The sequence below is a fragment of the Ostrea edulis genome, chromosome 3, assembly GCF_947568905.1.
Source record: "Ostrea edulis chromosome 3, xbOstEdul1.1, whole genome shotgun sequence".
Classification (NCBI taxonomy): Eukaryota; Metazoa; Mollusca; class Bivalvia; order Ostreida; family Ostreidae; genus Ostrea; species Ostrea edulis.
In genome coordinates this window covers 16,343,343-16,487,521 of record NC_079166.1, presented here as the reverse complement: position 1 = coordinate 16,487,521, position 144,179 = coordinate 16,343,343, and the positions used below count along the sequence as shown (strand labels likewise).

General features: G+C 35.2%; 4 protein-coding genes across 7 annotated transcripts; 2 read left to right on the top strand and 2 right to left on the bottom strand.

Moving 5' to 3' along the window:
* Positions 1-6,335: 6,335 nt before the first annotated feature.
* LOC125675109 (protein lin-28 homolog) lies at positions 6,336-20,621 on the bottom strand. Of its 4 annotated transcripts, none has more exons than XM_048912610.2 (4): positions 19,024-20,607; positions 16,592-16,692; positions 8,189-8,361; positions 6,336-7,997 (listed from the first exon to the last, which is right to left on the bottom strand). In XM_048912610.2, exons 1-4 carry the CDS (start codon positions 19,040-19,042, stop codon positions 7,793-7,795), a joined length of 498 nt encoding a protein of 165 aa, XP_048768567.2. In that variant the 5' UTR covers positions 19,043-20,607; the 3' UTR covers positions 6,336-7,792. The 4 variants fall into 4 exon arrangements, with proteins under 4 accessions (XP_048768567.2, XP_048768566.2, XP_048768568.2 ...); XM_048912609.2 differs by having other exon boundaries at positions 19,270-20,604; XM_048912611.2 differs by having other exon boundaries at positions 19,661-20,586.
* Positions 20,622-59,724: 39,103 nt separating this feature from the next.
* On the bottom strand, positions 59,725-60,495 carry LOC130053472 (uncharacterized protein K02A2.6-like). The gene has a single exon (XM_056160780.1). The coding sequence runs from the start codon at positions 60,493-60,495 to the stop codon at positions 59,725-59,727; it is 771 nt and encodes a 256-aa protein (XP_056016755.1).
* Positions 60,496-74,451: 13,956 nt separating this feature from the next.
* LOC125675104 (uncharacterized) lies at positions 74,452-104,742 on the top strand. Its single transcript, XM_056160220.1, has 21 exons — positions 74,452-74,747; positions 82,435-82,493; positions 82,637-82,699; positions 87,474-87,616; positions 88,169-88,210; positions 89,145-89,246; positions 90,039-90,134; positions 94,232-94,333; positions 94,466-94,591; positions 95,420-95,522; positions 95,991-96,100; positions 96,489-96,662; positions 97,651-97,788; positions 98,257-98,421; positions 98,737-98,801; positions 99,302-99,446; positions 100,815-100,906; positions 101,178-101,249; positions 101,333-101,398; positions 101,991-102,167; positions 102,574-104,742. The coding sequence occupies exons 1-21, from the start codon at positions 74,743-74,745 to the stop codon at positions 103,493-103,495; spliced, it is 2,967 nt and encodes a 988-aa protein (XP_056016195.1). The 5' UTR covers positions 74,452-74,742; the 3' UTR covers positions 103,496-104,742.
* A 19,091-nt stretch (positions 104,743-123,833) lies between these two features.
* Positions 123,834-127,121, top strand: LOC125677066 (heavy metal-binding protein HIP-like). The gene is made up of 3 exons (XM_056160219.1): positions 123,834-123,906; positions 126,317-126,480; positions 126,689-127,121. Coding segments are annotated over exons 1-3 (558 nt in total). The 5' UTR covers positions 123,834-123,904; the 3' UTR covers positions 127,081-127,121.
* The last annotated feature ends 17,058 nt before the right edge of the window (positions 127,122-144,179 follow it).

Sequence of the window (144,179 nt, the reverse complement as noted above, 5' to 3'; positions counted from 1 at the left end):
TAGATGTAAATGACGTCACTATAACGTTGTAGTGTGTTTGGGAAGTCTTAAAGATGTGATTTCCTGTTGTGGGATAGGAGCATTCCTGTGCGTGACTCGGTAAAACCACCCACTGTGTCATTTCTCTACTACATAACCGTGCTATTTAATGCAAACTCATATTTTAAATGACGCTGACACCGCAGGTGAATAATTAATGATTTGGATAAAATAAGAAACAACATTTTATTTATCTTATTTTGTAAATAAAAAAAAAAATACATAAAATTCAAATTAAAATGTACAGGTATGTTCTTAATTAGTATAAACGCTTTAAAATGGGGATCTCTATTTCGCCTTCGTCATTACTGTAAGCGGCCCAATAAATGATGTACACAGTTTAAAATATCAAATTACATGTGTTAGTGCAATCATACTGCATGTATGATTGGGCATTTGAAATTTAATTTTTGAGAATGTAGACGGGTACAAACACATATTCTCTCTCTCTCTCTCTCTCTCTCTCTCTCTCCCCATGTATTTGCAATGAAAATCAATTAGCGGTAGAATTTTGGCACTAAAAGCGCTAAGCATAATCCATGAAAGATGTGGATAAAGAACAGTGATCAATTTCATAACTCCTATAAGGAATACAAAATAGAATGCTAGGTAAACACGAACCACTTCACACACCAGGGTTGGGATCAGGTGCCTAGGAGGAGTAAGCATACCTTGTCGACCGGATACACCGGCCATGAGCCTTATATCTTGATCAGGTAAACGGAGTAATCCATTATCAAAATCAGTGTGCCAAGAACGGCCAAACAATTGATATGAAACACGCCAGACAGCATTTGACCCATAGATAGACTGTATTGACAAACTATAAGGACCATATGACTTCCTACATGTAAATAAGCGAGATTGTTGGAACCCCTGCACCATTAACTTGTTTGTCAGCTACCTGCTTCAACTTAAAATCTACAGAACATACTCTTGTGTATAGCATCATTGGAGAGATATTTATAAACACCATATACAGCTGATAATGAAATAATGCTTCATGAATATATAAAGTTGACGATGGAGGGGCTGAAATCATCCCCTTTGTCATAAAGTTGAGTTCTTTTTGGTCGTTAATATATATTTTTAATAAAATACCTAAGTGCCAGGCAGATGTAGAGGACAATGTGGTGTCTTTTATCTCGAGTTCATTGGGATATATGGAATTGACATATACATGAACATGATTATTGTTAATAGATAAAAAGTCGTCGATATATTTAAACGTCGAGCTGAAAGCCACGGCAAGAGTTTATCTTCTCATGTAGAAGCTTTTGAATAAACTCTGCTTCATAAGAATATAAAAACAGTCAAGCTAACAAAGAAGTCTAGTCGTTAATTTATCACGAGGAATGGTCGTGTAAAGTGTTAAAAAGTCATACGTTTTAATGTTGTTGATCTGAGAAAAGTTTTGCGATTTTAAATTTACTAAGTTCTTTAGAATTTTGTAGAATCCACATTTGATTTACACAACTTCTGGTATATGTTGAGACACAGTACGTTCGAAATTTCTCCTTCACAGTTGTTAATATTTTCGCGAGGAACAACAATTGTGGTTTGGTAGAACTTTTGCTCAATCCAGCAATGTATCTTTCTTTGTAAGGGTTGTTGTGATGTTTAGGAATCCAGTATATGTACGTTAACCCATATCCTATTATATGTATGCTTATGTTATATTAAAGCTTGGGCATTTTGACATTTAATTTAATCTTTCTCTCTCCGTGTATTTGCAATGAAAATCAATTCGCGGTACAAGGTTGGCACTACCAGCACCAAAAGGAATGCCATGTGTGTACTCTCTGTGTTTGAATTGCTTACAAGTACTTCTATCAAATGTAAGAAATGCATTGGTAAGTTGAACACCCAAGAATATGTAATCTTAGGTGAAAACATATCTCGCAAGTTTATTTTTTTTTTACATAAAAGAATAGGCGTTGATATAAAGGACAGTGCATGCGAAGTATTCGTTAGCTGGGAGTCTGATCACAGAAGCCTTCCGAGGGTGTTTGACACACAAAGCTTAAGGTAGTACTCTACATCGTCATAATGGCCGACTTCCTTTAAAAACATGGATGAAAAAATCGATATCAGCAATATTTGACTTTTCCATTTAAATACCTAGCCGAGTAGCTCAGTAGGTTAGAATACCGACTACTGTACTGTAGGTCTCGGGTTCGAGTCCAGCAGGGGTTTTTCATTTTTTTTTTAGAGTACCTTCTACTAAAACTGTATTTTTTGACAAAATAAAGTCAATTTGAAAATGTTCAACTTCAAAATATTGTTCAACATATCCTCCACTTTTCATCTACATCAAATTTCTCTGGTGTAGCATACCTCCTTAACAAGGTATAATAATGTTTCAAAACAATATCCCCTGCTTCTTCCTACAGACTAGAACCGTTTTATTCTAGCTTCTTCTACAGACTTTAGGCACTGTAGAACCGTTTTATCCTAGTGCTTTCCTACAGACTTCAGCTACTGTAGAACAGTTTTATCCTTGTTTCTTCCGGCAGACTTTAGACAATTGTAGAACAGTTTTATTCTAGCAACTTCTACAAACTTTAGACACTTGTACAACAGTTTTATCGTTGTGAACATGACAGCTAGTGTATAATTAGGAGCTACACTGATATGTCTGAGAAGTTTGAACTCAAGTCTTTCTAATCTTAGCTCTTTCAATATCTTCTAAGTCATAAATGTCAGTTGATATTTTCTCTCATACAACTGTGGACGCTCTATTGGTTTTCTGTACCTGTGAATGTAGTGCAATATGAAAATTTAAAAAAAAATGTCATGGACCTTCTTTTTCAAAATAGATTTCCTCACCAGATTAAATCGTCATAATTATAGCTGTTCAATGACATTTTTCATAATCTGACTTCATATTTCTTATGAAAAAAATTGTCCATATATATCAAATCATCGCCTTCTACATCTTCCATGCAATGTTCTTTACAAAGTATTGAAAACATGACCATTCCAATTAGATGCTAAATCGAAAAGTGGTAAATCTTCTTAATGCAGACAACATGTTTCTCTTACTGCACGAGTAACGCAGAGATCCCTCCCCGGTAAGTGTCAGATCGTGAGGAAGCCACGTAGTGGTAGTATATAAATAAACGCACACGAAGGAGGGATTGTTCAGAATTTATTTTCTTGTTTTCTACACATTACTACTAGAAAAAAGATTTTGACACAAACTCTGAGAAGTAATGGTGGAGAGTAATTTGGAAACATAGGGGAAGGTTTTGTTTTGTTTTAAATCATAAATATTTATATAAAGGAAGCTGGATACATTAAGTAACTTAAAAAGATTTCATCCACGTGATTATGTATATATAAATGGAATATTTGTATTGGTAATCATCAAAGTATATCAGTTTTACTCCAGTTAAATTATCTACAATAGATTGGTGAGGCCATTCCACCATTACTAACCAATGAAGAACCCTCTACTGAAACATTACAGAACATAAAAACTAACCAATGAAGAACTCTCTACTGAAACATTTCAGGAAATACATGCATGCCTGATATGTTTGTATATAGAGTTTACATGAGGTACTTATAGTCCCATTGGTATCATTAGGAGAATTGTATACAGAACAAATTGACGACACTCTGTACGTTACAGAAGTATACTGTATAGATACAATATTTTCTATATACTGTGGTCTACTCAATTTTCGTGGGCATCACTTTTGTGAGGGTAACAATTTTCAGTATCAGGTGATAAAAAGACTAACTGATTCTAACATTAACTCATTCCATGAAATACTATCGTTTAGGAGTTGAATATAAACATCAATTTCGTTCAGACTATTTTGTCATTTGTTTGAAGTTGTCATCATACAAATAACAGGTCATTATTCCATTTGATCAAACATTTCTCGATACGCTCAGCATGTTGACACAGAGGAACTGCTGCGAGTTCAGAGAGGTCATCTTCATACAAAGAGTTTGTGTAAAATCTTCTTGAACACCCAATGTCACTGGGATCGAACACAGATAACAGAACAACATATCAAGAGAAATCCATCAACAGAACAAAAAATCAATATAAAAATAAAACAACAAAACGACCGACTTTCTACTACTGGCTTGATATACAATATTTAAAAAAAAATCTATACGTTGTCTTGGTAACTTAGAACAATATTCAACCCGTTAATTAAAATGCTTTGATTGGTGAAGTATTTTGTTTTATTGATATTAATGTTTGACTTAATCTAATGACCGATGCTTGTTTTTCCCCTTTCATTATGGATTATAATGGAGGAAATATAATATTATTTCTTTGATCCTTATTTCTTCATCATTTGAACTTAGTATTGCGCATTTAAAATATCTTTGGTACGTAACATAAGTTATATTTGGTATCATCACAACGCCAAGTGACCACACTTAACAAAATAACATTACCTCTAATTAAATTGTCAAATAGATCATATAAAATATGAAGAAAGTTTCAGATTCAATTGGTTAAACTCGATTATGATGAAATTTAAACAAATGCAAAAAAACACCATGTATTGCTTACTTTCGTTGTGTGAGCAAATGTGAATTATTTTAATGTTAACAGAAACCATTCGTTGTCCCTATTTACAAAGAAATTAGAGTACACTACTAGCACTTTCTCAAAGGATACTAGTGTTTTATATTATTACATTTCACTTGGCAAGAAGTCTTGTACATGATTCAATAAATCTACAAATATAATTTCATCCTTTTCCCCAATCAATCTATTTAACACTGACCAACCGCAAAATGCAAAAGAAAATATTCTTGTACAACTTTCTTTCAAGACGTGTTATCATTTAATGCAGCAGGGTGTTTTTGCTTTTCTTAACACAAGGTAAGGTTTACAAAGAGTTCTCTAGAGATAAATGAATGTGAAATTATGCTACATGTAGAGGTGACATATTATTTCAGTTAAAACATTCTACTTATGCTTACATGTAATATTAAGCATATCCAACGTACATGAAGTAGGGTCTTCACACTATAATTAGCTATAAATTCTTCTAGGAGTTTGTGGAAGGTAAACCCGGACATAAGCATTTGTGATTTTGTTAAAATACTAATACCGTAGTTTGACAAATTTTTCAAAGAAAACGAGAATTGACAAAACAAAAGATAAATGTAGCAGTTTGTGCTCTAGGGGAAAATGTAATTTTTGAACAAAAATCCCGTTATCTTTTAAACTTTTTTATCTATGATAAAAAGAGAAAATCATTTTAAAAATATTTACTCACAGGACCAAGCAAGTCTTTTCTGTCCTCAAAAATAAAATATTTTCAAATATCACAAAGTACGATAAGAGTGAAAGGTGAAGATAACAAACAGTGATCAATCTCATATACATGTACTACTAAAATATGTTTAAATCTGAGCATACTCTTTAAAGTAACTCCATGATCCAATTTCGAAAAGAAAGTTTAGTTGCTCAAGATTCATCTTGACATTTCATAGAGTATTAAATTGTGAACTAGTTACGTTGTTTCTCATTTCATTATGATAGGCTCCAGTATATTATCGATTATTTACAGTCATACCCTTCCCCAACCACCTAGGACAACGATCAAATATAGTCAGGGTTTTCTAAGGTCTTGATTTCGAGGACCAGGGACTTTCCCATTGAGAAAATAACGATATTTGCTTCAAATTGGGAAAAATATTTCAAACAAAGAAACAGGGAAAAACCCAATTCAGAGAGCTTTGAGGTATAATTGGGCTCCTTCTGACTTTCAATTTGGTCAAAGCTTACCTCATTCAAATAAACAGAGGCTAAAAAATTAAGTTTACTTAAGAATTGTGAAGCAAAGTTTGTAATCTATGGGCCTGTGAAAAAGAGTTATGAACGATTTGGCTACCCTGCTTGATTTGTTTTCATTGTTTGGGAATTTCAAAGCAAAAATTGGGGAAAATACCTGCTTTTTAGCATTGGGAATGGGGCCTTATTTCGCCCCCCTACATACCCTAAAAAATCCTTGGTAGTGTACATTACATGTTTCTGACGTTTAACAAGCAAAACACATGTTTAAATGGTGCTGTAAAAAGTGAGTATTTCCGTTACCTTCCCTTAAAACAGTTATATTAGCAGGTGTTACTCCCCTTTTTGACACCCAATTCCTTTATTTGATTTCAATGACCTTTCTTATTTCGTATAATATATTAAGATAATGCATCCTAAATCATTTTGATGACAAAATACAATCTGTTACAATCAGTTTGAGGTTAAACTGAATATTGACTGAACTGTCCATCTCGAAAACCATATTCAACACAAAAGCTCTAACAAAGTTTCTTTTTATGAGTATTTTGCACAAAGAAAAATATCCAGTTTTACATGAAAACAAATATATATTCACAAATTAGGTGTGTGTACTTGAGTTTAAAATAAAAAATGGGACCCTTGCTCGTATACTATAAAATCCCAATAAAACAGAAGACATTTACCTAGTAATTGGCATGTCGACCACGAAAGAGTAAAAATTGATATGAAAGATAGATACAAGAAAGGTTATCAAAAAGAAGTATTTCACGCCAAATAAAAACGATGTATCTCGCCAATAGCTAAAATATTTGATTTCTCCTTTAATTTTTCAGTCTCCATTACCGACTGTTTAATCATTGAATGGTCAATGAAATGAAAATAATATTAGCTCTTCCACTCGTTCCTACATATTGCACTAGATGAAGGTAGGTTTTGTTTTGATTTCGTCAGTTCATGCTACAATGAATACTTCTATCATATACAGATGTTAGTTGGTGTTTAATTTTCGAAGAAAAAAAAATCGTAAACTGTTATAGAAGAACTTGACGATGTACATGATGAATTTGATTACATCATACATCTATTGTCAAGATGTAGAATTTACCTGATTATCGATATAAACTAAATCTCGAGTCTATCAATGTATGCCGCTAATCAAATTATTAACGCATTACTTAGTGACGACATTTCACTCCAAACTTATTAAAGATCAGAAAGACTTAGTTATGGTTTTAATCTTTCAGTATGATATCAACATGGGTTTCCAATGATTAAACAGGGTAAAACTGCTGCCATTTAATTCTGTATATAATCTTTATCTCTATCTTACTTTTTTATTTGTATTTCTTCTTTCTCTCAGTTTGGTTAAGAAAATATAACATATAAAATATTTATCTTTATTGTAACTCTTCTGTCATTGTTTGTCTTGGCGCCCCTGATATAAAAAAGAATAAGAAATAAAAATAAAAACTAAAACACAAATAACACACATTTCAAAAATGCTAAAAATCCTCACTGGAGGTAGATATGGTTGCTACATAGTCTTACATCATGTGAAACACACAAGTAATATAAAGCTTGACATTCAAATAAAAAACGACACGATGAATATCACGTGGCTGTCAGTCACGTGACTAAAACAGCAACAATATGCACAAAATGCTACTACATAATAAAATGTATATTTCAGCAATATGCGTCCACCCGGAACTGAATGTTAAACACCGAAATACGTCTCCATATTGGTGAAATGTGTTAGGACAGTTGAAATAATAAGAACCTATTATGTATCCGAAGTGGTTCCAGCATTTCCGATCAGCTTTGAACACAATACAGCATATGCATGGCCATAAATCCACAAAGTAGAAATAATATTTTGTCAGAATAATTCAATAAAACGTACTCATCAAACCAAGTCAATTGATAGATTAACATGTTATGTTGTCTTCCGATTAACACAAATGAACAACACTTTCACAGACCTCCTATTCCGGAACTATGACCGTCACCGAGTCCGACATTATTACTGCCGTTTCGGACTAGTGGCTTTTCAGGTGTTCGAATCGGACAGTCAGCAATGAGGTGTTCAGTGGATTTACAATTATGACATCTCTTTGGTAAAGGGCCGTGGGGACATTTGGCAGCAATATGGTTTCCAAAGTCACCACAGTTGTAGCACCTGGTAGACAATGTTTTAAAATAAAATCTTACTGAATATAAAATACACACCCCAAAACCACAGGTAAAACAGAATTAATAATATAAGTGTTTTTGATATAATCAACCTTTTGGTATGAATATTTTTTACATTCTAATACATTGATAAAACAAAAAGTTGACGACGTGGTTGATGCCAATAAAGATTTGTACCTTATTTTCCTGAACTTTTTCCTGGACAGGGGTCTCCGGGAGCTGCCCCTGCATTCCGTTCCAGAGGGTCCACACACGAACATGGCTTCCACCCCTTTGTCGGATGGTTTACTTTCAAATTCCACTTCCTCTCCATCGTCCAGACTTCTGAATCCAGACTTGTGAACCACTGACTGAAAAGGAGTCACATCAGTATAAAGGTTTAAGGCCCAAGAACAACGTGAAAAACAATTCTAAATGATTCTATATTAATTACTACATTCAAATATATTATGAATGGACAAAGGTGTTTAAGTCAAAATTTAGCGTTTAATTCTAAGTTTAATTTTAAGAAACCAAGAGTTTTAGAAAAAGAGACAAACGTATTGTTTTTCACGACCATTATTGTTCAATATACAAATAATATTAAGGATAGATCTGGTTGTCTTTGGGATGTGCATACAAATCTATGTTTTAACGTTTATCAATATGTCAACCACAGTAGCTTGTCTCCACCACGCGACATACATCCTCCCATCGTTTCGAATAGCAAAGGATATTGGAAAATAAAAAAGGAGAGCAAAATCAATAATATACAGAATTTCAGTCTACAACTCTCTATACGCCCTCTTTTCCTTGCTATTTGCATCACATTAGGATCGAAAATCCTGGCAGATCGCCGAGGATTGAGGATTCTTCCACGTATTGATTTAACAGTAAAAACAATGTAGACCTTAGACTTTATGCGAAGGCGCTGCCATATTGTCGGAGGTGATGTCCAATTCATCCGAATACTACGCCTATCTTACTTCATTTTCATATTTACTATTAATTTCATATCTTCAAACTTGCCGATATAATTTGTAAACATAATATCCCAAATTTTAATTCATTTCATATGCAATCAAACCACAGAATGAGAAGGGAAAAAAACCCTCTACTGTCCATGCACCTTATTAGACATGTAGATGAAATATTTTCTATATATTTTATATTAGGTTTTTATCATCAAAAATACCGAGTATATAACAATGAATTATATCAGCATGCATTCATCTCTGCGATTGTAATTTTGTGTCATTCAATTTCCGTAAAAAATACAAATCTTATGAATACGAAATCTTAATTTATAGATTATGAATATCGTTCCTCGAATTCATAAAAAGTTTTGTAATGTTTATAAATAATATTATTGATAAATTCTTATTCTGTTAAATTCAAGTAATATAAATCAAATATAATATGAAAATACAAAAATAACGAAACGAATATACATATACGCCGTTCAAAATAAATATAAAAAAATATTGAAACGAATAAACACCACACTGCTTAACGTCTACGAAAGGCACGTTAGAGAATAATGCTTAAATGTATGGTGCATGTATATAAAGTCATTCTCATACTTAGATCAATTCTACTCATACTTGTTTTCCATATCAGTACAATTTATTCTGATATGAAAAGATGAAGGTAACGAAGAATGATCATTTTTATAATTCCTATATCTCATAATTTCTATGAAGAACACAAAATGAAGAAAATGGCAAAAACGAACCCCTGGCCACGCCAGAGGTGAAATCAGGTTCCTAGGAGAAGTAAGCATCCCCCGTCGACCGGTCACGCCCGCCGTGAGCACTATATCCTGATCAGGTCAACAGAATAACCAGTGGTCATCAATCAGTATGAAAAGAACGGCTTAACAATAGGTACGAAACATGTCAGATAGCATTCGATCCCGTGACAGGTTGTATCGGTAAATTAGATCGTTATAACGCCCATAGAATTTGTGAAATGCTGATTTTAAACGAGACTGTTGAAACCCCTGTAACATCAACTTGTTTGTCAATAGCCTGCCTCAAAATAAAAAAAACAAAACAATGAAAATGAAATAAAATATACAACATCTTTTGAAAAACTTTTCATTTCGTTTCTCGTCAATTTTAAGAAACTGTAACTCTGGAACGTGTGGTTTTATTCAAAAGAAAATAATTCAGTAGCTGTGGTTCAATTTTCATCATCCCCCAATGCAATTCCAAATGCATAATAAATATAGTTCATCCAAGCTTCAATTTTTATGCAACAAACCTGAGCTCAATATGCGCATAAGCAATCATTTTCCCTTCATCATTCCCCAATGCAATTCCAAATGCGTAATAAATAAAGTTCATCCAAGCTTCAATTATTATGCAACAAACCTAAGCTCAATATGCGCATATGCAATCATTTTCGCGTAATTTCTTTTGAAATTACTTCATACAAAGCAATTTTGATATTTTCACTGTTTGTATCATTTACAAGAACAGCATCTCCGTTAATTGATAATTAACGTGTGTAGTAACAATATTAACAAAAGGTTAACAGGCCTTATCGGTCACCTGGATACTAAAAGTAACAAGTCCTAAAATTCACAATTTTAGTATTGTTTCAAAGATGCTTCATACAAAAATATGAAAAGAATTTGAATGCTAGATGTCACGAACGACAACGGACGCCGACCAATTTACTCTTGTATATTTCTACTTTTTTAAGAAAGGCGAATAGTTTTCTTCAAATCACAGGGAAATTCATCACCTTTCACTCATTTGATACAACGTTTCTAACAAGAGGCCCATGAGCCGCATCACTCACCTGAGTCACCTTGGCCCATATTTCAATATTTTCCCTATATATTCGCATGCAAAACTTTAAACCCCTATTGTGGCCCCATCCTACCCCTGGGGGCGATGGTTTGTACACATCTGAATCTGCACCATGTCAGAAAGCTTTCATACAAATGTAAACTTCTTTGGGCCAATGGTTCATGAGAATATTTTTAAAGATTTTTTTCTATCAATTAGTATGTAAAACTTTGATCCCCTATTGTGACCTCATTCTACCCTCAGGAGCCATGTTTTAACAAACTTGAATCTGCACTATGTAAGGAATCTTTCATGTAAATTTGTACTTTCCTAGCCCAGTGGTTCTTTAGATGAAGTTTTTAAAGATTTTCCCTATATATTTGTATGTATAACTTTGATCCCCTATTGTGGCCACATCCTAACCCCGGGAGTCATGATTTTAACAAACTTGAATCTGCACAATGTCAAGAGGCTTTCATGTAAATTTGTACATTTCTGGCTCAGTGGTTCTTGATAAATATTTCCCCTACATATATGTTTGTAAAACTTTGATCCCCTATTTAAGGCACATCTTACCCCGATGGACATAATTTTTAATAAACTTGAGTATCCACGATGTCAGAAAGAATTCATGTAAATCTCAGCTTTTCTGGCCCAGTGGTTCTTGGACAGATTTTAAAAGATGTTCCTAACACAAGGAATCATCTCCTCTGGCTCAGTTGTTCTTGTAAATGACCCCTACATATCTTTGCATTTTTGTGATTATCTCCCCTTTAAACAAACTTAAAAGCCCTTCAACCAAGGTTGAAATTGACCCCGTGGTTCTAGAGAATAAGTCGAAAATGTAGGAAAAAAAGTTTACAGACAGACGGACAGACGACGGACAACAGGTGATCAGAAAAGCTCACTTAAATTCGAAATAGTTGGACATGCGTATTTCATCAAATGAAAATAAACTTCGTTTTAAAAATTGAGTGACTTTTCTATAGGTGACACTTCCGGTATAATTCGGCACCCAAAATTATATTTAGCATGAAAAGGTGAAGATAACGAACAGTGATCTATCTCATAACTCCTATAGGGACTACAAAATAGAGAGTTGGGCAAACATGGACCCCTGGATATACCAAAGTTTGGATCAGGTGCCTAGGAGGAGTCAGCACTCCTTGTCGACCGGTCACACTCGCCATGAACACATCTCTTGATCAGGTAAACGGAGTAATCAGTAGTCGAACTCAGTGTGCAAAGAACGACCTAACAATTGGTATGAAACATGTCAGGCAGCATTTTACCCAATGACAGATTGTATTGGCAAACTAGATCGTTATAACGACCGTAGAATTACGTTCAACGACACTGCAAAAAATCCTGTAATATCAACTTGTCTGTCAGTAGTAGCCTGCATCGATTTAAAATCTGATCATACGCAGAACAAGTTCTTGCATACTGAATCAGTTGTGAGATATAAACACTATATGCATGCGATAATGGAATATTGTAGCATGAATGTGGGAGTGGGAAGTTGACCATAGAAAAGCTGAAGCCATCCCGTTTTCGCGAAGTGGGGTTATTATTGTCGTCAATATTCATTTTCAATAAAATATCTAAGTATCAAGCAAATGTGGAGAACTCTGTTTGTCTTTATTTCGAGTTCACATGAATATATCGAATCGCCATATGAATGAAAATAATAATTGGTAATAGATAAAACGTCGTCGATATATCTAAATGTCGAGTTGTAGGCCATACCAAGAGATTTCTTCTTCACATATAAAAGCTTTTGAATACATTTGCTTCATAACAATATAAAAACAGGTCAGTTAATAAAGGAAAATAATTCGTGGCCATGGGTATTCCAACAGACTGTTGGAAGACCTGATCACCAAAGGCAACGAAGACATTGTAAATGAGGAACCCTAGCATATTTTTTTTAATTTAAACTTTAGAGTACTTGTGCGTGGAATCGGAGTGGTGTTTAATAAAGTAATTTTTGGATGACTGATCACTAGATACGAATATTTCCTGTTTCCATTTTTGGTGAAGAAGGAACTGTCTATGGTATCAAAAAGTCTAGTGTTTGATTATCATGAGGATTGGTCGTGTAAAGTGTTGAAAAGTCATACGTTTTGATGTCCATTCAAATTTTACATACATCAACAACAACAAAAGAAATATCGGTCCCTGTCTAGCTTTTTTAAATTCAATTTAAAAATTTACTTCAAATTATTCAAGTTCCGATCGCCACAAGATAATAACATCCGCCATGAGCCCTATATCCTGATCAGGTAAACGGAGGTATCCGTAGTCAAAATCAGTTTGTCATGAAACACGTCAGACAGCATTTGACCCAATGATAGGTTGTATTGACGAACTAGATCGTTATAACGATCATAGAATTTGCGAAATGTTGAATTCAATCGAGACTGTTGAAAACCTTGTAATGCATTGTCATATTGTAAAATCAAATCACATCAAGATGCTTGTCATTCATTAATATAAACAGTAACGATCTTTACCCTTCCATATTTAACCATCGAGCATGTGTGTATAAAGATGGAAATAAAGTGTAATGAAAACAAAATCAATATATATATAAGTTTATTCTATGGAATTTACCTACTTAGAGGGTGAGTAATGCAGCATTGATAATGATACAAATTTGGTTATTTGAAACAAACAGGAATGTCACCTAAGTGCACATTAATTGCTAGAACCAGCCGAACCTGAAAGTAAGATTGTGATCGGCCACTGTTTTCCTAAATTTTAACGTTTGTATGGTTGATCGAGAGTCTTTTACAGGAATGAATTGTATACGTGTAAAGCACACATAAATAGTCAAACTTACACAGGAACCCGCATTGGTTTATAAGATATACAAACGATAAATTTCGAGACGTAAATTATGAAGGACTGCTCCGAGATTCAGTGAAGGCGTCAGTCCAAATATTCGGCTGAGCCGAATCTCGGCCGAGATAAGGCTGGAGAATTCCCAGGGATATTTGTCACTCGGTAGATGTACTTCCATGAATATCAAAAATAATTGTCTTCACCTTTTAAACAAAATGTTTTAATCATCAGAATTCTCTAGATTAACAAACAGTTTCAAATGAATCTATGGACGAATGTGAACCGCAAGATATTATTTGGATATTAATATAGCATTGTGTACATTTCTGATTCTAGAGAAGGATTCCAAAGAATTGTACTAAAGAGGTTCATATAAATAATACAAATCCTAAAAACGACCACACAACTGCTATATAAATACACCATAACAACTGCGTTTACGAGATGATGCTTGCATATTTATTTCAGAAAAAGGAACCGTGTTTGTTGGTTTTGAAATGAGGACTTGGTGACGAGAATGGACCTACATACCCTGTTGCAAAGGTATGGTTTACTTATGTACCAGAAGATTGATTGACACTGAACATATTTTCACTTTTCGTAATAACCTCCTCTTTTGAAGCATTTGAATGAATGGCTATGTTTCCCTGAAGGTGTATCGTGACGTGTATGCTTCAAATTAACCCATTGATTGGTGATAAGTTGAAAATGTGACAAGTTTACGGACGACAGATATACGACGGATAAACTTCGATTAGAATGGTTCGCTGGAGCTTTCAGCTCACGTGAGCTTACAGGTGAAAATCCCTTACAATCGATCAATCAATCAATTAATTAATCAATCATTAAAACGAAATGAAACAACAATATCAAATGATGACAATTGTCACGATTACAATTATGATACAAGGTTGTGCATATTTTGAGACCGAGGATGTATTTATCAAATTTTGGCAATGGGCCTTGCTATTTATATACAGATCTATTTCCTTCATGCATAGCTCTTATCCTTAGACGAATTTGACTCCACTTTTCGGCACTCTGTTTTCCCCTAAAATAGCTTTAGCAAGTTTATCGTTATTTTCGATTTCAAACATTTCGGTTGATCATCACTGAAGAGACATTATTTGTCGAAAGGAGCATCTGGTGCATCAAAATTGGTACCGTAAAAGTTTTACATCTAGAGTATAGAATATGTAAATATTGCTGAGCAGATGTTTTAAAAGACGACAAACATTTCATTTTCACTTTCCTGTGAATTTTACATTGACCTTTTTGGTCAAACAGAAGTTTTATAACTAAATTTGAATTTCGTGTTTTTATTAACTTTTCAATTTAATTCGCTGAAACATTGATGTTTCATTGAAGAAAGCACTTGCCATTTTATACTGATTTTTGATACGAATATTTAACTGTGTAAAAATGTTCAAAATCCTTTGGTTTAGATGCTTTTTAACACATTTTCTCTTTATTGTAACTTGTAAAATTTTATTGTATGTGATTTGACACACGACTAAAAACCTATGTACTTTTAATACGGTAATGTTAAAACATAACTATCGTATAGCAGCAGACAAAACCCGATTGAGATTGATATTTTTTTTAAAAAAGGCAAATTATTTGATATTCTATCTTCGTATAACCACTAAAACTAAAAAGAATACATAAATCCCAATCTTTCATGTAGTTACATATTTCTTTTATTCACATTGCATGCACATATCAGCAGATTTATACAGTTTATTGATTCGAATTTACAACAGAACAGCGCAGTGTAACATCGGACAATGTTATTTGCGTACACTTCATCGTATTGGACTGGGCATCAGATAGTCCTTCACTGTGTCCCACGAAATACATATTAGTGTACAGTCAAGTAGAGGAAAGTCGCACCTCTATCAATATATCATGAATATTCATTTTGTCGTATATGTAGTTTGATCACCGAATTTGATCACTGTTATTTTCATTTTTATTATTTATTAATTTTTTATTTCATAAATATTGACATAAGACAGAAGAAAATATTTTTTTTTCTTTCTAAAAATGTCTCATTCGGCCAGGGTCACATCTGAACTCTACCTTACCAGTAAGAGACGTCTAAGAAAGCATCAACATATCTAAACGTTTCAATACAGAAAACAAAAATACATATTCGTTTCAATATTAACTGGATTTGGTGTATAAATACCCTGATCATGTTTGTTCCTCTGTTTGTAAAGAGTATATATGATCTATATTTGTATACATATATGTATATACTTACTTAGAATAAACGTTAAGCATATTACAACACACGGCGCAGAGGTGGCGTAACGCACACCTTACTGTTCTAATCGTTCATAGAAACAAGATTTCTAGAACGATTTTATATTACTACATGTTCATTATCACAAATACATGTACATGCATGTTGGTAACATTATAAATTTTATGTATGCCGTTCTTAAAGGAACGATAGTATGCAAGATAAACACTCGCCTTCCTTAAACCAACTAATAGGGTTGATAAATCATCAACATTAGCATTATACATTAAAGACAAATTACCTTATCAAATGGAAAGTCTGTGCAATATAAAATACACATACGAAGGAAAGTTGTTCAAGAAAAAATCCAGAGGAATTACGATTGGTATTTCTTTGAAATTTACTTTGAATAAAAACGATAATGAAAATCCTTGAAGTTGTAAAATACTGTAAATTTTCCTATATTTGAATTATCGTCATTAATATCATCATATGTACAATTTACGTCATGGAGGGGACATGCATTTTACATGTCGAATATATTTATGTATTTATTTTGGTAATTTAAATGGTCCCCCTACTTTCGTACAAATATCATTTGGGGAAACATTCTTTTACTGAATTGAAATTATACAAACTCTAAAGGATGTTAAATGTAGAAGAAAAGAAATCATCGGCGATCACTGAAATACACATAGAAATACGTACTTGATGGACAAACACGTCTTGTGTTCCATCATCCGGGGTAACAAAGCCCCATCCTTTGGCCACGTTGAACCATTTACATCGGCCCCTCCTTCGACCCCCACCTGAAAAGAAATTGTACTTTATGGAAGCCATTTTGTAAACACAAACATTTCGAAAAGGAGCTAAACAACCACACACTGTCAAAGGTTCAATTAACTTTTCAACACTTCTACAAGTCTGAAAGAGAATCCCATAGCGATGAATAACTACAGGGAATGGCATTGTGCAAATGAAATTTCACATATTTCTGAATTTAAGATAATACACAAAAATTCCAAACTATTAAAAACAATATATGACAGAGTATTTTATCAACAAAAATCAATCAGAAAAATATTAAATATATTAAGTTCATAAACAAAAATTAAGTTTTAGAAGTGTTTGAATTTTTCGACTTAATTGAATTGAATTTACAAAAGAAAAATAAAGATAATAAATTAAAGAACAAATTTACCATAGATAAATAATGTCTTGGTAATAGTAAAATATATACATATAATTTTAACAAATTTCTGTGCTATATTGATTTTAAAAATCTACTGTCGTTAATGCAACACAAATGATGAAACACAATACTGAAATTTTGATTCTATTCTCTCTAATAACCAAAACAAAAATGTGGGAAGAAGTGAAACATATATCTAAAATTAATTTTCATGTTTCTTTGACACAAAATAAACATGAAAAAATGACATCATTAGAATAAACTATCATCAGAATCACCACAAATATAAGCACACCACAAACACATATACACTGGTGAGGATCTCCCCTTCATTTCAATATCTTCACCATCGGGCCTCTTCAGATACATATACAAATACTGATAGTATAGATTTTTAAAAATAGTACTTCTTGCACTCTCATGAACAAACTCTTAATTTTGAAACAAAACTAAAACTGATATATACCTTATGTGTTGTCCCTTTAACACCTCTTACTATATTGACCAAGTTTACATAATATAATTCTACCCAGGGATGAACTGGAACAACCATGAAATTATTCTAGATTTATCAGCGTACAATTCATTTAGTGAACTCTTTCTTTTATATTTATTTTCTTTATATCATTAAATACTTGCTGTATGTATTTTTCAGTCTATGATGTTGTGTAATACACATCAGTGCCTCTCAGCAAATTACTACAGTCATGGTGGGAAAACTCATTAGTATAATACAGTGTTATAGTACCCCATATGTTCTCCAAAGTAAACATGGGTTGATAATATAAGATACCGTTTGTTTATTCAGGAAAACAACTTAACCTGTTATTTACAGATAGAATCCCTGACTTATGATGGATCATCTGGATACCATCACGGACAGTAATGCACAGATGACATCTAAATATTTATAAGAAATGGTCACTTGAATACATTTAAATGTACATCAGAGAAAGAAGGAGTTTACGCAGGGTTTGATTGACATATGAGGGATACTTAACTTGTGTAAATACTACAAGTATTTGCAGATTGAATTGTACAAGAGTAGACAAACTTATGAACACTTTATATGGTTAAAAACAAAACAAACTCATTTTCACTCAAGTCTATAAACAAAAGGATATTATGTACAGTAAGTGCTGTTTACATTCACTTTTGAAATATCAATTAATATTTTAGTCTGATGCCTAGTATATGTGCATGTATTAATCTACAGGGAGGCCACGGTATATTGTAAATGCATTGTGGTTTTATAATCCAAGCACAAGAATGTACATATATTTTAAAATCACAATTTACACAGGAGAACTGACCAGCATAGCACATGTTCCTGAAATGTTACCAGTTAATAGAATTACTTTCCCCCACACACGAATGATCCCTTTTCCCACAAGAATATTGTTGTTAAGAATACCTCGCAATTTGTGAATATTAGTATATCACATTATCCAAAACTAAAGAAAAATTCTTGTCTTTACTGACTGGTAATTTTCTCTAATTATTGAAATATTCTTACTGCTGTTTTTAAAGTCTAAATGATTAAAATATGGAAACCAAAATAAAGATCACTACTGAGGAAACTAACTTCAATTAGTTTCTTTACTTGCTCTAGTAAGTATGTTAGCCACTTAAGTTTATGAACTCAATGCTTATAAATAATTGCTATGTCCAGCCACATGCCTAAGGCAAACAGAGATTGTTTTTCTCTGAGTGTTAAATTATGTGAAACAATTATTTTGTTTAACTACTAACCCAGTTTGGGCAAAAAATAAATATGTTGCAGTTTATTTAGCAGTTCTTCTTTCATGTTTCAAAACATTAATTCCATGATCTTTGAAAATTTATCAATAAATTCAAATACTTGTATTTACAATAATTAATGAAAACAAGATCTATATTTGATTAGAATTCATTAAGACAGTGGCATTGATAGATAATATTAACTCACCCATTTGTGAAGTGACCATGCTTTTCAAAGAAAAGTAAGATGGGAAATACTATCGTGGAAACATCATTTTAGGTGACTGAAAGAAGGGAGGGGGTGTTTCCCTCACTACCGGCCACTCCCATCAGTCTATACGTTAAAATATTTTTGCGTTGTAAGAGGAGGATGTTAGCTCTGTCAGTACTGAATATGATTTCATTAAATAAACAAAAAGGGTAAATTTCTACTGAAATATTACCAAATATATACCTGGAATTTGGTAATTTCCTGAGTACATGTCAACAAAGCGTGAAAGCACAGAACATTAAATCGTTTGCAAAGTAAGGACTGAAACATGCCCTGAAAGAATCAGTGTCGTTTGACACCCGTAATCGGTTTTGTACCATTCCTCTCATTTGCATAGAAACCCCTGTATTCACGCCTGTAACTCTCGGAGATCGGAGTTAGGAAAAGTATGGCCTCATATTATTATGAAAATAATGTGAGCACCACAGGCAAAGTTTTGTCTTTTGATGGATTCAATCCAAATCAGCGACATGAAAGCTTAGTGACGAGGAAAAAAATCACCATACTGCTGAATGAAAGGGAATTATTTACTATAGTCGCGTATCTTTGCGAAATGTATTAAAGTAATAATAACCTCCATTTCCTCCCATAGTTCTGCGTCATTGGTTGGAAATGTGGTCCATGTACTGAAACAAAATGAATCCTAAATCATCAGTTAGTCACATAACATATGTCCATCCACGAGTGGCGTTTCCAAACGGTCTCACTAGTACGTAGGTCATCCAAACGATCTCCAACAGAACGAAATCCTATGTTAAGTACATGTGATTTAGTCTGGATGACGTCCCTTTTCTGGAGTCCGCTCTCAGTAATATCCCATCAGTTTTGGATCAAGGTCGCTGGCGATACATGCACTGTATGACCACTAGTTTAGTAGGTCAGCACTGACCAGATGATACTGCTAGATGCGATACAGCGATCTATAATCAATTTTGTTTACAGTCTACGAATATGATTTCATTACTTATCCTCGTGAGCTCGTCGATGTGGAAGTCCCTCCGATCGAAGATATCCAGCGTTTTTACTTCACGATATTTTCTCCTTGTGACCTCAACGCTCGGCCAAGGGTCAATATACTTTAACTGCCACACAAAAAAAGCTCAGCGGAAACCTCTCGCGCGTCCGTTACTAAGATTCAGCGTGGTGCAATTGGGTCAGGTCACTCTTATTGAGTTTTAGCACACTACGGCAGATGATCAGAGTCACATGTAAAATAATACTATCAGGTTTACAGAAATGGTGCGTATTTATCAATGAAACATTTAAACATCAATGTAAACAAAGATGACATGGAGATATTCAACGGTGCAGAGGAATTATCACCACACATGCCTTTTCCTTCTTTACAATGCCCCCTATTAAACCACATCCGGGAGGGAAAATTCAGGTCAGATAATGAAATAGTTCAATGACATACAAAGTAGTGCGTACATTCCAAATGACGTGCCCCACAACACTTCAGAATATTTACAGTGAAATTTACGTTAACCGCTATTTGTTATATGGGAGTGTATTTTTGTAAACAACACACCCACCACTTCACACATACACACATATTTACTGTCCCATACTAAACAGCAAGCGTTGTGTGCGATAGAATGATAATTATGCAAAATCAAAAATAATCACCCCTATGTAAGATGTCCACTCCAAATCTAAAAGAAGGGTATTTTTAAATTCTCTTAAAAACGTAAAGCTAGTAACCCTGTCAGCTTTTCTATTTGTCTCTAAAACAGAGCCACGTGGCTCATATACAAAGACGTCACAATCAACAGTTGTGTGTAGTAGGATATTTAGTAGCATCTGTCAACTCGCTTCCTCTGATTGTCCGGTCAGAAGAAAGGGTTCATGACCCTTGAAGCACTCTTTCCAGACCCCCGCTTCAGCGTGTCCTCTGGATACACGCAGGTGCGCCCCACAAACAGTAGCATATCCGTTATCGTCTTCTAAAATCCCCATCCCTTCATTTTCGTCCTTTTCATCAAAATAATTGACAAAAGACCATTAAAATGCACAAGCTGGCCAGCCAGTAATTCTTCTCAAAATTTAAGAGCATAGAAATATTGCAAAAAAAAATATCCACTTATAGATGTGTTTGTAGAATTACTAAATACTTGTTAATGTTTACTTTATCCCTTTTAAATATGATTAATGTTATTTTGTAACAGATTACGATCTGCATGCACAATTACCAGCAGAAAGCTAATGAATATTCATAACCTTGTGCAATGATATTTTTTTCTGCGCAGTATAACTCCGCCTTTAGGTGGGCTTAAACTATCACGTTTTGATTGTGCATGCTTTAACTTTTAAAAAGAATATGAAGAAAATGGCGAGTTTAAAAAATAAAATTGTTATAATTTTCTGAAAGTAAAAGCTACAAAAAAGTATCAGGAGAGAATCGGTAAATTCACACTCAATTTCTGATCATTATCTAGTCCTTGCTGAATATTTGTAACTATTCTAGACAGACACAACATATTGATTTTACTCAGACATATTAACATAGCCATTTCCCGCTAAAGGTTGACACGTATGACATCAAAGTTTATTAGAAGCAGCTAATTTATTTATCATGTTTAACTTATTTACAAATCAAAGTAATTTTCTTCATAAGCATTCAAAAAGAAACGTCCTTGTGTTGAAAAAAAAACCTGTTAAAACGTATAAGACAAATATCGCTCTTCCATATTTCATTGACGTTGAAAATTCATTGCTATGATACCTTAAACTTAAAAACAATCATAGCAGTCACCTGTATGCAAAATATCATACTGGTGTATTGCACACATATATCTGCTTTGAAATATTTACAGATAGTATTTCTCATTTCTTAAAGTAAAAGGAAACCAGCTTTAAAATACCTTCCTTAACATTATGTAATCTAAAAGTTATTTTCATAAACTGCTTTGACTGTATCAACCAGGGATAAATACTGTCGTGCTGACTGCCTAACAATAAAATTGACGTGTATAGATATTTTGAAATCTAATCAGAGACATTGAAGGTTTAACTTCCATAATCTAAGTGCAATATCGATGGTAAGACGTGGACTGTAAGGCATTCAGAACTCAGAATCATTTAACAAGACTATTTAAATTTATATTAGCAAACTAAAATACATTTATTTTAATCATAATCATTTAACATGACTATTTAAATTTCTATTGGCAAATTCAAATACATTTATTTTAATCAGAATCATTTAACATGACTATTTACATTTCTATTAGCAAACTAAAATACACTAATCTTATTTTAATCAGAATCATTTAACATGACTATCTAAATTTCTATTATCAAACTAAAATACATTTATTTTACTCAGATTCATTTAACATGACTATTTAAATTTCTATTGGCAAATTCAAATACATTTATTTTATTCAGAATCATTTAACATGACTATTTAAATTTCTATTGGCAAATTCAAATACATTTATTTTAATCAGAATCATTTAACATGACAATTTACATTTCTATCGGCAAATTCAAATACATTTATTTTATTCAGAATCATTAAATATGACTATTTAAATTTCTATTAGCACACTAATATACGCTTATCATATTCAGAATCATTTAACACGACTACTTAAATTTCTTCTAGCAAATTCAAATACATTTATTTTATTCAGAATCATTAAACATGTAGTAGCTAATTCAAATACATTTATTTTATTCAGATTCATTAACCATGACCATCTAAATTTCTATTTGCAAGCTAAAATACATTTATTCTATTCAGAATAATAATAATAATAAAACAACTATCTAAATTTCTATTAGTAAACTAAAATGCATTTATTTTAGTCAGAATCATAAAAAATAACTATCTAAATTTCTAGAGCAAACTGAAATACATTTATTTTATTCAGAATCATTAAACATGACTATGTAAACCTTATACGGTACCAATTTTGATGCACCAGATGCGCATTTCGACAAATAATGTCTCTTCAGTAATGTTCAACCGAAATGTTTGAAATCCGAAATAACAATGGAGTTTTAGAGCTATTGTAGGGAAATACAGTGTGCCAAAAAGTGGAGTCAAATTCGTCTAAGGATAAGAGCTATGCGTGAGGGAGATAATCCTTAATTTTGAAAAGAATTTCTAACTATCTAACTTTCTTGTAGTAAACTTAAATACACTTATTGCTCGCTATGAGAATTCCGACTCATTTCATTTTTTTAAAGACTGTAAAATCAAGGGCATGTTTTGAGTGCTGTTGAAATTCAAATAAACAATAATTAGATTCGAATTGAAATATGAATAATAGAATACACGAGTAAAACAAATTGTACGTAAACTAAATGTCCCAGAAGGTCTTGCTAAGAAATATTGGACGTCTATAGATTTCTGTTCTTTCACCAAAACAGATGTTTTCCCATATCCAATATATAAGCAATAGTTTTGGTTAATAAACAATATAACATACACGCATGCCCACAGGTTGCTTGCGTACACCGGATCTACAATGATAGGTCTATGGTAGCTTTGTTCATTATCTTGCATGTATCAACTGTGAAAGCCTTTGTAAACATATATCCAATTGACAAATAATAATTCATAAATTCCTCATCATTCCGTCGGGGCTCATTATTCCTGGAATACTACATCAAATTACAATACACGAAATAAAGGGAGAATTGCAATAAACAAGTGCAAGTGTCTGTCACAGAACCCCGTCATCTCTGTCACATCACATGTAGTATCAATGCTGGTTGTAGACATGTGTGATCAACACATGCATTTCTATTAAGAGTCGACCAAGTATTTCAAAACATTATTTTTCCTTTCATTTTTACGAAAAAGATTGTCTGATTGGAAAGGAAAGATAGAAGGATAGTGATTGTGTTGAAATTCTACTCATGTATTCGATTTTCTTTTATCTCGTTTTAATTTCATCTATCATTTTTTTTAAAACTTTATATTCTGTATTCTTATTTATGACAGTGATTTCAATTCACAATAATGATACATTTTGGATAACATATTATATTGATGTGATATCAAGTCATGCCTTTCTAAAATACATGTACATGTATGTATATGTAGTGTACTAACTTCGTACATCACATTATTACACTATAACAACACGCGAGGTTCTAAAAATGTTTCGATAAAAAAATTACAACCACTACAAAAACTTCAATGTAGTGAAGAAAACATGGAGTCATGCAGACTATTTGAGACCACTAGTTATTTATTACCACTACCTGTACATGAAATATGCCAAGAATGTTACGAATTTGCATAAGTGTCATCAAGATAGAACATACTACATTAAACAATCAGCTGCTTTTAAAGTACGTATGATACATTACAGCAGAAAGGTGATGTCTTTTTAAGTTTAAAAAAGGTTACACTACACGCAGATACTTAAGGTGATTTAGGTTACTTATCTGTCCTCACCATTCGCTATATTGACACCTTGGACGGTAGGTATATATCCAATCGGAGTGGAAGAAGCGTGCCACAGCGCGGTACCCTGCATCAGTAGCTGTGCACTAGCTGCTGAAGAATTCTGAAGATGCACATGGTTCGGATAATCCTTCATGGTGATTGAAAAACATGGAGAGATGGACTGTCCACAGATTTTACGTTAGAGACGATGCGAGGGAAAGGTGTTGTGTCGGTCACTTGGTCAAAGTAGCCTTCTCGACCTAAGTCGGAGGCTTTACGCCTCACTGCCCCGTAATTGCTAACTTTTTGACCACAATGATAGACAACTCGGTGAGTATGACCGCACGGGGCAACAAAAAGTTAAAAGTTCTGATTAAAAAGAACATTTCCTTGCGTACAAAGATGTATATGTTGAGGGCACTGAAAGGTGAGATCCTTCGATGAGAGAGAATTTCTTTGGTTTGATAAAGAATTTTGATAATGCGATTGTAACACTTTTTCACTTTCTCCCCCTCTGTCGCTCGGTCATCAGTTCTCACCGTGGATACACACAGAAGTCAAGGTCGTGATGACCAGACAGAACCAGTGATAACCCCGCATCAATACCACTGTCTAATGCTGTCTGAGATGAAGAAACAACTCAGGTGGTGAAAACTACCATTTAAAACAGATGTCCACATAGAGAGGGAATTAGGATCTTCGTAATAACATGCCAATGGACATTTATTGTCTAATTATGTATGCCGTTTCTATGATGAGGAAGAGCGACGAGAGACCATTGCGTGATTTGATCTGATAGTTTTATAATAAAATATGTTGGAAACACGGGTTGTAACAGCAAATCACCCAAACGGGAGAAGGAAGACAAAATGACAAATCAAAAGGGTGAAATAAAATCACAGAAAATTTCTAGGTTTATTTAAGAGTCAAGGAGGTGAAAAAGTCAAAATAGTGTTCTTTTGAATCACAACTTGCCTGCTGGGTCAAACTAGGGCTGAATAAGGAGTGGACATGCAGATAGGCTCTCGATAATTATTTTCATCAAATACAAGAACACAAATGCTGATCGATATTTAGAAGAAATATGCATTTACTTTTCCGTTTATTGTATGAATGTTTCTAAACTAAATAAGCAAAGTTTTAATTTTTTGATACGTCGGAAAATCATCAAATTAAATATTTTAAATTCTTTTACATGTAAAACTTATACGGTACCAATTTTGATGCACCAGATGCGCATTTCGACAAATAATGTCTCTTCAGTGATGCTCAACTGAAATGTTTGAAATCCGAAATAACTATGAAGTCTTAGAGCTAAATATAGCCAAAAACAGCGTGCCAAAAAAAGTGGAGCCAAATTCGCCCAAGGATAAGAGCTATGCATGAGGGAGATAATCCTTAATTTTGAAATGAATTTCTAAATTTTATAACAGCAATTAAATATACATCAATTGATTTAAACCATACTGCAAAATGCTTTTGACAGCTTAAAGATAATTACAAAATCATAAATTAAAATATTTAGAGTAACGTCGTTCTTTAATTCGAATCAAAATGGCTTGGGCGTTTACGTCCTTTGATTTTAAGAGGTTCCAGGGTACAATGAGTCTTCCTTATGTTTTATATGTACATTAAAAAGCTATATCATAGTTACAATTAAGTACTATTCAATACTAGTAATGAACTAGAATACTATGCATATTCCTTAAAATCAATCATTGTTTATATCATTTCAAATTAAGATAGGTGTATTTCATCAAATTTGTTGTAGAATACAAACATTCATAATGGGCAAGATACGCTTTGCGACAGTGTACATGTAAATTGGCAGCCCGGTACATGGTATTCTCCCTTTAATATCAATGCATATTGGTTGGTTAGTGTTTTACTGAAACATGATGTTATCACAAGCCAAAAGGAAAATGATGATGAAAACACTCTAAAGCGGGTCATGTCTATCTAAATTCTAAAAATTTCTAATGAAGGCACGGGTGTTTTTCTTAACGTTTTTTGAAGATCATTCAAATGCTTCGCGTCGTTTCTATAATATTCAAAACTATAACTGATTGACAATGATCATCGTGATATATCGTCAATTAGCATATGCATCAAAATTGTTGATTAAAAATCATGGTCAGTTAATCCCTCCTTAAATGCGTGCATAAATGAAAAAGTGTAGATTACGATAATAATAAATACATGTATTCGTCTAGCAACACCAAAGAACTTAATGGTATACACAATGCCAAAAACATTATTTTTGAAATCGTTGACTTTTCTTTTGGTGATTCTAAATATAGAGCTATATTAGTTGTGATAGTATAAACTTATATGATATGTATCCGTGCAACAAACCTCAACATTTTCCCCGGTGTGTTGGATAAAATGTTCTATACCCCAGCTGACTGAACTTAATGACGTATGAATATTAATTGTGACGTATTTCAGTTGTCAACTATAGGAAGCTATTTGTTTAAAGCGATCACTTATTCTTTCCTAATTCTTATTATCTAACAAAACAGTTTTCGATGCAAACAGTCGTTAAACTTATATACATTTGCGTAGTTTGTAACATCTTAGGTGACACTTACAAGCCGTTCAATAGACTGCTTCCGGTGTGACGCAATCCGATAAATAGATTGAATCCAGTGTAATATACTTCATAATCGCCAGCAATATAGAATATCAAAAAGTGAAGATAACTAAGTTTCCAATCTCATAACTCCTATAAGGAATACAAAATTAAGAGTACAACAAACACGGATCCTTGAGCACACCAGAGGTGGGATCAGAGTCGCGTTTTACAAAAGAACCTACGACTTACGACAAACTTTACATATTGGAATTTTCAATTTTATTGTAAATCATTCACTCCGAATGCAAAATAGTTTTTAAAGAAAATATTGAAAATTAAGCCTCAGAAAAGTTTTAATTCAATCATTTAAAGTAATAACTGTATAATACTATTTAAGACTTGCGACTTTGTCGTAAGTTGTTTTGCAAAACGGGTCTCAGGTTCCTAGGAGTAATTATCCTCCCTCGACCGATCACATCCGCCGTGAGGCCTCTATTTGAATCAGGTAAACGGCGTAATCCGTAGTCAAAATTATGTTGTTATGAAAGACCTACCAATTAGTACGAAACACGTTTGACAGCATTCAACCCAACGACAGGTTGTATTGGCATATAAGATCATTAAATATGATCACCACATAATTTGCAAAAAAATGTTAACTTCAAACGAGACTGTTGAAACTCCGTTTTGTTTAACATCAACTTATTTATTGATCATATGTAGAATATACCCTCGCGTAGCGAACCAGTTGAGAGACATGAACATCATATGCAGGCGATAATGAAATATTGCTAAACAAATATATACGGAACATTGACGATCGAAAATCTGGTCATTCCGTTTGTCATAACGTTGCGTTGCTATTTTTGTCGTTAACATATATTCCAATAAAACATTGAAATACTAGTAAAAAGCAAACATGGAAGACTCTGTGGAATCGTTTATTTCAAGTTCACTGGGATATGTCGAATCGGTAAATGTCTTTTTAACGGAGGGAACATGGTCGTTTTATCTAATAAAACAGCAAAAGATAATTCTAGTAACAAGAACTGCTTTATGTTACTTGAAAAAAAAAATGCGACGATAACGAGAAATGATCAATTTCATAGCTCTTATATGCAATACTAAATAGAGAGTTGGGCAAACACGCACCCCTGGACACACCAGAGGTGGAATCAAGGGTCAAGGAGGAGCACTTGAAACCAATATAGATTGTATTACTATCCATTGTGTTGTAATTGTCAAATTGTACACACACAATAAAAACATTTGCAAAGAAGAATTAAAATTTATTAACTGCCCTAGATTTTGTTGACAAATATGTCGTAAATTATACTCTATTCCATTCACAGAAATTTCTACTTGAAACAAATCCACTGCATTTTAATAACGTACATAAACCATGTCCTACGTTCTGCATCGCACGTATCAGGCGGAGACACATCCTCACAAGTCAAGGTTTTGTGATTACGTATTCTCCTCTGTGTGGAGAGTATGTAATCACAAAACCTTGACTTGTGAGGATGGTGGAGACACAGCTGGTGGTAAGTTTTCAAAATCAAAAATCTTTTCTTTCTTGGGATTCATTCACAATCAATCGGGTATACCGCTGTGTACAGTAAGAATATCTGACACGGAAACAGACAGGCTGATGTATAAATTGAGAAAAGTGTTTGTGATTTAAAAGGAATACGAGCTTACTACATGTATAACTTCATAAATTACACTTTCTTTCATGTCCTTCTCCATTCGTGTAAGTAGATCACTGTTAGTGTTTGTGTAATAAACCAGAAAGTCACCTCGCTCATATCGTTCAATTTCTTTCATCAAATCGAGTACCTTCTTATGTTTAATAATAGTATACAGGGGATGCTTAATCCTCCTAGGCACCTAATCCCACCTCTGGTATATCCAGGGGTCCGTGTTTACCCAACTCTCTAATTTGCATTGCTGATTGGAGTTATGAGATTGATCACTGTTCGTTATCTTCATCTTTCATACTTTATGACATCATGTAAACAACTTCGGCAAAGAGATCAGTTTTAAAGTCGTAACTTTGTATTGATGCTTTCTAACAACTCGCTATAATAAAATGGCGCTTTCAAGGTACGATTACATTTGGAATCAATGCATCTCTTAGTTCAATATAAAGTGGACTATATATACCAACGCTTTTACAACTATACAAGTGGATCGCAAATAAATTATTATTCTCATCTTGTCACACACAACGTACCTTGCAAAATTATTTCCTCTTGGTATATCCGATATTATGTACAAACATATTTCCCTTGGTATTTCCATAATTATATACAAAAATATTTCCCATGGTATTCCAGAAATATGTACAAACCTATTTCCCTTGGTATTTCCAGTATTAAGCCATTGTAACATGTTTTGTTCGGATAAATGTGTGCTGTCAGAATATTTTGAGGGATTCAAACGACGGAATATTTTGAGTACTTGTTAAATTCTTATTAAGATATTCTATATGGAGAGCATTACTCAAATATCTCATATCGGGGGTATTATTAAAATTTGATATATTCCAAGTAGTCATAAGAGGCATATTCATTTGTATTGATATGATATCATACGGTGTGGACATCACGATATTTTATGTTATGAATTTTATCCAGACATTGTTTGCAATGTAATATTAAGATATTTCAAATTCTAGGTATTATCAATGTATTTTTTGTGAATAACATTAAGCTATTTTATATTATATTATTAAAACATTCTATATTCTCTATTTTGTATTCCTTGTAGGAGTTATGATATTGATCATTGTTCGTTATCTTGACCTTTTCATGAGTAGCATTAACGTATTCACTTTTATATTGTAAATATCTATAAGATATTTTATATGGTGAGTATTATTCAGATTTAGATATTTCATATTGTATTTTCAAGATATTTAATAGTGTAACTATCTCTGAGATATTATATATTGTTTGTTTTATGATGATGTTATATTATGGGTATAATTTAAGGTATTTCTTATTATGGATATCATTAGATATTTCACATCGTTAAGTACGAGATGAGAAAGACATTTCATATCGTGGATATTATTACGGTATTCCATATAGTGAATATCATTAGCAAATGTCCTATTGTAATTAGTTTTAAGAAAGTTAAAAATAAATTTGATTTTTGTGAATACATGAGACGCCTCACGCTGTCATACTTCCTGAAACATGATAGCACTACAAGGGAAGTATGTCAGCACGAAACGTTGGAGTTCATGCCTTCATGTGTTTTCAAATATGAATTTTATTTACTACAGTTATATTCTACTTTCATTTCTGTTGGGATTCATAATTGTTAAGATACACGCACTACATTCATCTATAATCATAAAAACATCGTATTCATCTGCATGTCGTTTTCAGGGAGGGGGGGGGGGTTATCATTCAAATTGGTAGAAAACTTTGGAAATGTAAATATTTCGTATGGTGAGAATACTTAAGATATCTTATAGTGTGGGCATTGTTAAGATATTTCATATTGTGGATTTCGGCCTAGTTAAGATATGTTATAGTATGCATGTTATTAAGATACCGTATGAAAGGTGAAGATAACGAACAGTGATCAATCTTATAACTATACAAAATAGATAGTTGGGCAAACACGGACCCCTGGACACACCAGAGTCGGGATCAGGTGCCTAGGAGGTTCGTCATTTACATGTACCAACGACGAGCATCTGTTAACAATCATAAGTATCATTCATAATTAACAATCATAATTATCATTCATATGTCGACTCGATATATCCTTAAGAGGCAGACTTCATTCAAAGACTTCTAAATGAGAAAAAATATCTTGCTGCGACCTTCAACTCGACATTTATATGTACCCACGACGTTTTATCTATGAACAATAATCGTTTTCAATCTTACAATAATAATACCATATTTATATAGCACCCTTTGCATACACTATGTACGCTCAAAGGTGCTTGTAATTAGTTTTAAGAAAGTTAAAAATAAATTTGATTTTAAATCTTATGTCGATTTGATACATCTTAGTGAAGTTGAACTCGAAAAAAGAAGACAATTTACAGTATTCCGCATCAGACTAAATGCCATCTGCTTCATGCTTAGATATTTCATTGAACAGAGATAATGAATTAACAACTCAACTTTACGACTAAGGGAATGATTTGAGCTTCTCTATCGTTAACCTCCCATATATATGTAAAATGGTGAAGATAACGAACAGTGATCAATCTCGTAACTCCTATAAAAATATGAAATTAAGAGGAGGGCAAACATGGACCCCTGGATCACATAGGGATCCGCGTTAAAATAGGTCTTCAGTACCCCTTGCTTGTAGTAAAAGACAACTAAATGGAGCGCTCCTTCAGAGAAGGTGGCAAAAACCGAGGCCCCGTGTCACAGCAGGTGTGGCACGATAAAGATCCCTACCTGCTCAAAGGTCATAAGCCCCGAGCATAAGCTAAAATTTTGCAGCCCTTCACCGGCAATGGTGACGTTTCCATATGAGTGAAATATTCTCGAGATATATGTTAACAAAACGGACCCCTGGATATACCAGAGGTGGGATCCAGTGTCTAGGAGGACTATGCATCTCCTGTCGATCGGTCACATCCGCTGTGAGTCTTATATCCCGATCAGACAAACGGAGGAATCTGTAATCAAATCAGTGTGCTAAGAAGGGCCTAACAATCGGTATGGAAATGGTCATATATCATTTGATCCAATGATAGGTTGTATTGGCAAACTAGATCATTATAATGACCATATAATTTACCAAATGCTGACTTTAAACAAAAACCCGTTGAAATCCCTGTAACATCAACTTGTATGTCAGTGACCTTTACAAACTTATCATACACAGAAAATGCTCTTGCGTATCGATTCAGTTGAGAAATATTTAAACACCATATGCAGGTGATAATGGAATGAAAGGTGAAAAACTGAACAGTGATCAATCTCACAACTCACATGAGTAGTACATAATAGATAGTTGGGCAAACATGGACCCCTGGGTATACTAGAGGTGGGATCAGGTTTCCAAGAGGAGAAAGCATCCCCTGCTGACCGGCCACACTCGCCGTGAACCCTATATCTTGATCAGGTAAACGGAGTTATTCGTAGTCAAAATCAGTGTACCAAGAACGGCCTAATAATCAGTATGAAACAAGTCAGACAGTATTTGACTCAATGATAGCCGGTATTGGCAAAGTAGATTGTTTTAACGACCATATAATTTGCGAAATGCTGACTTTGAAGGAGACTGTTGAAACTCCTGGTTGTCAGTAGCCTGTCTCGATTTAAAAACTGGTAATACGCAGAACAAGCTCTTGAGTATCGATTCGATTCGGAGATATAAACACCATACGCAGGTAATATCGCTACATAAGGCCAAGTAAAATTAATTAGTAGATTATCATTCAAACTTCACAAAAAAATGGGGCGGGTGGGAGGATTTTATTTTTTATTTTTCGCCATGATATTCTTGACCTCGAAAATGCCTTCTCTCATTGAGAAAAGGTTTTATAAATCATAATTACATGTGGATTTGGGTTTCTAAAAGGCAAAGTGAAACAAAGTACGTTTACGATACCGGACCGGACATAAAAATATCCGGAAATCGTAATTTTGAAAAATAAAAAAAATCGGGGCGGGGCAATTTTCGAGGGGCGGGCGGTAATGATAATCTACTAATTAATTTTACTTGGCCTAAATATGACATGTTGAAGATGGACAAGCTGAAATAATTCTGTTTTTCATAAAGTTGAGTTGTTAGTTTGCCGTTGATATTAATTTCCAATAACTTATATAAGTATGAAGCAGATATGAAGGACTCTGTGATGTCCATTATTTCGAATTCACGGGGATATATCGAATCGAGATACGAATGAAAATGATCAGCATTTCGCCTATTCTATTGTCGTCATAACCGTCTAGTTTACCAATACAATCTGCCATTGGGTCTGACATGTTTCATACCCATTGTTAGACCGTCGTTCTTTACACACTGATTTTGCCTATGTATTACTCCGTTTACCTGATCAAGAAATAAGGCTCACGGCGGGTGTGACCGGTCGACATGGGGAATGCTTAATCCTCCTAAGCACCTGATCCACCTCTGGTATATCCAGGGGTCTTTCTTTGTTCAGCTCTGAATGTTGCAATTCTCATTAACCTAAAATAAAGTTGTAATAACTACTCTGCAAAAGAAGTGGAGACACTAGAGAAATTATTTCAAAGTTTCTTTAGCTTCGTCCAATTGTTAAGATATTTAGAAAGATATTACAGTGCGTTGACCTAGGCCCAATAGGTTTCACAATTCTCCCTCAACGGATTTGCGTTTTTTATTTTATTTTTCACCTAAGAGCTATGAAATTGTGGTGTAATATATATCCATAAAAATGGCATTCTATTGAGCATCATTTCAACATTTAAAAAACAATGTAATGAAATATCTATTAAAAAAAATATCTGCATGTTTAAGCATCAAACTAAACAACACATCCGAATTTCGAGTTGCATCTAAATCCCAATTTCGAGTTGCATCTAATTCCGAATTTCGAGTTGCATCTAATTCCGAATTTCGAGTTGCATCTAATTCCGAATTTCGAGTTGCATCCGACAAATTTACATTTCTTCAACATCGTGTCCATATCTAACATTCGGATAGCATTTTGATATTTTATTTAAAAGTCTGTGTTCTTGGATTTGTGAACGTCATGGCAAATTATTTCAACATAGAGCACCTGATATACACAATCAAAAGACTAGAATATTGGCAGATAATTTCAATTACAAACGTCTTATACCCAATGTGTTTTATAAGTAACTTTTCATGCGAGCGTGATAAAATAGGTCCTCGGTAACCCTTGCTTGTTGTAAGAGGCGACTAAATGGGGCGGTCCTTCGGATGAGACCGCAAAAACCGAGGTCCCGTGTCACAGCAGGTGTGACACGATAAAGATCCCTCCCTGCTCAAAGGCCGTAAGCGCCGAGGATAGGTCTAAATTTTGCAGCCCTTTACCGGTAATGGTGACGTCTCCATATGAGTGAAATTTTCTCGAGAGGAACGTTAAACAATATACAATCAATAAAACAAAGATGGTCTTGCTGTTAGAGCGTTCGCCCCGCATGCGGGTTCGAATACCGGTCGCGGCAGACCTAAGGCGTTAAAACAGGTAGTGACAGTTCCATCGCCAAACGTTCGGCATCAAGTGTGAATGTCACGGGTCCTCGAAGATGACCTTAAAAACCAGTGATTTTTCCCCATTTTTACAAGGGTCCTGTGGCTTTCGAATTGGAAAAAATTGTCGACATTTCAGTCAAATTGGGAAAAATCCATTTTATCGTAAATAAGGTTTAAAATCATATCAAACATTATATTATCTTTATTTTATACATCTAATTTTTTTTAACCCTCTAAAATTTTCAACTATGCTATCCAAATCATAATTTCCAATTCTCTTTCTTAAATCGTATGTATATAATTCACATCGAATGGTTATATTTTTCAAATACATTTTTCTTTCACAATGTTATCATTGGGGAAAATGCAAGCTAAACTGGGAAAAATTGACAATTTTTAGGAGGGGAAAGGGCGGAATTCGGACCCAAAATGGGCCTTAAAAATCACTGAAAACGGACATCCCGTATCACAGTAGGTGTGGCACGCTAAAGAACCCTCACTGCTCAATGGCCGTAAGCATCAAGCAAATGCCTAAGGAAGCCCTTCACCGGTCCTGATGACGTCTCCATATGAGTGAAATATTCTCGAGAGGGACGTTAAAGAAGATACAATCAATCAATCAAATATCTAAAATCGTACCTTCAAGGTTAATCAATATCTAAAAATGCTTTATCGAATTTATCATCGAAGGAATCATGTTACAGCGATTTCCGAACTCGCTCGGGTTGGAGATCCTTATCACTGTGACATCACAGCAGTATAACGGGAGTTTAGTAAGATATGACGTCATAGCTAGTAAATCGAAGACAACCGCTATACCAATGTGCAGTTTCGGACATAATATATTAACCTCGATAAATGATAAGTTTTTTGTCAATACGAATTTATTGCTACTAATATTTAGGATCACTATTTTGCTAAATTCTTTGCTATTAAATATGTTTTCTGTTTATAGGAGTGGATTTTCTACTATTTAACATAGCTTCTCTGCAAGTAAGGATACCTACGTTTCTGATAAGGATGTCCTCTCAATAAGAATATGTTGTCTGTGTTAACATATATTTGCTATCGGTTTTCTGCTAATAGGATCATATTAAGGTTATGGGTTGTTTTGGGGGTGTTTTTTTTTTTTTTTTTTTTTTTTTAAATTTTTGTTTGCTTCTTTTTGGTCATTAGGGATTGGGTTCTGCTTTATGGTACGTTACATTTTCTGCTATTATGGTTACGTTTTCTGCTATTCAAGGTAAGTTTTTCTGTGTCCCACCACCTAATTCTAAAAACCTGAATCCGCCCCTGAATTTAGGTTAATTTTCTACATACATGTAGTTGATATGCTATATCATATATCAAAATGCGGGAATGTGATATAGCAATGAAATCAATTTGACGTTATAGGTGGCATTTAGGGATTTCAAGCCCCGCTTGTATCCTGGTCGCATCAAAGCTACACCACAGACAGTGATCGCCCCTTCGCCAAACACTCGTCATTTAGTCATTTAGACTTGAGAATTATGGGTCTTTCGGATATGATTTTTAAAAAGGAGGTCCCGTGTCAGGACAAGCGTTGATATGATACAGAACCCTCACTGCTGCGGCCCTGAGCGTTAAGCAAGCGTTGATATGATACAGAACCCTCACTGCTGCGGCCCTGAGCATTAAGCAAGCGTTGATATGATACAGAACCCTCACTGCTGCGGTCTTGAGCGTTAAGCATATAGGTCTAAATGTAGTACTTCATGTTCAGCTGATAAGTGGAAAAAAAACCTCGAGCGGACGTAAAACAAAAACAAAAGCCTACATCTTAAAGAACACACTGAAAGAAAGCATTCCGAGAAAAACTCTATAAAATTTCTATTTCTTGGATATTTGGGTATTGTTTTCATTAATTTGTGGGCATGTTTATGGCCCTTACTTGCGAGTTATTTTTCTTTGATAAATATGCACATGTCATCATACACGCAACTTTGTACGTGAAAATGAAACTTATTTTGTCAACACGCAACTTATTTATGATACCCATATTACATTTAAATCAAAATTTTAGAGCAAAATAATTTTAAAGGCTAGCAGCATCGTTAGTCCAAGTCAATACATAATAGTTTATTTTGTAGAGATGGCGATTGTTTTCTTCTTCAAATCACCATGACAATCACGGGTGAGAATGCCAAAGGGCTACGAAGGAGAGAAGAAGAGTCGTATTGCCAAAATGCGCCAGGATCCTGGTTGTTTAGTAGCACATACGTTAATCGGTATTAGGAAATGCTTGAGGATTACCCTATCAATATTACTAGCTATTATATAAGTTATCAATTCAAGTTTAATGTATTTATCTAGAAGATCAAATCTTCCGAAATGAAGCTAACAATGAACATTTAAATGATGTTGAAAGTGTACCGAATCAAATTCTCAAGAATGTTTCATCATTTAGCGTGTTCCAGTGGTAGATGGTTAACGCCTGCGCGACGTCAAGCCCCCGTCCTGACCAACATAGCCACCGGTTCACAACAGCTGGGCCTTTCCCCCGGACTTTAATGGCACATTATTCCATAATTAATGTACACGTGGATCTACTCACTTATTATTTTTCAACTATTGTCATAGGATTTTGTCTCCGATATACTTTCGGAGAAAACATTGCAAAATATATATTTGTTAATACTAGTACATCATTTCTTTAAATTGACTTCAAAGAAGTGGTACATGATTCAACCATTAAAACCGGACTCGCTACCGCAGATAGAGAGTTGTTACCTTTTAAATTGACGAGATTCTTTTATTTACTGATTCGATTCCTTTCTTCGTGAAAAGTACGGGTTATGTACACACTGTAGATACAGAGTGAGGGTCGACATGTTCTATCTATGCCGTCAACCATATTTACATTATTTATGCAAGAAAGTGTCCTATACATCTACAGATAAACTACCAAGGAGTCATCAATTGATTCCCATAATTAGTACATTCCAAAGAACGATCGGGTACGTACCTTCAGTGTAATATTGCATAACAGACGCAAATCAGTGCATCAGATGATTCCCGCCGCTGCAGCACCCTCGTGAGCATCATTTATAATTCCTCGCGTTTGCGGAAGTGTTCAACTATTGTCATAATGTGAGATGAATCGTCCGTCACTTTAGTGGATAAAAATTAACTGCATTGTTCAGATATGAAGCGACAGGAATATTATCTTTCAGGAACAGATATGTGTCCACGACTAGTGGATTTTCCTTTCATATATTATGTAAAACAGAGAACGGCATACAGCGTCTGTAAACGCTATGCAAATGTTCTGTCGCCTAATGAAATCAATTGTAAGTACTGACACAGACTTAAAGGGGGTAAATAATAAACTGAAGTAAGCCGTACATCTCTGTACAAAAGAGAAAGGGGTTTATTTTGTTTTTAAAACCTTTTTTATATTGTCTGTTTTTTGCTTTCAAAGCACAAAAAGCAGACGTCACGACTTTGATTCCCGCCCTAGCGGCGTATTAATCTTGATTGGAGATACCGAAGCAAACGATGTATCAGATGAGGTGAAATCAGGTTCATGGAAAAACCACGTGCTCACGTGGAGGTCAAAGTGACACGAAGTGACCGACGTTGCTTTTGTGCAAAGCCAAACACTGCAGCAAAAGATTCGGGATTTGAATAATGAGAAAATAAGACGTACGGCCGGGCTAATTGGAGAATGTCCCTAGCGAAAGGTTATGCATTGGAAACTGGTCAAGTGGGAAACGTGAAGAGGAAATCTAAAGCGATAATTACTGTTATTAATTTGAAATACGCCTGCACGATAGTAAAAATAATTGTATTTCTAGTGGGCATCTCAATTATAGTTTTATCATAATTTGCAAATCTATAAATTAAATCGCATGAAATTTATAATCAAATTTTAAAAATATTAATACATTAAAGGACTGAATTTAATATCTGTAATTCAGAATATTGTCAGAGTTCAACATATTCTGATGACCGATGAATACTTTGGAAATGATATTGATTTTTTTTTTTTTTTTTTTTTTTGCGTATAGTATTACTTTAGAATCATATCATTTTACGCTGTTTTCACTTCCTTGTCTTCATGAAATGAAAAACACGAGGACTTTGTACATGTAACATAGAAACAATACATCCATCAGCATATCAGCAAAAAAAAAAAAAAAATGAAATTAGTACAAAAATTTTCAGTTTGCATTTGTAAAATTACATTAAAATTCATATTTTCAGCTGCACTGATTCACTAATCAGTTGATTTGACCTTTCTATTAGGATAAGAATGCCGAGGAACTCGTGTAATTACAAATGTACCGGTCGTACAAATAGGACTCGGTCGCGGAGGAAAAACACCCTGTTACTGACCCAACGCTGGTTTGTTTGGTTTCATGCGCCATGTTGATATTTTCCGTCACGCGCGCTTGTCAAAGAGATGTTTTTCGTCCCTGATTGAATATCATTCAAGGCGGTCAATGTTTTTGGAGAGATATTTCTTTAGGTGGTCCGATATTTGAAACATTTTTTTTTTATCGACGGCGGTTTAATCATAGTTGAGCGGACATTTATGTACAAATTGTGATATTTACGATTATTAAAATGCAAAATATTCTTTTAGACAGGTGGTAGCCATTTTCCGTATTAGTACTGCTGTTGTTTATGCTATACCTTAGACAAACCAATAATATCCTAGAAGTGTATTCTTAAATTAGAAAATTCAGAAACATAAGGAAGTTTAAAGCGTCACTCTCGAACGCAAGGGATTTTTATTAATTTATTTTATTAATAAAAAAGATGTAAAAGACATGACTTGGAAAACATCGTAAATCTAACGCCATCTTTTTTATCTTCATTTATTTATCTTTTCTTTTATTTTATACATCACACAAGAAAAAGGTTTTATTTTTTTGTTTGTGTGTGTGCTGCGTGGTCCCCCCCCCCCCCCCCCCCATAAATTTTCTTTCAAAAATTTAACTAATCGGAATGAATCACAGTTTGGGAAGTCTCGTTCTGTAGAGCTGCAGAAAACTGAAAACATCCCATGCAAAATTCAAACTTCGTTAATTCTTTCAAAAGTTGCAATTTATATCAACTGTATGAAATTGTAAAAAGTAAAAAAAAAAAAAAAAAAAAAAAAAAAAAAAAAAAAAATTAAAACCGAAAAAAAAAAAAAAAAAACCCAACAAAAAACGAAAAAGACAGTGACGCACGCATATCCGCCCACCTCTTCCACTGATCGTGGAACTCTCTGATTTGCAAGGAATTGCATTTTTGGATATTTCAATTAGAAATAAATAACATTTCAACATAATTAAATTCTTATCATGACTATTTCATTTTTTATTTTTTTTTGCATTAGACATGTCATTTTTTTTAAATGTAGTAACATGTCGATATTCAAAAGCTTCAATTTATTATTTTATAATATGCGTATACGACCTGACAATATAGCGAAATCACTCGAATACGTGAAATCGCGTGTAGTCTGTTAATCAAAGTTTTTACATGTATTTTAACAACAGAAAAATAAAAGCGAATAATTTTGCTTCGCGAGTGATGCCTCTCACGAAATTACGCGATAATAGATTCCTGACGTATATTTAGGAATCTATAAAGTATACTGTGTTAAAATCGCCCGGACAATTCTCTCGTGACCTGTAAGAAACTAGTACAGATGGCAAGTAAAGAATTTGTATTGATACTTTGAACATAGTAAATTATTATGAAGTATTATCAATCATATTATCAGTCAATCTTAGCACAGAAAACACCAGCTCTTAGGTGCCCTCTGTATTCAAGCTATACTACATTTCGCTTTTTGTTATAATAATCTCAAATAATTACATTATTTTGTAATCATAATATTGTTTTAAATAAAAATGATAAATCATATATATATATACTTTGTATCGTAATATATTTCAAATTCATCAGATTTTATTTCAATTCTACAAGTTTCTCGAAAGCCTTTAAAGTGGCGAATGAACATGTTTGTATTATACCGCATATAATCACTGGAAAAAGTTTGTTAAGAAAATATTTAGTGCTGCCAGCTCTTCCTGAAATAATGCAATTACACCTAAGTATATGCTTAAATATAATGATAATTCGTCTATTTAGTGGCTGAGAATTGAAAATAAGAAGTAAATATAAGAATGAAGTTCCTTTTTTGAATAGACATGATGGTATGACCTGTGCCGCTTCACACTGGTACATACGTTTTGTAAAGCGCGTAATCAATGTAGTTCATATTCTCATGTATTTTGTTTTAAATCTGAAACATGTAGAACACTAACGTAAATAAACTAAAATGTGAATCGTAGAAGAGACAAAGAAGGCTCGTGATCGTGTTACGGTATTGATGATTCGTCAGCTGCCAATCTGTACACCAGTTTCAAATGGAAACGCCCATCAGCAGTTGAATTTTATTCTCCAGTCACGTGTACATGTATGGTAATTATCATGTACATATGTATATTCTAGGATAATTGATGAACATGACAATGCATGTCAAATTCATATCTAAGGCTGATTACGTCATAAGTGTGTGTAAAACTTAAAAAATGAAATGAATTAGAATGACATCTTGGTCAAAAGAAATGTTTAAATCAACATTCAGTTAAACTTATAGTACAAATACTTACTTATTGTAAGTAATTGTAAGTAATACTTACTTTTAGATCAAGAATAAGTAGCAACAGTGTAATGGGTAAATGACCTCGAAACGCCCAGTCATGTCCACGATGGATGCAAGAGAAATGACCTTCCCAGTCAGTATAGAGTACGGAAGCGCTTTAATGACCCGTACTTAGGCCGGACCGCCCACCGTGAGAGGGAATGACCAAACTGCTCGCTCCCACACTCCCGGGAACACAGTACCACCTCGCAAACTGCATATCCACAGCTGACGTGATGTACGAACTTCCCTAACCTTTCGGCAATGTTTAAAATCTCATTGATAAAACTTCCATTTTTCACCCCCGCCATTGACTTTTAAAATGTTGGTTTAATTTTTCTATATCCGATTATATTGTCCGTATTCTATTTTCTTTTCGACAGGTTAAGCGTACAAATTAAAGTCTTTTATTACAGTGTAAAGTCCGCGGTAGGTCGTATTGAATACGATATAAACAAACTCCGACTACTTGTTAAATGCTATATAAATAAACCAGATTGGCCTCATGTTTGTAACAAGCTAGCGAGGTATGTAAAATGAAAACAAAATGAAAAAACTCTAATTTGATACAAACATTCATTTCTACGACACTTTAAGAGAGTATGGCGTTGTTGGGTTTTCGTGCGCTTATATATATATATATATATATATATATATATATATATATAAATTGACGATCAGATGGAGTTGAACTCCATCTGATCGTCAATTTATGTAGCTCCGTGAGGCCACGTCGAGCACTCTAGAAGATTATATCGGAGATTTATCCCAATATATATATATATATATATATATATATATATATATATATATATATATATATACTAAGTTCCAACAACACCCGATACCTAAAAGTGTCTGATCCACAACATGGATACAAGGTCAAATACAAAATATCAAAATGACCAACGACACGAACAACCAAATTGTTAAATTTTCGGGACGACCCGTCCCTTCCTCAGGACAAACGAAAAGAATTACATAATGTGGCCAATATCAACAGAGAATAATAACAAAAACTACACACACATATATAATGGTATATATAAAATGGAATTAAATTTCTGTTTTACTTTCTTTATCTGCCTCTCGGAATACTGGCAGCAAATTCACTTTTGTGTTCATTAAGATTCCCTGGAGGATAATAGGCTACACACGTGGCTCGTACATTACACAGTGACCCTCCATCATCGACGAGCTGTCGCGCGGGTCAATGTATCGGATATATGTATCGATTTTCTCTCCCCGTTGTTTACGGGGACGTGTGATAGCATTACGTAACAACCACTCTATCCCTTTACCTGTCGTTGTATTACAAACTTTAATGTTTACGTAGGTTTCCATGGTAAAGATAGGAATTCTTAAATTTTAACAACTTGCATGACCATTTTTTTTTTCAGGATGGAGTCTTTATAGACATACTATGGCTTGTGTATATTTTTTAATTTGGATTTTTGTTTTAGGTCATGCAAAACTTGCACCTTGCTTTGGGAGGTGTGCAAAAAAACCTGCATGCATGCAAGAGTCACAAAAAAAAAAAAAAAAACCAAAATAAAAAAAAAACTGCGTGGACAGAACGTGACATGAAAATCAACAAATCCATATTATGTGATGTAGAATACTAAATACACAATCACAGCAAGTCATATCGGACAAACGTCCATCAAGTTAAAAAAATAATCCTCCTACCTGACATAATTTAAGATTTTAATCCTCCGAGCGAATAAAATAATCCATTGAGAAATCTCATATCACCTCTGTAAAACAACAGGATCCACCTTCCAATGCATCACGTGTAGCGCGCTGTATGATCTCTCACTCACGGCGAACAAGAAGTGTCTAATTAAAAGTAACCGGACTGGTCAAGTTATCAATTCATAGTAATCCGCAAATAGCGCCGAGGTCAGATTATTGCGCAACAATGTCAGGTAAAAGGTCGTGACCTACTTTCCGCGAGAGCTTAGAGGTTAACGATCTTCCGTCAAATTGTTTTGTGTATTCGCTCATCAGTTAATGGTCAACCGCGGCCGTGTTATCAAGGGAAGATCAACTTGCCTGAGGGGTTCCGAGGAGAAAGTGTTCGGTTTAATTGTCAGAATTTGTGCATAAAGGCGCGGGGTGCAAGGGGAATTTATAGCTTCTTTACAATGATTCTGGAGAGAAAAATCCCATGAAATTGTATCTTATCAATTTGCAAGTCCAAAACAAACACATCATGTATGTACATGTATTTCCTCTGTCGCGTGGTCAGAAATGCAGAATAAAACTGTGTTCATGAATATGATGACAGCTGTCTCAGATCTGGGCTGTCTCGTGGTTATGATCTCTTCTTCACTGAAAGTGTTGAAAAAAGCATTTTCAATTCTTTTTTATTGTTTCTGTTTGATCTGTGCTTCAAATGACGCAATTCTAGAAACGTGCAAGCTGAGAAATGAATAACACGGGTTTTTTTTTTTTTTGTGTGGTTACATTATATACATCACAGCGACCAGTGAGAAAAGTGATCAATAACATATTACTGTACTTAGGTCCCACAGGAGGTACCGTCGTAGTAGAGGGCGGGGTTCTCTCACACACGTAGTACCTGATCGCATTCCAGACAACATAGAAAGTAAACGAATTTATAGTCATTTTATTTCGATTTGAGATCAAAAAGCGCTCAGTGCAGGTGGGCAGTGATCATGCATTAAACGTGTTAACGATATAGACTGATAGGACCGTACATTTCATAGAGGTAAACTCCTCCAACATTTTAACAAATGCATTTTATTCCTTCCAACACACACACACACACGCGCACAGAGAGAGAGAGAGAGAGCGAGAGAAAGAGAGAGAGAGAGAGAGAGAGAGAGAGAGAGAGAATTGCATTATAACTGCTACACGGATAATTAACATAATGAATACGCATTCTGTTTTAAATCACTTTTCTGATAATATTGAAAATACTACAGCCCGAAATATATATGAGTTCTCCTGTAGGTTGATTAATTGTTTGTTGTTTAACATCCCACTCGAGAATATTTCTCCCATATGGAGACGTCATAATTGCCGGTAAAGGGATGCAAAATTTAGGCCTATGCTCGGCTCTTACGGCCTTTGAGCAAGGGGGGGGGGGTCTTTATCGTGTCATACCTGCTGTGACACGGGACCTCGGTTTTTGCGGTCTCATCCGAAGGACCGCCCCATATACTCGCCTCTTACGTAAGTGAGGAGTACTGAGGACCTATTCTGACCCGGAGATCCCCACGAAATGTTAAACGTGTAATGTGAGGACAGTTGTTAACGATTTGACAGAAGTTGTGAGGACAGACAGTTACGTCCCCAAATACGTAATCCACAGCATGAGAAAAATGTAGATACAAAATATTAAATTAGTGAGGATAAGTGGAGTGGGGACATGTTCTTACTAATATTCTCTCTCAAAACCATTATTTTCATAATTCGAAAGAGAGTTTTAGATGAACTTTTGTAGGTGTCCCTATACAGAGCTCCAGATAATTTTTTACCACAAAGAGTATTTACCCCCTGATTTTCAAATCGATGATTATTTTGCTTTTCAGAAAAACTCAAAAGAGTATTTTGTAATATACTGATTATCTTTTACAGAATTGGATTGTAAGCATGTGACTGGGTGTCTGACATATTAAATGTCAATACCTCAATGATAAATTTTTGAAAATGACAATGAAGAGTTTTAATATAAAGAACTACAAAGGATTGCCCCCGTAAATATACAAGCATCAAATAAATGCGTGACTCCCATTCTCACTAATGCCTTTAAATACTTATTGAGACAATGCTGCTGGAGTGGCCTTTCAGTAAAAGATTTTTAAGTCTTAGTAATAAAAAACTGATGGGGACCTGGTGCTACTAGGTGTCCGGCGTAACTAGGTGTCTGGTGCTACTAGGTGTCCGGTGTAACTAGGTGTCCGGTGTTAGGTGCTACAGGTGTAGTCGTTCTTAAACACTACGACTAGTCTAGTATACTACCAGATTATAATGGCAAAGTCTGGATCTCCGAATATATGATCAGGATTACAAACTGAACTAATTTAATTATACATGAAAATCCACCCCCAACATCTATAGCATATCATGCGTGTAGAACATCGTCAAATTAAGTATATCTAAGTAACTCAGTACAAGGTGCTTGTGCACGTGCACCGACTCTAAAACTACTCCGTGCGTAATGTACTAAAGTCCACCACCTAAGATCTATAACATCGTCATAGACTATGTATTCAATGAACAGGGATATATCATACACATGCCATACAAGTCTACCTCTACCAAGCATACATTCATACAGAAGATATGATTAATCAATTCTAAATTCAACGCACCTGAAATGTGCGGTGACGGTGCAACTTTGCACCGAACTATAAAATTATCTAAGTTTTCTAATTTATTAGAATGTAATAAATTCAAGATCCATATAGATCCGTTAGAATAACAATAACTTCAATAGTAACTATAAGCTATAAAATATCAAATAACTGGGATAAACCTTCTTGTGTGTCTCCCAGGGACAGAACCCCGAGTGCACCGACTATCAAAATTCACGTCGAGAATAAATATTGAATTTCTAAGTACTCATAAATTTACTATACTTTAATTCTCTAAAATTCCCTTTTTTTGTACTATCTAGATAATTTAAATCTGCTACGTAATTTAAGGTAGAACTCTACATCGTCATAATGGCTGACTTCCTTTAAAAATATGGATGAAAAAATCGATATCAGCAATATTAGACTTTTCCTTTTCCATTTAAATACATATCCGAGTAGCTCAGTAGGTTAGAATACCGAGTGCTGAACTGTAGGTCGCAGGTTCGAGTCAAGCAGGTATTTTTTGACAACATAAAGTAAATCAAAAAAATTTCAACTTCAAAATATTGTTGTACATATCCTCCACTTTCCATCTACATCAAATTTCTCTGGTGTAGCATACCTCCTTAAGCGGACAGTATAAGAGGGAACCACTGCCTCGCTAGAGAGTCAGCTTTTCTAGTGATGTGGTAGAGTCTCTCTCTTTGATCACGCAAGTTAAACAACAGCGAGCGTGATCAGCACTTGGCTGGGTGACCGCTACACTACATGTACAATGAAGGAAATACCTCAACTTCGGTGCAGCAGTCGGTGCCAAACTTCTTCGAAATGGAATATTGCCGAGTTCTGTCGCCGCGGACTATGATTCGGGGCTGTTATATCTTGACGCAATGGTGTAGCTGATTACATCATGTACCGTACATAAAACTCCTAAAACATGCTTTCCTCAATAAAGTGAGGTCGTCTGACTTACTAGTATAAATCATATATAACTTGTTAATTTATCAATGATTTTTTAATGTAATCTAAGCATTTTATTAACAAAGTTTTATTTCTAAAACTATTGAAGTGTCGACGTGTCATTCCTAAATCTGAAAAATATCCGTCTCTATCAGACGGATTCTGTAATTATCGTGTGGAAAGCATTTCCCCTCTGTACATCTAATGACATCCTGGTAATAAACAAAAGAGAATTTATAACACCTTTAAGTGATATCAGACTTAAACTCTATCGTAATTATCCTGACAAAAACACGGGGTTTTGACTCAATTTGAGCAAACTGGTATACATGTATATAGTCAACCATAATGAAACTTTAAATTTCCGCTGAAGATCCGCAGCAAAAGTAGTAATATTGTCCAATCGTTTTGCACCTTTTGAACTTGAGTCATTCAATGCTGAACAACCACAATATGGTTGACTCGTTTGAACTCGAAGGCTAATAGCTGGTGAAAACGAATCTGATCTGCCGAAATGGACGATCAACATTCATTCAAATATTGTGAGGGTGAGCACAAGTAGCTATATTTTAAACGGTAATTCCAAATTGAACTGCAACGGATGACGGATGCATGAAATCCAACCACAGGCACTCGACGTTTTAAATATCTATAATAAAAAAAAATTGTTTTCCTGTAAACATAATATTGACAAGGTATACCACGCCGCCATCTTGGTTTTCGTTTTTACCAGCTGCATCGCTTGAAAATTTCAGCGAAAAGTTCGATATAATACAATAATTAGAACCCTACCGTTTAGAAGCAACTCTGTCAAGGTCTTACCTCTCGCATCGTCATGGTGAACTGGAAATAAAGTCCATTTATCGGCTATAATCAACCGTCAAACATCGTCTACTGCTTCTCAAATGCGAGAAATCGCTGAAAGGTGGACGTACGTTGACATAATTTTGGGATAGCCCTTTTTTCATTGGTGGATAAAATTAAAAATAGTAAATATTATAATTAGCCGTAAATATGTTCTAGTGAGCGAGGTAATAGATCTTGAACATTATTCTATTAATATATACTTTATTTATTTTTTTAAACGTTAAACATGATAACTTCACTTATTCATGCATTCGTTTCTGTTGAAAGTAAATTTCATAACGTAATAAGAAAACTTCAAAATTGAATTTACACACACACGCACGCGCGCTTACACGTGGGTATACTCTCAAACGTACACAATAACATTTATACATTCATGCAAATGTCCTGTCCTGCTTATCTGTTGTCACAAAGGGTGACAAAACGTGGGTTGGAGTCGAAGCGGGGCGGGGGGGGGGGGGGGGGGGTGTGTCATGAACATTTCCAATGTTATTTGGTAATGTGATAGATTTACTAAATTTCCCATGCCAGCCTGTCCCGAAACCACACAATTGTGCAGAGTTTTATTGTTTGCAGGACTGCAACTACCCTGCATTCAGTGCCCCCCCCCCCTCCCCCGGCACAAGCGTCAGTGGGTACATTAGCAAGGGAATTCTCATTTGCATAATGATGTCAACTTCCGTCCCTAGATCAGGATTTATCGCATTTTGAGGCATGAGGAGCAGTAGACGATAGTTGATGCTTGATTATATCTGATCAATGGACATTATTTCGAGTTTTCCATAACGATGCGACAGATAGGATATTGACAGAGTTGTTGCTAGACGGTAGGGTTCTAATTATTGTATTATATCGAACTTTTCGCCGAAATTTTCAAGCGATGCAGCTGATAAAAACGAAAACCAAGATGGCGGCGTGGTATACCTTGTCAATATTATGTTTACAGGAAGACAATTTTTTTTATTATAGATATTTAAAACGTCGAGTGCCTGTGAATCCAACGTAATGAAGGAAAATTGCATAGAGAAAATTGTGTAGGGTAAACGACGGCGACCTAATTCTCGGAGGTTGGACTTATTTTTTCAAAGTTCCTGTGAAGTCAGGTAAACGATTTTTGTATTATAAAACAAAACAATATTCTGGCTTTCAACTGAGAAAACTTTTTATGTATTATCACGATTAATACCTAAGGTTTGAGAGTTTGAAGCGAGCAACCGAGAATTTATGGCTGCTTTGTTAGCTCCCTTCTCACTACCATACTATATATACCAGGTTGTTCAGTTTGTGTCAAAACCCTCTGAATAAAACTGTATCTCACGAGGTCAACAATAACATGTCCATGTATTCTCCTCTAGACATTGTGAGGACGTCTCCTCACTTATCAGGTTTCATCGTTGATCGCTCGATTGGGAGAGAGAGAGAGAGAGAGAGAGAGAGAGAGAGAGCAAGGAAATTGCTTTATAACTGCTACACGGATAATTAAGATAATGAATACGCATTGTGTTTTAAATCACTATCTTTTCTGATAACATCCAAAATACTACAGCCCGAAATATATACAGTGTATGAGTTCTTACTGTAGGTTGATTAATTGTTTATTGTTTAACATCCCACTCGAGAATATTTCTCCCATATGGAGACGTTGGAGACGTCACCATTGCCGGTGAAGGGCTGTAAAATGTAGGCTTATGCTCGGCGCTTACAGCCTTTACGCAGGGATGGATCTTGATCGTGCCACGCCTGCTGTGACACGGGTCCTCGGTTTTCGCGGTCTCATCCGAAGGGCCGCCCCTTTATAGTCCCCTCTTACGACAAGCAAGGGAGGTACTGAAGACCTATTCTAACCCAGATCCCCACGGGATGAATGTAGGTTGTTGTTGGTACTGTAATATATATTTCCAATAGTACCATACATGGAAAATCGTACCTTTTGAAATTCTGCAAAATCCTGAAGATACTCAGGACCCCGGTTGTATCAATATTCTATGCGACATTAAAGCCTTTATTAAATTCATCAACTTTAATGTAGGTTTGGGGGTACATTAAGTGGTCATTAAATATGGCAACTAACAGAGCGGTTGGAGAGTTGGGCAGGTGATGAAACGATGGAGTCTTCTGCGAGCGAATTTTACTCCAAAATGTGACTGACGAGGAAATTCGAATGATTAATATAAAAAGACGATAGTACCTTTTCCGCAAAGAGTCAATCGGCAAAATTATGGATGACTAATAAATGGGTCACACGCATTGTCCAGAGAACAACAGGTAAATACAAAGTATAATAGTCCAATCCAAAGATATGAAAACATGTAGGCCTACATGTACACATTTACATACTAATCGATTTCTGTATAGTGTCGGAGTGACGTCATTTCGTGTGTCATAATACGTAAGACGAGGCGGATCTAACAATACAATGAACAAGAGGGCAACTTCTGTTATATGTGTGTCAAATGCACACATCAATTCAAATTAAAGATATACATGTATACACACACAAAAGCAAATGGATCGCACATGTAGTTTAAAGAACAACACCCCCCCCCCTTTCAAGATATGCGTATAACCTGACCTAAAACCTGAAACTTTTAATATCTTTACAATAAAGTTGCTGTGGTATTTTATGTTATTATGTTTTTAGAAGTAAAAACTTTCCAAAATTTATATTACACTATAATTTCAGAGGTGGATATATCTCTAATTCATATAGATTCAGATGTGAAAATTCCTAACCATGTATCAAAATAGTTCGTACATATTTGGTGGGCACTGTGTGAAAAATGTATTTTCAAAACGAGGTGATCATATGGTGAGGGTGGGGGTTAAATAAAAAAAAAAATAGAACATTAAACTTTCACTTTCTTTTGAATTCAGATTTTAATTGACTTATGTTTTTTTGCAAGCTAGGCGTGAAAATCGGGGGTGGGGTGGGTTTGTGGGTTTAACAACGATATGCAAATAAAGATGCATGTATATTGAGTGACCCGACCCCCCCCCCCCCCCACCCCCTATTCATACACACTGTTTCTGATTTTCAATAGTAGTGGCTATGAATCAATATGGGGAACAATTTACAATTTACAAGCGGCTTAAAGCATATATGAGTTCTCCAAATCACCCACCCACTTGCGATTTATAATGATTTAAAAATTGAGGACCGTGTATAAAGGGGGGGGGGGGTGTTTCAAAGTAACGAAATTGAATTGTGCTGGTGAAGAAATCTAGAAAAATCAAATTCTCCCCACCCCTTTAAAAACGATGCAACGTGTATGTTATCGGGAGTTTTATTTAAAAAAAAATTGTGATACAATTTGGGCAGACCCAAGTCACAGGGGCTAAGCCCGTTTTGGGCCCGAACTCTGTGATACCATAAATATATTTATGATATCACAGAGTTCGGGCCCAAAACGGGCTTAGCCCCTGTGACCCAAGTAGCACAAAGCGTTTCACAAACGTTGGTGACTCGATCATACACCTCAAGATATTAAATGGCCGTCTGGCGAGGATCTTAACACGAATAAGAACCCCCCCCCCCTCCCAAAGTAGCTGGTTTTCCAAGAGGGATAGACTGTATCTGATCTATAGACGGAACACTGTTAGAATCCAAGAACCATGCATCCGAAAACATAAGAGAATGGGCCTGCATTTGTTAACAGAAAAGGAGATCATTGTATCAATGTTCAAACAATTTGTGATCATACTGGATTGATGTAAAGTAATGTGAGAAAACTGTCTGTGAAGAAAGGAAATTTAAAAAAACAAAACATATACGATACCCTGTAGATAAGTTTGAAGGAATATACACTGTATTCTTTGCAATTAATGAAAACATATGGAAGCGCTTCTTTTAAAAATAAAAATAATTGAAAGAAATGACAACCTAAATTATTCCATGGTAAAAATCTAGCTTTGATATAAGTTTATAGAACTTTAAAGATATTCTTAATTTGAAATTTGATTATTTAGACTAGCATGAGTATTTGAAGTGTGTAGACTTTTTAAAAAGATGACGCAAGCCAATCAGATATAATGCGACAATAAAGAATTGCAAGACTGAAGACCGTCAATAGAAGTAAAACCTAAGATCGGGTCTTGTGAAATCAACGCCAGAATCTGATTGGAATGGTATGCAAAAACATAAATAAACAACGACATATCTCCGAAATTTCTTTCGGTAAAGTTCTTTATACCCCGTGAATCGGTCTACTGTCGAAATTTTCTCCTTGATTTCTGGATTATATTTTATTTGATCATCAGACCTTTCATCAAAGCCGGTGTTGTAATCACTAAGAATACACGTAAACAAAATACAGCAGACAATGTAATAAACAGGAAGTAAACATTACATTGCATTATGAGATTGGTACTAATCGTTGATGTTGGTTTAATGAGAGTTTCGATATCTAATGTCATATTAACTAATGTGAGTTTAATAAAGATTTAATACAACGGTATTTAATGAACCCATTAACTAATGCCACATTAAGGATTTAATAACTTATTAGGGTTTGTAGTGTATTATTATGAATGATAATGTAAAGGGACATAACTGTATTTGGTTAATCATTGCTTAGGAGTATAGTATAGAGTTACGGCTCTTTGTACATCCGGGGATGGGAAGTTAGTTTTAGAGTGTAGGCGCCAAAGTTTGCATGAATGATGTGGAATAAACTATGAACTGTTATACGGTGTAGTTCTTCAATTGGCGACGAGGAATGAAAAATTCAAAGGAACAGTGGTGATATACATTTCCTGAGGAGAAATGGGTACGCTCATTGAACTGAACGGGGTGGGGAAAGTTCGACCCCAATGCAGAATAATCGCAGTTAAATCAGGCATGGAAAAGATGGCATAGGAGTTTTGAACTTTTCGCAACTGGAAAGGGGGTAAGTGACCCAGACCAGAAGAAAGCATTGTTGTTACATTGTGCTGGGCCAGACGTGCAAGACATTTATTTCACGTTCACAGAAGTTGATAGTGAACATGGTGACACAATATACACAGTTGCGGTAAAAACGCTGGACAAACATTTCGAGAACAAAGTAAATGTGCAGTATGAACGATATGTGTTCCGGAAAATTACGCAAACTGACAAGGAAACGGTGGCGCAGTTTATTATAAGACTGAGACAACAAGCAGTGCTCTGTGACTTTGCTAATGTTGATGAACAAATTCGGGATCAAGTTATTGAAAAATGCCAATCTCATAGAATTCTTGCAAAGCTGCTAGAGAGAGGAAAAGATTTAACGTTGACACAGTTGCGAACTATTGCGTCTACAGTAGAAATGACAGAAGCTCAAGCGAAGCATATGGATTCAGATACAACACCGTCGGTGAACAGAATTCATGGAGCCGGAGCTAAGCCAAAATGCAAAGGTGAGACTGTGAAAATTGATATACATGATAAAATGTGTTTCCGATGTGGAAAACAAGGACACTTTGCAAAGGATTTGTCATGTCCTGCAAGAGATCAGAACTGTAAAAAATGTGGCAAAATTGGACATTTTATGAAATGTTGTATGACCAAACCGAAGTCAGGAAAACGTAAACCAGACATACGAGGGAAAGTTCAGATGCTAGATTCTGGATTACAAGATGACAATATGAGCGATATGTATGCATTTAGTGTTGGTATATCGGGGAAGTCCAGTGACAGAGTCAAGGTCAGTTTTGGAGGTCACCCAGTTGAATTTATTATTGACAGCAGTGCGTCAGTGAATATAATTGACAAAGAACAGTGGGAAGAACTGAAAAAGAAACATTTGAAGTGCCATTCAGAAAAATGTGTGAAAAAAACTGTATGCATATGATGCAAACATTAAACTTGTTAGGACAATTCCATGCACATATTTCTATTCCTGATACAGACAACTGGAGTGAAGCTGAAATCTTGGTGCTAAATGGAGGAGGACCAGCATTATTGGGAAAAGATACTGCAATGAAGTTAGGCATTTTGAAACTTGGAGTTAATACTCTGAAATCAGATAACATCATTCGTGAATTCCATGACTATTTTGATGGCATTGGAAAGTTGAAAGACTTTAAGTTAAAACTGCATATTGATAAGCGTGTGAAACCTGTTGCACAAGTGATGTATCGTATTCCGTATAGTTTGAGGGACAAAGTAGGTCAGCAACTAGAGGAACTTGAATCACAGGATATAATTGAGAGACTCAATGATCCAACACCATGGGTTAGTCCAGTCTTTGTTGTACCAAAACCGAATGGTGACATTAGGTTGTGTGTGGACATGAGACAAGCCAATGCTGCGATTGTTCGTGAAAGACACCCTATACCCACAGTAGATGAAATTCTGTATAACGTCAATGGAAGTGAGATATTTAGCAAACTTGATCTCAGGAGTGGTTACCATCAAATCGAGTTAGACGAATCATCGAGGGAGATCACTACTTTTGTGACATATAAAGGCTTATACCAATACAAAAGACTAATGTTTGGTATATCATCTGCTCCCGAACAGTCTCAACAAGTGATTTCTCAAGTATTCCATGACTGTGAAGGAGTAAAGAACATTTCAGATGACATTGTTGTCCATGGTCGCAATGAACAAGAACACGATGAAAGACTGCGTGTTGTGTTACAGAGACTAAAACAAAAAGGACTGACTCTTAATCGTAACAAGTGCGAGTTCAAAATGAACAAGATAACATTTATGGGATATGTGTTATCAATGAATGGTATTGGACCTACAAGTCAGAGAATCAAGTCGTTACTTGATGCTAAGGAGCCGACAAGTGTGTCCGAAGTGAAAAGTTTCTTAGGACTTGTAAACTTCAGTGCGAGATACATTCCAAATCTGGCAACCGTGGCCGAACCAATGAGACGGTTGACAAAGAAGAATTCAACATTTGTTTGGGGAGAAAAACAGAAGAGGCGTTTTGAAACACTAAAAAACTGTTTGAGTAATGTGAAAGCATTAGGACACTTCCGGCTGGATGCAAAGAAAACACAATTAGTGACTGGTGCGAGTAATGTTGGGCTTAGTGCAGTGTTACTTCAGGAGTACAGGGGCGAAGCTCGAGCAATCAGTTACGCCAGTAGAACATTGACATTAGCGGAACGAAATTATTCGACAACAGAAAAAGAAGCCTTAGCTGTTGTTTGGGTTTGTGAGAAGTTTCACATTTACTTGTATGGTGTGGAGTTTGAACTGGTGACTGACCATAAGCCATTGGAAGTTCTTTATGGAAGGAAATCTCGACCCAACGCTAGAATTGAACGATGGATGTTGAAACTTATGAATTACAACTTCAAAGTGAAATATGCACCAGGTCGTCAGAACATTGCAGATGCGTTGTCACGTTTAGTAGACAAATCACATTCTGGAAGCAAAGATTCACAGGAATCTGAGGACTATGTGAAATTTGTGGCAAAGGAAGCAACTCCCTGATCAATGTCTACACGTGAAGTTGAAGAAGATTCAAAGAAAGATGAGGAACTTATTGGAGTTCGAAAATTCATCAAAGAAAACAGATGGGACAAATCCTGTAGTCATTATTCACCATTTCGCAATGAATTGTGCTGTATAGGATATCTAGTGTTACGTGGATCAAGAATTGTGATTCCTGAAAGTCTACGAAAACAGTCCTGTAATCAAATCTAAGAGGAATTGTGGGTACTAAGCAACAGTTGAGAACAAAGGTTTGGTGGCCTGGTATGGACAAAGACGTTGAGAAATATGTAAAATCATGTCATGGATGTCAGATTACTAGTGCATTTCCAAACCCTGAGCCTATCAAACCCACAGTATTACCAACAGGACCATGGCAAGATTTGTCTATCGATCTACTAAGACCATTAACATCAGGACAATATGTTTTTGTTGTGGTGGATTATTTCAGCCGATACTACGAAATTGAAATAACCAAAGACATAACCAGTGAAAAACTTATCGACAGTCTTGAAGGGATGTTTTGTCGGAACGGATTACCAGTGTCTATTACATCAGATAACGGGCCTCAGTTCAAATCTGAAACATTCGCTAACTACATGGCAGAAAATGGAATAAAACACAGAGCAGTGACCCCATTACACCCTGCAGCAAATGGGGAAGTGGAACGACAAAACAGGTCGTTGATGAAGAGAATTCGAATCGCTCAAGCGAAATCTAAAGATTGGAGAAAGGAAGTTCGATAATATTTATTTGCGTATCGAACAACACCACACAGCACGACTGGAGTTTCGCCAGCGGAATTGATGTTTCGACGTACTTTGCGAACAAAATTGCCATAATTAGAGACTTCGGAAAATGTTTTTGATGAAGAAGCGCGCGAACATGATGCATATTCCAAGAACAGAAATAAGGTGTATGTCGACAACAGACGCGGTGCGGTAGAGAGTGATGTGGAACCAGGAGATTCCGTTCTTGTGAAAATGTCAAGCAAGCAAAAGATGGATACACCGTATCACTCCGAACCATTTCAACTCCTACAGAAACGGGGAAATAGTTGTGTTGTGAAATCGCCAGATGGTGTGTGCTATAAGCGCAATAGTGAATTCGTGAAAAAATATCAGGAAGAGGATATTCAATTGGATATTCCAGAAGTTCCGAGTGAACCGGAACCAGTTTGTGTGTCTTCGGGGCAGACTGGTATACCGTCTTCAGATTCAGTGAAGGCCTTTCCGAAATTGGCCTCTCCGAAATTCGAACCCGAACGTAGGATGTCGACTCGAGTCAGGCAACAACCGAAACGTTTTGAGGACTTTGTGATGTAATTTTGTTCGTGTGTAAATGTGATTGTATAAATGCTACTTTTTTGTTATTGACTCAAATGTGTCTCTGATTTAGATTGATTATAAAATATTTGGATGTTGTGTAATTATAATGCAGTTACTTAGCATTTTGTGAATGATACTTAATTCTTAGAAAAGGGGGTAATGTAGTGTATTATTATGAATGATAATGTAAAGGGACATTACTGTATTTGGTTAATCATTGCTTAAGAGTATAGTATAGAGTTACGGCTCTTTGTACATCCGAGGATGGGAAGTTAGTTTTAGAGTGTAGGCGCCAAAGTGTGCATGTGCGCATGTATGATGTGGAATAAACTATGAACTGTTATACGGTGTAGTTCTTCAGGGTTAATGTCACATTAAATTTAATGACTCGTTGATACAACCGGGTCCTGGTGTTAAGCCACACAAATGTCTGCGTATGCATAAGCGTTAAATTTGCTACCATCGTCGGATATGATTTGCGACATGCAATGCATCTTCATAATATTTGTATATACAATCACGAGAGCCATCTCGTAGGTCTTTTCCATTTTCTCAGTGTTATTCGTAATGCAGAAGAGCCAGACCGAAGGACTAAAACTAGAATGTGTACAGGGTATATCTTAAAATGCAACTTCGTTACTTCGAGACAAATCAAAACTTTTCTAAACAAGTTAGACTGAGTAAGAAGATGTAAGCCCACGGAATATTAGAATGCATGGTATCAGTCTAAATGGTAAGTGAAAATATATCTGAAAGAAAATGATACCGTATGTTTCCTGCCTATAGAAAGTGTGTAGAGATTGTAGAAGTCTTGGTGCGCATGTGTATAAATCATTGTCAACACTAAAGGAGGAATACTACACCAGAGAAATTCGATATGGATGAAAAGTGGAGGATATGTGCAACAAAGTTTTGAAATTGAAAACTTCCAAATTTGCTTTATTTGGTCAAATATCAGTATTAGTAGAAAGCAATTCGATAAAAGATATAAAACCGCTGCTAGACTCGAACCAGCGATCAACAGTTCAGTAGTCGACCTGCTAACCTACTGAGCTATTCACCTAGGTAATCAAATCTAAGAGGAATAGACAAATATTGCTGATATTTAAAATTTCAACCATGTTTTAAAAGGAAGTCAGCCATTATGGCGATGTAGAGTACCATGGTACGTCATATTTATATTCATTCCTCTATAAAGATATCTTATATGATTTATGAGGTATCTTCTTTTTTTATAAAAAAATATCTAACACATTTTATAAGATCTCTCATATAATTTACAGTTTATAATATATCTCATAAAATCTACTATAAACTGTATAAGATATCTCATAAACTTTACAAGATATCTAATTTATTAAACAATATATGTCATAAAGCTCATGAGATATCATATGAAATATATGATATATCTTATCAACTTTCTTTTATAAGATATCTTATAAAAGTGTATGATATATCTTATAAAAATTCATTTATGATATATCTTATAAAATGTATAAGATAGCTTATAATGTTTATGAGATATCATATAAAACATATAAGATATCTTATATGTTTTATAAGACATTTTATAAAGAAAAAATATAAGATATCTCATATTTTTTATAAGATATCTTATAAAAGATATAATATACCTCATAAACTTAGAACTGATATAACTTACTTACTTACTTAATCCACTTCGTCCCATGGGGGACATAGGACAACCACAGTAGAACTGATATAAGATATCTTATAAAAGTTATGAGATATCTGTAAAGGGGAATAAATGTAAAAAGAAAACACGGCGTGTCTTAGAGTACTACTTTGAAGAATGCATATTCTGTCGCGATATATTTCTTCTGCCTTTCGTGTGCATACAACTAAAATACAATAAAAAATATGAGTGCAGATAGTTCCACGTCGGTAAAAAAAATACTGATGTAAGATGTGACGCATCTGGCCTTAGAAAGATTTAATTTTGATGTTGTTGAAACTGAAGCAGAGACTGTGTGATGTGTTAAGTCTGAAAAAGAGACTATGTGACGTGTTGAGACTGAATCAGAGACTATGTGGCGTGTTAAGACTGGATCAGAGACTATGTGACGTGTTGAGTCTGAATCAGAGACTATGTGACGTGTTGAGTCTGAATCAGAGACTATGTGACGTGTTGAGTCTGAATCAGAGACTATGTGACGTGTTGAGTCTGAATCAGAGACTATGTGACGCGTTGAGTCTGAATCAGAGACTATGTGACGTGTTGAGTCTGAATCAGAGACTGTGTGACGTGTTGTGACGGAATCAGAGACTGTGTGAGGTGTTGAGTCTGAATCAGAGACTATGTGACGTTTTGAGACTTAATTAGAAACTGTGTGACGTGTCAAGTCTGAATCAGAGACTATGTGACGTGTTGAGACTGAATCAGAGACTATGTGACGTGTTGAGTCTGAATCAGAGACTATGTGACGTGTTGAGACTGAATAAGAGACTATGTGACGTGTTGAGACTGAATAAGAGACTGTGTGACGTGTCAAGTCTGAATCAGAGACTGTGTGACGTGTCGAGACTGAATCAGAGACTATGTCACGTGTCGAGACTGAATCAGAGACTATGTGACGTGTTGAGTCTGAATCAGAGACTATGTGACGTGTTGAGACTGAATCAGAGACTGTGTGACGTGTTGAGTCTGAATCAGAGACTATGTGACGTGTTGAGACTGAATCAGAGACTGTGTGACGCGTTGAGACTGAAAAAGAGACTATGTGACGTGTTGAGACTGAATCAGAGACTGTGTGACGTGTCAAATTTGAATCAGAGACTATGTGACGTATTGAGACTGAATCAGAGACTGTGACTTACTGAGTCTGAATCAAACACTATGTGACTTAAGCGGTTTTAATTAGGGAATATATGATTGATTGATTGAATGTTGTTTAACGTCCTTCTCGCGAATATTTCACTCATTTGGAGATGTCACCATTGCCGGTGAAGGGTTGCAAATTTAGGTCTATGCTCGGCGCTTATGGCCTTTGAGCAGGGAATTATCTTTATCGTGCCACACCTGCTGTGACACGGGACCTTGGTTGTTGCGCTCTCATCCGAAGGACCGCCCCATTTAATCGCCTCTTACGACAAGCAAGGGATACTGAGTGTAGTGTTCCAAGAAATGATAAACATCGGATTAAACCAATAACTCAGGCAGCGTGATTCAACACATGCAAGGTGAAGATAACGAACAGTGATCAATTTCAACTCCTACAAGCAATACAAAATAGATAGTTGGGCAAACACGGACCCCTGGACACACCAGAGGTGGGATCAGGTGCCTAGGAGGAGTAAGCATCCCCTGTTGACCGGTCACACCCGCCGTGAGCCCTATATCCTGATGTTAATCATTCAGACATTTATTGAATTCTATACTTGCGGCCAAATACAAGGGAGATAATCAATATAACAATAATGAAGAGTTATCCTTCTTAGAATATAATGAAATAATAATTGATCATACACTACAATCCTCTCCCTTTTCATTTCAATAAGTAGTAATACTGTCAAAATAAAAAGTAAATGGAGAAATTTCATGAACGATTAACTTTAGCATATTATTCGAACAATTACAAAGTTCATCATTCTGTCACAGTACTTGTACACGTTAGTTCATCACAAAGTCCTTAAATTTCGCTGGCAAAGACCTTTGTCTTGCTGGTCGACTAAATTTCGGTGGACTTGTCGCCTGATTTTGACCATCGTTTTCAGATTCCTCTGCCGACAAATTTCCTAAGGATGTTTCCCGGACATCACCCGAAAGCATATTTTTATCACACACATTTTGACTAGGAACTAGATTTTCCAATTCACAAACCTTTTCAAATGAGACACATTTCTTTTGTATTGAACTCCTTCCTTCGATAACAAAACAACACTATTCCCATTTTTTCTCGACAACTTTGAATGGATCACTATGATATGTTGCTGATAGCTTGTTTTCCTTGTTTTTCTTCATCAAAGTGAGATCACCAGGTTTTATGTCACTAGTTATAGCTCTTCTCTTAGCATCAGAATACATTTTCCCTTTAGCCTTCTTCTCTGTATCTCTATCTCTAACTGTAGAATCTGTCTCACTGTACTTGTGAATATCTGGTGATTTTGTACGAATAACACGGCGGAACAACAACTCAGCCGGATACACTCCTGTTGTTGTATGTGGTGATGAACGATACATCAACAAATAAGTCAGAAGTTCGGATTTCCAGTCTTTCTTCTCTGCTTGTGCAATCTTCAGTCTCTTCAATATTGATCTGTTTTGACGTTCTATTTCTCCATTGGCCTGTGGCCACAATGGGGTCGTCCTCCTATGGATGATTCCATTAGTTTCACAATATGTTTTGAAAAATTCACTAACAAATTGTGGTCCATTGTCTATTGTTATAGAAACAGGTAACTCATGTGTACTGAAAATCTGTGTCAACACCTCCACCAATTTCTCTGCCGTTGTAGATTTCATAACAGCCAAATCAATCCATCTGGAATAATAATCTACTATAGTAAAAATGTAATCTCCGGATAGCAACGGTCCTAGGAAATCAGCTGCTAAATGCTCCCATGGAATGTGCATTGGCTCCACCTTTTCAGGTTGCAATACTAACTGACAGCCATAACAAGATTTGCTCCACTGTTCAATGTCTTGGTCCATTTTAGGTCACCACACCTTCGATCACAATCGCTGCTTCATGATAACAATGCCAGGGTGTCCCGCAAGACCCAATGCTAGAACTTTATCACGTACATGTAGTCTGTGTCCTATCAGATCAAAGGTCAAAATTCGCATTAATCAACTTTTCGGACATTTTTGTATAGGAGGGGACTAATGATGATTAACGATGAGAATTTTAAGTCTAAAAAATTAATTTTGAATAATACCTGGGAGAAAAGTTATGAAAAAAGTGGGGTGGGGGTGGGTGGGGGTACTGTTCTCAATACACAGACTGTTTGACCTGATTTATGCAAATGAGATAGGTCGTTAAGAAGTTGACGTAAGATTTGGCCTTGGACTAATGCATTTTCGTCAGTGGCTTACTTTCATTTTCTAAGCATGGAAGCTTTTTTTGACAAATATTTGGAAAAGGTGCACTCGGGCTCTGCCCCAGGTTTAAATGGTCATTGTCGTATTTGGACGGGGGCTAGAAGCAACAACAACAAGTATGGTGTTGTGTGCTACAAGCATCCGATGAAGAACAGCTGGCAGACGATGCGTGTGCATAGACTCAGTGTCATGTTACATCATCGTCACCATGAGTTAGATGCATCAATTGTTGCATCCCACTTGTGCCACAACACACTGTGTGTTGTACCAGGGCATATTGCTCTGGAGCAGCACGGTATCAATAACCAGCGACAGACCTACAAATCCGGTGGTACCTGTCTCGGGCACCCACCTCCCTATCTTCCCTGTCATCTGGAGCTACATATGGATAACAACAATCTTGGTAAGTTTATCACATTTATTAACATGTTACACCGCTGTAGATGGGAGAGACATGTGTCACTCCTCACAAAGTTATTAGTACATGGAAGAAGTTATAAATGAGCAGTTATTAATTGCTAATTAGAGTTCATAACAACTTAATCAGTCACTCTCTTCACTGACGAAGCCTGAGATGATACCGCAATTCTCCCCTCTTGTGGTATGGGTGATCATGGGCGGCAGGTGAGTTCAAGTCAAGCTGGCCTTTGCAGTAGTCTGAAGTTCCTCTATGTTCTTCTCGGTACTGGTGATGCTCTGCCATTTTCCTGGCCAATAGTCTGTTCCTTCTACTCTTCACTCTCTCATTTCTGTGATAGGCCTGATTGTACAGGAACTTCTGGTCCAGTCTATCTAATTGTTGCTTCCCATGCTCAGAGTACTGTATTCCAAAAGATTCGCATTTCAGTCTGGTTGATGTACCGGGTAAGTTGTTCCGTCGATGTATCATGGAGTGGAGACGACCCTCCGTTGTTCGGGAAAACTTAATGTTCTTGGGCATGTTGCAACTGGCACTACGGTGGTAAGACTCGTTGGCATTTGTATCAGTCAGCAGCTTCATGGCATTGATGGCTTCTACACTTAGTTTCATTTTAAGGATTTCTGTTACAATCCTAATGTCATTTTCACTCATTTGCAGGCCCGTGATTTTATATACAGCAAGATTACGACTGAAGTTCCACCAGTTGGCAACAAGTCCTCCATCACAAACGAGGGAATATGTTGCACACATTGAGCAGTCTCCAGTATAGCACAGAACAGTGGCCTCCAGCACTTTAGGTAAGAAATCACTCATTTTCTGCAGATCTCTGTCAAACTTGGTAAACAGTTCCTTGACTATCAAAGCACATCTGGACTTTAGATCATTGTTAAATACTCTCTGTAGCTCTTTCTTCTGTTCTTTGGTCTGGGTACGGAACATTCCTTCGCTATAGACTGCTCGGTTGCTGGCGCGGAACTGTGACTGCCCAAGATGGACGGGGTCGGCTAGACGCTCTACTTTCCATAGGGGATGTAGAGTTCGCATGGCTTCGTCCACTCCTTTGGCACCTTGGGCGTCATCGTCTGTGGTAACATACCGTACTAATACATCTTGCAAGGCCAGCTGTGTGCCAATGTCCGTCCCCATCTCATACTCTGAAAATGGTGCTGCCCGTGGTAGATTGGAAGTAAAATCAGGATGGCCGCCTGGACAATCTACTTCCATTCCCTTGCCCCTTAGCCATGCACCTGTACAACAGAGTTTGTTTTGCTGAGCACAGGCTAGTATATATTTTCTGTGAGTGTTGGTTTCAACGGCCAAGGTAAAGGCTTAACTGGCATTCTGTCCGGGGGTCCTGCGTCTGAACATGATGTCGCTGTTATAACGGGCATCAGTTGAAATGTTGATGACATTTTCTGGGTGGCCACGGGTCTTGTTGATCTCTTTCACTTTCTGTATCTTTTGATTCATATCTTCTTTGTTTAAGTTTGTCATATTTTTGCTGATTTTGAATAGGAGCTGCTGTAGAGAGGCCTTGGTGGGAGGCGGGATGTGCAGGCAGCTCAGGAATTTTATAGCCTTCTCTGCCCTCAGTGAAGTGTCTGAAGGGCATATGCCAGGGCCATGTTTGATGCCGATGCATTGCGACCAGGACTCTCTTGACGGATCTCTTGGAATAAGGCAAATTCAGGTGAGTTGAACTGGCAATTTACACAAGTCAGAATGTATTTCCATGATATTCCTGCTTTTGTCGAGTGCAGCACAGTGATGTTCGGAGCGGTACAGGTGGTAGACTGATGAAGTTGCATCGTTTGATTAATCATCTCCATCATCTTCTCTTCGTCCACTATTCGTCGCCCGCCTAAGTATTCTCTTCTCTTTGGTGTTCGATTTTGAAAGTCGGAAGGAAGTGGGCGCAGAATGCAGGATGGTCCACTCTCACCATCACAGTTAGGAGTTTGGTAGGACTGGCTGTCCAGACTTGTCTTGGTGACCAGGGTATGATCTGTTGAATTCAGCCTGACAAATGATCGTCGACTAGAATTTCTCTATACATCAGTCATAGTCTCGTGGCCATGGGAATTACCTCGATGAAATCTGCCCTGCCTTGGGAGCTTCTTCTTGCAGAGTTCCTTTCCTTTGTTCCATGGAGCCATATTTTTCTTAAACATGTTGGTGAGTAAAGTAGTGCTTCTTCTGGCAGATTCAGGCATTGATATAATTCTCTTAGCTCACCCATATTGATAGTGCCTAATGTTTGGTTAACTTTAGAATGGCATCTTTCACATCTCTAATGACAGTTTTAATGTGACCAGGGATAATCCAGCATGACCAGTAAGTGCCACATCCTGATAGTGGCTGCTGTGGTCCTGTCTGCTTATCTGCTGACAACAGAGAGATTAATCTATTTTTATTGACTTCTGCTGTTGTTTCTTGCAGCCAATATAATGTAGAATTTGGAAATATTTTTTCTTCTGTAAAATTCTATTCTTAAATATTCTATTTTAGACATTCTTTAAGAAACTTCACCATATTTGGGGGTAACTTTTATACAAAACCTTAAGATTATCTATTTACATTATTGAGCAAATTTGTTATCCTATTTAGGTAAAGGAGATGTGTATACAATATATAAAAATAATCGGTAAGAAATGTATTGCAGCATATGTCATATGTGAGCATTTCAAAATTGTGTATTGTATGTCTGATGTTTATTTCATCCCCTGTTTCAGGAGATTCAGCTCATCACTTCAAAGGGTCTTCACTCTGCTGTTCAGATGCCAAATACAATGTGACTTCATAGGGATGTGTAGTATGGCTGTATAAGTTATTGTGCCAAGTTTCGTGAAAATCAAAGAAGGTTTGTGTCTTTATTAGGTTACAGACTAATAATTTGACCCCTATTTCATTGACCACGCAAGTAGTGCCAATTTATAAATATAGTTTTTTTCTTGAAAATTCTTGGGGATGTCTGTGGGGTGGAATTGTGTTATTCTAGGGCATAGATGGAAAGGTGAGGGTCTGGAAAAAAATATAAAAAAAATTATAATAATGGGAAATTCTGCTCTTAAGTGTGTAGTAGGAAGGGTGTAAATAGGCCATTGTTTACCTGCTTCTCAAAGGGAAAGGGAAATATGCAGGGTAGGGGTTACTTGCGGTCTCATAACAGGATTTGTGTGCGGTGGATTTTCCTGAATGTCACAAATAATGTTTGGACTTGAATTGCTCTAAGTCTGTGCCAAATTTCAGGTAAGCTGAGGCGGTGGAATTTTGTATATTCATTTTTATGTTATAAAGGAATGTATAGGAAAATAATTGGTAGTATGTGTCCTGGTGAGCGTGCCAACTCGATTTTAGGGCGAATAATTTTGGGGTGTATTTGCTATTATGATGCATGACTATCATGCAGTTTTCTTATAGTTAACTCCCTTTTCATTGAATGAATAGGCAAGGCATGGTGTTTACTAAATAATTTGATAAATGGATCAATAAAATCCCGAAAGTGCCAAGCAATGATACTATTCATATGATACATAATACATACGTTCATTTATGAACGTTTTACGATGTGTAGATAGCGGAAGTAAAAATCGTTTTTAAGGAGGATGAAATGGGTAGATAAGAACATTGTTGACAATCTAATTTATCTAAATCTGCCGTTTATAATGATGAAATAAGTCAGAAATGACACCAAACGCCGTGTCTCCTGTTTACATTCCTCAAGTTCTCTATTTACCTCCGGATAACTAACTTGTTGGAAATTCTCTCACCATTACTGTATCACACAATGATATGTATGTGTCGGTGAATGTACACGTTGTTGTCGTGATATAATAAAGATTCCGTTGTTAAATCAAACGATAAAACAAACCATGTTACAGAATGTAGCGATCAACAGAAAAAAAAAAAAAGAATTTAAAACTAAATCCAACATAGAGGGGACCACATTTTTTTTCCTGATCAAATTACTACAATGTTTTGAAAAGGATGTGCAAAATATTTTTGTTTAAAATAGTACCACAGTTTTTTCAGGTTTTCTTAAATGTATATTGAAGTATGTCCGTCAGCTTGATGAAGTCGCGGAAATGGATAAAGGCAAACATAAAGTATTTACTATAACCTTTTCGTAAAAGTAGTTTTTAATTTCTATATATGTATTTTTGTTCAGACTATTGTAAACGTGCAGAGATTTTTATTTAAAAGAAGGAAAACAAATATCACGTGATTGTTTTGTTGAATTTTTTTTTTTTTTTTTTTTATTACATCTGGTGTTTTGAAGTGATGAACTCTTCTCCCACCTACAGCCTTGGACGACGGACGTTTTTTCAAAGTTTGTAAGTTAATTGTGGAATCCAAAATATTCGAATCAAAATTTTGGACAGAGACTATGTACATTCTACTTATGCGTTTTATTGCTGAATCGATTGTCTACCTACCTTTATTTGATTTAAAGTGACTCATTTTTATACTATATATACTTATTACATGGTAATAAATGAAATTTATGCTTTACCATTATGACCTATCACTCTCTTTACATAGATCTATGATGTATGAGTTTTATATATTGCACATAGAGGGAACGATAGATGGGTAAATGTTCAAGACTATTCAGTTTTATGCTCATTAATTCATTCATTTGAACATTCTTTGGAAGGAATATTTTGCACATGTTTAGTCTTGTATGGAGAATAACATTCATGTAGTGGGTTGAATTCTTCCTGCACAACCATGTACAATGTACAATAGAGAAAACAAAGTGCCGAGATGATCTGATGACACATTCGACAGAAGAGAATGAAAAAGGAAGACATCAGAGGAAATGGAGCTACCATTACGTCAAATGCTGTCTGTTAGACCTACCAACTGTTACACCATTCTTTACGTACTAGGGCCTCCGTGGCCGAGTGGTTAAAGCATCACGCTCAAAATCACACGGCCTCTCACCTCTCTCGGCATGGGTTCGAAAAATGTGAGAAAGTTTCCCAGTTTACTTTCGGAAGGTCGATGGTATCTTCCCAGGTACATTGTATCTGGGTTCTCTCTTCCATCAATAAAAACTGGGCGCCACCATATAACTGAAAAATTGTTGAGTGTGGCAGAAAACATCAATCAACCAATTTACGTGCTAATTTTTACTACGGATTACATCGTTCACATTATCAAGATATAGGGCTCACGATGGATGTAACCAGTCAACCTGGGGTGTTTTCTTCTAGACACATGATCCCACCTCTGGTGTGTCCAGGGGCCCTTGCTTGTTCCATTCTTGATTTTATATTCTGCATAGAAGTTATGATATCAATCGTTCGTTATCTTCACTTTTTCATATATCACTAGCTATTAACTATCTTGAAACTGCAGAAAGGGATTTTAAGTTAAGATTATTTTCTAACAGAATTTTTTTTCTGAATAAAGCAAATTCTAAAGTTTTCATTTCTTCTCTAAATAAAGCAACATTGAAAGTTTTCAATTCTAAAATATCATCATTTATATCTTTTGCTTTCCATCCATAACAATTTTGCCTCGTGCGTTTTTCTTGTCTAAGTTGTTTGCTTAACTCATAATCGTTATCAAAAGTAGTCTGGGGTGCATGTAAAGGACGATATTGTAACAACCTTCGATAAATCAATAGATATGAAAATAGACGAATTTTAGACTAGGTATACAGAGCCATACAAGGGCCACGTGAAGCATTATCTAATCTTCTTTTTTAGTTTTTAGTTTTCCGAATAACTATTTTATCGTTTCAATGAATCACATCTTAGTCTCGACGTGTTGTTTTTTCCCATGCAGATTAAGTTTTATGTCGAATGAATTAGTTTGTTGTGAAAATGAACAAACTTTCGATTTACTTTTTCAGTTGATTGAACAAACCGTGGATGCGAAGGTAAAGTTTGTCATTTGAGCGAAGAATAAAGACAACTGAACAAAAAAAAGCAATCACTCAAACGGCGTACCTGTATATGATGTTTATCTGCATACGAAATGATGCAATTATTCAAAAGCATGCTTCAGTTTCGAACGCATTGGATATTCCAGCCAATGGGACGAATGGATGTGAGTTCCGTACCTATCCTGGATTCCTAAACTTCACAAAAACCCTTACAAACATAGATGCGCTGTTTGATCCAGTAAATGTTCTATCAAACCACTATCGTTGCTACTTACGAAAATATTAACTGCTGTGGAGGGGAACTTCAAACGAATCGTGCCCCAACATATGCCAGAAATGGTGTATATCAAAGAAGTTATAGTAAAGAAATTACAAAACATTCAAACGTATGACTTTTTAACACTTTACACGACTATTCCGCACGATAAATTAAAGACAAGCTTTTTGTTATCATACAAATGTGCTCCTTCACTATATATGAGAAAAGAAAATAGTCATATCTAGTGATGAAAGGTGAACACAACGAACAGTGATCAATCTCATAATTCCTATAAGCAATACAAAATAGATACCTGGGCAAACACGATCCCCTGGACACACCAGAGGTGGGGTCAGGTGCCTAAGAGGACCGATCACACCCGCCGTGAGCCCTATATCCTGATCAATCATTCTGTCATTCAAATATTACTTTCCTAAACACTACTCTGACTCTTTGAAGTAGATATAAAAAGATGCTTAAGTTCCTCAATGACATTATCTTCATAGTCTTTGGTGATCAGGTATTCCAACAGTCTGTTGGAATACCCATGGGCATGAATTGTGCTCCTTTATGATCTTACCAGTTTTTATATTATTACGAGGCAGAGTTTATTCGAAATGCTCTTAACGAGACGATTTTTTTATGTGGCCTTCAATTCGACATATATATTTCGATGACGTCTTATCTATTAACAATAATCGTTTTCATTCACACATGTATGTCGATTCGATATATCCTAGTCAACTCGAAATAAAAAAAAACACCATAGTATCCTCTACATTAGTTTCATACTTAGATATATTATTGAACATTGATGTCAATGACAAACAGACAACTCAACTTGATAACAAACGGGATGACTTCAGCTTTTCAATGGTCAAGTTCCCATATTTATGTAGCAATATTCCATTATCACCTGCATATGGTGTTTATGTCCCTCAAATAATTCAATACACAAGAGGTTGTTCTGCGTATGGTCATTTATTAAAATTGAGACAGGCTACTGATAAATAAGTTGATGTTAAAAGTGTTCAACAGTTCCATTTAAAGTAAGATTTTCGTAACATTTATTGTCATTATTACGATGTAAAACGTAGACGGTACCAATTTTGATGCACCAGATGCGCATCTCGCCAAATAATGTCTCTTCAGTGATGCTCAACCGAAACATTTCAAATCTTAAATAATACACTTGTAAGAACAATTTTAGGGGAAAACAGAGTGCCAAAAAGTGAAGTCAAATTCGTCTAAGGATAAGAGCTATGCATGAGGGAGATAATCCTTAATTTTGAAATGAATTTCTAAATTTTATCCCAGCAATTAAATATACCTCCGTATTTTCAAGCTAGTAACGATTGCTTAGCTACTGGGTTGTAGAGACCCTCGGGGACAAACAGTCCACCAGCAGAGGCCTCGATCCAGGGGTCATAATGTAAAACGTATACGGTACCAATTTTGATTCACCAGATGCGCATTTCGACAAACGATTGTCTCTTCAGTGATGCTCAACCGATGCTCAACGATCTAATTTGCCAATACAATATATCATTGGGTCAAATACTGTATAACGAGTTTCATACCAATACCGTTCTTTGCACACTGATTTTGACTACAGATTACCTCGTTTTTCTGATCAAGATCATGGCAGATATGACCCGTCAACTGGGGAGGCGTATTCCCTCTATGCATCTGATCTCACTTCTGATGAGTACAGTGATATGTGTTTGTCCTACTTCTAATTTCATATTATTTACAGAATTTATGAAATTCACCACCGTTCGTTACTTGTTCTCTCCATTGATTCGATACTCAAGATCATGTTTAATGTTTGATAGATGGATACAGGCTACTCACAAATAATCATTTTTACAAGGATTTCAAAAGATTCGCATAAAGTCAGCAAATCGCAGTTTCTACTGTCGTTATAATGATCTGAATAAAAGCAATCACAGGGTGGAATTGTTCGTTATCTTCACCTTTTCATGCAAAAAAATATGGTCTTCATAATTTTATTAAACAAGTATATCTGACAATGAAGAGGCACATTCAAATACCTATTTTTGTTTCTAGTGGCACTATATAGAGCTTTGCAAGCTTGATCAGATCAATGTGCTTTGATGAAATAAAATTATCACTACTTCAAAAAAGAGAGATTTTCAACATTTTCCAAAAATTGTCCTTTATTTGTGAACGCTTTTTTAAATGCGTCCCCTAAAGAAAAGGAAATTCTCTGTATTTGATGTATCAATCATCACTTTCCATCTTGTGCAGGATATAGGGCTCACGGCGGGTGTGACCGGTCGACCGGGGATGCTTACCCCTCGTAGGCACCTGATCCCACCTCTGGTGTGTCCAGGGGTCTGTGTTTGCCCAGCAATATATTTTGTATTGCTTATAGCAATTATATTGATCACTGTTCGTTATCTTCACCTTTCATTTAGAAGAAAAGAAATCAATGGACTATATCAGTTACATTTGCGCACAGAAGGATACAAAGTTTCAACAAAGTAGAAAAAAAACCCAATTTGTCCACTTATACCGGGGTATTATTACTTAGCAAACACTCTTTTAGATAATCAATATACAATAAGAAATGAAAAGGAGACAAATATCCGCCTTGTTTAACACCTACATTTCATACATGTCTCGCTGTGACCTTCAGTTCGACTTTTAGATATATCGATGACGTTTTGTCTATTAACAATGATAGCTTTCATTCATATGTCGATTTGATATATCCCTGTGAGCTCGAAATAAAGGACATCACAAAGTCGTCGACTTCTGCTTCATACTTAGATATTTTATTGAAAGTAGACATTAACGGCAAACTAACAACTCAACTGTATGACAAACGGGATGATTTCAGCTTCTCCATCGTCAACTTCCTACATTTATGTAGCAATATTCCATTATCACCTGCATATGGTGTTTATATATCTCAACTGATTCGATATGCAAGAGCTTGTTTTGCGTATAGTCAGTTTTTAAATCGAGGTAAGCTACTGACAAACAAGTTGATGGTACAGGGATTTCAACAGTCTCGATTGAAGTCAGCATTTCGCAAATTCTATGGTCGTTATAACGATCTACTTCGTCAATACAACCTCGCATTGGGTCAAATGCTGTCTGACGTGTTTCATACCGATTGTTAAGCCGTTCTTGGCACACTGATTTTGACTGCGGATAACTCCGTTTACCTGATCAGGATATGGGTCTCACGGCGGGTGTGACCGGTCAACAGGGGATGCTTACTCCTCGTAGGCACCTGATCCCACCTCTGGTGTGTCCAGGGGTCCGTGTTTGCCCAACTATCTAATTTGTATTGCTTGTAGGAGTTATGAGATTGATCACTGTTCGTTATCTTCACCTTGCATGTATGAAGAGGTCGAATGTTCTTTGGTCTCTTTCGATTTCGATTTATTCTACAACTCCAAGACATTTCCATCTATACCATATCTCAAATCTTTAATTCATAACCATGTCCCCAAACAGTATTAAATGCCTGCTTGAAGTCTATGAATGACACAAAATAGGTTTTTTAAAAAGAAATGTTTACAATTGCAAAGAACAAGGGACATTGTTGACTATATACCGCCGATATTTTTTTTCATTTTTTCAACTTTCATACTATGCTTAATTATTCTTTTTATCTACACAACTAGGATGTTCTTCTAATCCCATTTGAATGGAAATGACGTAATATTTTATTATGACGTCATGAATATACGCTAAAGATGAGTTGTTTAGCGGAATCTGTTGATTTGAAATAAATTATGAATAAAATTTAGCAAAAACAAATACTTTTGCATGCAACAACCAGATTTATATTTTGCATTTTTAATTATCTATTAATAGTCTTCTTTCATTATCAATATGGTGTCGGTTGTTGGCTGCAAACAATATGAATTTTAGAAAAGAAAGAATGCGGAAATCGGCTGTTTTCGATACGCAAAGTCAATATTTTGCATGTTATAGAACTGAAGCAAACTGTTCCATCATTTAACCTCATAAACTTTTACTTTCTTTGCGATTTAATAAGCATGTCCAGTCAAACAACGAATGCATTACCTAGTTTGCCATAAAAATCTGCACATATTAAATGCTGATAATGTCTGCCTTTCGAGTCACGGAGATGGATCAAAAATCCACCGCATGATGAACGGAAATTATTGTAGTTTCGTTTTTAAAGGTCACGGGAATATGTTTCTTTCCATAATGTAAAACTGATACGGTACCAATTTTGATGCACCAGATGCGCATTTCGACAATTAATGTCTCTTCAGTGATGCTCAACCGAAATGTTTGAAATCCGAAATAACTATGAAGTTTTAGAGCTAAATGTAGTCAAAAAACAGCGTGCCAAACAAGTGGAGCCAAATTCGTCCAAGGATAAAATAAAATTATCTAAGAATGAATTGAATTATAAAAAATCAAATCAAAGACACGCAAAGACCTTTAATAACTCGAATTTTTTTAAATACAGAAGTCGGACCAAAATTCGTTCATTTTCGGCCAAAATGGGTACATGTACTGATACGTTAAATCTCAAGAGCTAGATAGTTGGGATGTCTGTTACTTTTTTCGCTAAATTTTAAACTATCTTTAATACAAGTATATCAATATAATGCATAAAACTTATTGCTAATAATATTGACGTGTTTGTGCCATTTTTTAAAGGCAGTTTTCTTTCATCAATTTTAACAATAAGGACTATATAACCGGCCTGCTTACATGTGTATGTAATATAAATGTTACAGTATATGCGAATAAAATATGTCTGCCTGCTGTGGGTATTTACAAAATATATTGAATAGAGCGTGGTACATGTACTGAACGATACAAATTTATGTTGCATGAATAGGGTATCATTCTCTTCGGTACAGCAAAACACGTCAAGTAATATGCATGTAACTTGAGGTGGTATATTTCATATAGCAAATATATTTAAAAATCTAACAAAAATGCGTCCATGTTTATATCCTTACATGGTCAACAAAGAGTAGTTCCAAAACTCTCTCTCTCTCTCTCTCTCTCTCTCTCTCTCTCTCTCTCTCTCTCTCTCTCTCTCTATCTATCTTGTGATCTTTGATAAATGAAAATTATATCAGTCGGTGGGCATGTCATTGCATGCACCGACATGCAGTCTAAATCTAGCATTGCTTAGTTTTACTGATGTAAACACATCAAATGGGTACAGTATATATATATATATATATATATATATATATATATATATATCCGGAACAGCTATCAGTTATTCTTCAAATGGACTCTGCATGGGAAGTTGTTTGAGTACATGTATAGATAATGTGGTATATTTAACTGCTATTCCCAGGCACTTAGCATCGTAAGGGGGGGGGGGGGGGGGGGGGACAAATATATCATATCTACATTGCTGTATCCTTTTCTGAAAACTGTCTGGATATCTTTCCTAAGTTTCACATCTTCTGCAAAATTATTTTAATCTCTCACTTAAAATATTCATGAACAACTTCCGTAAACAGCGTTTTCATTTATATAAAGTCACATCCTGGAGATTTGTCATTTTTTAACTTTTCAATAGCTTGCAAGATTTCAGTAGAATTGATTGGTTAATTAAACTAGAATCGTCTTCGATGTTGATATGGAAATGTTCGTTACAGTCTATTTCGCTATTTTGAGATTCATTGGTCTGTATGAAAGGCGATTGATTGATTGATTGATGTTTTCCGCCAAACTCAACAATTTTTCAATTATATCTGGTGGCGCCCAGTTTTTATTGGTGGAAGAGAGAACCCATGGGAAACTTTCTCACTTATCAGCGCGAGCGGGATTCGAACCCGTGCCGACAGAGGTGAGAGGCCGTGTGATTTTGAGCGCGATGCTCTAACCACTCGGCCAAGGAGGCGAAGATAACGAATAGTGATCAATCTCATAAATCCTATAACAATACAAAATAGATAGTCGGGCACACACGGACCCCTGGACACACCAGAGGAAATCATGTGCCTACGAGGAGTAAGCATCCCCTGTCGATGTGCACATTTGATTTACTTTTAACATTAGTACGTTTAACATTAGTACCATTTAATTTTCCATGAAGTCTTTTAGTTTGCTGTTTTACAAAGGTTTCAACTATGTGGAAATGTATTTATTATGTTATTTAGTACATTTGTCGGTTGTTTTCTTATATGATTACGTTGAACGGTAAGATTATGCTGATGTTTTAAGAATTATATTGTGAATGAGTTTAACTATAGGAAGGTTCTGTCTGGTGGTATGACAGCTTTTATTACAGAATGTTTATTCTTGGTTTTACGTGATATGAGAAAGAAATTAACAACAAAATTATTTGTGTAGCTTGTTTCGTTTTGTTTTTCTTGTTGTTTTTATTCAATATAAATTATATCCATGTATTACCACTTATTTTTATAGAATATCAACTGCAATGAATATTTTAGATTTATCACACGCGTGAGGAAAAATCGAACCATTGCAAACTTCCAATCATATGCACATTGTATCGATAGCAAAGTCTTAAAAAATGTAAGAACCTTATATTTCTATTCTTATCTTAAGTCTTATTTCTTGAAGAAGAATGTACTGTGTGTATTCTAGATAAATATTCATATACCAATATAGAGCTAAGTTCTTAGACGGAGTATCTCTGTTATCTTTATCAGTATCCTAAGTGAATTGTTTCAATAATATCAAGGTAGATGTTGGATTTGTTTTCGTTTTCTATCCGTGTTTGTATATTCCAATCACAGTGAAAATTTATAACCATAGCATTACATGAGGGGACACATTGTGCCTACACAAATGAAAACCTACATAGGGACAATACTAAACACTAAATTTAACCCCATTGTTTTCCTTAACAATACTAATCAAATCATGATTAATTACATAGAAAATGTAGTCAGTTTGTGCTGTTAACCTACACAATAAGCTACCGGTGTGCCCTTATCGGGAACAATGGAAGGTGTTTACCCGTCGGAGCCTCGCCCTGTCGATGCATTCAAATGGCAACTGATAAGACTAAATATACCTGTGTAGGTCTCCTTTATAGCTGAGTGTGTGGATAACTGTGATGTATTGAGGCTTAAATACCTTAATCAGAAGTTTTATTGTATCATCAAGTAGTGAAATACTTATCATGTTTCTCTAAAGACCGTCGACGAGGTGTTTTGTTCCGGACGTACAGTTAGTCGGATCTGTTCCTTATTGAATGTGATATGTAACTTCTATGACTGCACTCTCAGTGTCCTAACACTCGTAAATGATCAATAACCTCTCAAAATGAGGTAAGTATTAAAATTTAGTTTAGTTAGTATTTCTCTTAATTCAATAATTACCTACTATTCTTGAAGACAAAAACGCTTTTCAAAAACGCTATAATTTCAATAAACACAAGAAAAAGTACAGTAAACGTGAGATCAATAGATGTTTCATAAAAAATGTTTATCAATCCTCTAAACAAATTTGAAAATACCAGCAAAAAGAACAATAAAATATGAATTTGATCGACAACGCCTTTTTCATATTACTTCCTAATGCAGATTACACGGAGCGCATATCACAGTGTGTGTGTCTTGAGCAGCCTTTATCTTTTACGATATGCATTTTATCGACTACAAAGAAAATCGATACATGATAAATGTTTTTAGGAACACTTATATTTGGTGGTTATAGTTCGGATTTTCGAGAAATATATACAAATGTTTATGCCCCATCTATTTCTTTGCTTTTGGGTGTGTCTATAATTTATTTTGTTCGTCTATCTGCCTACAACATTTGAACTATATCATATTCAAATACATGTACCTTATATATTGTGAAATGAGAGGTAAAGAATACTATTATTCCTTGATAAATGTCAAGTCATTCACGAGGGTCAATGCCGAATTTGTCACATTGTGAATGTGATCAAAGTTGGGTAAATAGTATTTCACAAACACGTGTTAAAATAATTCTTTATCCTACAATCCTTTCTTATCTCACTTAAAGCCGAACACGTTTAGGACATGCACATGTTTAAATCACAGCAATGTCCTGTCAATGGATTTGTTTTATTTACTTTTCACATATTTGGATTGAAAAATTTGAAATTATACACGAATTACAACCACCTCTTTCTTCGTTTCTAAATCCCTCGTCGTATACAAGGCCATTTTGTCCGAGTGTGTACTGAATTTACTCCTATTGATATCACTGCTTGTCGGGATTAAATTTTCACAAGTAGGGAGTTGACTGAGAAAAATTTTCGTTATCAATGTCGTTCCCCGGAAACGAAACATTTAACAACTGTCTAGGAGCAATAGATTTAGACGTTGACAGAATATCATTATAGTGGACACAACGGATACGTATAACAAACAATCCAAACCTTATTCTTATTTTTAAATCGAAAACAAATATTAACAATTCAATATTAATCTTCAATGATTTACTCTTTTCTCTGATATAAGATGATAGTAATATTACAAAACGAAAGTAATCTTAAATTATCAATACAACCCTTTATATGCTTAAAATTCGATACAATTATATTGTCCCCTTTACAATCTGTCTTTTCTATGGAAAACGACTTCACTTCACTGCATGACAGACTATTGTTCGGTATTTTCACCTTATCATCTGGTTATTGGATTAATTTATTTTCTCCTGGAAAAGGGAAGGAAAGTTTTGAGCTTAGCAGACTTTCTAGTATATTTTACATTACTTATGGTAATTTTGGAGGTGATGAAAAAAGACAATTGTTCATCGTTTGTAAATGCAAGTCAAATATACACTGAGTGGCCACGTACTTTTTCAAACAGTAGTAATGAAAAAGAAGAATGTAAGGTTGTCAATTCTGATATACTAAAATCTTCTGTCTGGGTAAATACCCGAAGACTGGAATTTGGTACAAATATCTTCCATAAATTTATAAATTTATAAATCTGAAGACCCAAGTAACCCATCAAACTATAATACTTAATACAAATTTAGCAACAAACTCATTTTTATTTAAAATAAAAAAGTGCACTCAAAATGTGTACCTGTTGTCACAATGAGGAGGAAACAATAGAACATATAATATGGGAATGTAATTGTGTTCAATCTTTTCTAGCTGATTTTGAAGTATACCTAGAACAGAGAAGAAATTGTCAAATAGTCTTTACAAAAAAGTATTTTATAGTAGTATCCTTGAGAAAAACAAGGGTATACAAAATATTCTCATCCTTTGGTTAAAGTATTACATTTATACAGCAAGGTGTACAGAAAAAAAATGAGTGTGCGTTTTGCAATATCATTTTTAAAGTTATTCTATGAAACACAAAATTCATTTCTTATAAAAATGATGATACTCAAACATTTGATGTCCTTTGGAACAGATGGAACCAAATATTTTCATAGCTTTCTCTCTCTCTCCTTTCTCTCTTTCTCTCTCTCTCTCTCTCTCTCTCTCTCTCTCTCTCTCTGAAAGAAATAAACACGTCTGTAATTCTATATTATGAGGATATACCATGAACTATTTACAGAATGTTTGTTGAAAATAATTTTAAAAAATAAAGAAATTTAAAAATAAAATAAATATCCTGCTTATTAACTACAAATCTGGATTCAGAAGGAATCGTCGCACAACAGATAACATATTCATTCTAAAAACTCGTATTAACAAATATTTAAAAGATAAGAAACAAAACACATACATGTATATATCTTGATACTATTGATATCGCTATCTTCACCTTTCATAAAACTTCTGTGGTATCCACAATATGCAAGAAAGGCATAGGTAAAGAGTTTACAATCTCATAAAACACATGTATTTAAATACTAAATATTGCTGCAAAGACGAATCTAGATATAGTGAACCACTGTGGGGTTAAGAAAGGCGATAACTTTTCTCCTACTCTCCTTAATATGTTTATTTAAGATTGGTACTAATAATTTATGAGTTTTAAATCAAACCACCAGAACTTCAAAATACTGACGTTGGTCATATATTTTTTGCAGATGACTTAATTCTCCTCTCAACCACAAAAAGACCTTCAGTCCTCGATATGCTGTCTTTTACAATATTGCAAGAAAGAAAAATCAACTGTTAACCTTAATAAAAACTAATGCAAGGACTTTCTCAAATGAGAAAATTGACATAGATCAACATTGTTTTTATTATAATCACACAATCAATATATGGGAATTACCGTCATTTGTAATGACAAACTTATAAACAGCTAGCTGACCATGCACGCAAAGCTTTTTATGCAACAAATATTCTTCTTTACCCTTTTATGATAAAATATCCATAAAAACTCTATAATAACTTATTCTGCTCTAATTGAACCTATCATTTCATAGGGTTCTGAAGTTTGAACTTCTGACTTCAATTTTAACGTTAACAATTGTGACCCTTTGAAAATATTTTTAAAACGTTTGAGTGTTCAGACCCTCTAAGACGGATTTTTGTCTTGTAAAAATGCCGAAATATATATATTAAAAAAACCCACATCACATATTGCCGCAGGGCTGTTATTGATTAATAAAAGAGCATGATACAGTGCTCCAAGTCGCATCTGCTATCAGGTCACAAAATGGCGACCTAAAAATAGTTCTGGTCGCCATTTTCAAATTTCTAGTCGCCATGTTCAAAATTTCTACTCGCCATAGTAAAAGCTTTTGTAAATATAAGACTTACAAGGGTTTTTTTTAAAATATGAATATCTTGCAAGTAAAAAATCAACACCATGTATACATTTTGTTTGTTTATATTTTGAAACTGAATAGAAATGTACTGTGAAACATGCTGGATGCTAACAAGTCAAGTATTTACTCTGGCAAAAGTTGTATTGCATTGGGCCATCCTGTATATTTTACAGTACGCTTCTGGGAAGAAACCCAGCGTTCTACACAAGGATTTTGCTTTAAAGTTATCAATAAGTGGACCTTCACTGCTTATCATGTTATGCGAATAAGAGCTCCTAGTTTTGTTGGATCTTTTGCTGAACAATTAGTACCAGCATCAATAAGAACACTACATCCGAATTTGATTGTCTTTGAAAATTAACAGCAACAGTTGCCCTGCTCGACTTACTGCTAATAATGCAGTCACGGACAACGACATGTCTCTTACTGTTACCGTGAATAGTCACATTTCCACGTTTGAAAGATGTACACTCGGTCGTGGCGAAATAGGACAGTGGATGTCTAGAAATTGTGGACGTTGCTGGATTATTGGCCTCACAAATTCTGCAAAACATTTTGCCATCACGAAAATCTCCTCCGCCATTTCAGGACTGTAGTTCTTCCTTTACTTTTGCATTTCTCTTTAGACATTGCTACGCCATCTTTTGATGCAGAACTTTCCCCGTGTGATTCTTGAATTTCTTTGTTACATGTACAAGGCTGAGGCTTCTGTTTTTTTTTACTATTGATAAATCCAAAGTGCTCTAAACCTCGTTTTCCCGCCATCTTGATTGTTTTGACCGAGACTAAAAATATTTATTCAGACTTCCGATCCCGATTCAAAAATTTTACTGGTTGCCCAAATTTTCTTCACTCGCGAAAATGCGACTTAATTATAATCTCTAGTCGCAAAATTGATTTTCTGGTCGCAAATGCGACCGTTTTACTCGCAACTTGGAGCACTGCTGATATATGTAATATTAAGTAATAATAACTAAAATGAACAATAACTTCAGGTGCTTGAATTGTATATGATTATATGATAAAGAAACAGAATTTCTCTATTTATATTGCAAATTTACAACTCATGCCCAGAAAATTTGACATTCATATATAATTGAATTTTTCCTCAGAGGTAGTGCAACTAAATTTAACCACAAAAGATAATCTCACTTACCTTTTTCAAGTTGAACTCTATTTTTAGTAACAACTTTTTGCTGTAGTGCCCATATTCGACAAAGGTCAGACTTCAAAAAACCTAGTGCATAACTTCAATATATATACTTACTTTCTGCAAAGTTTCAAGGTTGTACATAAAAAACTGTAGGAGGAGTTTCTTCCATCGTTAGATATTATTGAAAGCACCTTTTACAACTACTTGAAGAATTATTATATTGATAATGTTAACGTGGAACTATAAAACACTGAATTCTCTAAACGTGGAAATTTACTATTTTACTGTAAAATTAGGAAGAACTATGAATTACAAGACTACTACTTGAAATTTCCAATTATGAGTAATACGCTCAAAGCTAAGAATATCTGCCCACACTTTAGAAATTGAAACTGGTAGATATTCAAAACCATTTACATTGTATTCCAAAAGAATGTCGTTTTTGATAGGTTTGTAAAACTACTGGTCAAGATGAGTTACATTTTTATATACCGGTATACAAAGCTAAGAATATTTTGAAATTAAAACTGGTAGAAATTCAAAAACATGTATTCCAAAAGAAAGTTTGTAAAACTACTGTTCAAGATGGGTTACATTTTTATATGACTGCTCTATATATACAGATATACGAAAGAAACGCTACCCTTTAAACGTCTACAATGCTGATATATCAAAGGAAAACCATTGTAAAGTAATATGCAACCCTGTCAATGTAGTTCATGCTAGAAGGTTCTGTGAATTTTTACATAAATGTTTTGAATTGCGCAATAAAACATATTTATATGATTATACATATATATAGGATATGGGGCTCACGGCGGGTGTGACCGGTCAACAGGGGATGCTTACTCCTCCTAGGCACCTGATCCCACCTCTGGTGTGTCCAGGGATCCGTGTTTGCCCAACTATCTATTTTGTATTGCTTGTAGGAGTTATGAGATTGATCACTGTTCGTTATCTTCACCTTGCATGTAGTACTAATGTTATGTGCATCCCTGCAGTGTGACGTGACATGTATATGTAAAATACACATATTTGTACTTAGTTTATTATTATTATTTATCTCATATTTTGTAATATGAATGTATGCCGACCTTTTTGGTGAATAACTAAATAAATTGATATAAGAGTTCAGTATCCATCCACACCGACCCTCATGAATCAAGGAAATGACGATTGGAAAATTAAATTATTAATGCACTCTTAGTAGAGAAATTCAACCCCACCCCTCCCCCTAGGATTTAGAAAAAATTAAGTCCGAGGAAAAGTTTTTCCAAGGGAGTCCAAATAGAAGACTCCAACCCCCCTCCCCAATCCCACCACCTCCACCACCACCATCACGAATGAGTTTGAACGCTGAGGAAACCTGATTTTGGAAGTTTTTGCTTGCCAAGATAGAATGAGAAGCCAACTTTCCAGTTCTTTTCTACCGGCTGCCCCCACCCTCTCCCTCCCCATCGAAAATATATGATACGTGCCTGTTATCCAATCATACTTTGAAACTATAGATTGATACAGTGATTCATTTGATTAATATATGAAATTTAAACATTTCCAGGGTATTCGAGTCTTGGTTCTACCAGGATGATGCCACGTCCGTTACGTAACGGATGAATGTTAATTTCAAAATTCATAAAACTAGCATACGACTGACATCATTCATTTGATAACATGGATAAAGTTGATGTCTACAGATTCCAGCTTAATTGAGACATATTGACAGACCTGTCATGACCTTGACATTGAACAACAAGCCAATCGCATGTCCTTATCCTATACGCGAACAGTATCACTGTAAATAAACAGCAAAGCATTCACAAATATTTAACAAACCATATCAGAGCGTGGGGTGGAAATAACAGTACTCCCCAGCAAATGGTTGGTTTGAACATATTTTATTGCATATATAATATACAAAAGGTTTGAACACAAGTTCTTACAACTTACGTGGTTCTCACCTTAAATGGTTATCCGTCAAAATTGTGCCAACACTTGAATGTCATCCACAAAGCTAAATCAATAAAATTCTCCATCATCCTTTAATGACCATGTTGAATTCTGATATTGAAAGAAAACGTATAGCCTAAAATAAGTCCAGGAAAAATTTGTTCCATGAAATTAAACACCCTTTCCAATCATAATAGTTAAGGTGTGGTGGGGTGGAAAAGAAATTTGTCTGCACTTGAACAAGGGAGAAAATAAAAAAGATCGAGAACTCATCCACCTTTCATTATCAATCGTAACTACTCGGCTATTTCCGTAAACGCAAACCGGTTACGGAAAAAGACGAGCGCGTGATCCGATTGCTCATTCTCTCACCAGAGGGCGCGTTACGCAAGCTTCACATACACCTCTGTCAACGCTTGGAATCACGTGACAATATAATCACAAGATATAAACAATACTTCCCGGTTTCGTTTCCCTTTAAAAGTTCTGGTAACAGGTGATGACATCAGGCTTTTTTCATAGCCCACTGGCATTTTGATAAGTACATATTTACCATTTAGCTGTTTGTCTCTTATTTCACAAGTTTTATCGTATTTTTACGGCCTTTCTTACTTTTGATTCCATGTTTACATTCAAATCTGTCCTACATTCATACGCATATTACGAAGTACTTCCAAATTTATGATCAGAAAACGACGATTTTAAACAATTTACAGTAAGCATCAATTTAATTGCTCCAAAAACATTTCATAGCATGACTGCATATTTAGTCGAAAACATAAATATTGGATATTAGAAACTTTTACAAGATTTCTGTATAAAGCCGTTGACAGAGGTGTAGTGCGGGGAGCGCACGGAACTCTGGGTAGAGAATGTCGATTGCTGTCATTATGTATTAATTAAATGCAGAGTAGGGAAATGACCACACAATTCCGAGAAAATGAATTTCAATTCATAATATAAAGCATGTCAAAATTAAAAGTGATATATGTCATTCTGTCATTTTCAATAAATGTATCTGTACTTGAGGGATAATTCCGATTAATTTGCATATATAGGAGTGATGTCACCCACATTGCATGTCTGAAACATTCAGGACTTATTTGGAGTATACCATGTACATTATTACTTTAAAATAATAATTTTAAAAAATTCAATAACTTGAAGTCATATTAAGAATTATCGTATATTTCTTTCAGGAAGAAAATCGCATTGTTGTTAATGGTTTTGATATTGATCTCCGCCAAAGCTAGCAGAGGTATGAAAAGTTTCTTTAATTCTTGGACACAAAAGTTTCTCTTGAACGAAGAACACGAAATGAACTTAAGTTTTTATTGAGCATCAATTGTTAAAGTAATAAAACTGTTAACATGGAATTAATCAAATTACACTTTTTTTCAGCTGATTGTGATGCATTTTTCAACGATGCAATAGATCTAACACTTAATGACAGTACATTGAATGGTAGGAAATCAAACATAACTAGATATTCTCTTACATATCTACATTCACTGTATGTATTCTCCTTAATTTCTATCGAAATATTTTGGTTCTAATTTGCAACTATGTCTTCCGACACATTTTGTTTCAATCTAGTTAGATCCGGTTTGAATGACGTCTGTCCGTGTGTGTCAATATGCATATTCCACGAACTATGTGATTTATTTTGCAATGTTGTTAAGATTATTGCCAAAAAAAAAAATGTTTTCTGATTAATGTTTGAATTTTATTTGAATTCATGATAATGAAATAGTTTTCATAAGTTTATGGATATCTTAGCGACCGAATAGATAAACAAAAACATAAAGATAAGATACAATCTTTATATATCATTGAATGTTTAATGGACCCTATGGTCACCGAATAAATTCTGTTAACATGGTGTGATATATACACCATTGCTTAAAACCAAACGCGAAAGGTGTAAATGGGAAAGGCAAACCTAACCATATTGTTGCCTTTATGAATAAAGTATTACTTATTGATATCGTAAATGACAGTCTTTAACAACAAAAATCCTTGCTTAACAATTAAATCAATATTAATCTATCTTATATTTCAAATTACCCGCACCTAAGAGAGCGGCCATTGAAGTTTAATTTATTACATCACACCGTCGGTTTATTTCATCAGCAGCACTGTAAACATGACAAGTCACGAACAGTTAAGTTTGGAGCCGTATAGATTTGAGCCCGTTCTTTCGCAAGAAAACTTTAAGAAAGGAAGATGTTCAGTCGAGTCGCAGACCAGACAGACGGTAAACGTTTCTTCGTACATGTAAATGTCTCAAACCTCAACTTGTCATTACGCAAATGATCATGATCCACAGTTTACATAGTATTTTCTTTTCAAATAACTTTATTGGGTCAGGAATTTCGGGGGGGGGAAACTGTTTTCACATCTCCCCTTCGCATTAGTGTAATGAACTGTTTGACAGGAAGGCATCCACCTATTTACAATGTATACGAATATCTACCACATGCACATTAATTATTGATTTTTGTGGTCTTAAATACAAAAGAATTCCGCATCATGATAGCCTCTATAAATGGCGGGAATTTCAATTTTTAACGTTTTAAATTTCGTACTGAAGCTTATGTAGGCCATATATCAAAAGAATAGTATGACAAATCTTTATCATATAATTAATCCTATGATTTATCACATAAATTTTTTTTTTGGGGGGGGGGGTGCCTTTCCCTTTAAACTTTTATTTAATGAAAATTTAGATCTTAATTCAAATGGAATCAATGCAAAGAAAATTAACAATCACGCTCTCAGATTTAGCTTGTTCTGTTCTAGAAAATTGAGTCGGTGACACTCACGAGTACTACAAAATGAGGGTATCTAGGCTTCCTACCAAGTTTATATGTGAAGAGGAAATAAAAAAAATATACCATGTCTAAGGAGGATATGGGTCCTTGAAAGTATAGCACACCGTATATATGATTTGATATAACTTGTTCTCTCATAAAGTTCCGGCGACATAGGTTGCACGCTTTTATTGACTTTGAAAAGCGTATCGATCTCCATAAACTTTATTGTTGTTTTTTTTTTCTTCATAAAAATCTTACTAACATTGCCCCTGTTAGAGATAGTGAAGAGGTGTCTCGCCGGAAAACTACTTTTTTCATCTACATAAAAATTATTCACGGAAACAAATAGAGACAGATAATGCAGATAGTAAACCCACCTCTTCCTTTGTATGTTTGGCAATATACATGCATGTCATTAATTGCGAAGTCTTTAAATTTATGCTTGAAATTAATTAAAAATAAAATGAAAATATATATTTGTCATTATATGTTGCGTGCTGTAGACCGCAAACCGGTTTACATTCAAACTGAAACAAAGATAATGACAAATTGTATCATTTTCCGTTGATGACAGCAATATTTTTATTTCTGATTCACCACAAAAATGTGCTAGATCCCCCCCCCCCCCCCCTCATTATCCCCCAAATAATCTACATGAGTTGATTTAGTTATTATGTTGCTGAAAATCTCTCTAAAGCTGGATAACAGAACCGTTATAAAATTCAGTGAGGATATTTGTTTTTAAAAGGGTTTATTTTGAGATATTTTGGAGATCTGGGGTATGCAAGATACTGTTGATATGCCTTAGAGGGATTTACAACAACTGCAAAAAAATTAACTAATGTAGCTTATTCCGGATGGGTGGTGGGGTGGGGGTGGTCTTGAACCCAAACATCCGTGGATTTTAGTTCATTGACGTTTTGTGCAATCTACGTGATTTACCGGTGTTGTCAACACCATGATGGATTTTCAGTACAAAATCTCATTTGGCATCTTGAAATCAACACTTTACGTATAACTTCTATATTGTCTTAAAAAAAATTACTTTTGTTATCCAATTTGCAAAATAGGTAGCAAAAGTCAGCTTTGTATGCGTATAAGTTTATGAAAGACTATATCTGTCTATTTCATTTTTTCTGCCCAAAATTTGACAGACCTTTGTTGGATGCTGAATGGAAAAGAAGGAAGTTGGGATGCGTAATTCCAGAGTGCTGTCCGTGCTGCTGTTATGATTCCGGAACAAAGTTTTCGAATTGAAACATAACAGAGATGGACTTAATGACACTATAATATATGAGACATTATTTGTCGAAATGCGCATCCGGTGCATCAAAATTGGTACCGTATAAGTTTAACATAGTAAACAATACGTTTATCCGAATATTATCGTAAATAAAATTTACATACATGTATAAAGATAGAGACATATATTTACAGACCAGCTGAAATATGAGCAATTATATTTACATATCTACTGTACCATACAAAAATGAATTTAGGTATGACAAACAAAAATGAATTTGTCATGACACACAAAAAATGAATTTTGCCAAGACAAACAAAATATGGATTTTGTCATGACAAATAGAAATGAATTTTGTTATGACGAACAAAAATGAATTTTGTCATGACGCACAAAAATTAGTTTGTCATGACAAACAAAAATTACTCTTGTCATGACGAAAATGAGTATGAATTATGAATTTAGAAAAATGAGTATGAATTTAATCAAGACAAAAATGGTTTTTCTCCACTCAAAGATAATTTGGTATAACAAAAACTCATTTTTGTCATTACAAAAATGAAGTTACCATAAAACAAGAATCTATGACATATTTTTGTGAGACAAAAATGATTTCGTTATACCGGAATTCAATTTTATGCACACAAAATTGATTTTGATTACAAAAACACCAAGTTCCAACTGGCGCCCCGTATTTACAAGAGGTAAAATATTCAAAAGATGAAGCATCAATATGATTTGCAAGAGTTGAACAATTCAGGGATGAAAATAATCATCAAAATGATTTGCAGGATTTGATTGATTGATTGATTGAATATTGTTTAACGTCCCTCTCGAGAATATCTCACTCATATGGAGACGTCACCACTGCCGGTGAAGGGCTGCAAAATTTTGGCCTATACTCGGCGCTTATGGCCTTTTAGCAGGGAGGGATCTTTATCGTGCCAAACCTGCCGTGACACAGGACCTCGGTTTTTGTGGTATCATCTGAAGGACCGCTCCATTTAGTCGCATTCTACCACAAGCAAGGGATACTGAGGACCTATTTTAACCCGGATCCCCACGGGAAAGCAGGATTGATATCAGGATGAGGCCAGAATGATCATCATGAGTAAAAGTTTTTATGATACGAAGGCTTCTTTAATTTTGCTAATACTGTATAAAAACTTAAAGATTGTTTTGGAAAAATAGAAAGGGCTGTACCACAATGGTGTATTTTGCAATCCAAGGACTGTGACTCTAGGGCAGATTCAAAATAGTCTTATAGTGATAATGTAAGATATGTTATAAAACTTTGTGTAATGTCTTTCATCAGTATGAACACGTTTGGAGACTTTTGTGTGTGTATTTATCAAACGAACACATATTGTTTTATTCTGTTGCTTGATAATATGATTTAGCCTAGATAATTAGAACATGAAAATTATCATAGATTTCGTAGCCCTTTAATTGGGGCTAGTGATACTTTTAAGTAATTGTCAGATTACCGATAAAGTTTGTGTTGCTCATAGAGAGTTTGATGAAAAATCACCAGGAGAGTGGATTGCCCTAACAAAGTGATTTGTTGTACAAACATGTCATAGTTTTACGTAATCATTCATATCTTCATCTACATGATTTGCCTTCATTTGTATCTTCGATGAAAATTAATTAACACGTATCATTATCGAATACTTTCATGGATGATATGATTGAAGGTTTTGAAGACAAGCGTTCATTTCCTTTCTCTTGCTTCTACCTTAGATCTTTGTTTTGCAAATCAACCAAAAGGATCAGTGCAACAGCTATATTTACCGTGTATTTAAAATACTATATATTTGATCCCCAAACATTTGACAGTAAAGCTAAATGCTAATCTAAACAATGACGGTATGTAAATTTCAAACTAAGATTTAGATCTGTTCCCTGTTGTTTTCTTTTTCCTTTTTCGCCATCAAGGTACCAATTCTCCCCAAGCGTTTGGGGTTTACCGCCACATTGGCAATATTTTATCTACTTTACGGTGGTTAACTAAACAAAATATTATCAGTTTTGAAGAGTGTTGGGGCAACATAGCAATTAAACTGAATATATATACAGTATATATAGCATTAGTATCTTTGAGACACTTCCGCATCGTTCGTCAACTCGTTTCAGTACTTTCAGTACTTTGATCTTTATCATAAAATCTTACTTTCAGTTAAAGGAGATGTTGTTGCTGACTACTACAGTGAAATTGGCAATGAAACTTTGGAATTTCTGGATGACGATTGTGATAGGGTGTTAGAAATCAACAGAACACAGCTTCTCCTTAATGTGAATCTACTAGACCAGAGTGTTTGTGTAAGTTGTAGGAGCATTTTATAGGGCTTGGAATATGTCTCCTACTTAAGTCATTTGTACTATTTTCTATCATTTTTAATAAGCTGAAATTATTAAAATGACGCAAATTTTAAGGGTTTTTGGATTGTTTGATTGATTGAATCTTGTTTTACGTCCCTCTCGAGAATATTTCATTCATATGGAGACGTCACCACTGCCGGTGAGGGGCTGCAATATTTAGGCCTATGTTCGGAGCTTATGGCCATTGAGCCCCCCCCCCCTCCCCCGTCTCTCTCTCTCTAAATCCGCCACTGGATACGGTTATAAGTTGCTCCAAATATATCTGATTGTACTTGTACATGTAGTCACGTGACAGCTGGAATGAAATATCTGCTGTAATTATTTCAATAATATGTTGAAAGTCACACATGGATGAAGTCAAATATGTCCAAGTTCAATCGGGAACTAATTATATTTGCCTTTATGTTGTTGATGTGTATGGTACTGGGCTTGAGTAATATTGAAAGATTTTTCTGGAAATGTGTTTTACATACTTTAAAAAATCTATTTTAGGACATGGGGGCGGTCATGCAATGCCAAATGAAATGTTTTGGGGTAAGGTTTTTATGTGTTTGAATAGTACATTTCACTCTGGAAATGACAAAGATTATATTTAATATCACTTTACTCAGAAAAATGAAATGTGCATGGTTATATTTTCCATTTGCATCTCCCAGTTCAAGTAGATCTCGCAAACCCTCGTGATACTATATTCTGTGGACGATCGAATAGTAGGATTTTTATTACTATCATAATTCTAATATTATCCTTACGGAGAAAAAAAAACGCAATAGGATTTCTCCTGGAAAATGTAATATTACTGAATACTCCTATTTCATCAAAGTTAATAAACTATAATTATAAGCGCCTACCATTTTTATTAATGAATTTTTAATTTTACAGCTTTTTACTTAGGATTATTTATCTTACTGAAAGTTATAGAATATATCTTATTGAAAATAATGGAATTATTTATCCTATGGTTTTTTTTCTCATACATGATAATGATGATTTGGGTTGGTCTGAAATAATCCTACCTTTCTCCTATATGATTTTATATTGATGATTCTACAAGTATGCGTGAGTTAAGCCCTGAGCTGTAAGGTCCAAATAAGATACCCTATTATATGTGTTATCTTAACATCACTACTATAAATGATAGCAAAATGCTGGACATTTTTCCTTGTCCTGTCCGAAATTAAACGTCGCTACGGATTTTTTTATTCATATCTAATCATCAGTAATGACATAAGTATTGAAAACTTTCACAATCAAGTAAATTCAATAAAATGTCACGAGAAAGGATGGAAATCAGGGGAAGAAATAGTTCTTTTATATATTAATCAATTAATAAATGAAAATTGAAACAAGTATGTTACATGCAACATATATGTGAATACATGATAATTTCTATAGCTTCTCTTGAACCATAGCGATTGAAAACAAAACTATATTTAAAAGTGGCTTTAATTTTTCATTTTTTTTCAAGAACCAACATACCAGCAAGAACTCACTTAGAGTTGAAATCAAGAGAACATCAAGAAGGAAATTCAGCTTTAGAAAATCGATATATTTCACAAATATATCTGAGGTACGTAGACATTTATTCTATTTTGATTTGAGTTTGTAGTTACATTATTATGTAGGACTACAAGTAAGAAATCAATATACACGAAGGCATTCCCTGTGACGTTTTAATCCAGCATATTTCATGAAGCGCGTTAGAACATCATACGTATGCTGGCCTTAGTGTCACAGTTCATGCCCTCATGTATTGTCAAAGATGGATTTCTTTCTTCATATTTACATTTTACTTTCATTTCTGTCAAAATTCCCATATATTAGAATAAATGCACTATATTTATCAAGATTCATGCACACATTGTTCACATCTGCATATTTGGCCGCCATGCTTGTCCTGACTGAGATCATTCTGTGCATTTACCTGACTAAGTTTGTAGACACTGCATGTGGATAAAGAAAACAATCACTATGACTTGTAGTCTGCTTTTGCCCGAGCCCGAATTTGAAATTTTAATTAAAATTAGAGTTTTCCTTATTTGCTACACAGAACTACAGAAATGCCCATCGTCCAGAATAAATGTAAAGGCGCTTCACTCATTTATTTCCACTATCATTAATTACTAATTTAAAAAAGTGAGGGGGTCAATATATTGAAAACTGTTGTCCCAAAAAGGGGGTGGGGGCTGTTGTTGCAATATGTGTCTAAGTCACCGTTAGTGTACATATGTATAACATTATGCAGAATTTTCAAGATATCAATTCTTGTAGACATGTTCAATAATTAAAACATTTCTTCGGTTGGTAACATATTACAGTATTGTCTTTCTCTACAATGGTATCGTCTTCTTTTTCTATATAGGCAGCAGTTGTAGGCAAGGACGTGTTTGCATTCAGTACAAATGATGTGCAAAGGGAAGATTGTGTGGACTATTCAAACACATTTTTTTTGATCGCGGTAAGATTAAATGAAGGAGCACAATCAACAGAAAAAGGGGGGTCATCCTTAGCTATACCATAGCGATGTTTCTGTGTCATTTCTCTCATATCTACGTATGTAAGATACAGATATTCTTATGAAAGAAAGGTGTGTAAGATTATAAGACTCTCTTATGAGTAGCCATGAAATATAAGGTGATTCCACAAGAGGGTTGCAAAAAAGCTGTGAAACCCGAGGCTTTGTCGAGGATTTTACCGCTTTTTTGCAACCCCGAGGGTGGAATCACCTTAATATTTTATGGCAACTCGTAAGAGAGTATTTTTCTCTCATATTTCTAGAGTTTTCCGTTTTCCTTGTGCCTAGCGACGCCATTTTGAGAATTTTCCAATTAATTAATTTTTCGCTGTACATTGAAAATAACACCAAAATCGAATTCTACGACCTTCATTTTGGCAACTACGTTGCCGACAAAAAATCGCCGACGAGTGTATTAGTGAATTGTATTAGAGTTATTCCTCTTTGAATAAATCAATAATCAGGGTGACGTAACTCGACAGTCCATCAGCGCGAAACATTTTGACAGACCTAATCAGAATATGAATCCACAACTGCACGGTTTTTTTTTCTTAGAGGAGCATTGATATTGATATTAACTGAGCAGTTATCTAATAACGAGTGTGTGAAGAGAGATTCCAAGTGGTTTTTGTTGGTAAATATGGGCATGGCTAGACTTTCGTTTTCCACGCGTGTAAGGACTCGAGTCTCATGGACATTGAAGGCACTTATTTCACCTGAGACACGGACAGTAGACGTTGGCAGAGTGAATGTGGAGGTAGGAATATAACTAATAGACCGTGTGGGCTGGGTTTCTGTGAAATGGCATAATGCACCGGATGACATACATGTAGGTATATGAGGAATTTGTGACTGTTGTTGAGTGTGCAGTAATTGTTCAAGGAATGTGTATTTTTGTGTCCGGTTACATACACCTGGAGATTATCAGGGACATTACATCTGTCATTTTTGTACAAGAGCTTTGCAGACGCTAATGTTCGTCAATCGAGGCGAGGTAATCTCATGTGCGCCATGTTTGGTGTACTGAAGTTTCAACTTCCAATTGTCAAGTTATTTGCCTATGCCATATAAAGTAGTATTTACATCAATGGACAAGCACCGAGGAGAAAACTATTTCGTCGTTGTTGAAAAGGTTTAGATTTAATGTCAAGTTAGAAAACGAACAGCACAGTGTAAATTCTTCCTGCAACCATATGATTTTCTTTTTTAATATTTTTTATTATTTTTCAACAAACATTCTGTAAATAGTTCATGGTATATCTTCACAATATACATGTAATATAGAATTACCAAAGTGTTTATTTCTTTCAGAGAGAGAGAGAGAGAGAGAGAGAGAGAGAGAGAGAGAGAGAGCTATGGAAATATTTGGTTCTATCTGTTCCAAAGGGCATCAAATTTTAAACTATCATCATTTTTATAAGATTTGAATTTCTGTGTTTCATGGAATAACTTTAAAAATGATATTGCAAAACGCACACTCAAATTTTTCTCTGTACACCTTGCTGTATAAATATAATACTTTAACCAAAGGATGAGAATATTTTGTATACCCTTGTTTTTCTCAAGGATGCCTACTATAAAAGACTTTTTTGTAAAGACTAGTTGACAATTTGTTCTCTGTTCTAAGTAAACTTCAAAATCAGCTAGAAATGATTGAACAAAATTACATTCCCATATTATATGTTATATTGTTTCCTCCTCATTGTGACAAATGTACACATTTTTTAGTACACTTTCTTTTAAAAAAAATAAACATGAGTTTGTTGCTAAACTTTTATTATGTATTTCATATTGGAACCATTGAAGTTTACTATTCTAAGGCACGTTCTAATTTTACAAGTATTTATATGACAAAATGACGAAGTTTTTCACCAGGAGAACTCGTACCCAGATTTTTATGACAGAAATGACAAAGTTTTTGTCTGTAGGAGAACTCGTACCCAGATTTTTATAATAAAATTGACCAGTTTTTCCTTTAGGAGAACTCGTACCCGCATTTCTATTTGATAAAATGACAAAGTTTTTCTCCAGGAGAACTCGTACCCAGCTATTGATGGGTACGGGTTCTTCTGGGTACGAGTTCTCCAGAAGTCATTCACAAAGGTCAAAAAGTTGGTTACCTCCAAGGAGGTTCTGACTCATTAAGTTGAGTTTAGCTTGTGATGCTTCACCGTATGGGTTAGGATGCACCCTGCCCCATATCATGGATGACGGTTATGATAGACCAATCGCTAATGCTTCGCGATCATTGTCCCTACAGAGCGTAATTACTCTCAGATTGATAGACTTTTGGGATAGTAAGGGGCGTTTCGCGTTTCTAAGCATACATTTATGGTAGATATTTCACCCTGTTTTACAGACCACTTGTGTCTATTTTCAGTCATGAGAAGGGCGTGTCGTACGCAGATACCCATTATTCTTATCAGGTTATGATTACAAACTTAGTTACATGAACATAAAAACGCACACAAACGCAGATTCTTTATCGAGATTACCTCTCTCTCTGATTATGAATTGTGAACAGAATGATGAGGTTGATATTAACCTTATGTATCTGACGCAGTCTGACACGCTGTCGATCACGAGCGACCGGGTCAAACAAGAAACTAGGCGTGACCCTGTTTTGTCGCGGGTGTACGAGAACACCATTCGTGGATGGAATACGTCCTTTAAATCTGATAGGGATTTTTATCCTTACTTTACACGCAACGGCGAGCTGACGATTCAAAACTAGTGTTTATTTGGGGGCATAATATTCCTCTTGTTCTATGCTGACCAAGAGGTCATTACATGTTGTAGTTTTTTCTGTTGGTTTTGTTTTATCGATACATTACATCTGGATTTAATGTGTTCTATGAAAGATGAAAATAACGAACAATGATCAATCTCAACTCCTATAAGCAATTAAAAAATAGAGAGTTGGGCAAACACGAACCCCTGAATATACCAGAGGTGGGCCAGGTGCCCAGGAGGAGTAAGCACCCCCGTTGACCGGTCACACCAACCGTGATCCCCACATCCCAATCAGCCAAAAGGAGCCACCGCAACCAAAACCAGTGTGCCAAGAACGGCCCAACTATCGGCATGAAACACGTCAGACAGAATTTGACCCAATGACTAGTTGTATTGGCAAACTAGGTCGTTATAACGACCATATAATTTGCGAAATGTTGATTTTAAACCTTACTGTTGGAACCCTTGTATCATCAACTTGTTTGTCAATAGCCTGCTTCGATTTGAAAACTGACCATACGCAGAACAAGCTCTTGCGTATGCAGGTGATAATGGAATATTGCTACATAAATATAGGAAGTTGACGATGGAGAAATTGAAATCATTCCGTTTGTCATAAAGCTCAGTTGTTAGTTTGCCATTGATATCTACTTTCAATGAAATATCTCAATATGAAGCAGACGTGGACAACTCTGTGGTGTCTTTTATTTCGAATTCACTGGGATATATTGAATGAACATATGAATGAAAATTATTATTGTTAATAGATATCGCATCGTCGATACGTCTAAATGTCGAATTGAAGGCCACCACAACAAGATATTTTTTTCTTCTCACGTAGACGATTTTGAATAATTTCTGCTTCGTATGAATATAAAAACAGGCCAGCTAGCAAAGGAGCACAATTCGTGCCCAATGGGATGTATCGTGTTTGTAAAGTAGTTAAAATTTCGGGGAAGGGGTGTTAACAAATCCGGATTTTATTTTGTCCATCTGGACTTATTCTCTATTAAGAATACTTTGTTATCATACGGTGAACCAGTTTAAAATAAAGAGTTTAGTATGAACACAACTGTTTGAGAATTGACCGAGTCAATTTTGGAATTGTCTTCGAAAGATATAGCACTACGTATTTTTAATTTGTGGTCTTTAGAAACTTATCAATGAAAGGGGTTATTGTAACTGGAAAAATAAACCATTGTCAAATACGAAAAGACGAAAATGGTTTGCCTACTTTCACACAAAAAAGTTCTTAGAAAATCGACATCACGTTTTGCACTAACTAGACAGTGTTTTCTTTCTACTAGGACAACGAGAGTCTGTTTATTATGACACAAAATAACATCAAACTGGTTCACAGTTTGGATTACGACACCGGAAACACAGAATATAGCCTGAATATTACAGCTGTAAGTCTAATCATGTTTTGCGATTGAAATAAAATCTACTGTTGTTTGTACAAGAAATGTCATTCACGAATGTATAAATACTAAATTTGCATATAACTTCTAGTATATCTCTGATATTCTATTCCTTAAAAGATAACAAACTTTGGACACACGGATCAAATTTATAATTACACTACTCTGATTGTATCCGTCATAGACGTGGACGACATGGACCCAGAGTTTGACCACGATGTATACATTTTACATATACCAGAAGAGGCAAGTATATATGTTAAGCAATAGGTAATGTGGGAGTTATGTGTTCACTGTGTTTATTTAAGAACTATAATACATGAAGGTATGAACTGCGACGCTTCACCCCAACATCAGCCCGTCAGAGCTTCATGAAGTGTTTGCCGATGTGAAGTGTTGCAGTCCATTTATCCCTGTATTTCTAAAAATGAAATGAAATATGTATATTTACATTCTTAGTTCATTCTGTCGGAAGCCACAACCTTTAAAATAAATGCCTTATATTTTTCAAGAGTTTGCAACTGCAACGTATGCATGAGGAAATTGCTATCGTTACAATTTGTAAATATGTCAGAAGCAACAACTATGGAAACTTTGCGTTGATTGATGGGTATTGTCATAAGAAACACAAATGACATATATGAAACATGAAGTACAAATTAAAAAGGTCCACTTGCCAGATGAATTTGATGTGTGTAGTACACGATTATTCTGAGCTTGAAAGACATTCCTTGTCCAGATGAAACATAAGAAATTCCACAATATTCTTAAATCGTTTGAATTTGAACAAAATACAATGTATATGACTGATTGATTGTTTTACTTCTCGTAGAGTCAGGACCGTGGTAAAGAGGGTTCTTTATCGTGCCAACGCCTGCCGAAACTTTACGATCATATCGGAAAGACTCGTGCTTCTCACCTATGAATGTCAAGCGTTTGACAAAGGAGCAATCACTACCTATATTTACGTCACGAAACAAATGCTTTACCCACTGAGCAAACATTATGTTTCATAAAAAATATCTATATTGTGTGTAAATGAATCTTTGAAATTTTGCAATTCTTTAATTATAGAATGAAACAATTCAAAACACTTCACTGGAAACACAACCTCCTATATTTGCGACAGACAGAGACATGGGACAAGGCAAACAAGAATTGTATTACCAATTTGAAGGTATGGGGTACATGCCTCTAATCTATCGGAATACTGTTATTTTTAAGCAGTTATAATGAGTAATGGATTTTTTAAGTATTAAATAAACAATTCCTTAGGAATAAGTCTGAACTATTTGCCTGGGAATAGTCTGATGAATGCAACTTCTGTGGTCGTTATAACGGTCTGGTTCGTCAATACAGCCTACCATTGGGTCAGGTGCTGTCTAGCGTGTTTCGTGCCGATTGTTGGGCCGTTCTTGACGCTCTGGTTTTGACTGCGGATAACTCAGTTTGCCTGGTCAGAATATAGGGTTCACGGCGGGTGTGACCGGTCGGCGGGGGATGCTTACTCCTCCTGGGCACCTGGTCCCACCTTTGGTGTGTCCAGAGGTCCGTGTTTGCCCAACTATTTATTTTGTATTGCTTATAGGATTTATGAGATTGATCAATGTTCGTTATCTTCACTTTTCATTCTTATTTCACTTAGATGGAACGAATACTAACGGATGTTTTATGATAAATAAAACTACTGGTGAAATATCCACGAGATGCGTGCTCGATAGAGAGTCGAACAGTACCTTCCAGCTGATAATTAAGGTACGCGAAGGTTCCAATAAAGTAAAACAAATTCTGAAAATTTCTAATTACACGCGAATTGTTAATTAATGGCGTTCGTTTTGAAGAAGCTTCTGTTTTGAAATATTAATATCGATTTAAATTCTTGATTTCGCTTTCTTGTAAATTGATGTTAGTACCAGTGCAATATGTGAAAATTTGCTTGAGATACAGCGTTATTTCAAAACTATCATCAAATGAAAATGGATTCCATTGAAAAACTGAAATATACAGTGGTTAAATTGAAAGAGATAAAGAAGTCCTATAATAATTCTCAATGACGGTATACCTTTGTATAGTTATTTAACATGCGTCTAGGCTTAAATGGGAAATTCTATTTACTGTGTACATTGACACTTATATCACACAGGCCGTGCAGAGAAACACGTACTTGAGAAGTTGTACAGCTACCTTGTTAATAGTTGTGGATGATGTTAACGACCACACCCCGGAGTTTCAGAAAAAGCAGTTCTCTGTTTCTGTCCCAGAGAATTCGAAAAATGGAACTTCAATTATCCAAGTTAGCGCAGTAGACCAAGACGAGGTATTTAGAATACAGAGAACGGGGAATTTATATAGTATAATATCATACTATTATCATTACATGACTAATGAACACAGCTCATCTAATATCATACATTTTTATGTTACTTTAACAACACTGGCTAAAACAAACTTTTACCAAATATGATGGAAAACGAAACCTAACTTCATGTTTTGATAAGTAAAATGAATGCAGTTCGCTGTATGGAATGTAATTTATTACCATAAATTGTCAGTTACATCCAGAAGAGAGAGCATTATATAGGGTTATGTAGGGAGGGAAACTATATTTCTACTTTTGTGTTATGTAGAGAGGGATGATATATATATTTATACTTTTGAATCTCATAAAAAAAATCACACGTCCCTTTTTGTTAGGAACTTTTATATGCATATTTATTACAACCATACCACCAAATGAATATACATCGACCCATGTTTATGGTTTATGACCTCTGTGGATATCCATACAGTGCTATTTCATATTATCCAACGAATTAACATGGTTTATATTTTACCGATGACTAGCTTTATCGTTATTTGTTATCTCCTCATTTCTTCGTCACCTTTACAGCGACTTGGACAATGCAGATATATAAGAACACTTTTAAATATTCTCTAATTGTTTCATGCTAATTATTTTTTTAATTTCTTTCTACGTCAGCAATTAAACAATTTCACGTTAGGTTTTTCAGTTAAAAGTTTTACATACCTTTTGTTAATTTGTAGGATGTATTATAATGCAGATTTTGAATTAAATTTACGTACTTCAACCGGAAGTAGATTTATCCAACAGGTGTAATATAGAATAGTGCCCCAATCGAAGGATGGTGATATTTCATACATTATTTTTCTTAAAAAGTAAACAATAAAGCTTAAAATAAATTGAAAAAAATAGGATGCGAATAGGACATATAGAATTGATCTGTCATAATCTATACGATCGTCATATCCACTCATCGATGAAAATGTCTATAATGGTATTATAGGGCGTGAATGCAGAAGTCGGATACCGGATACTACCAGCAGGAAATGACACATTCTCTGTTGATGACCACGGCTTTATCAAAGTAGAAAATCCATCGAAACTGGATCGAGAGAGTGGAAATGGGACAATGGATATAAAGGTGTGATATATATATTTCTTCCTTCTAATTCTTCCATGACATTTCATAGTTTATCCAGACTTCCTAATTAAGTAAAAGAAATTTGTTTACATTTAAGCAGTAAATTCAATTTTTGAAAATACATGAGAGCATGACGCTTCACGCCAGCATACTTCACGAATAGCGTTAATTAGTGCTAACTGAAAAGTATACTGGCGTCAAGCGTTGCTGTTCATACACATCTACCCCTCGTGTATTTTCAAAAAACTGAAAATAATTTGTTTTATATTTACATTTTATAATCTATTTTTAAGAATAACTAACCGTCTACGTTTTAGTCGGCAAGCGAGACATGAATACTATTTAGTCACCTACTCCATCCCCTCTAGATCCGCCACTGAACCAATGTGTACTAGCGTTTCCCTTCGTTTTGGTTAACATGAAAATTTAACAATACATTTATTGAAGATGAGCATGCTTCTGTTTTAGGTCATTGCATACGACAAGAAAAGTGAGAAAATTTCCAACTCTACAGCCACCGTCCGTATAACATTATCAGATGTTAATGATGTAGCTCCTGTGTTTGAACACCATGAATATACGTTTGCATTATCTATTGCTCCTAAAAAGGGCGATCATATTGGAACAGTTAAGGTATTACGGGGGTATTTTATATGTAGTTGCAGTTCTCATTTGTTGGTTGTTTCATTAACAAAAGAAACTGATAGCTACTATGACACTACTTTACAATATGTTGAAATAATATGACGAAACTTGCAATTATTTTCTGCTAAAAGTAATATATAAAATTTTATTAAAATGTGAAATGTGTGGTTCAGTTCGGTTCATTACATAAATGTGTAAAAATGTACATTTTATTTTTATTTTTGTGATTGTCGTGAGTGATGAGAATGTACTTCTCTTTTTGTGAGTTTCATGTATGATGGGAAGGTATTTCTCTTTTTGTAGGCTTTCGACGGCGATCAAGTCAATACACCAAACTCTGACGTCAGATACCAACTAGTGAAGACACTGTATGTTTCTCATATCATTCCTCTCATACAGACTTATTAAACATGTTGGACTCTCATCTTCTATTGTTGGTATTGAGACAAAAATATTCTCTATTTTTCATAAAGAAGCAAGGTTTTGATTTCCCCTGACGACTCCCAGTGAGGTTACTCTTTATCGAAAACCAGAGAAGTGATCTTTTGCTTGCCAATAGGGTTGTGATCCTTGATACAGGATATCCTTTAACGTCCCACCCGACGGACACTACACGCAAATAAAGGCCTCGGCAACTGTCAGTTAGCGTTATCAATTTAGACTTATTTTTTCAACAACAAAAAACATCTACGAACACCTAAGACTTATGATGCTTATGGGCCGCCGTAGCAAGGAGTGTTTAACGCAGCAAAGTTTATCTCCGGTCGAGACCTTCGGTTTTAAGGTTTCTCATCCGGAAGATCTAGAAATTTCATTTCTAAATGCTATATCCCTGTATGTATAAAACTTTGTTTTCTTTGATTTGCAGATATTCACATATGTTCTCCATGAACAACCTGACAGGACTTATATCGATTAGAAAAGTGCCACCAGCAACAGCAAATCTTCTAGAGCTGGCAGTGCTGGCCGTCGATCTCGGAGAGCCAGCTCTTCAGACCGTTGCTCAAATACTCGTATCTATCACTAATCACATAATTTCATTGAGATTTTCTGGCGGTGCTTTTAATTTCTGTTTAATTGTAGCGATCGTGAAATTTGCAAAACAAACAGCGCTTTTGCTATATTTTATTGAATGAAAAGGTGAAGATAACGAACAGTGATCAATCTCGTAACTCCTTTAAGGAATACAAAATTAAGAGGGGGCAAACACGGACCCTTGGATGTACCGGAGGTGGGATAAGGTGTATAGGAGGAGTAAGCATCACCCGTCGACCGGTTACACCTGTCGTAAGCCCTATACTGTAAACGTATTATATTTGGCGTGTACGATATTTGGCGGAAATCGTTTTTTCAACAAGTTAGCGTAGATTTGAATTAGCGCATTCCTGAATTACCTTAAACATCTAGATTTACGGATGGCATTTAGCGATGTACTTGATTTAGCGGAAGCTGCGTTCCGCCAAAGGCGCTAAATAGAATACACAGCCAAATGTAATACATTTACAGTATCTCGGTCGGGTAAACGGGTAATCTCTAGTCAGATTCGGTGTGTAAAGAACAGCCTAACGATTGGCACACAATATGTAACACAGCATTTGAACCAATGACAAGTTGTATTGGCTAACTAGATCGTTATAACGACCACAGAATTTGCTTTGCTTCTACATGTTTCATTAATTCAAGAAGCTTCTTGTCGCATATACAGCAACATATCTGGCCTTATGAATTTTCAAGAAAATTTTATGAGAATGAGTTTCACCTTTTCTGCATAAAGATTTCATATAACTATGACGTAATTTTCTTATTCCTTTGTATATTATGACATCACAAAATGTGTCATTTCAGCCATTTTGTCAGGGTTTTTTCAAAAGATAGAAATGGTAAAAAAAGGAAAATAAACACTATTTCGAAATAGCATCTGTGACCTAATTTATACCACTGGAGGTTATTGATAGACGTGATATTGGAAATATACGTCTAAACATGACATTTTCTATGAAAAGCATAATTAAATATACATTGTACCGCATTCGTCCATCAGTTTACTTGGTTAAAGAATAGCTTTTCAGCTGAGGAAAATATTAAATTTCCCTTCTATATCAGGCGCAAAGCTTGAAGTTTCCTTACACTGAGAATGTCATATTAAAATTGAACCGTGTTCATTCCGAATTGGGAGTATAATAAATATTTTCATCTACATATTTTAGTTAAATTTGGTCTGGGAAAATTCAAGTAAGATAATGCAAGGTGAAGATAACGAACAGTGACACTTATATTGAAAAGAGTAAGCACAGGACAACATAATTCTACATTTTACTATTGATCAATGTTTTTGATGAAAATAAATATCAGATATCTTACGAGCTAGTATTGACTTTCAGTTGTCCAGGACTCTGGTGGTGGGGTACTCTGTGAGGTTCACTGTTCCCGAAAGTGAACCGGAAGTACGAAAACGTATTGCAGATATTCAAAAGTATGTCTCACTCAACTTAGTTCTTAAAACTCATTTCAGACATTCAAAACTATATCCCATTCAACTTTGTTCTTAAAACTCATTGAAGACATTCAAAATTGATTTTGTTCTTAAAAACAATATTTAAATCTCTTGACCCATTCTTATGAATATAATTTGATTTGATTTTTATCAGTCCATTTAACGAATTATATATGTTGCATGTACTTGTACCTTGTGTTTGAGAGGAAGGAGAGCCAATTTGATCCCGATTCCTGATTTTATTTTTCAGAGGCATTAGCGACATTCTCAATCTTCAGGTTTCAGTGGGTGACATAAATAGTGTTGATAGTAACAAGCACTCGTAAGTTTGACAAAATGTGATATTTTCTTCTTTTTTTATATTTGTTGTACTTGCACAGAATATCTCTACATGACATTTTACAGATGTTTTGTGAATATAACAGCGAAGTTCAACAATGACACACCTGTTACCGGCGATGTTCTTCAAAGGTAATGAATGAATACACAGTTAATTTTCTATGTTGTCTTTTTATTGTAAAAGATATTATCAGAGAATTGTATTGTATGCACTGTCACCATATACATAATCAATACTAACATCGTGGGGGAAAATATATGAAAAGCAAATTTTAACCATTTCCAGAGTGTATATACATGCAATTTTGAAAATAATTTGTTAAGTTTGTTGATGTATGAATACTTCTATAATTTTAGATAAATCTGTTGAATTACAATAAATATAAATGTTAAAGCAATCTTTGTCTTTCGTGATCGCTATTTGAATCTTAATTGTCCTCATGCATTGATAACAGGAGGTGGGGCCTTTTTCAGGTTCCATGTCCCTCTGCATTTCTGTAAAGAAGAACCTTAATTTAATCCATGGTTGAATATTATTTGATATTTTCCTGTAAACGTTGCATTTGCTTTCATGATAGTTATTTCATATATTCAAAACATACCATCCAGTGAATTTTAGATACTTGAGAGACAACAAGCTATGCACAGGTGACTTTGTAACGTCGCAATTCGTCAAAGATTAGTCACGATTTTATGATAAAATGATTCTGTTCTTTTGACTTAGTTTTGTTCTACAACACATGAGTGACATCCTGGCTTTGTTCTCTAATGGAGATGCAGCTAGGCAGGGTAGCACGGACGATAACTTCTCGACAGAAATCATTGCTCTCATTGCTGTTTGTGGGGTGATGTTCATCGCCATAATCATCCTCATCGGTATCATATGCAGAAGGACAAAAAGGTATAAGGAAAGAAGTTTGAAAATTTGAAAGTAACATCGATTTAGTTTAAAATCTGTAATAAACTGTTAACGCTAGATGTGTTCGCGTGTTATTGATTACATGTATTTCTTTTGTAAACCAAATGCATGGCACTTTTCTAATTGATATAAGTTCTGTTAGAATGTTCATGGAGAACATATGTGAATATTTGCAAATCAAAGAAAACATGAACCCGTATGCGTAAAGGTTCAATATAATATGCCCAATATCAGTATCATCAATTAACCAATTGTATAAATATTGGAATAGTACGTTTGAAGGTATTTTTACACGCAAATCTTATACTAGTAATCTCGTGTTTTGTGTGTATAAACCACACGCGTAAATGCCCATGTTTTTGTATAAAATTCTCTTATTCCTTATCAGGTTTGAAAGATACAAACAGCTTCACAATCACCTCACTCGAAAGAGTTCCATATATGAGTCACAAGAAATGAAGATTCATATGGACGATGAACAAACATCAGATTATAATGGCTCGCTGAACGGTTCGAATGACTTGCCAAGTCTACAGAATGCAACCACAGATGAGCTAAGAGAAGGGGTGGTATCAGCCTTTTCAAATCCAGCATATACTCTTGACGAAACTACAGTGAAATTATCGCCTGCAGAGGAAGAGGCGCAACAGAGTCTGGATGATCTTGCCAATCGACTGGATGCGGAGGACACCACTGCCATGCCGGTAGATAGTTATAACCCATCAGAGCATGAGATGGAGGTCGAAATTAAACCGGACTACGACACGCCTAATAATTATGTCAACGTTCCTTTATCATTTGAAGAGACGACTATTGTGGGTCATGAAGACGTTTCCAAATCAGTGGATGTTCCAGAAGATTATCCAATAGATGACAAGACAGAAGCTGATATAGATGTAGCAGAAGATAATAAAAACGAACCAATCGATGATAAAGATGAGCCTAATCCGGATTACGATGTAAAAGCCGTTCGCTTTTCTATGCAAGTTTTGGACGCGGGCGAAAATAAATTCCAACCATTGAAAGAAAAAGAGGACATTGTAGATGAAAGAAAGGATGAAAATTTGGGAGAAGATCAAAACGATAACGAGGCAGATAGAGAAGAACAAGAGGAAGATGCTGGAAGGCCAGGAGAAGACGTGGATGATGTACGAGAAGACTTTGAACATGGGAAGGAAGCTGACTTTGGTGATGGTATTGAAAGCGAACGCACAGACGAAGAAATTCTATCTCCAAACGAAGTCCTAAAAGATGAGAATGACTTTGAAGAGGAAAATGTTCCTCACTTTGCTTTCGATACGAAATTGTAATGTGCAGCTGAATATTGAAAGGACGAAAATCAAAATGCATTTATACTTAATTAGTGTTTAACACCGCCATGTATCTGATGTAAAAACTTTTAATCTACATTTTGAAAACAATTTCATTTTCTACTTAATAGATCAAGGAATTTCACATGAAACATAATCATTGTTTTATTTGAACACGATAGAAGAAACATGATCGTGGGTTTTCTGCAAAAAATCAAATATCGCTATACCAGTATTCATTTCTGAAGTGCTAACACTTTACTATAAAAAAAATTTCTCTTTGAATAAGTTATAGGGATTCAAAATCCTATGAAATTTACATATTTATTGGGGGGCATAATGTCTAGTTGAAAGACAGTTGTTTCATTTTTATGTAGACATAGAAAGGAGGAGGATAAAACGGGCGAAGCCCTGACCAAGTGTAATTGTAACATAGACTAATACATGTAGCAATACTGAAGTGTTTATTATGTACATTAAGTACAGATAAAGAAAGAAATGCTTAAGATTTTTATGTTCAATTTCCATCAAACGGCTATGCATATTCTTGCCATTGTAAATACATGTACTTCCAAATTGTGAATTTGAATTATTCGCTGAAACTCTTGGTTCGTGTCACTTTGTTATAAATCATTTATAATTTGTGATATTTTGTTTTGAAGGATGATTTTGGTATTTGTATAATGTATATCTTTCTATCAGTATCTTTGTGTTTGCTATCAAATATTCAGACGTTTGAAATTGCAATAATTTTCCCAAATTATCATGTCAAGTACCTTTTTACCAGTTCTTCATTACGTTTGCGCAATTCTATATATTTATATTTATCATATGAAAAGGTGAAGGTAACGAACATATGTGAACATTACAACAAAGGAACAAATGTTAATTTTACAGTGATCTTGAGAGGGTTGCGGGAGTTGCATTTCCCCTTTGGCTGAACGTTGTAAACAGAAATGGTCATTTGTGTCATTTTTGGGTCTGCAATTTTCCTTTTGGGGCGAACAAATGTACCATTTGGGTCACAAACTCTTCTTTTTTTTCGGTACTTCTCTGGACCCTCCCCTGATTCTGTACATGAAAGATATGTTTGAATCATATTAAATATATTGAGATACCGTCAGTGGTAAATGTACACATATGAAGAATATCACACTGTATTTTGAAATGTTTTATATTATTGTGAAACAGAAAATTGATGGGGCAAACTTCTATTTCTTTTATTGCAATAAATGTTGATCATTCAGGTTTTTGATATTTTCTAATTGCGTTTATGCATATCATGAACGATATGTTACCTGTACATAAGATAACACAAAAAGTTGTCTTCTGTGTCTTTTGACATATACTGAGTGATATATAGTAGAAACACATGGCTGATATAACATCTACGCGCACTGATTTTGGCTGCGAATTGTAGCGTTTACTTGATCAAGACAAAGGACTCGCAGCGGGTGTGACCGGTTGATAAGGAATGCTTACTTCTCCTAGTCAACTGATCCCACCTCTGATATGTGAAAGGTGAAGATAACGAACAGTCCAAGGTTCTGTGTTTGCCCAACTCTATTTTGTACTTATTTACGTATGGGAATTATGGGATTGATCACTGTTCGTTATCTTCACCTTTCATTCTAACTCCTGTTATGAAACGAAAATTAAAAAAAAAAAATCAGCATCATAAAGTGTCCTGTATTATGGACTCGTTAAATTCCGCGGGACTCTTTCGTGAATTTTTTGGGTAATCCTACGAATTTCAAATCACAGTAAGATCCATTATTTTTTTACTGTTTAATGTACAGAATCGATATCCAAGATAATATAGAAAAAATGTAAAACTTGATAATGCATGAAAATTTGTCCCCACGAATACAAATGTTTCCAGAGTATTGTAGAAATGCAATGATTGTTTCTCGATCTCTCCTTCCACGGAAACACTGACCAAACTTACCTTTATTGTATCTCTTATTTACGCCAATGTATATAAAATACTATCTACTGGGTGTTCTCATTACATCCAATGCACTTTATTCATATGCTGTGAATATTCCTTAGATCCAATACATCTAATCTGCATGCTGTGAATATTCCTTTAGATCCAAAACATCTAAACAAACTATTCCGAATGAAGGAAAATTGACACTCGTCGTTTCTCATGTTTTCCCAGCAAATATGTATCCGGTCAGATATCGTGCCAAACACTAATTCATAGAGCCATATGGATTTAAAACTTTTCAACATATTTCATAGGGAAATAATTTAATTGATATATATAGTGATTTGATATATATGATCCCACGGGGAAAAAAATGAAGACATGACGATTAGAAGTATTTCTCTAGTTAGAATTTAAGTTATCATAATTTTGCCTTATGAAAAAGTGATGAGAATGAAAAGTGATCAACCTCATAACAACTATAACGAATACAAAATGAAGAGTGGGACAGAAACGGACTCCTGGACAGACCAGAGATGGAATCAGGTGCCTAGGCATACCCTGTCGACCTATCACATCCGCCGTTATCCCTATATCTCTATCGGGTAAAAGAAGTAATCCGTAGTCAAAACCAATGCATAAATAACGGCCTAAATTAGAGCGAAACATTCGAAACAACATTTGATCCAATGACAGGTTTTATTAGTAAAGTAGATCGTTGAAACGAGACTGTTAAACTCCTGTTATTCATCAATAATCTACCTCGATTTAAAAACAATATCACACGCAGAACAATCTCTTGCGTATCGGGTCAGTTAAGAGACACAAACATGATATGATAGTGATAAAATGGTTGTTTTCAATTGAAAATACATGTATACAATTTTAATTGATTCATTGATGACATTTATTGTTTTATGTTCTATTTTAGACGATGTGCTTTTAGGTTCTGCCATGAAGAGATGTATCTCTATCAAAGGTAATGTGGATATGGTTGAAAATGGGGACCTGGAATCACTTATTATAAAAGGTTCTAAATTCCGACAATCTCAGTCTTTTAATTGGTGACAGAACTTCATCTCTATCATGAATTCTATCGAATACGATTGGCTAAATATGAAGAAAGAAAAACTTGATACCTTGTAGGAATTGATAAAAGGTGTGAGAGGAATATTAAAATCATGTATGAGGGACCTAAAAATAACCGTGCATATCATACGTGTATATACTTCTGCGTTTAATAAATCAGAAGTGATAAAATAATTCGATAGGTTACATGAGGTATATGATTTCGTCCCAGCTGACAAAGCTTGTAACAACATTGTCTTTGTTTGTAAGGCTCATTATTACAACTGTATTTTAATCGATTGTCGCATGAATTCCACATTTCGTAATACTAGGTACATTGTATATTCCAACTTTAATTTCAACAGATGAAATTGTTCAAAATCATGCTTCAGATTTAAACACACTTGATACTCCAGTCAATGGAACAAATGAACATGAGTTTCCTTCCTATACTTGATTCCTAAACTTCACAAAGAACCTTACAAACATAAATATACTGCTGGATCCAGTAGAAGGAAAGGTGAATGTAACGAACAGTGATAAATCTCATAACCACTGTAATGAATACAAAATAAAAAGCTAGGAAAACAAGGACTCCTGTATATACCAGAAGCGGAATCAGGGGCCCGTTTTACAAAAGGTCGTAAGTCTTAAAATTAGTCATAAGACATAACTTACGATGTGAGACCGTTTTACAAAGATTTAGGATTTACGAGTTACAATGAAATTTGGCCTTAAGTCTACGACCGCCCGGGGGCGACCCTATGTCCCAAGTTTTGTCGTAAGTGCTCCATAAAATCTTTGTTACTATGGTTATTAAAATAATTCAACATGGCTGCATTTCTAATGTTTAATGTTATGAATGAGACTCATAAAAAACGTGCGTTGCGGGTGTTTCGCGATAGAAATAATCCGTTGGACTACCTCAGTGATGTTGAGGTAGTCGAGAGGTATCGTTTGCCCAGACGGTATCTCTACGAGTTAACAGATTTAGTGCGGGGAGACGTAGAGCACCCTACAAACCTAAGCAAGGCTGTACCAGCTGTTATTCAAGTACATACCATGATTCATTATTGTCTGCACACATAAAGGCCTGTCCTGCCTCCTTTGTTTACTACAATGCGTCACTTCCTCTGATGACTGCGTCACACAAAATGTGGTTACGTACTCGTATATTTCCGTCAGTGCGCGGATCAAACAAATGTAGCAAGTGTGTGCCATAGGACCCATTGCAATGTTTTTTTTTACAATGTTTGTATATTCCCGCATAGACCATACTTTTTCCAATGACCATGCTGATGTTGACTACTTCAAGCATTTTTAAAAAGAATATGCATGTCATATCAGATCTTATTTCGACACACCCATCCACACGTAGGCCTAGTTATGTACGCCTATATTATACATGTATGCACTTACATGTACTAGTACATCATTTATATGCACGGTGTTATCCAATATCATGGTAGATTTATACCAATTATTAGTATGTATGAGAAAGACACTGTATTGGGAAAAAATTGTGAGTGAATTAATCCCTAACCCTTTTCCACGTCCGCCCCCATCCATTAAATTATCAGTTAGGCTTATTAGAATGTTTGTAATGTATTTCAAATGGAAAGGAAATTGTGAGTGAATTAATTAATTAATAACTAAACCCCCCCCCCCATTATACCGGTTATTAGTATTTATGAAACAATAGACGGTGTTGCATTTTTTAATGTGTGATTGAATGCCCCCCCCCCCCCTAACAAGTACCATCATCCATCATATTGCTTGTTATATAGCCATTAACGAACTGCAAATATTCACCTTTACGTCCTATATTAGACCACTTGATACAGCCACGTACCTGTAAAATTATGATTTTATATCGCCTAGTATATCATGTATATTATAATACACAAGAATAACTCTTATTTAGAATCTAACTTTTAAAAAATCAACTTAATTTCCTTGATATTGGAAATCTGTAATTAATATTAAGATAATTAGGAATATATATAATTTGAGATCAAATAATAAGTCTAATTATTCATATAATATGCATGCATTAGCACAACTAACTTATAATTAGCCATCTGACCCCCCTCCCACCTTAGTCTTGTAACTCGAATATAAATGCATGTACATTTGTATATACAATATATGTAAAAACAAAATGCTTGCTTATAACATACTATGCAGTAATTAAGAATTGTTTATATGTACATGTATTGATCAGCTTCAAATGGTTAACATTCAATCAACAGGTTTTGGCTACAGTCAGGTGTCTAACTACACCCCCCCCCCCCACCCCTTTGATTTATTTTGGCGATATTTTCTTCAAAATGTGTGGATTCCCTGTCTATCCCATCCCAATTTAGGTAGTCGTTTCACTGTTAGTATGAATTAGTAGTTTATTAATTAATGTATCAATTAAGATTGTATGCCAACATGTTTGGTAAATCAATAGATTGAATTGAATAAATTTACTTCGCTTAATTAGCAATGTAAATATATAATTCAAAGTTAATTTGCTCCAATTTTCTTTCCTCCCCAGTGTCTGTGCGTCAAAGCGTCGGGTTTCGCGCGGTATCTATGTTCAATTCTACAACTTCATGCGCTGAAGAGTTCCATATACGACTTGCGACAAAAGAATTCACGATATACGATTACGGTACGTTTTGTAAAACGGTCCTACAATCTGTCGTAAGTTCTTCAAATTTATGACTTAGGACTTAAGATTTACGACTTTTTGTAAAACGGGCCCCAGGTGCCTAGGAGCACTAAGCATTTCCTTTCGACCGATCATATACGCCGTGAGTCCTATATCTTGATCAGGTAAACAGAGTAAATCGTGGTAATAATAATATACAGGATTTCACAATTAGTTATATAAACTAGTTTACACTGTGGTCCTGTCTATAACATATATACGTATCGAGAACATATATCACAAAGCATGGAAATATCACAATTTATATACATACATATAAGAACTAAATGAAAAGAGAGAATAAACATACGCGTATCATTGAGGATCAAAATAATGTTTTAGATAGCAACATTCCATTATCACCTGAATATGGTGTTTATATATCTCAACTGATTCGATATGCAAGAACCTGTTCTGCTTATAGTCATTTTTTAAATCGAGGTAAGCTACTGACAAACAAGTTGATGGTACAGGGGTTTCAACAGTCTCGATTGAAGTCAGTATTTCGAAAATTATATGGTCGTTATAACGATCTAGTTCGTCAATACAACCTATCATTGGGTCAAATGCTGTCTGATGTGTTTCATACCGATTATTAAGCCGTTCTTGGCACACTGATTTGGACTGTGGATAACTCCGTTTACCTGAACAGGATATAGGGCTCACGGCGGGTGTTACCGGTCGAGAGAGGATGCTTAGTCCTCCTAGGCACCTGATCCCACCTCTGGTGTGTCCAGGGGTCCGTGTTTGCCCAACTATCTATTTTGTATTGCTTGTAGGAGTTATGAGATTGATCACTGTTCGTTATCTTCACCTTGCATCAATAATGTGAAGTAAAATTACTAAAATCTAAAACATGATATGCATGAGAAAAGTTCCACGCCGTACAATCAAATGACATGAAATACAGTAGTTGAAATGAATATACAATTATACACTTGAAAACGTCTTGTTAAAATGATGGTAAAGAAACCATAAAGATTTAACCACCTATAATACTAATAATATGCAAGTCTAAAAAGATGTGTTTTTAAATGTTTTTTAATAATGTTCAAATTCTGACAACGGCGGAGGGTATCAGGCAGAGAGTTCCAGAGTGTAGCTGCTGTCACATCCAAGCGCCTGTTTCCATATGTGGAGGTTCGACATCTAGATCTAACTAATGTCAGTGAATTTTCAGATCTTAGGGAACGATTCGGTTGGTAAACAGTGATCACCTCCTCCAAGTATTTTGATGCCATCTTCTGAATCACCTTGTATGTGTAGAGGATAATTTTGTATTGGCTGTGCCTGTCAATAGGAAGCCAGTGTAAAGAAATTAAGGTAAGCTACTGACAAACAAGTTTATGGTACAGGGGTTTCAACAGTCTCGATTGAAGTCAGCATTTCGCAAATTATATGGCCGTTATAACGATCTAGTTCGTCAATACAACCTATCATTGGGTCAAATGCTGTCTGACGTGTTTCACACCGGTTGTGAAACCGTTCTTGGTACACTGATTTTGACTACGGATAATTCCGTTTACCTGATCAGGATATAGGGCTCACGGCGGGTGTGAGTGTTCGACAGCGAATGCTTACTCCTAGGCACCTGATCCCACCTCTGGTGGGTCCAGGGGTCCGTGTTTGCCCAACAATCTATTGTGTATTCCTTGGAGGAGTTATGAGATTGACCACTGTTCGTTATATTCACCTTTCATTTGAGAAATATAAACAACATTTGCAGGTGATAATAGAATATTGTTCCATAAATATGGGAAGTTGACGATGGAGAATTTGAAGTTATACCGTTTGTCATAATACTGAGTTGTTAGTTTGCCATTAACATTTTTAATAATGTTCAAAATTGTTCTATCAGGTACTCCAGCATCTTTTTGATACCAACATCAGCATACTTGGTCATAGAATCAGAATGGTGTTTGACAAAGTAATTTCTGAATAACTGATCACTAGATATGATTATTTCCCTTTTCAAGTTTTGTTGAAGAAGCAATCTTAATTCATCATGAGGAATGGTTGTGAAAATTTTGAAAAGTCCTACATTTTGATGTTGTTGATTTGAGGAAAGTATTGTGATTTCAAATCTAGTAAGTTTTTTGTTTGTTTGTTTGTTTTTTGTTTTGTTTTTTTTTTATTTTATTTTTGGGTTGTTTTTTTTTTTAGAATTTTTACAATCATAATTTGATTCATGTAATTTCTGGCAAACGTTATGGCACAATGCGTTTTAAGTTTCTCCTTCACAGCTGTTGATATTTTCTTAAATGTTCTACCAATCCACTACTTTTGCTTCTCACGAAATTATTAACTGCTGTTGTCGTTATAACGATCTAATTTATCAATACAACCTGCCGTTGGGTAAAATGATGTCTGGCATGTTTCATACCACTTAAGGCCTTTCTTTGCACACTGATTTTGACTACAGATTGTTCCGTTTACCCAAATGAGATACAATAAAAATCATGTCGTGTGTAAGCAGTCGAAAGGGGATCCTTACTCCTTCTAGGCACACGCTATTATCTTTACTTTTCATATTCGTTAAGTAACTAATCAATTACAGACGCGTTAAAGCATAATGACTACATATGTATGCTCTTATAATAAATTACAGAAGTATATTTATGTTTCAAAGCATGAGCATACTGATCAAAGGAAAGTAACTCTAATTTTAAGAACAATTCAATCATTGAATGAATCTAATATTAACCTTGTAAATTGTTGTATTTTGATATTCATATTAAATCTTTAAAAGGATCAGTGAAAAAGAAACATGAAATCTTTGTTAGTAGGACACCTAAATTCATGCATAATTGGCCACACACCTAATAATCATAAGCATTATGTGAAATGTTGCATAAAATACTATGAAATATTTTAGAAATAGTTTGTGCTTCATGACTAGAAACATTTTATTGAACGTAGATTCCAACGGCAAACTAACAACACAACTTGACTACTTCAGTTTCCCCATCGTCAAGTATGCATACCCACGTAACAACATTACACTTTCACTTCCATATATTTATGTCTTTTGTCTTATTCGATGTGCGAGAATATGTTCTGCGTTTGATCAGTTTTGAAACCCAGGAAGGCTACTGACAAATAAGTTAAGGTTACATGGATTTCAACAGTTTGCATTTCGCAACATTTGTTGTCGTTATAGCAATGTAATTTAAAGACAGAACCTGTCGTTGTTTGGAATGATGTCCGGCGCGTCACATGCCAGTTCTCAGACAGTTGTCTGCATATTGATTTTCATAACGAATTGCTCTGTTCAAGTAATCAAAATAAAGGGATCACGATGGGAATGGCCGATAAACATTTATTCTGGGTCGAGTTTTACGAAAGGTCGTAAATTTTGTTGTAGACGTAAATGTAAACGTGGGCATTACGACTCATTTTACGTGTGCGGAAACTGCGTTTACAAAACGGCGTAAGTGTGCTTGCAAACGTAACATTAATTGTAGGTTTTGACGTATCTTATAACTGAACTTTTTAATTTGATATGAACATAACCATTCCACACAACAAATGAAAGACGAGTTTGTGATCAGTTAAAAATAACATGTTAATACCATTCTCGTAAGTTGTTATTATAAAAGATTCTGGCGTTTGACATTGGCTATACTAGCGGGAAAAAGAACTACGATGAAGCTAGCAGCCACTAACTTGCAGTCAACAAGGCCGTAGATAAGACATTTCATCAAGATAAGAAATTTCTTCAAAGCACTGAGAGTACTCAGACCTAATCCTAAACAGTATCACATAATAAATTGAAGTTGATAATTTTTCAAACAATTAATACCGTAAACATATTCTCAATTATCAAGTTTCGTAATTGAAGGCAATTTAGCACACCTGAAAATTTCTGAGGTTATATCGCGTTGGGAAATAATGAATGTTTATAACAAATTAATCTTTGAAGAGTTCAAAAAGGAGAATGCAGGCAAGAAGGCAAAGAAGTGGACCCCTAGGACTATCATTTTCCGCCCTCAGTTTGGGGCTGTAGAGGAATATCTGGGGTTCCCAAGGGTGAGATCACTTTTCAGACCTATCTAATAATTGACTAAAGGATGTTGAAATAAAACAAAACTGACGAATGCGTCACATAGGCCTTAAAGGGCAATTCAAACCACTTACTTAAGGTAACTACTGGTAGCTAGCCCTTAAAAAAGGCTTACTGAATTTTTCTAAGTTTTATTTATTATAATCCTTTAACTTTATCCTAACATATATCAAAAATTCAACATAAGTAATAAGCTTAATTTTAGAGGAAAATGAGATTGAAATCTCCTCTTATGCAGCCTACAAAGGCAAACAGTCATAGTTGAACAAAATAACACAGAGGCCAATAGATATTTCATTGACACCAGAAATATTGCTCGACATATATGGTTATGTAAGTCAAATACACACATTTAAAAACTCAACATCAATTAGAAATTCAAACTGCACCTGACTCTAGTTGGCCATATTTACCCTAAATATGGTGTTTCTCAGACACTATCAGGCACAAATTTTCAGACAACCAAAACATTTTGCTCACAAATTTCTTGTTTTATTTCATTTTTACAATAAGTCAAGTAACATCTAAAATATTGAATAGAAAAAAAATATACCAATTTGAAATTATATCAAATTTTGTAACCCTAACCCCTCCCTTCCGGAAATGAATTTTAAGAGATACCGTTGGTAGAGAAAAACTACTCAGTTTTATATAGCTTACGCAATTTACCCATGTGACCCAAACATTATATGCAATTTTTGTTAGTCCTTATCAATGATTATCATTATACTTTCAAGTAAAATATTCGATTCTGATTGGTCGAGAAGCATTTGAAGAAACATTTGAAAAAACATATTGTTATCCTCTGAGAACAGAAAGCACGCACTCCAGGGTGATAGTATCTAGCAACGAGTAACAGTACTTGACAACGGGTGATATTATAAAAATTATCACATGCGTCAAATTTATGCACGACGGTTCGCCGTAGATTGTTAGACGAAGTCGTTTGAACGTTTGTAATAAATACGAATACCGCATAGATATATGACATATCGCATGACTGTGATTGATCAAATGTTAACAGACGAAAGTTTTTTCTGCTTGGTTGTTTATCCCACCTCTGGTGTGTCCAGGGGTCCGTGTTTGCCCAACTATCTATTTTGTATTGCTTGTAGGAGTTATGAGATTGATCACTGTTCGTTATCTTCACCTTGCATTCAGTATAATAAAACAAATATTGCATTTAGTTGAGGGTAACATTGAACATTTTCACCCCTAGAAAACCATTGTCAACCGAGCCATAGTCTTCGTCTGTTGATATTTCACGTTCTCCATACCATATGGCGAAACATACCAGCCACCATGCAATCGCATATTGTATTCTTGGATTGAGATGTTCCGTATCTTATGTTATGAGATTGATCACTATTTCTTATATTCACTCCTATCTTTGCTCCTCACGAAAATATTAACAGATGTGAAGGAGAAACCTAAAACTTACTGAACGACTACATATGCCGGAAATGGTGTTAATCAAATCAATGGAGACGTTCCAAAAGGCTTTATATTCATACTTACACTATGATAGGATATGGCTAAGGGCTTTTTAAAAAATATTATTCTTTCATTTTCCCATCCAACATGAATTCTGCATCTGGAAATTTTATAGCAAAGTTGTGCATCCTCTTTTGAGAAGTGGGATTTATTTGTAAGAAAGGGTGAATATTAAGTGTCATGTCATTTGGAAGTTTGTCAAATATACAAAATCCTTTGTCCGCCAGGAATATATCACCAACTTGCAACTTCTCTAAAATGCCACAATGGTTCACAATTGCCGAATCAGATTTGTATCGAACATACAGATTGGAAATGCGATGCATTAGGTGTAATACACATTAAAGTCTTTTTTTGTGGCGAACCTTCTAATTACTGTAAGCGAAAGACTGGCTATTCATATCAATTTTGTCATTTTAGGTCACTTCTGTTGCATCCGTTGCAATCTTCAATTCTTTTGACTTTGGTATTTCAGTTGAATGGACACTCCCAACAGTGTTCATGATCCCTTCAAACAAAATTTCATGAACATATGAAAAATATCCACAGAAAATGGTGTAAACAGCAACACCCCCCCCCCTAAAATTACTAGGTAATTGAATATGGTGAAATCTGCGCTGACCTGTGAAATTGATAATTAGTCAGTGTATAGAAAGTGCATTGTTCATTTTTCCTTAACGAACTGTAAAAACATACCTTTCCAGGGTCTTTTAATTATGATGTTCCCAATTGTCATGGATGGTTTCCTTTAATTAAGCAGGTATAGTTCTCACTGTAAGTTTACAACATCCTAGTCTTCAAGGGAAGCTGTTAAGAACAAAAAACAATACCATTATAGTATTTGGTGTGCATATAAATTTAAATAACACTGAAATGAAAATGAAGAAAATACAGTACCAACTCCGGTTCCTACATGTACGTTTGAAGCAGATGCGTCTGCTTCAGCAGGTTTCGTAACTTTGTGTCTATGAAAAAAAATCAATATACCATAAGTTGCTGTTTTTATTGACTTAAAGTGGCTCACTGCACAACAAAGTTGTAGTTTCTGAAATCAGCACAGAATATGAGTTTTACAATCATTCGTATCAAGGCCAGGTGTCACTTTTACATAATTATACAATAAAGATATATGCCAGTTCTCTTGAAACACACTACAAAATTTAATCATGCAGGAGCCTATATACAGGCAAGTAGTATCAAGGCTGTCCTGTCAACCCTTTCCCCTTTATCTAGTAAGGTTATTTTTCTGAGCTATATTGATGCAATCAATTAGTGTCCCTTCCCCTTTTCTGGCAGAAGGGAATTATGTAGTAAAAGCTGTTATTCAATGTTGAAATCAATAACGAAGAAAAACTTACCCACCCATCCATCCAATTTCTGAAATTGTAGTACAAACAATTTCCATTATTATATTTTTTATCAGTTCGTCTGTCAAAATCTTTTCTAGGCCTACTCCCCCTCTGAAATATCTATACAACACGTCCAGTATATTCTATCAGTGTATACGCACGAGTGTAAATTTGACATGCTTATTCGTTGAATTATGATAATATGACTACATGTTTTTGGTCTTTAGGCTTGCCAATCAATGTTAAAAGTGGAGCGAATTAGGACATGCCTTATTCGTCCAAAGAGCTGATCCAATATGTCCGAAAAGAAAAACAAGAAACTTAATTAATTAAACATGTAGTCTGCGTTGTAAATACGTTTGTAGATTAGTGTAGTTATAGTGGTAGATGTATTTATATGTAGTTTTTGTTATTATGCTCTGTTGATATTGACCACATTATGTAATTCTTTTCGTTTCTCCTGAAGAAGGGACGGGTCGTCCCGAAAATTTGACAATCTCGTTGTTCGTGTCGTTGGTCATTTTAGTGCTTTGTATATATATATATATATATATATATATATATATATATATATATATATATGAGAGCAGTCCTGTTTCCATGACAACCAATTATTAAATGTTATGTATGTTAATATACATGTAGGAAAGAAGTCCTCCGTTTACATGACAACCAATGGTCAAACGTTATTATATATGTTGATATACGTGTAGGAGAGCAGTCCTCCGTTTCCATGACAATCAATGATCAAATGTTATTATATATGTTTTAATACATATAGAAGAGCAGTCCTCTGTAAATAGATAACAGTCATACATTACATGTAATTAACTAAAATATCCAAAGTGCAGTTTTCCATTCCTTAGTATCTATTCTAGAATTACTGTTAAATTATTCAACTGCAAAAATGCTTTTCGATCCAGGGGAAAATAAAAAATTCAGGATATTTGAACTTCCAAAAATCTATGATAAAACCAATCAAAATTCCTGCCAGAAAATTGCCTAGCTATTTGTTAGCGTTGTACAATCAAAATATTGGTTCTCCCGAGAAAGCGTGTTTGAAATTAAAGTACATGTAGGTAACTTTCTAGTTGCAGTATGAACAAACCGGACCAAATGCAAATTTGCAGGAACTTACCCAACCATACCCGCTTTTAATCTCTCCAAGTGTTAATCTTAACACGTAATTATGGGTTTTCCACGGATATACCTATGAAACTGAGTTTTAGTTCAAATTGAAAGACGGTTCATTCTAAGATTGTTACTGGGTGCCAAATACTTTTCTTGATGACTAAAAATATTTAAAACTTGCTGATATGTTATTGCAGTTAGCTTCGAAATAGCAAACCCAGTCATATTTACATGTGATTTTATATGTTTGAGTTCGCCAATGCAAAACTAAAGGTCTTAAGATTTTATGTGAAAATGTAAGCAGCCTCTTAACGCGAATGACAGGACTGTAAAAGTGAAATGTCGGACCGTGCCATTGAAATTCCAAGAAAACCCCGTGTATTTAAAATGATTTGGGTAAATATTGATATGGTTATAATCACTTGTCATAGGATTTATCATACGCAATTGCCAAACCCACTGAAACGCTAGAAAGCAGTTGCCAACGTGTATAAGGTCAAAAGTCAATCTGGTATTATTGATGACATGTACATGGTTAGTGGGTTTACACAATGGAGTGGCTGGAAACAAAAGTTTGCTAAAAAATCAAGGATGGCCCTTTCAAAATATTCTGTATTTGTTGTTTAATAAAAATAATTTACCGTGTAAAGTTATAACCAAGAGTAATAAAGTTGACTATATAGAAATCAGCTTTACGTTTTCCAAAATTTCAACAGTATTAAATCAATCTTTAATGGTTACGACAGATGTAGCAGTAAATTCAGCTCTGCAATTTTCATTATTCAAATTAAAGTACTCAACTTCGCTGCTGACTTGCCGTGGTTGCTGATATTTTGAGTTGGAACGGTTTCAAAGTTGATTGTGAAGTGACGCATGGCTTGCATTTGCTAGGTGTACAGATAGAACCTGACGAAATGACCGGAGAGTCTGCAGGAATGGCAGAGGTTTCCTATAACTCGGTGGAAATGCTCTTAAAGAATACTCTTGTCGAAAGTCGAACTTGGCATTGCTGAGAAAAAGCTGCTGATTGGAGAAACCATCGAATGCGCCGGGTTTTCTATTTTTAGCTGCGGCGGCTCTTAATATAGCCGAGAAAAAATTGACGGCGTCCTCGCTACTATAAGCAATGTTGGAAACAACGTATATTTTAACAGTGTTCCATAGATGATTTTTTGCTATGCATAAAAGTATATTCCGGTGGGAGAGCTTCTTTCTCAGAATTCAAATGCATCACTGAAATCTCAATTTGAACAAGGCGTCAAAATTACAGCGTCGAAATCTTCACCCATGATATTGGACCTGGCTCGTGGTTTTTTAGATATCCTTCAGCTCGTGATATTTATCTCGTGGTCTGACGACATTACATGCATGGCTAAGGCACAGAAATACAAAAGCGACCTTTGTTGCTTGTAACGAACCTCGCACTGTCCGACAACTGACCAGTAGTAGTATATATACTAAGCGCAAAAGCGCTCGTGCATGAGCTCAAAAACCCACGAAATGTATTTACAGAAAATAACGAAAAATGACGAAATGGAAAACGTAAAGAAATAAATTTACATCGCCACAATAAAGATACAACCCACAACACCGGAGTTCATGTTATTATTTCATCCGGTTACATAAAGACTAAATTCCCTCCCTGGTTTAAACTTTGACCGTCCAGGCCATTAGTCACGTGACCTTCTCTACTGATATATTTCATAAACTTAGGATCGGGTAATTCTAAGATGCTTGCAACATAAGTTATTTTTGATAAAACCAAGGCGTTAATGATTGTACATTTTCCAAATCATGATAGTTTTCTTCTGTTTCATGATTCAAATTACATTTCAATTTCGTGATATATATTCATCCAGTTTTTATTGTAACATTCAGTTTTTTCTTGACCCACATAAATAGTTATGCCTAAACACTTCGCAACTTTCTTAGTTACGTTTATTCCCTCTACTGTTTCAAGCTGGTTTCTCAGGTTTCTGAGTAAAATACATTCTGTTTTTGTGAAGTTTATTTTTGACCCTTATTGGTTTTAGATAATCGGTATCACTTAAAGCTATAGTGTCATGTGGTTTGCATTTTGAATATTTTTAATTTCATTTTTTTTTTTTTAGTTTTTATTAGCTCACCTGAGCCGAAGGCTCAAGTGAGCTTTTCTGATCACATTTTGTCCGTCGTCCGTCTGTCTGTCCGTCTGTAAACTTTTTATATTTTCGACTTCTTCTCAAGAACCACTGGGCCAATTTCAACCAAACTTTTCACAAAGCATCCACGGGTGAAGGGCTTTTAAGTTTATTCAAATGAAGGGTCATGTCCTTTTCAAAGGGGAGATAATCACAAAAATGCAAAAATAGGGTGAGGTCATTTAAAACTCTTCTTCTCAAGAACCACTGGGCCAGAAAAGCTGAGATTTACATGAAAGCTTCCTGACATGGTGCATATTCCAGTTTCGTCAAATCATGGCCCCCGGGGGTGGATGGAGCCACAATAGGGGATCAAAATTTTACATACAAATATATGGGAACAATCTTTAAAAATCTTCTCGAGAATCACTGGGCCAGAAAAGCTGAGATTTACAAGAATGCTTCCTGACATAGTGCAGATTTAAGTTTGTTCAAATCATGGCCCTCGGTGGTTGGATGGGGCCACAATAGGGTATCAAAGATTTAGATACAAATATATATGAAAAATCTTTAAAAAATTTCTTCTCAAGAACCACTGAGCCAGAAAAGCTGATTTTTACATGACAACTTTTTGACATAGTGCAGATTCAAGTTTGTTAAAATAATGGCCCCGGGGGTAAGATGAGGCGACAATAGGGGATCAATTTTTACATACAAATATATAGGGAAAATCATTAAAAATCTTTTTCTGAAAAATCACTGGGCCAGAAAAGTTTACATTCACATGAAAGCTTCCTGACCTAGTCCAGATTCAATTTTGAAAAAAAAGCATGGCCCCGGGAGTAGGTTTCGGTCACAATAGGGATCAAAGTTTTACATGGGAATATATAGGAAAAGCTTCAAATATGAGCCAATGTGACGCAGGTGAGCGATGTGGCCCATGAGCCTCTTGTTTAACCGTGAATCGATTTATTAGATTTTATTTCATCTGATAGAATTTCTGCAACAAAGAAGTATAAAATCGCTGAAATTGGACAGCCTTGAATAATTCCCCTGTGCATTTGACATGTTATAGAGATCCACCCATTCTTTTTTAAAAGGAAGATAGGAATTTTATTTTTATTTTTTCCCATTCAAGTAGTTTTGAACGGAAAATTCCATTCGACTGAATTGGATGCTTTCTCAAAGTCGAGAAATAATAATAAGCCCTCTTGATTTTGGTTTTCCCAGTAATGAAAAATATTTCATATAAATCCTGCGTTGCTCCCTATAAATCTTAATATAGGCTGTATGTTTGTTACTTATATAATCATCGATATATTTTTGTAAACAGCGAGTAAATATGAATGCAATTATCTTGTAATCTGTATTTGTAAGGCTAATAGGTCCATGATTTTTAGTAGGAATTTCTTTCCTTTTTGTGAATTAATGATATGACAGTAAGTCGTTGGGAAAAAGTAATTTCATTTGATAAAAAAAATTCTTTCAGTATTCCAAAAAAATCCCGTTCCGATAACTGATTCCGAAAGCATTGATAAAATTCAGTTGGTAAACCGTCTAGATCTGGAGATTTATTGTTTCATATCCATAGCAGTTTCTCGACAATCTGCTTAAATTGGAAATTGGTCACAATTATTCTCACTCTCAGATAAACATTTGATATTGCTAATATTTAACTAACTCTCAATGTCAGACGAATTTATATTTTTAGTGTCATACAGATTTTCTTAAAAATTACATATTTCACTCAAAATATCTTCATCAGTAGTTAAAGTTTCTTTTTGTTCCTTCTGTAATTCATTAATAACAAGCTGTGATTGGTGCTTTTTTTCTAGGCTTAAAACATCTTAGTATTATTCTCTTAGCGCGTGACTTAATTTGAGCTCCTTTTAATTTTTGTATCATACAAGTCGTTTAATTGTGACTCCAAGTCTTTTTTTTATTCATAACAATTTGGAGATGCGGTAGAGATTTTATTTCCTTTATTTCTTTTTCAATGTTTGAAATTGTGTTTTCAAGCTTTTCTGCGATTTGATTGAAAAGTGTATAGAAAATAACTTGTTTTAAATCTTTTCATTTTTGTGTGCTTGTTCCTTGTGAGTTGTTTTTATATTTTGTATAATATTTACAATTTGGTTTTTAAATTCGCTACTTTTTAAGAATGAGATATTTAATTTCCAGTAACCTATTCCTCTCTTGTTATCGAGTATGTTAATATCAAATCTAAATGCTTTGTGATAAGACATTCTAGTTTTATTAGAATGGGTTCCTGGAATTTTCCGTAAAATAGGAGATTTGCATCTATTTAAAAAAGTTTTACTAATGAAGACAAAATATATTCTACTCTTGGGTATGTCAGAAGCATCACTCCACAACCTGTTTCATCATGTTTACTTGTCCATAAATCGACAAGATTTTACTGAAAGATTATGTCATTTAATACTTTAGAGCTTTTATCTGAACAATTATCTATGTTACAGCTGAAATTTAATAATCTTTTGAAAAATTAGATTCTATATGTTTCATTGTTTGGTGCATCTATATCAACTAAAGTCAATTCTATGTCGTTCAATTTCACGTTGATTAATAATTTTCGTCCGTCATTTGATCTGTGAGAGTATTAAGAATATTAATGTCTAATCCATTGTTAATCAGTATTGAAACCCCTCTACTAAATGTTGAACTAGAGAAGCAGTGTATAAGTTTTCTATATCATGAGAAATTATACAACGATTCGTTTCTTCTCTTGTAAAAAGGTAAGATCAATTTTTGAATATTTTAACCAATTATAATATTCTAAACGCTTTTCTTTGGTATTTAAACCTCTTGTATTAACAGACACAAATTTGAGGTTGTCAATGCTTAAAACAATCATACTTAAGAAAAACATTTCTATTTACGTTAAACAGAAACAAAGACAGTGTCCATCGAGAAGGAGAGGCAAGGGTGAAATTAACCCTTTCCGTCGCGATTTTTAGAGTCAAGTGCATTACTTTTAGGAGATGCCGTTTTGGTTCCCGAGATGCCACTTTTCATCTGTGTGAGAGTCGCTTGTTTAGATCTGGTTCTCTCTCTATGGGTATTCTGTGCGAGTGTTATTTGGTAAGATCTGGTTCTCTCTATTGTGGGTAGTTTGAAGAGACTGAGAAGACTGAGGACGAATTGGAGGTTGGCGGAGGTGCGAGGCGATTTCTGAGAGAATACATCCAAGCTTGTTGACTCCTGGCCAAGCTCCAACTCGCGTGTGAATGGTGGTATATCCTTGCCCAGCCACGAAGCCCAGAAATCATTATATGTGGACTCATCTAGGGCAGATCTAGTAGCTTTTATTGCTGAAGTTCTCTGTATATCACCGCTACGCATCGCTTTCACGTATTGAAATGCGTCTTTCACAGACTTATGGTTTACACCACATAACTGCAAATCACACGACCAGCAAAAGGAATGCAAATTCAGTTATTTCCAATCTTAAAAAATTGTAAATTTACGAGTTGGCAAGAACTGGGAGCACAGGTATATAATGAGACAATGTCAAATACTATTCCCAGGGTGCGATTGTGTATTTTGTGAAAAGATGAGGACCAGAACAGAATATATAGCCTGTAGCTGCGCTCTACATAACCATTTACTCGCAGTTAAAGTAGGTCTCACAGTTAAGTATGTCACTATCCAACTGCGTTTTTGAAAAGTGCATGGACGAAAGCGAGTGGTATTTATGACACGTTCCTTGCGCTGACAAAAAAATCACCTTAAAAAGTTCCCACACACATTCCTTCAAAAACTTGAAAAAAAACTCAATCCCCATCCCTTCTTCTGACAGTTAGTACACCATTAAGGGACAGAAAACACCCCATACGATATTATCTAATGTGATAATTGGCTTGTTTGTAGGTTAAATCTAATCCGTTTGTAAAACGGCTAATGTACTATATTCAAGACGTCGCATATGACATCAAAAATAATGGCGCGTAAAATATCTAAAGTAAATGTCTGAATTTCGACCCTTTCAAACTCGAAGACTACTAAAAATAGTTCATGTAATACACATTAACAGTAATTTTGGCATGCGCGGAAATAATTTTGCTAAAAAAAATTAAAAAGTGACGCAATATACGGTATGTCGTTTAATATTTGAAAGAATTTTTTAATTCAGTAATTAATTTCCAAATAAACATGATACAATACATTTTCATACAAACTGTACAAATACCTCACGATGGAGCTCTCCTATCATTACATCCCTGAAACATAGCAGTTTAGAATGCAGCATGTAATTTAGTCATGAACAAAGAAGAAGACGAGAAAAAGAATGGATGTCCTTTATACTTACATTGACCAGTTTAATTTCCTGTTTGCGTGAGATCATCAACACTGTATGTACATTACATGTTGGATTCAATTACCAATCACTTTACTACTGTTACATTTTAATGGATCTTCAGGAATATATAAACGGGGCTGCAAAAATGTAATGTTAAACAGCATACAGTTACCTCCTGTATATAGCTTAAGTGTATATTGTAAGACAATAGACAGGAATATCGCTGTCCAACATGTAAGTATTGCAAGCGCTATTTTCTATGGTCGTTTCCTATATGTGTATTAAGTTGCGTAATAGAAAATATCATAAATTCAAATTTTTCCATTAGTTTATTGATTTTGTTGAACTATTTACACGCAATGAGAGACAACTCTTATTTATGATCGCCATTACACATTTGGTAGGTATGAAAACATTGCGACACTCATGCATTCCTTCATCTCATACAAGACATAGCTAAAGATATGGATTATCCAGGTTTAGTTTTTCAGGGTGATACTTTACGTTTACTATAAATGTGCGATGAATAGGATCCACCACATCTACGTATCATTATTTATCCACTGCATCATCTTGATCCGCCTGTATACATACTTTCTTGTTTGTTTAATACTTTGTTTCAATGAAACCCCCTTACACTTTATTTGTTTGCCATTATTGTTGTATATTTGTCCTTGTCGTTTGACTCGTATTTGTTGGTTGACTCGCCTTAATTTAATATATTTAATGTCTAATATAATATAATTGAACGTACAACTTATTTGCTTTCGTTTCGGCCTTGGATGTCGACCTTGAGTTTTCAACTTGTACCATTATTGTATTGTTTTGTATTCTCTAAAGGATTTTTTTTTTAGATTAATCACTGTTCGTTATTTTTACTCTTTCATATCACAGTATTTCTCTTGTGTTTTCTTTAATAGATGAAAATGTAACCAGATGAAATCTGTTCAAGATCCTGTTAAATACTTTGAATATGCCGTTCGATATGTCGCTAACATCAATTGCTAATTTTCTGCATAGCATATTTCTTTTCAAACTGTCAGCAATACGTGTGCTCGATCACGTCGTATGCAACCTGATGGGCTAAATGTGAAGAAAATGACCTTCACACTTCGACACAATGGATAAAGAACACGGGAGCGGTATCATGATATTGTATTAGATAAGTTAAAAGGGGTATGGATGCGATGTTGGTGAAATAGAAAGATATTTAGATATCTAATTGATAGTATGATAGTAATTGATACATGTAAAACATAGCAACAAACCTAGAGTTGAAAGACTAACGCATAAATATATTGGAGACATTTTAACTTTCTAATTTCAAAACACGACATACGCTCTGTATTTGTTTACGAATCACGTGATTCAACTATCAGTATAGCGTCATAGTTAACGGCTTTGACGGGGGAAAAAAGCTTTTTCAGTGAGAAATTTCAATTTTCGTCTTTGTGTTTGTTCCCCTAATCAATCGCTAGCCTATGTAGAAATGTTGAATTGCTTTGACATACTTTTCAGAAATCTTGATTTTCTCACCCTCGCATGTTTTTCCTGGCTATTGACAGCATATGAAATACGGCTGCATTCCTCTCACTCTAGATTTAGAGACCCCGTGTTTGGAAACACGAATTTGGTAGTCAGGTTTGATGTAAATACAAAGTGTATCCTGTGAAAAAATATTTAAATCCACGTATTCATAATGGATTATTTTATCTATAAGAAAAACGTTACAATTTTCGTCGATCAAAAATCGCGTCCAAGCTTCTTTAAAACAAAAATATGTATCATCGATCCTTCTGTTTTTGTAAAAAGGAATATAAATTGGACCCAGTTGACAGAGATTGTAACAACATTGTCTTTGTTTGTAAAGTTCGTTATTAGAACTATACTTTAGAAGAACGTGGCTTTGTCACGACATTTGGTTACAAACATACACTTAGACGTTCCCTTTCTCAAAACGAATTCTTCAAAATGACGTTTCAGTTTGACACATATCTACTATTCCTGTCAATAGAATGAATGAATTTAAGTTACCGTACTTGTATTGGATTCCAGGACTTCCCATGAAAGAATTCAGTAAATATTCCACCAAGTCCTATTCTCAGGAAAATATCAACTGCAGACGGGGGTTTTGTGACTGTTGAAAGGGTTTGTTTCTTCCTCCTGGACACCTGATCTCACCTCTAAATGTTTGAGTATATCAGGGGATTCGTGTTATCCCACTCTCAATTTTGTATGCTTTACGAGTTTACACATTTCTTGTATCAAAGAGTGCATGTCTGCCCTACTCTTAATTATGTATTCTTTATATAGACTAATGATATTGATCACTTCATAATCTTTACCTTTTCGTTGACCATTGTTTGTTTTCTTCATCTTTTTCATACACACACTATAAATGCATTTTAAGGGAAAAGTTAATTACTTTTGCACTTATTCATCGAGGGCTGGCCACGTGAAGGGAGACAATATAACATTTAGTAGGGGGACATAACAAATTATCAGGTTTCAGTAGAGTTATCACCCAAGGGCGCTCCCTGCTAAACATTCCATAATTGTATAGTGTAGATGTGTCAAACAGGCATATACTGCATGTATCAAATACCTATTTAAGAAAATCATGATAAGGATATATATTATACAGGGTTCCCATGCTTACACTGAGGGTGACATTGGTCTTAATGGTTATATTGACTGAACTGTACGCAAAAGAAACCACACAGGACTTCATCAGTAAATACAACAAGTACAACACCGTCTGTCGAGGAATGGGATACGAAACAAGAACTTGCAAAGGAAAAGATCATGGTATTCATCTAATCATACATAGAAGAACAAATACATTTGCATATATCTGTATTACAGAACTTGTTCGTTTGAATTCCTGATTAAAATATGTGAATAAACGATTAAACACGTGCTATTGATATAACTCAATGAATAATTTTACTTTGAGCCATTTTATGTCAATTTGTATCTCAATGTTTTACACACTGCTAACTCTGTTTATAAACAGGAGTCATAGCTTTTCATGCACGAACGTCCACCAGTCTACAAAATCTTGGTAACTATGCTGTTGTTGTATTTGGGAAAGTAACTCTAAACTCTGGATCTGCCTATAACGGTAAAACAGGGATATTCACAGCACCACGAGATGGTATTTACTCCTTCACATGGACTATTTTGACGAAGGATGGGTCATATTTTAACACACAAATTGTCATCAATGGAAAAATAGTTGGCTATAATAATGCTGACGGTAAGAGTGGTGGTTCCGACCTTGAGTCTTCCTCAGCAACAGCCGTGATTAGAATGAAGAAGAAGGACAAGGTCTGGATAAGGATACATGGTGGGCAAGGGAAATATGCATACAGTGACTGGTCGTCATTCTCTGGGTTTCAATTGTAAAAAAAAAATGCTTTAGAAAAATAAAGAAATCAAATATCTTGTCATATATTTGAATTCATATATTATAGAAAGGCCTATACATTAATCAATGCATTGGCGGATCTAGAGTGGTGTTACAGGGGTTGCATCTCTCTATGGTGGAATAAATTTTAACAAGTCATTTTTTGCTATTTAGAGGTCGCAACCCCGCTTTTCTGGGGACAGAAAGGTACACATTTGGGTCGCAATTCACATTTGAAAAATTTCTGGACTACCCCCTGTCATGAAAACATTGAAGTCACGGGTACATTTTATTGAAAATATTATTGAGCATATTCTGAATTAGTAAATGTAAACATGTAGAACAGATATTGTTACGCTTAATAAATCAAAACATTTCTGGATCAGAGTTATGCATGATACAGCCCAGTAGCTAAGTACTTCGTTACTAGCTTGAAAATACGAATGTATATTTAATTGCTGGCATAAAATTTAGAAATTCATTTCATAATTAAGGATGATATCTACTTCATGCATAGCTCTGATCCTTGAACGAATTGGGCTCCGATTTGTTTTGTTTCGGGGGGGGGGGGGGCACTCTAGTTTTACTTTTAGCTCTTACAAGTTTTTCGTCATTTCGAATTTCCAAAATTTCGGCTTCAGCATCACTGAAGAGACATTATTTGTGGAAATGCGCATCTGGTGCATCAAAATTGGTACCGTATAAGTTTTACATGAGGGAGATATACTCCTTAAGTTTGAAATGAATTCCTAAATTTTATCCCAGCAATTAGATATACATCCGTATTTTCAAGGTAGTAACGAAGTACTTGGATATTAGGTTGTAGAGACCCTCGGGGACTAACAGTCCACCAGCAGAGGCCTCGACCCAGGGGTCATAATGTGATAATATAATATTGCTACATCAATATGGGAAGTTGACGATGGAGAGGTTGAAATCATTCCGTTTGTCATAAAGTTGAATTGTTAGTTTGCAATAAAATATCTATGTATGAAGCAGAAGTGGACGACTTTGTCGTGTCTTTTTTTTTCGAGTTCACTGGGATATATTCAGAGTAGCTGTGCGTGGAATCCGAGTGGCATTTAACAAAGTAAATTTTTGAATGACTGATCATTAGATAGGAATATTTCTTTTTCCATTTTTGTTGAAGAAGCATCTGTCTATGATATCAAAAAGTCAAAAAGTCTAGTATTTAATTTATCGTGAGGAATGGTCGTGTAAAGACTTGAGAAGTCTTACGTTTTGATGTTGTTGATATGAGAAACGTTTTGCGATTTCAAGTTTACTAAACGTTCTTTATAATTATTTAGGATCCAACTTTGAATTACACCACGTCTGTCATATTTAGTCGCACAGTACGTTTGAAGTTTCTCCTTCACAGCTGTTAATATTTTCGTGACGAGCAAAGATAGGGGCTTGGTAGAACATTGACTGGATCCAGCAAGTTATTTTTGTAAAGGTTTTTATGTAGTTTAGGAATCCAGTATAGGTATGGTAATAATGAGCCTTACAAACAAAGATAATGTTGTTACTAGCTTTGTCAGCTGGACCCAAAACATATTCCTCATGTAACCTGGACCCAAAACATATTCCTCATGTAACCTATCTAATTCTTTTATCACTTTTGGCTTATTAAACACAGAAGGATAGATGGTACGTACTTTTGTAATTCATCAAGATCTTTTTCCATATTTAGCTATCTATTTTGTATTGCTTATAGGAGTTATGAGATTGATCACTGTTCATTATCTTCACCTTCCATATACCATCGTCTGGCCTCATACTCACATTCTATATGCACTTCTCTGCCGATTCACGTAATCTTCATTATTTATACACAAAGTTGAAGCATTATCTTTAAAAGTTAGAAGTGCTAAATATTGCTAAAATAAGGAATTAAAAAAATGAATTTCTTGATATTCTGTTTATCATGTTGAATGATATGAGGCTTCATAGCTGTGTGCATCATTTACTGAAAGTTTTAATATACAGTTATTGATTTATCATAATTTAAAATACGAAATTAATTGTTTTTACGAATTAAATAGAAGAAATTACGTTGTCGCAGCCAACTATTCCTAGGCGATGTCTTTTATGGAAATACCATCAACAATTACCTTAACGAATAAAGGTAATATAATGTTGTTAATGATAAACATGGACGAGGCCCAAGTAAAGGTGACCATAATTTAATTATAAATGGCAAAGCCCGTTATGGAAAGACTTAACATAGATATGATTAAAACCTCCAGAGCGTTCCAGGGTTTGGTAGGTAACTTCTCATGAAAATTCGAAAGAACTATGAAAGTAAAATTCACAATGCTCCACATAATAGTCGTTTATTTCTTCAAAAGTAGACATTAACAGCAAACAGACAACTCAACTGTATGACAAACGGGATGATTTCAGCTTCTCCATCGTCAACTTCCCATATTTATGTAGCAATATTCCATTATCACCTGCATATGGTATTTATATCTCTCAACTGATTCGATATGCAAGAGCTTGTTCTGCATATCGTATAGTAAGTTTTTAAATCGTGGCAAGCTACTGACAAACAAGTTGATGGTACAGGGGTTTCAACAGTCTCGATTGAAGTCAACATTTCGCAAATTCTATGGTCGTTATAACGATCTAGTTCGTCAATACAACCTATCATTGGGTCAAATGCTGTCTGGCGTCTTTCATACCGATTGTTAAGCCGTTCTTGGCACGCTAATTTTGACTACGGATAACTCCGTTTACATGATCAGGATATAGGGGTCACGGCGGGTGTGACCGGTCGACAGGGGATACTTACTCCTCCTATGTACATTATCCCACCTCTGGTGTGTCCGGGAGTCCGTGTTTGCCCAACTATCTATTTTGTATTGTTTGTAGGAGTTATGAGATTGATCACTGTTCGTTATCTTCACCTTTCATTTAACCATCGAGTTTGTATCTCTGATGGTGGACAGTCTGTCCCCGGGGATACTTGTCGCTCGATATATGTTCCTTCATGAATATACACAATAACGAAACAATACTGGCTAACACGTCGCCCAGTATAAAAAGGTGTCACCCTGTGCAGTCTATAAGGGACACAGGCTCCTACAGATCGGTTGATGTCCCTCGGATTATCCTTCCAGATATCAAAGATTTATCTTATGTTCAATTGTCCGATTGTCAGCTTTGGTACAGAAATGAAAATTCTTATACCCAAATTAAAGACATGTTCCTTTAAGAGATATTTTTGATAATTCCTTTTCAGACCCCATGTGCTCAACCTCAAAATGTTCCGCAAAAAATTGCAAAACTTGTGATATACTGATCACTAGAAATTCATTTAGTAGTAATCTCACTGGACGTAGTTTCTGTACCAAAACTTTTGGTAATTTGACTTGTAAATCTTCTAACGTTGTATACGCCATTGAGTGTAACCTATGTGGCTTAAGTTATGTGGGAGAAACCAAGGGTTCACTTAATAAAAGAATATCGGGGCACAGATTTCAAATAAATACGCAGGACACTTAAGGTGACGAATGAACTCGGTATGATAATGAGATCATAATGAGCTGATACGTCATGACAGTTGCTCCGCCTTGATCAATCCATATTTGGATACACATACACAAACTATATTTTTAGGATCGTATAAAAATTTATCGGAATATTGTCTTTATTCTACGCTTAAAATAAGTCAATTTCCCCTGATTTGACAACACATCAGAGGGCATTATGATGAGAAATACCTCGGTGAAGTTTGTCGTATGGCTGGAATCAGCGTCTGAAATGCGCTTACTACGCACATGGCAAGACGACGTTCAGAAGATGTCAGCTGTACAACTTTGAAATCGGAAAAATCAAGGTAAATTTTTGTAATTGAAATAATGAATTTGATGTATGAATACCTGAAACCAAAGTTGTCAACAATGAAAGTAGACAACATTTACGGTGTTTTATACATTGACACAATACTTTAGATGTACATGTAGTATATAGTTCTTTGTTTACATACTGCACACGTCACACGTAGCCGATGTGTATAGGCCTAGCATTAGGTGCACACACGCAAGACAGGCCTATATGTTAGATATGTTAGAGAACTGATGCTCAAATGGTACCAGTTGTTTCTTATTTATATAAACATGAGTACAGGTAGGTATCAGTAAAATCCAAAGGCACCTGGAATATAGATATCACATGTACTTACCCTACCCCCCCCCCCCCCCCACTCTTTCTTTTGATTTTTTTTTCTGGCTATAATTTCTCTGAAATAAGTAGATTCCCTGTCTATCTCATCCTTCTTTCGATTTATGTAATCGTTTCACGCATTTTGTAAGCTTCTACCGGTATGATTTAATTTATCTATTGATTCATCAAGCATGTTGGCATACAATCATGTTACACAATATGAGATATGTATAATGATGACAAACTAAATATTAACAGTTCATATGCATATATGTAAAAACGTATATATATATATTTGGCATGTACATATGACGTCAAACTGTATATAAATGTATATATATATATATATATATATATATATAATTTAGTATTGCATGTATAACATTAGCAGACTATAATTTATTACAAAATTTGTGCTCATTTTTTTTTAAATACCCGTACAAGGGCAAGGTCAATCTCTAAAGCTTACAAAAAGCGTGAAACGATTACAGTACTTAAATCGAAAGAGACATGAGATAGACAGGGAATCAACACATTTCATATTTATCGCCACAAAAAAATATTTTCAAAAGGGGGGGGGGGGGGGGGGTAGCATCAGGTAACTGTGGTAAAATCTTGTACAAATGCATGTGTAGTTACATTAGTTTTGATGCTCTAGATTTACAGTCACATTTAATTTTATCAAGTGACATACTAGAAAAAACATAAACTTGGGATATTTTCTCTACAACCAGTCTAGCATCATATTACTGACCACAGTTTGAATAAATGGAAGAAAAATAAAAGACTCTGAATACATGCTGATTGCCCACATTTTTTATGTGTATTTGAGACCCTTCTTTAATACATGAAATGTTTGCAGCATATGTATTCATAATATGAGATAATGTTATTTACAGATGTGCATGATATCAACAAGAATGTGAACTTTTCAAAGAGCATGATATTTCCAAGTTTTCCATATCTTTAGAGCAACCACCACAAATGTACTTGCAAAGTAATTTTTACAAACTTTAAGTAATCCAATCAGGCACTGGATATACATAAATATAGGTATTATTTACATCTAGTCAACATTAATTTCTTCAAAATGATCAATTATACCGAGCGAAGCTCGGACGGGCCAAAGGCCCGTCCGCGAAGCAAGGCTCTAAAGGTAACACGTATGTAAAAGAAAAAAGTCAAAATCAGCAAAAGAAAAAGAGACAATCTCTATATACGTTCACTGAAATTTTCGTGATCCATATGGGCGCCGCCATTTATTTTTTCATTACCTGCTTCAACAGTTATTCGTGTTTTATTTTGAATGCCAATAATAGAAGACTCTGACGTGCAATTCGTAATTTAAACACTCAGTTAGTTTAAAGTGAATAGTATAATTATCAATGTAACAGGTTTTAGCAAATAATTACATATAAAACCGTAATACGACTAAATAGATGAACGAGTTCATGAGTTTCTTTAAATAAGAATATACGATAAAATTACGGTATCATTTTTACCATTTTGAATTTATTGGTTAATTTTATTTAGTTTTATAACGGCCTTTTTCATTGCATACGGAATGTATTATTGTTGTTTATAATTGTTTGCTTTGGCAAAGAAAAAAAAGTCGAGGCTAAATGTGACGTCACAATGCACAGTTTACGTCGCCTTGCGTTTTATTTCCCGCGTTCAATGAATAGGCGGATCCTGTAAAACTGTTGTCCCCATATAAACCCCTTTGATATTGAGATGTTACTGGGTTTTTAGGGCAAGGAAAATTTCATTAAAAATATATATTTTTAAATGAATCATAACCTACCATACTTAACGGAATTATGATTACCACTTGGGACACTCCAATGACCATTACATGGTTCGCTCGGTCCAACGGTCACACCGTATACATATTAGAAAATTCATATGAAGCATGTTTTGATATATATATTATTACTACAGTAACTTGATCCGAAGAGTCGGATCACGTCGAGTTGACAGGCGCGGATCATCAGATCACACGAGACGCGAAGCGTCGAGTTTGATCTGATGATTCGCGCCTGTCAACGAGACGTGATCCAACTCTTCGGATCAAGTTACTGTAGTAATGATAAATTTATTATATACCCCCTTCTGCATTTTAAATCCACATTTCTAAGATAATAAATGTAATCCAAACTATCAAAAACACAGACATACTATGAAATTATGTTTTGTGTACGCAGTTTCGTTTGTGACGCGGTCAATATTTTCCACAAATAACGTTGCGTTGATGCATTGTGACGTCATTGTGACGGCATCAGTTTCAGAGGATACTGATACGGAATCAGAAAACCACAGTGTGGTGATCCGGAAAACCGGATCACACGCTGTCAAATCCACAGTATCAATGAACGATACATTGATGGGTATATAATAAATTGCTGTATGGTATGAAACTTGAATGTTTTTATGTTATAATGAGCACTTAGACCTACAGTATTGTGTTTTAAATATTTTTGACTGGCAACTTTCTTCTTTTTTCCATTTAGTACCCACAGATGACAGCCATATTGACTCCAGTGGATAATATTTACCTCCATCAGGTGCTTACTACACTGTGCATAGTAGTCAAACCAGGATATCCACTAATTGCATTCAGTGATGTGAATTGTCATCTACATTTGTGTTTATGAACTTTAGTAAACTGTCAAGTTTTAATATGAAGAAAATGACTGCTGAAAAAGCATCTAATCTTGTGTTCTATGAATGTTTTCAATTAAACACAAAACAAAATGAGAAATAGTTTTATTAAAACTTAATTGAAATTCGCCTTGAATTACTTTGCATTGACTGAGTACTTCAAATTTTAATCTTTCTACATTTTCATGGTCAAGTGATTAAAAGTATTTGAGAGTGAAGGGGGGGGGGGGTGTCATATGAAGTAAAAAGATTGACAATCATTTGGTGAACTAGATATTTTACACACCGCAGCCACTTGTCTTTATTTTCAATGATGAATTAAGAATATTTCTTAAAAATGGAAAAATATACCCCCTCCCCAAGTAGTGGAGGAGTATGTGTCACTTCTGGTTTTCAGGTAACTTGTATGATGTCTGTATTCTAGATACATATTTTGTTGAAAGCTATTTTGATTTTCAAGTTGTCAATTAAAACTATTTCTCAAAGAAATCCAACTCGCGTCGTTAGGTATTCCCACAGATTCTTTTATGTACACAGTGAAATAATACACATATTCATTGTAAAACAAGATACATATACCCCCCCCCCCTCCATCATTATGGATGTTTCATAGCAAGAGCGGATGTAGCATGGGTCCAGACTCCTACCCAAACCCACTCAATTTGAAAAGTAATTACTCCATGACCACCCCCCCCCCCTAAATGCAGGGATTGACACCCGAGACTATATTCCTGGATCAGCGCATGATTTGCACCGCGAATCGTCAGTTACAAATTACGCACTGAGTTTGGTATGTTATTAAGCTCAGAAATATAAGAACTTGCTGTACTGATGACTAGCACGTATGATGTGTTCGAGGTAATGCAGAGAATTCAATACCGCACCGATCTCTGTGAAATTATATGCATACTTCTTTGCATCAGATTAAATTTTCAAAAAAATATATAGATACTGGTGTGTTGTTGCATTCATACCAAAGCCAAAAAAATATTTTTTGAATATATGTAATACATAAATTACACACTTGTTAGTTTACCACATTCATATTGAAAGAATTATTTCGTTTTAGGCCTAGATTGAGAGTAGATAGTGCATGTACATTTATGTGTGTAGTCTGATTAAAACCGGCTCCCTTCTCCTAATGGTCCCTGACGACGATAGGGGGAAAAAAAGGGGGGGGGGGGTAATCAGACTGTCATTCATGAGGTTTAAGATTGGAATTTAAACAATCTGATTATAATCAGATCTTTGATCTGCTCCGTTATTGTTTTGTCGTTACAAACGTACAATGTTTGAATACAAACTAGGGTTTAAAATGTTTCTGAAATTAGCTGTTAAATATAGCTGTCTTGGTTATTGGGAGTACAAGACCAACAGTCCGGTACTATATATTTATTACCAGACTGTTAACAGGCACTGTCCCTTGGTGCCCCCTGTAATCAAGTCAACAATTCATACCTTCTTTACTGAACACTTCGTACAATTAATTGTTTTCATTTATATAATCATTCTATTCTAACCTCCCTGCATTAGCATATAAAACTTTCAGATCAACTGGATCCTGCATATACATGTGTTTTATACTTGCGTACTGTACTTGTTAAACTATAATTATACTGATTTGATTACAATTTTATATGTATTCACACAACACTAATTATGCGCTGTCTCAGAAACCAAAAGACTAAAAAGCTATGATGATGAAAATGGTATTAGAAATCCAATACTTATGGCTGCTAAACTGGAAGATGATAACCTTTATAATACTGGCATACAGGAAAATTGGCAAGGACAAATAATAAAGTTAAGAAATAAGCTAAATCTTCCATCATTGGATATTGATAAAAGCACATTTTACAATTACTTGAAAAATTACTATATTGATAAAATTAACATGCAACTGCAAAATACTGAATTCTCTAAACGTGGAAAATTGCTATTTTACAGTAAAATTAGAAAGAACTATGAATTACAAGACTATTTGAAATTTCCAATTGCGAAAGTAGTACGCTCTAGATTCACAAAACTAAGAATATCTGCCCACCCTTTAGAAATTGAAACTGGTAGATATTCAAAACCATGTATTCCAAAAGAATGTCGTTTTTGTCAGTTTTGTAAAACTACTGTTGAAGATGAGTTACATTTTTTATATGACTGCTTCATGTATAAAGATATAAGAAAGAAATATTACCCTTTGAACATCTACAATTCAGACGATGATATACCAAAGGAAAACCATTGTAAAGTAGTATGCAACCCTGTCAATGTAGTTCATGCTAGAAGGTTTTGTGAATTTTTACATGAATGTTTTGAATTGCGCACCAAAAGTAGAGTGCTATAACTACATTTAATTTATGTAATATGCAATACTAAATTGCATACATAGTCTAATATCACAGGTACATATCAAATATATACTTGTATTTACATATATGTGAATGAACTGTTAGTAATTAGTTTATTGCCATTATATATCTCATATTGTGTAACATGATTGTATGCCAACATGCTTGGTGAATCAATAAATAATTGAATTGATGTGTGAAGCAGTTGGGTTATTTTATTGTATATACCATGTTGTTAATTTAAATCTTGTCTGCAATCAGTTTTTCATAAATAATTATAGATATGTGCAATGCAGAAGTGTGAACTCTGACAGTATTAGTACTTTTGAATGATTGTTATTTATTTTCATTGCTTGTTAACTTGTACATGCCCCCCCCCCCCCTTTTCCTAAGGAACCTTGATTGGCGAATAAACAATATATAGAGAGAGAACGAAAAGATTAAAACTAAAGTAAATGTTTCTTGGTTAAAATACATTGGTTGTCCTGTGTACATGTATCATGTATACATTTACATAATAAATTGTAATTTTCCCGGCGTGTTACTTCCCTTTCCAGTATCTAATTTTCGATCAATATTCTACATCACTACTGCGTTTGAATATTAATTAGATAGCGTGTTTACATGAATATCGAAGATAAAACCGGACGGCGGTAAGAGGAACATAAATGTATTGTGGTACCATGGGGTTATTTGAAAGCTTTGCACAAGGCTTTATCTAGAAATCACTGTCCAAATCTTGAAATATTCTTGAACAATACACTGAACTCGAGAAAACACACAAATAAACAAAGTACAGGGGTAGGTTTTCATCTTGCGGGCCATTTTTAACTTATTTGCAAGCGGATGATGCAATTTGGACAGTGAATACTCGATTCTGTGAAACTTATATATTTCTATTATGCCATGTTTTTATTGGTTTATGTACAGCTGGCTGTGCGCCGTGTCGATTTATGATCATCTATTTGCGTCTTGTATAATCTGGTCAAATGACGTCATATGACCCTTGACATCTTAAGTAAACATGCGAAGTGAAAGTACAGGAGGCGTATATATGTTGTGGTACTTGAAAAGTGTCTTTAGTTTTGTAATACAAATGTATTAATAAATGAACTACACCCAAAACAATAGGATATAAAGTTTCATTTTTCTTACACATGACCTTAAGTCACACGCGTAATGTTGGTAACCAACTACTTTACAAGCATTTCAATGCACCAGACCACTCCATCTTGTCCATCAGGGTAAGAATTTTGGAAACAATTTACCATCACACAAACAATCTAACATTAAGCACCCCATTTCGTAGAAAATAAGATCACTGGACCAGGATCCTTGGCACTACATTTCCATATGGATGCAATGATAATGTATATGATGTGGGAAATTTGACTAGTCCACAAGAAAATAACGTGAATGTGATGGTACTCTTTCCCAATACCCAAAGACGAAAACGCAGTCATGGACATCGTTCATATAAAGACCAAGTATAAATGATGTCACGTTTGATTCACTTTTGCCTTACGTCAACAGACAATTAGTTCCACATCATATTCGTACAAAACTTTACTCTGTTCCATTGAGAGTTTTCCACACGTTATTTGAAGAAGATATGGCTAGTCTATACTTGGATTTTTCAACACCTGAATATAGACTAAACTCTATGATTGTGGATGTTGCCTATCACAGGCTCTTTAAACCAGCACGGGTCATGGATGATATTCCTTCCAAATCATGCCGCCAGGTCCTTAAGCTCAAATTTATAAACAAAGGAATAGATGCCTTCAACATAAGCAACATTCCTCGTCATAAAAGGGTTCAGTCTTTTATTCCAACTTATTTGAAGTTCAAGTCTACACCCTGTATTTCCTACAGCTATACTTTTACTATTATATCCAAACATTGTAATTATAAACAAACTTTACAGTGCCTAGATATAGACCATCTTATACGTAATCCACCAACGTGTTCTTGTTCTTCGTCTTCTTTCAACTATAGTCCAGCTGGACATGTCATTACTGGTGATGTTGATGTTGTTGAAAATGAGGACCTCAAATCACTTATTCTATAAGGTCCTAAATACAGCGAACCTCGCTCTACTTTGTTATTCGATATATCCCTGTGAGCACGAAATAAAAGACACCACAGAGTCGTCCAATTCTGCTTCATACTTAGATATTTTATTGAAAGTAGGCATTAACAACTGATTCGATACGCGAGAGCTTGTTCTGCGTATAATGAGTTTTTAAATCGAGGCAAGCTACTGACAAACAAGTTGATGACACAGGGGTTTTAACAGTCTCGATTGAAGTCAACATTTCGCAATTTCTATGGTCGTTATAACGATCTAGTTCGTCAATACAACATACCATTGGGTCAAATGCTGTCTGGCGTGTTTCATACCAATTGTTAGGACGTTCTTCGAACACTCATTTTGACTACGGATAACTCCGTTTACCTGATCAGGATATAGGGCTCACGACGGATGTGACCGGTCGACATGGGATGCTTACTCCTCCTAGGTACCTGTTCCCACCTCTGGTGGGTCCAGGGGTCCGTGTTTGCACCGCTATCTATTTTCTATTGCTTATAGGAGTTATGAGATTGATCACTGTTCGTTATATTCACCTTTCATTCACCTTTTATTCAAATGAAATATTTAATATGACAGTTTTCGCAATCACTTATCGTATCCGATACCTTCAACAAAAGAAAGAAAAGCCATAGAGGGTGATACGGCACGGTATGTAACAACAAGACGGTATGTAACAATTTGTTACATACTGCTGCACGAATGGTGACATCTATGCAACAAAACATTGTTACATGGCGTTGCCATTAGTGCTAGGCTTTGTAACAAATTGTTGCATGCCATGCGTTGAATGCATCATTTTGGGATGATTCCGAGAGAGAGAAAAAAAACAGTCTTCTAGATTCCTTCTAATCATTGTGTGTGTGAGTTGGTATATGTGTGTGACTTTCATGTAAACCTACATTCAATATTTGTCTCAACGTCTCGGTTGACAATGGTTTTCTCGGGATAAAAATGTTCAATGTTACCCTCAACTACTAATATAATATCACTCCAAAATTATTCTTGGGGACATATTTTTTTGGTACCATGTGCCCGTCTGTCTGTTTATCTATATACGTTATTTGAAGAAGCCAAAGACAAAACTTAAATTTTTCAACACCAGAATTGTAGACTGAACTATATGATTATGGATGTTGCCAATCACAGGCTTTGTAAGCCACCGCGGGTAATGGATGATATTTCTTCCGAACCATGCCGCCAGTTCCTAAAGCTTAAATTTACAAATAAAGGAAAAAATACCGTCAACGAAAGCAACATTCTTTGCCATAAAAGAGGTAATGTTTCTGGTCCAACTTACCTCAAATACAAGTCTACACACTGTATTTCCTACAAACATACTTCTACTATTGCAACCAAACTTTTTAATTATCAACAAACTTTGCAGTGCCTACATGTAGATATACAGTTGACCATCTTGTACTTAATTCACCTACCTGTTCTTGTTATCCGTCTACTTTCAACTATAGCCCAACTGGACATGTCATTACTGGTGACCGAGTGGCCGTGCTTCTCGTCAGTCACTCGGTGTCTACAAATTGTGACCGATCTCGGGAGACCGTGCTCAGCGTCGGGTTCTCGTCCGCTGACTGCTGCGGGCATTAAGTCCAATCGCGTAAGTAACAATTCTTGGCGTTTTTCGTTACGGCCATACCTCTACCCCTAGAGGTGAAATGAAGGCAGGACTGTGTAGCCCTTTGAGGGGAGGGGGTTCTTTGGTGTCACCCATGTCAGGGTGAGAGCCAGGTTCGGGTTGTACAATGAAGTCAAATCGCGTAAGTAACAATTCTTAGCGTTCTTCTTGACGAATGTTTAGACCGAGCAACCGTGTTCCTCGTCGGTCTCTCGTTGGCGACCCGATGTTTACAAGTTGTGACAGAGCTCGGCGGCTTTGGGCTCTCATAGGTCCGACCGACTGCCGCGGCCTGGCGAAGTCCAATCGCTTAAGTAACAATTCTTGGCTTCTTCGTGACGGCCATACCCCTGCTCCTAGAGGTGTAATGAAGGCAGGGCTGTGTAGCCCTTCGAGGGGGAAATCTTTGGTGTCACCAGTGTCAGGGTGAGAGCTAGGGTCGGGGCCGTACATGGAATCACAATGAGTATTACAATTGAAGAGTAACGTCAAAGTTGATATTGTGCAAAAAATATTTGAAAAAGGTAAGAGTCCAATAATAAAATGAACAATACTCACCCGGCTCCGTGGACACATCCTCAAATATGAATATGCGTACAATTTAATATTTGATAAGTAATGTAGCAAAATTTTAGAAATTTTTGTTCACAAAGCAGTCAAAGTTAATTAAACACGAAATATTACAGATAAGTGATAAATGTTTTCTTCCAAAAAATTTCTCTAAAGCGACGATAAATGTGGGGAAGGGATATAAAGTAGAAATGAAGGTTCTCTAAATTTTCCTGTTTAAAACGAATCGAACGGAATCGGAGAAAAACTACCGTATGCCCGATGTATTACACATGTGCTTATACATACATGTTATACTGTCAGTAAATTTAAACAATGTAGACCAGAAAGGCTTCAATATTTGATTTAACATAAGGATTCTAAAATACACCCATACAACTGTATATAGGTGTAAAAATTCAAGGTTTTATTAATACAGTTTAAAATAATGCAAGGGTGTCTTTATGCACAGAGAAGAGGAAGGTGTGTGTCGAACGTATTTGAAGATTTGAATATGGACACGAATACCGGATCCTTGAAGCAGCCATTCAATATAGCTAAGAGACTTCTATCCTCACAGTCGCGCGTGCGATCTAGTAGCTTAAATAAAATTTCGAAACCGAGGTCACAGAGAAGTTCTACAAGTCCCAGTCCCGCAGGAATCCGGAAAATGTCGAGTGATCATGGTAATGGTTCGTCATCTTCCGCCATATCGTTATTGGAGGATTTACATTGGATTGGTCAGTGCGGCGAAATCGGAAGACTAGCGAAGAACATCATTTAGACTTTGAATTGAAGAGATTAGCGACGGCTAAATGATCGATTACAAGACATACCTCTAAATGGGTCACTTTAATATGTACATATTATATGTGTCGTAATCAAGTGAAGGGAGGGGGTGTAATTAAACTCACAGAAAATCATCTACAACACATGTATCTCAAACAAATCCTTTATCACTTTCGGCAATAAAGTAACATTAAACTTCCATGATCCATATCTCAATTTTTAATGGCATTGAATTAAATAATTTTGAAAATAGTTTCCCTTTGTTTCTCGAGAGTTTGTACTTATGTTTTTTCTTCTACGTTTGTATTGTCAATCAATGATCCATCGCCAAACGCTCGGCATCAGGTGTGAATGTCACGTGTCCTCGGAGATGACCTTAAAAATGGATGCCCCGTGTCACAGTAGGTGTGGCACGCTAAAGAACCTTCACTGCTTAATGACCGTAAACGCAGAGCATAGACCTAAATTTGAAGCCCTTCACCGGTCTCGGTGACGTCTACATATGAGTGAAAAATTCTCGAGCGAAACGTTAAGCAAGCTACAATCAATCAATCAATGATGCAAAGCTGAATCTAAAATCGAGATCAAGGTTCAGAAAAATAAATCAAAGTTGTCAGTTCACTCCAGGAAATTTCCTATTCTCAACTTTTCATTTTTAGGAGGTATATCATATCAGCTAGAAAAATTATTTTGGATGAAAAGTACAAGATATTTGATGGAATACATGTTTATATAAGTGTAATGATTTAGCAAACTATAAGCAGTTTCTGTGTTAATCTGGAGCTGCAGGCTCTCACGATCTGGGGGTTACTACCAAACCCGCAAAAATCAAGAATATGATCATGACCATGCATTAATAACATACTCTCTTTCAAGATATTGTATCAGTGTGTTATTCAGCTTCAAACATAATTGGTTTTTATTTGTTTTACGTCCTGTCGAGAATTACCTATGGTTTTGACGTGCCAACACCTGTCTCCACACGGGACCTTCGTTTTAATTTCATATTCGAAATAGCCGTGATTCTCACTTCTGCCGAGCGTTTGACAGGAACAATCACTACAGGTAACGTTTTAGGTTTGACACGGCCTTGCCACGAGCGGGACTCGAACTCACGACCTCCCGTTTACGAAGTCTACCACTGAACTTTTAAAACGAATGTATAGATATTGAAGACAACCAATGGTATTGTTTTTAGCGTGGGGATAATCGTGACTGCTTCCACACTTTGTTGTTTTAAGGTTCTTCATTTTACTGGTTTCAATCTATAAATCGTGAGTTCGAGTCCCGAAGGAGTTTCAAATTATCTCTCATTGATTTTCACACCAAAAATGCAAGTTTTCGCTACACGAAATACTCAGTGATCTTTTACATTCAAACATTACCTTTATTTATTTCTATGCCCCCCCCCCCCCCCCCCTTTGAAAAAGAGGGGGCATATTGTTTTGCAACTGTCGGTCTGTAGACCATGTGTTGTCCACTCAATATCTTGAGAACCATTCACTTGATGATAATGATATTTCATATCTAGGTTGGTTATGAGTGAAAGATGACCCCTATTGTTTTTCAGGTCAAAGGTCAGAGGTCAAGGGTCAATCTACTCTAGATATAGGAATATAATGTCCGCTCAATATCTCGAGAACCCTTTGCTTGAAAGACATCAAACTTGGCACACTGGTACATCCTAAAGAGTAGGTGACCCCTATTGATTTTGAGGTCATATGGTCAAAGGTCAAGGGTCAAACTGGGCATAGGAATATACTGACCATTCAATGTCTAGAGAACCCTTTGCTTGACAGATATCAAATTTGGTACACTAGTACGTCTTCAGGAGAATATGACCCCTATTGATTTTGAGGTCACATGGTCAAAGGTCAAGGGTCAAACTGGACATAGGAATATACTGTCCGTTCAATATCTTGAGAACGCTTTGCTTGACAGACATCAAACTTGGTACACTGATACGTCTTCAGGAGAAGATGACCCCTATTGATTTTGAGGTCACACGGTCAAAGGTCAAGGGTCAAATTGGACATAGGAATATACTGTCCGTTCAATATCTTGAGAACCCTTTTCTTGACAGATAATCAAACTTGGTACACTGGTACAGCTTCAGGAGAAGATGATTCCTATTGATTTTGAGGTCACATGGTCAAAGGTCAAGGGTCAACCTGGACATTGGAATATATTGTCTGCTCAATATCTTGAGAACCCTTTGCTTGACAGACATCAAACAGTACACTGGTGTATATTCAGGAGAAGATGACTCCTATTGATTTTGAGGTCACATGGTCAAAGGTCAAGGGTCAAACTGGACATAGTAATATACTGTCCACTCAATATCTTGATAACCCTTTTACTTGACAGACGTCAAACTTAGTACACTGGTACATCTTCAGGAGAGGATAACCGATATTGATTTTGAGGTCAAAAGTCAATAGTTGAACTGGACATAGTAGTATATTGTCTCCTATATCTTAAGAATTATTTGCTTGATTGACACGTACCAAACTTGGTACACTGGTACAGCATAAGGAGTAGATGACCCCTATTGAATTTTAGGTCACATGGTCAATTCACTCTTGACATAGGAAGATATTGTCTGCTCAATATTTTGAATTGATGATATGTCTGCTCAATATCTTGAGAACCCTAATTATCAATTAAATGAGGTGTGTGTATAACCCTTTTCAATTTTGCACCATGGGGGGCATATGTGTTTTACAAACATCTCTTGTTATCAATACATTTAATTCAAATGTGCTCTCTCTCTCTCTCTCTCTCTCTCTCTCTCTCTCTCTCTCTCTCTCTCTCTCTCCATACATAAAACACATAAAAATTGCAAAGCATATCATA

Coding starts and splice junctions, on each gene's coding strand:
- LOC125675109 (XM_048912608.2), bottom strand. CDS start 16,852: ATGCCATTCCCTGTAGTTATTCATCGCTATGGGATTCTCTTTCAGACT. Junction 8,362..16,591: donor AAGACGTGTTTGTCCATCAA/GTACGTATTTCT, acceptor ACTCCTTTTCAG/TCAGTGGTTCACAAGTCTGG. Junction 7,998..8,188: donor AAAAAGTTCAGGAAAATAAG/GTACAAATCTTT, acceptor ATTGTCTACCAG/GTGCTACAACTGTGGTGACT.
- LOC130053472 (XM_056160780.1), bottom strand. CDS start 60,495: ATGGACCAAGACATTGAACAGTGGAGCAAATCTTGTTATGGCTGTCAG.
- LOC125675104 (XM_056160220.1), top strand. Junction 96,101..96,488: donor CCTTCCAGCTGATAATTAAG/GTACGCGAAGGT, acceptor TATATCACACAG/GCCGTGCAGAGAAACACGTA. Junction 98,422..98,736: donor ATCATATTGGAACAGTTAAG/GTATTACGGGGG, acceptor CTCTTTTTGTAG/GCTTTCGACGGCGATCAAGT.
- LOC125677066 (XM_056160219.1), top strand. Junction 126,481..126,688: donor TTGCAAAGGAAAAGATCATG/GTATTCATCTAA, acceptor GTTTATAAACAG/GAGTCATAGCTTTTCATGCA.